This window comes from Liolophura sinensis, chromosome 8 (assembly GCF_032854445.1).
Source record: "Liolophura sinensis isolate JHLJ2023 chromosome 8, CUHK_Ljap_v2, whole genome shotgun sequence".
NCBI classification, from domain to species: Eukaryota; Metazoa; Mollusca; class Polyplacophora; order Chitonida; family Chitonidae; genus Liolophura; species Liolophura sinensis.
The window spans coordinates 44,137,625-44,281,803 of NC_088302.1; the positions used below are offsets into that span (position 1 = coordinate 44,137,625).

Here is a 144,179-nt window from a genome sequence, read left to right on the forward strand (position 1 = left end):
AATTCCTTGGCAACCTAAAGAAGAGAGTAGTTATCAGTGGTGATACTAAGGTTAAACTTAAGATATTCGTGTTCATTAGGTTAAGATGGTTTGGCGTTTTCTGATGAGACTTGATCAGTTATGCACGAATCTATACCCTGGTTTATCTCTGAGCCTGGGACTACCAATGAGGCCTGATGTGTCCCAGATGGGCTTTGGACTTGTTTCCTGTGAGCCTAGACAAGTGATTGTCATCGAACTTTGACATCTTTCAATGAGCCTACTATTGTTTATTTTCGAGCCTTTAACTTCTTCCTATGAACATGATGGAGTTTCAGTCTTCAACGGTTTACTATGTGCCTCCTCTTGCTTTTTTATGTATATAGTGTGCGTTAAAGACGTGGGAAAAAAACATATTTTGTGAAAACAGCTGATTATCCTCGGTGTTAAACACCTTTTAATATAGAAACAACATACGACATTCATGCCTCACAGCTTGATCCGGAAAAGAATGTTCTTCTAGTTGTAATATAAATGTAGAGTCAAAATCCCCTAAAATTAAGTCGCTAAATACTTTACTAGAGTAAATTTTGATATTTGATATTGCGTCTACTTTACTGACACGACACCACATGAAGTTCATGTATAAAATACAATGTACAAGACAAATTTGTGAATCCAAAATTAGCATCAAGAGGTTTCTAACTGATGAGGTCTTAAACATATATAGTTGAATGTCCACACGCATTTTATGTGGCTGAAGTTATGCTGTACTGGTACCATCTCCCTAATTAAATTTGGCTTTCTCATTAAATTGTGTTCATGTAGATGTGGTTGGTAGCCATGGCAACGAGCAAACCGGAAACGTCTTGCTTATCGGTATCTAGGTGAAAGCACATAACAGTTAGCTTTATATATGAAGTAATAGGGAATTCCACAGATTGATTTATGTTTGTGAACACTATATGTCCTTCAGTAATTAATCCTATTGATGATATGTCTATCTTCGTAATGATGTGTTCCATAAATGCGTCTATTGTTCAACAACAACCCCCGGGAAATTGTTTTTTCTCCGGTCACACCTGTTAATTGTGCTTTCAACCTTTGTGTAGGCTACAAAACAATATTCAGAAATGATCATTCATATACAGCCATAATAGGCCTACCGTGCCTCTCATTTGATGTAGGCCTGCTTTTATGTGTTTCAATTTATCGATGTATGTGATTTGTTGTGTATATATGCAAAATCAAAAGGTTCCAGCATGCGACGAAGTTTCTGTCGATTCCTGTCCCCAAACTAATAACTTCTCGACAGGCGTATACATGATTTTTTGTCTTTAGTAAAAACCACTATTTTTGTGGAATGGAGAAAACTGCCTGGTCGAGTGCTGTGTGTTTGGGGGTTTTAAATGCTAAATATCGCATTAAGATGTCAGGCTTACTATAAAAACATGACGAACATTTGTGCTGACATTTATTTATTTATACGGTGTTTAAAGCTGTGTAGTTATAGTTAATAGTTATTTGCTTATTTGGACAGGTAGGTTTATGAGAAGAGGGGGAAACATGATTGTGAGTGGAGGAAGAGTTTTGAACCCACTACCGCCTCACTGTGTACTTAATTCTGATAATGAGAGTTCTTTATATGTATGAATGTTGAAGATTACTGAATGCATGTTCAAGGAGCACCCAGTCACGTGTAGAGGCCACTGTAACACAGAGACGTCATCACGATCATCGGCAAACTGAAATTGTGTTAGGGTTTGTTTTCTTGGATACATCAAGCCGTAGGGGCTTCATTTTAACACGCTGCCCTATTTATAGATAAAAAATCGATTAGATATGGGTGTGGTGACATACTTGACACGGAAGCTGTTAAATGAAGGGTTAAAAGCTGTATCGTAATCCGTGTTAGTATGCTGTTGGCCGTGGCATACCTCTAATATATATGTACATGCTGCATGTACAGTACATAATTAATTATATCGACATCTAATATACACGTCTGCAATATACACACCAATGTGGCTGGGAGAATATCGACAAAAATTCAGGTCGTTTTATCACGTTGCCACGGTTACCGAAACAAACAGTTGATGTCATCATCTATCAGCGAGAATCCTCCATATTGTGGCGTCTCCGCAAAGATACGACCATCGGTACTGTGAATGCTGGCAGGCCACCATACACCAGGTCTTCACGCCCGCTTTGTACCCACACCAGGTAATGTAGCTACGCTCATTCTGTGATAACTCATTATTTCACAAGTGTGAACCTGAAGATAAATCAAGTCATTATAAATCTCTCGGCTAATAACTCGAAATTTAGTTTATGACACGTGTATCTAGTAAGTGTATACATATGTAGTGCAGTCCTGTAAGAGAGAAAGGATGGAACCACGTTTTTATTCTTACAGTGCACAAAAGTCACTTTGCGAATGTTAAAAATTACGAAATACTAAGTACAATGTAATTTTTAAGTGTATATATCATGGAATGTTCAATTTTATTCTTTTTATCCGTTTTACTCATCTTAGTAAACCATGTATAAAGATAGAATAAAACACATGGTCATACGAGCCAAGGAGGGCGCTAATGAAAACCGCCATCAAATGTGAAAGGACTTTTAAATAAAACATCTGCTATAGAGTAATTTGAGTTGAACGAGATCTGCAGTTCATTTAGCAGCTACATTAAGGGCTGCTTTTACTCTCTGATAGGTTATATCGTCACCCGCCAGGTTATGGTTTTTAAGATTACTTATCTTTCGTAATGTTACCTAGGCTAACCATCGTTATATAAACTATTGAAAACAATACACGAAACGCTTTTTGATTTTATTTTTTCATAGAAAGGTTGTCAAGTATGTTAAATTTAAACCAAACCGAGTGTGTTATGTTTAAGTATAGATTTCTAAGAATATGTAGAATAGATAAAGAGACGTATATGCATGTGAACATAAAAGAGGGGGTGAGCCGATGCAGCATAATCGAGCTGAACATTATTAGTACTATCCATAAAGCTCATATCACAATTAAAACACTTTTGCACCAAAGTTATTTCAGTTCAGTGCTGAGAAATAAATGAAAGTAATCACATACTAATATTTATTTTTTCTCTGTCTCTTTTTTACATTTTCAAAATAGTCAGGAAGATTTTCGCAAGACATGTTTGAACTCGTCTATCAAATGATACGAATTTGTTTTGGTCTTACAATCGCACCGTGGAATTATAAATCCTGAAGCTATATCAAGAACAGAGTTAAAAACCGTAGCCGTACAAACTGTGGCGATAGGAGCCATAAAGGTACAAATTGCAGATAAACAGACCATAGAGGTAAAAATTATGGAGGTTCAAACCACAGGGGTATAAATTGCAGATGAGGAAACCGTAGAGATAGAAATCACAAATCACAGCACCTTTTCGTGAAGGTATAAATGGTGGAAATATGGTGACACTTAGTTGACGAACAAACACTATACTCATGCGCTTGGCATGTCCGGTGTTTTGCTTGGGATGTCCTATATTTTGCTTGGCATGCTCGATATTTAAAGGGCAAGTTAAAAAAAATTCGGAAGTGATTCATGACAGTACGACAAGAACAAACTGTATAGAACTCGTTGTTGGTGTTGTTGGTATGACGTGAAATTGCAAGTCATGCATGGAATATGAGTGTGTTCTGTACACAAATGTGCTTACGTTGTGCCTTCTAAGATTCCGGAGACACTAATCCTCTAGAATGTGCATGCGGATTCCCCACGTTTACCTCATCGCCAGAGTCCCTAGTACATACACAACACTTATATTGTGATTGGCTTTTGGACTTTCCCATTGTTGAATACTTTGAATGCCGGTTTTACGAATGCACTATTGTGGAACTGATATATTCATTGTTTTTTTTTATATTTATATATTTTCCAGTATCATGCTATATTTATTTGAGTTAAACAGAAATCTATATTCATGAATTGAAATATGAATTGAAGTTTTCATTTTCAATAATTCAATATTTGCACCGAGTGAAAAAAATATTGAATTTTATTACTGATGGATTCTTGTGATAAGTTAATAACAATTGTACCGAACATCGCCATGTTGAATTTGAAAAGAATTTTCATATGCGCCTATCCCAGTTTTGCAATATCAGCATATGTGAATGCTATAACCATTATCAGATATAACACTTTAAGATAATTGTTTAACCTGATCGGCTGCATTGTAAGTTATGTGATGATTTATTATCATTATTTGTACGCACTGAATTTTTACATTAAGTCAAATTTAATGGTCTTTTTTTTTCGGACTCACATCCAGAGACTCACGAGTCCATTTCAACCGCTGACCTCATCTCGTATACTTGGAGGATTCCTGCCCGGACTAAGCAGAGGCAGTTGGAGAACTTGATACATTACGTCTATAGAACCTATTCAGATATATATCCAGTTACACCAAGCCTACCCCTATGATTTTACACATTTAGACCTATGCATGCTTTGTAGAAAATTACAGAACGTTTGTAAACGAAAAGAATAGCTGAAAGCTATGCTTTCAAACTCGATGACGATTAGCTCTCTAAAATGCTTTTGAAGTCGGTGCGGTCTTTGGAGATTATGACCAGTTAGTTAACGCCCGCACCTACAATGTCGGTTTGAACAGACACGCGTTCTTGTCTGTGGTCAGGGGAATCACTTAGCAATGTTTGTACATATGGAAGTTAGCTCTCATAGAATCTCTGAACGTGTGTATAAGGGTCCTAAACTGATGGTCATGGTTCACTGGCCTGACGCTTGACGACAAGATAAAGCAAGAATCAATCCTATCAACTGACAGAACATTTCCATGTAGTGATTTGGAGCCCCTGAAGGACATACACGTACCGGGTCTGTGCGCGTTTTACCGTTGAAGAACGTCTTTGTGTCGTTCGTTTTTCTGACCACGAGGGTGCTGGCTTTTTGTGTAAACTTCTTCTGTCATCGACTGGAAGAAATTCATTAGTATACAAGGATATTTGCGAGTCGTGGATTTGAAATACGCTCAAGACAAAGTGAAATGCGTGACTCAAGGTGAGAGATACTCAAGCCCCTGCACTGGCAGATTGGCAGAGTAAAGATCGCTGAGGCAAGGTTCTGCACGGAGATCAAACCTCGGTCCATGAAGCAATGTTGCGATGTAACTTTGATTGTATAAGAGACTACGCATACATATACGTATATATCCGTTGACACATACAATACCGCCACAGAGGCCTACATACTGCACTACTGTGCGCGGACGAGAAATCGTTAGAGTATAGGATGAAACAAAGCCAGAAAGGTGACTTGAGGACGGAATTTTACTGGGATTAACTGGTCAATAAGGTAATCTGAAACAAGCATCAGTTCATTAATGTGTTACATGTGATCTGATCACAGGTGCGTTCATTGTTAACAGTACGTGTGGTCATGTCTGATATCTGTTGTGTTCATTAACTCTACTAATAACGCCTGGTTTAGACAATAGCAGCAGGTGATTTTAGTAATACAAGAGCTAGCAGAGAGAGGAATATTTATATATGTAGTATATGAAGTATATACCAGCTTTAAGTATAGGACAAATATCAGACGGTATATTGCTTCCCTACTGGAATACTGGTACGTTACTCATTCATATAATATGGGTAACAATGGGACATGCCACCTTCGTTGGGTTTTCTTCGCGTCTTAAAGCACAAATTGCTTGCGTTTACAACACAACACATCTGACGTATTCACCGCCGTTATAGTTAACATTACTTAACATAACATTAGACCAGCACATGTGTTAACTAATCGGTAAATACAGGCACCAAGGTGCTGATGCATCCAAACAAATATTGTTCGAATTAAACAAAATCTAGAATCTGACAAGCAATTGAAAGAAAACTGCCAAACTCATATTAATGTGTTCTGCATGCAGGAACGGTGAAGATAAAAAATAGCAGTTTTCACACAAAAAACAACGCCTTTGTACATAGTTCATGCTCAAAGCTTAAAGTAAAAGAAAGCTAAAATATGAAGTAAGGTTCATCATACAGACAACTGAAAAATATGCTTAAAAACACTTTCATATATTTTTTTCAGATTTTTAAAGTGTTGAAAGGCATTCAAATATTTGAAAACAATGGTGGGCTTTATGATCCATACTGACTGTATCTAGGAACTCTTACGTCACATCTTTTTGGAAACATTATTTCAGTAATCTTATCACTGATGGGTAAAAGAGGGTTATTCTGACATTCAGTGTCGTTATTAGAGTTGGAAAAATTTACTGTTACGTCAGAGTTCCTAACCTCTGATAGTATGATCCATAAAGCCCAGAATTCAAATGTTTGAGCGCCTTTAACTATTTTCACAAAAATCTAAAAAAAAACAAATGAAAGTATATTTACATATGGTTTTAAGTGGTCTCTTTAGTGATCCCTACTTCGGTTTTAGAGATCTTTACCTTTAATCAATGCGTATGCAAGATTATTTGGTATTTATGCTATGATATAAGTGGGACGCAAAGGGCGCATATTTTGATGTTTTGCCACAACTCTTCAGAGAACAGCAGTTTCATCGTGGCCAGTGAACATGGAAGTAGATCAAATACTTGTTTGTCTGCAAACTGTCAAACCAAGCCAGAGTTTTCAGTTCTAAAACGAGCGACTTAATATTTAATATTCCTTTGCCTTGTGCGTTTCAACGAGAGAACGCGCAAACTATGCTATTGTTGGACCATGTGATTGCCTAAAGTCACCCCACAATACATGCTGTCCCTTTCCTGCTGGCCTGCACACATATGAAAAGAAAAAACTCATGTAAGCAGCATTATATAATTGTCAGATGTCAGGTTTATGAGAATATTTACACCAACATGGATGACCTTGTCATTAATGGTTATCGGCAGGTCACAATACAGGTGAGTGCCCTACAGAGAGTAAGAGACGGTGTTGTAAATTGCCCCAGGTTTATACCTGGCAACCAGGTAAGTGTCCTGCCTTGGGACAGGTGGGAGCCGTTTGAAGAGGTCAACACAGCAACTATAATGCAATTTAGTTAAGTTATAGTCAACAAACGGTATGTTAAGGTTTTAAGTGTCCAGAGATTAAGCTTCCTGGCTAAAGTCAATACACTATGTGTATTGAGGCATGTTACTAAGGGGGTATACAATCACAGACACCGGCTTGTTCTCCGTAACTTTATAATATAGCGGACACTTGTGAAGGTAAGGATTAAACCAGTGCCAATGTCAGTACCTCCCAGGTATGTTTTTGATAGCACACACAGTTATGTTGTCAGCGTAAGAAGAGACCATAGGAATAAAAGCTCGTGTGAAGGTGAATTCCGAATGTATATTTATTTTGCAATTTGTAGAGTGGAATGTAGGATGATTTTGATATTATGCACGGTTCTGAAGTCAATCTGTAAACAATGCAAGGTTATCGAAAGTTAAAAGTGAATGGCTCACGTGGATAACGAGTACATTGCGGGATTAGCAGCGTGCAGTGACGACGGTAAACGAGCTACTGGCTTTCCAAACGTTTAAGATATCTTCCACAGATAGTGAGTACCAAGGGACGATTACATAATGCGATTTCCGACTTCATTCAAAATTTCAAATACATATACTATTTTGGAGCTTATTTTTCGGCTCTAGAAATTAAAATTATGACCATCTAATCAGGTTCAAGACAAATGTCAAAATTTAAACGTTCAGTTTCAACAACTAAGCATTGTGACAAGGCTTTCAATATTTACTTAAATCGAAATGGCAATATGGAATCGGCCACGGAACATCTATACCGTTGCCAAACTAGTGTGTATCTTAATAGTTTAAGGCTGTCCGTCAAATCTGTAGGCTACACTTTGCATGTGGATTTTCTGGAATGGGTGAACAGGAATTGAGGCCAAAGCTGAACATTACTACTACAAACAATTCGTAGCCTAATGGTATTTAATGGCGAAGTCTTTATCCGCAGTTAGAACAATAGTTTGTGAATGATTTTCAGTGTACATCAGCAAAGTCTTTTTTAGAAACATATCTACTTATCGTCATGGTTTTCCTTATGTTTGATTTATTGTCTTTATGGCTTTTCAGGACATCGAGATGAACTGATCAACAATCCCGCCAACTGACATTTTTAGCGAAAATTCAAGATGGCAGCAGTGGAAGTACCGCGACCTCTCCAAGGGCACGTTACCATGACAATGGAGGAGGGCGTACCGGAAAGGACAAAAGGTGTGGAGGATTTGGGTGAGGATGAGCTAGGGATTTATGAGGACAATGCTGAATGCGCCGACCTCACGGACTCTGAATTCGAAGACATGGACTGGACTCAGCCTGCCAGCATCAAACCAGCAGTGCTGGGCTCGGTGGCCGAGGGAATCACTGTTATACAGGAAGAAAATGAGCCTGCATCCGGTGAGTCATGTGACGGCGAGGAGCATCGTCTACAACTCGATGAAAGCTTCCGAAGAAGTTCACCAGAAAGGGTAACACAAGAAGAAATGAAAATGAGACCGTCAGTATTCATGACGGACTCGGGGGACATCAAATTAAACTTACCATCAGATCTACACGAAAATTCCTTAGAGATACACTCACCAGAATCACGTGATTGTCCTGGTGTGAGGGAGCAACGAGAGACAGCTCCTCCTATCGATTCCACCACAGAGGGGGACAAGTCTCTAGTGTCATTTAGCTATGAAAACATGAAACTAGAGGAAAGGCCGGGAAGTGGAAGTAGTGCAGACTTGCAGAACTCGGCGGGATTACGTGGAAAGGCGAATACCCCGGTCAGTTGCCTTGTTGACTATCAAGATGGGACAGAGTCTAGACAGCTTCATTCCAGGTGAGTCTTTCTTCACCCCCGACCCCATTTCCCACCCACACACATCGTCACAATACATCCATCACATCGTATTACGGACTTACATCCTTGGTATCTTGGTCGTGATTTGGAGCCCATAAACCAGCTGCCTCAGATAACTATCAAAGGGTGGTAATATGTCAGATGCCATTGTTTACAATAAGTCTGCGTTGAATGGGTTTGGAGTTTTTTTTATCCTTGAAGGAGGATAATTGTTAGGACATTTTTTGGGAATTGTATACCTTCACCTTATCACCAGGAATCATTCGTCGCATAAGCGCTGACATGGTCGCACATTCGAATTCAGGTCTCTCTTGGGCTATGACTTTACGGTGGTTTACCAGTTTCCTTCACCTATCAAACTCACTGTCGTTGTGTAAGTAAAAAGCATCAATCAGTGAAAAATAAATAAAAACAATTCTACAGGTGGATGTTGTTTCAAGAACCAACCCATGCCTTTCTTTATTCAGCCCTTAGACGCCCGTCAGGCTTCAACATAGCCAGCTGTAAATATCTAGTACTAGTACTTGTCATTTACGCTCGAAGTCGTGTTCCATGTGTAATAACAGCCCTGGTGCTGATAACCTCTGTAAACTTTGGAAATCTCTGGCCTTCCACGCCACAGTCAGCCATTAACTTACATAACGGTCTGTCACAAGCGTGTTTGCCGAGCACTTTAGTCTGAACAGTTCTTAGATTCAACTACATGTTCCAGAGACGTCAGGAAGGAAAACGTGTCATTATTCTCTGACAGCATGAGGTTGAGCGGCTAGATGAGTTGCCATGTCAGTTGTCAGTATACTGTGACTGGATGTGGTGTCATGCCTGGTCTCAGTACAGTGTGACTGGATGTGGTGTCACGCCTGGTCTCAGTATACTGTTACTGGATGCGGTGTCATGTCTGGTCTCAGTATACTGTGACTGGATGTGGTGTCATGTCTGGCCTCGGTATACTGTTACTGGATGCGGTTTCCTGCTGGTCTGAGTATACTGGATGTGGTGTCATGCCTGGTCTCAATATAATGTGATTGGATGTGTTGTCATGTCTGGTGTCAGCATACTATGACCAGATGTAGTACCATCTTTGGTCAAAGAATATACTGTGACTTGATGTGGTGTCACGTTTAGTGTCAGTGTATACAATGGACTAGATGTGGTGCCGTGTTTGGTCTAAGTATGCACCGTGACTAGATGTGGTATCATGTCTGGTCTCGGTATACTACGACTAGGTGTGGTGTGACGTTGAAAGTCAGTATGCTGTGACTGGCTCTCGTGTTTTGCATGTTTTGTCTGGTGTCAGTATATATTGTGACGTGATGTAGTGTGAAGTTTGGCCTCGGTATACTACGTCTAGGTGTGGAGTGATGTCTGTAGTTAGTATACTGTGATTTGATGTGGTGTCATGTCTTGTGTATTTTTGCCTGAAACTTCAGTGTGGCAGCACTGTACACAGAGACATGGACATCTAAATTCGCTGGAATATTATATATTTGATTAGTATTTTATGCCGCACTCAAGAATATTTCACTTTCACAACGGCGGCCAGCACAATGGTTCGCTGGAATAGAATCATTGTTCAAACGGACGTTTAACCTGATGCTAATGATATGCTAACCCGAGAAATCAAATCTCACATGTGTTAGAGAAAATTAAATTCAAACAGATCTAATTTACAAGTGACATCTTCAGAAATTTTGTCAGATAACAACAGGAATATTGATTCAAACTCGAAAGGCCGTGCCTTTGTTGGCAGCTGCATGTAGTTAGCATGATTTATGGCTGTAGGGCCTGGCTCTCAGGTAGATCAGATCTGTCATAATGCTCTTGTGTGAGAACATGACAGCTACACTCATAAAACACAAGGCATGCATAGACCTGCAGGTACAGAGGCTCCGTTGGGGGTGGTTCAGTTTGATCACCAGTACTTGCGGTCATAGACTGAATAGAGCATGAACAAAGAACATTTAAACGAAAGTGTTGGTGGTAGCAATTGACAGAATGTCGCACAACACCCATTAACGACTGAGCAGGCCCTTACCCATGCTGGGAATAAATAAAGTCTGTCCATAGTAGAAACATTACAGTGGTAAAATAAACAGGAGGAAGGTTGACGTTCCTTCAAGTGGCTTTATACTTGTCGGTACATTTCACAGATTGTGTATGTATGTCGATACACATGCGAAATATGCCTTTAAAAGAAGATCACATATGTTAATAATTTTTAATAATCTCTTCTCTACAGTCTGGTCACCTTGTAATACCGCGACGACAGGTCTTTATCACATATATATAACGTTTCTAACATTAGTTAATTTAAAATTAAATAAATTAATGACAACACGCTATTTCATCTAGCAACCAATATATAGGTTAATTTGCGACAAAACCAGCCTATACAGGTAGGTATGCTATGTCCGTGTAACGGTATAAATGATTGCTGAACGTGGATTCTCGATGCCCGTCACATGAAACGCCTGGATTCCATTACAAGATAACGGATATATCGATTACCTGATACGCGATTGCCGAGCTGTACATCAAAGGAACATTAGATGGATAATTGTTCTCTGCGCCAGTGGGCTGATTCTTATTGGTTTTGGATTAGGTTACTTTGATAGGTCGAGAACACTGGGAGGGCATTGTCAGTGTAGCAGCCAATAACAGTGTGTATATAAGGTATTACCTAAATTAAATGTGATTGTAATAAAATGTTTTTCATCGACAATAATACAGAAATTAAAAATGCAGCACTTACTCTATAAACAAAACCATCTTATGATACAGATGTTATTTATATAACAATACAATAATTTGTATAAAAGACATTATATTAGCTTCTTCATAACTTCTAGAGCGCATATAATCGTGTGTGTGTCGTTCAACAGGCAAAACGTAAAAACATGGAGGAGAACCTTACCGGTATCTCCAAAAGTAACTCCCGTATCTTTGCAGTCATGGTTTCTGAACGTACCTCCTCTAGAAATGAAGTTAAAGGCTATTTTTGTTGAACATACTATACGTGATGTACAGTGGATCAAGAATACTCTTCATGGTCGACAGTGTGTGTAAATGATACGGGAAGACGACGGCAAGATTGTGTACATAAAAATGAACATTACCATAATTCTGACCAATCTTACTTTCTTCCATTCTGAATGTAAGAAAGACTTGAAAGAGCTTAATGCTTTCTATATACTGTATCGTCCCACCGGAGCATTACAAATTTTCAGGTCTCCTGTTTTCCCGTTTAAATCCAGGCAAATCTACATTGCATCGTAGAACAATTAACACTAGTATGCCTGTTCCGTTGATTCAGTCCTGAAAGACTGCATGGTAAAACACTGATGACACAGCAGTATTGTCAGATACCACAAACCCTGCCATATTGCTGCACCTGTTTCTGGTTATATTACAGTGCTCCTAGACGGGCTACTGTACCCTGGATACAGCCTAACACATTGATCCGTTCTGGCCGGTCGACACAATACAACCTCATCGATTAGCCAGTCATTGATTGACTTATCCTCAGCCCTCATTGTTGGCCCCTTATCAACAGCGGATTCTACATTTGCATTGGTTTCCGTCTAGATTGTATTTCGGCTCCTGAAAGATACCATCTTATTTCGAATTGGGATCGTTGTTCTCTTGAGATAGGGCCAGTATTTTGATGGTCATTCCTGGAGGCTCACTCTAGCCGCTTTGTTTCGAGGTACAAAAAGGTAACCAAAAAGTACAATTGCGTGGCACCCAAGTGGGAGAACGTTGACTGATAGAAGGGTTGGTTATTCTTTCGAGACAGTGCCAGCAGTTTGGACGGTCATTTCTTGACGCTGGCATTAGGCGCCTTATTTCGAGGTACATGTACAAACGGTCTTCACCAAAAAGCACAAATCCCTGAAACCAAAGGCACGGGACCCTGACTGCTAGTAAGTTTTATAGTTCTCGAGACAGTGCTAGCAGTTTGGACGACCTTTCCTTGACGCTGGCACTAGGCGCTTTGTTTCGAGGTACATGTACAAACGGTCTTCACCAAAAAGTACAAATGCATGGAACCAAAGGCACGAGGAACCAAAATTAACTGCTTGTATTGTTGTTTGTGTTTAGACAGGGCTAGGGGTGTGGACGGCCATTCTTTTATGGTCTATCCACCTTGGTGCTATATGGGTACTGATGGTTTTTGCCCCAAAGTTCAGATACAAACCACGAAAGACACATGCTCCAACAGGACGTTAACTTTCAACTTTATACAGCATTACGGTCCAGTGCCTCATGGTACTACGTAATACAATCAGTATTATGTAGATACATATGACAGAGACATAACGCGCATGCCTCGTGGTGTTTCCTGCAAAGGATGGGGTTATTTCGCTTACAATCAGGACAGCAAGTCAGCTTTTTTGCTGAAGAAAATCTGGCCGAAAGGAAAAAATAATCCGTCTTCCTATTACAATTGTCCTGAAGTCGCTATAAGTTGTTGTGTGCAAAAGACGTCGTATTGTAAAGGATTGAGAAATTTTGATCCAATTGTCCATAAAAGCTGTGTGGGTTTTTCATTTCAGGAATGTATCCCGCTTGATGGGAACAGAATCCCGAGAGGCTATCTACCGACAGGCCATGAACCTGATGTCCGCGCGGTGTGTCAGCAAACAGATAGAGGAAAGTCCCTGGATGAACCCGTTTGGCATCCCAGATCCAGAATACTTCTACGTGGAACAGAACAAACCTGTCCCTATGCCGCCATTAAAGGTAGGCTCGCCACAAGACTATATAGGCATTCGTGTGTGTGACAACTAAAAGATGCTCTGTTCTTTAAGAAAACCTAGTTGAAATTAGTGCAGTTTCGCTGACATATTTGGCCACATGTTTGGTTGGAATCACTAGAGTAATAGGCTTAACTCATTTTAATAATCACAATATAGCTTTCGTATCGAGTCTTTTTGATAATAACAATATAAAACCTCCGAGGCCTAATCGTGCAGTGCAAAAACCCAGGATCCTCTCCCCTATGCAGCCGCTGTGATTTCAAGTCCAGTTCATGTTGGCTTCCTCTTCAGTCGTACGTGGGAAGGCCTGTCAGCAACCTGTGGATGGTCATGGGTTTGCCCCGGGCTTTCCTCCCACCATAACGCTGGCCGCCGTCGTATAAGTGGAATATTCTTAAGTATGGCGGAAAACACCAATCAAATAAATAAATAATTAAGTTTAATAATAATAGTTCCGTCTAGGAATGTTTGCAACTACAACGGTACAGTGATTCGAAGCATTAATTCAAGATTTAGCTGTCCGCTGGTCCCTTTCCAAGAATATTTCTACAGGCGGCCTGCAAAATAGCCCAAATAAAGCCCATATATGTTATATAGATGATTTCGGCCATCTTGTAAACTTTCACCTCTTCATTTTGGCTTGGCACCAAATGAATTTGCACAAAGCTGTACTGTCTGCCCATGGTGATTTCATTTCGATGACAGCTTACTTAATGTGTTTCCTTGGTGTTATTGTTTTTTAGGCTTGGCGAGGATATAATGGAAATGTATATTTCGAGCCGATACAAGTCAGTCCAATGAAAGGACCGCCTATCCAACAAGATGGTGATATTGTGGAGATACCACGGTCTCAGTCTCGCCTATCCTATCCTCAGTACCGCGAGGCGGGGCAATCGCGTGCCCAACCCTCTCCCATCAGAAGCTCATCCCTGCCCTCTTACCCTGTAAAACTCTCCACGTCTATCAACCGATCGGGTGAACGTCAAATGTCGGTTCTGGACAAGCGGTACGTCATCAACCGGTTTAATCCTACGATACAAGAGGATTTAGAATGGATTGAAGGCCAAGAGAACACAGGGACATTAGCCATCAACTCCCGGAAGAAGAGCAATCATCACAGTACTGAGCCCGTCAAACCACCCAGGGACAGGATCTGTAAAGGCCTTGTGTCCCACAAAAACGCTCATCTCAGGAAGAAAAAGTTACCCCAGTTGACGGTGTCGGGAGATAAGTTCACCCCGCCTCCAACGCTTTCCCCTCTGCTCCGCACTCTTACCCAGTACTCCCTCAGTACAAATAGAGTCACCAACAACAGCCCCGAACACGGCTACGAGAAACTACCTCCGCTGAAACACCTACAAGCCACACTACGCAGCATCAACAACTCTAACGAGGACCCGTACAAGAAACCAGGAGTTCGATCCCGGCAAGCCGCCATCCGTGAAGAATACAAACCTTTGGTGAAGTACAGCCCCGATGTGAAAGCTAAGTATGAAAAACATCGAGGCAAAATGACCTGATATCTACAGGCTCCTTGAACAATGCTGAAAGGACAGTTTTCTCGCATTGACAGCAATCGGTTACTACCGTTGAGGGTCCAATATATATATATATACACATGTATATTGGTTACTGGAAGGATATATGGGTTGAAGGTGACTCTACTATCGTGTTATCATCCACTGGCAGCCCAAACGTATGGCTGTATGAAAGACTTTTGGGATATAAAAATTGTTGTTTACCCGTTATACGCATAGAATTTGGAAAGTTGCCAAACACAGACTTGTTGAACTGGGAAATCTGGAGTTTTACGTGTCGACTTCATCTAAGACTGCATTTCAAGGGAGATCAAGATACCAACATACAGTGTACGTGCCACTGCATCAGGATTTAATGAATCAAGAGTTGCAATCCCAAGTCAGCCAATTTTCCTTCAACAAAGACACCTGTTCGTTTCATTGCTTTAATCTATAACTATCCACATACAATGTTTTTCAAGACGTTCTAAGTTGACTTCATTCAGATTACGCCGAGGATGAAGCCTGACAAGTCACAAAGTATTGTGCGCTTTCTACAAACGATAACATAATGGGCAATTGAAGTTCACCCGCGTAACGGTGATATAAATCGTCAGACAATTGTTTCCTTTTTACCAGTTCGATCAGTAACATGCCGATCTGTTCTGTTCAGACTTTTCGTGCAGATTTTTCCTTGCCAAATAAAAGTTAAATTTAATACCAAAACAAATCAGTCTGATGTTGCAATAAATGTTACAATCTCGTAAAACTACATGCTCGAAAACTGTCCAGTAATACAGCCTTATGGAGGTTCAATTTTCTTCACGGTTAAGAAAGCAAAATTGCCTTCCAGTTAATATTAGACTGGATCTATTTGATTAGGATGATTCTTAAGTTTGATGACGTTATAATGGGACCCGCTTCATAAATTCTTTGAACTTTATTACCCATTTTGAACAGTAACACGCGCACAAACGACGCTGATATTTTGTGAAAATTGATGGCAAATGTTCGACTCGATTTGCACCAACTGATTTTTGCCAGAATCTCCAGGACACTTCCTTTAGATATCCTTGTACATGTAGTTTCCCGTCTTGTACAGTGAAACAGAAAGGATTTGGAAAAGTTAAATGTGTACCGTCTGAATTCTCACTTATTGATGTCCACCATGGCGTGCAGGGGATGCTTGTGTCTTAGACCCATAGAAGTATAGCGCAAATATCAGTGTGTAAATGTATACTTTTCCCGATCTACACAAGTCCGTTGCAAGCTATGCAAGAACATATTCTCTGGTTTTAGGCTGTGCTTGTAAACTATGTCTCTGCTTTTAATAGGAACACAACTATACAGACATTGTGACATATTACAGAAACTGTGACATATTACAAAAGTTGTGAAGGTTCACAGCTAGGACCAACTCGTTTTAGACGCGTTACGTTCCCCAGTTAAGTGGAACTGTCACTTTATAATGATGTATTTCCCTGAATTTGTTAAAGATTATACCAACGAGTAATTGAAAAAGAATAACTAAAAACACACATTCTAAGTTTCTAGTTTTAATGTCAAGGCAACTCTTGTCTATCACAGTTCAAACAGTATCAACACATGACAAAATGGACGGACAAAGAAAATGACGGCTATGTCAACAGTGAAAAATAACGGCAAAGTGGACGGTTTGCATGTACTAACAGTAACAGTAATAGCATATATACAGAAACAGTGTATAGAGGGTTGACATCTGTATAGAGGTTTGAGGGTTGGTATCTTAGAGGGTTGATATAGCACAAGTATCTATATTGTCAAGTAAGTTGACGGATCACACCACTTCGTGCCCTTTACACTTCTATACTTGTATTTAATTAAAAATAAGCTACACAATCAGAATGGGAAAGAGTTCAGCACAAAAGTCAGTGAAACAGCAGATATATTACTGAGCTTCAATATACAGAAATTGTGATATATTTTCAAAATTTTTACACAGTATTTTTTTTTACTCCAATATGTAAAGTAAAGTAAAGTTGTTTCAACAAACACAAAAACTAATAAAAATTCATTGAAGTTAATTTCATAAAACAGATACATATACTCTCTTGTTATTAACAAGCAGAATCGCTTGATAAAGCTACCCTGAACACGAAACAACCACAAAGAAGGGGAGACAATTCAAGACAGTGATATTGATACACGTTAGCATTCGGATTGTTTGTGTTGGAGAGGTGACATTCACTGAGCCTTCAGAAAGATGGCGGCCCCACACTGCAGCCACTGTTCTGGGTTCCCACCACATGGGACATCCAAGCGAGCGACAATTCGGTCCCGCTCACTGCTGGCGTAGATTGGTATAGAGATAGTGCTGTCTAGTCCGTAAGGGTCAGGCGTATCCTGCAATGTAACATCCAGTCAAGTCAGTCACGAGGGAGAATTCTTTTGGATACTAAGCATTGAAGTAAAAGAAATTTCTTTTGGTTCTTAAAACGGCCAGATGCCCTGATGTCACATCACCAGGGTTTTTTTTATCGTTGAAGTTATACTCATAGGTAATAAGAGCTATTCCAACATTCAAAGCCGCGTTTTAGAGTGTGATGCCAGAGTACCCAAACACCAGCTAATGTAACTCTTTTTACCTTTTCAACCCCCAAAGCACTTTTTTCCTGTGGAATTTTTGCATACAATTATTATGAAATCGATGCCTAAATTGATTTGTTTCTGTCATTAAAGATGCTAGTTTCATAAAGCTATGCAAATTATTTCTCTACACCCACAGTTCTCTCAGAATGTTCAAAATATTGGCTGCAGAGGTGGTTGAAAACGTTGAAGAATTAGGGTGTATAGTTCAGAAAACCCATTATAGAATTCAAACATTTCAATGCAATTAAAAAAAACTCTTTCACTTCAAGCATCACATCAGTCTTAGTTACACGTACTTGTACAGACTAATGTGTAACTTTAGCTGCAGACAACTGGCACTTAACCAACAAAGTTTCATGATGGAAAGACAAGCTGACCAATTCTTAGCCAGTGGAGAAACTACATGTAACTAAAACTATTTGTTTGCATTCATTATTATGGTATTCAATGACAATCAGATATTTTAAACAACACAAACTAAAGACTTTCATAATCCAAAACCTTGCATACACTGCTTGAGCATTCCTCCATCCTCGTTTCTGTTCAGACAAATGTCAGTTCAGGCATCAGAATGAAAGAAAGGCACATGCAATGAATGAAAGGCACATGCAATGAAAGACAGATGATGTTAGACATACCTTTGGTACCCAGGCAACCACACAGGGTGGGATAGCTGCCACACTGGGGGAATCTCTCTGGTTCTCAGAAAGACGGGATCCATCAAAGCTACACCCCTCCAGCTGTAAGCCTCCAATACGCACACTTATCTTTGTCCCCTGAATACTGCCTTTCCAGCTACAGGTAAACTTGAGGCTGTCCATTGAGCAACCGATATCCCTGGTCATAGAGATATAGACTTCATAAAATATTTGAAAGAACATCAAACTGTTCATATGTACTTTAATTTAATTTGATGAAATTGAAAGAAATGGCAAAATAAAATAGCAATACAGAGGAAATTGATGAATCTTTTATATAAATAGGGCTTCTGTCTGAGTATAGTATAGAATATATGATAGAATATAAATGAACTGCCGTTGTCTTGCAAATGAAATATTCTTGAGTACGGCCTAAAACACTGATGAAATAAACAAATATAAATGAACTGGTCTTGCTGCAATATTGTCAATGCAAAGTTTCTATCATTCATTAAAGAACTGGCCTTGGTGCAATATTGTCAATGCAAAGTTTCTATAATTAAAGGAGTGGCCTTGTTGTAACATTGTCAATTGGAAAGTTTCCATCATTCATTAATGAACTGGTCTTGTAATACTGTCAATGCAAAATTTCTATCACTAATGAACTGGTCTTGCTGCAATATTGTCAATACAAAGTTCCTATGATTAAAGAACTGGCCTGGCTACAATATTGTGAATGCAAAATTTCTATCACTAATGAACTGGTCTTGCTGCAATATTGTCAATACAAAGTTCCTATGATTAAAGAACTGGCCTGGCTACAATATTGTGAATGCAAAGCTTCTATCACTAATGAACTGGTCTTGCTGCAATATTGTCAATACAAAGTTCCTATGATTAAAGAACTGGCCTGGCTACAATATTGTGAATGCAAAGTTTCTATCACTAATGAACAGGCCTTAATGTAATATGGTCAATGCAAAGTTTTTATTATTACAACTGTACATGTATGTCACCTGTAGGGTCACCTTACAGAATACACTTTACCTGATTTCATACAGTAAGTTACACCCAGAAATGTAGACATAAACCAAAACTAATTTCACATGTTTACTACAAGCAAGGTGTTTGGATGAAGGAGATATACCTTTCAACAACAGGCATGTTCACTATACACAAGGCGGCCACTAGCTGGGTAAAAACACAATTGTCTGAGAGCTTTGCGGAAGGTGTCTGGGTGGAACAGTTTTATCTGTATTGTATTTATTTTTTATGCCATACTCAAGAATATTTCACTTATACGACTGCAGCAAGTCTTATGGTGGGCGGAAACCGAGTGGATCCCGAGGGCAGCCCACGACCATCCACATGTTGCTGGGTCACCTGCCCACATAAGGTTGGAGAGGAAACCAGCATAAGCTGGTACCTGTACTGTAAGCATCTTACCTGTCAAAATGTTGTCTGAATGCGGTGAGAAAGTTTTCTGTGTGGAAGAGTTTTACCTGTATTGTATTTATTTTTTATGCCATACTCAAGAATATTTCACTTATACGACTGCAGCAAGTCTTATGGTGGGCGGAAACCGAGTGGATCCCGAGGGCAGCCCACGACCATCCACATGTTGCTGGGTCACCTGCCCACATAAGGTTGGAGAGGAAACCAGCATAAGCTGGTACCTGAACTGTAAGCATCTTACCTGTCAAAATGTTGTCTGAATGCGGTGAGAAAGTTTTCTGTGTGGAAGAGTTTTACCTGTATTGTAAGCATTGTACCCGGCTGAGTGTTGACCGAGTGCCTTGAGGAAGGGGTCTGAGAAGAAGAGTTTTATGTGTATAGTAAAGCATCATACCTGGCAGAGTGTTGTCTGAGTGCCTTGAGGAAGGGGTCTGAGAAGAAGAGTTTTATGTGTATAGTAAAGCATCATACCTGGCAGAGTGTTGTCTGAGTGCGTTGAGGAAGGGGTCTGAGAAGAAGAGTTTTATGTGTATAGTAAAGCATCATACCTGGCAGAGTGTTGCCCGAGTGCGTTGAGGAAGGGGTCTGAGAAGAAGAGTTTTATGTGTATAGTAAAGCATCATACCTGGCAGAGTGTTGCCCGAGTGCGTTGAGGAAGGGGTCTGAGAAGAAGAGTTTTATGTGTATAGTAAAGCATCATACCTGGCAGAGTGTTGCCCGAGTGCGTTGAGGAAGGGGTCTGAGAAGAAGAGTTTTATGTGTATAGTAAAGCATCATACCTGGCTGAGTGTTGTCTGAGTGCATTGAGGAAGGTATCTGGGTGGAAGAGTTCAGACAGGTCAAGAGTGTCCCTGAGCAGAGAATCCTGTTCTGCCTTCTCCAGCCAGGTCTGTATGGCAATGGCACGGGACACCAGTCCTCTCAAGTACTGGTATGGGTCCTCAGGTCCATCCCACTTCTTCAGCCAGCTTATCGGGATCTGACATTAAAATGAGGCTCATTAACAGACCTGTCATAGTATGTAATTCAGTTGTTATGGTTAAAAGCAATGAGATGGGTGCTTTTGTGGTCTAGCTGTCAGCTTGTTTAATAGTGCATCACAATAACTCAGGTGCCTTGTACAGAGCTGAAGTCCAGCTCGTGCTGGGGAAAAACGTTTCCCTTGCATGCAGCAGTGGGCTTACAAATGGTGAGAAAAGCATGTATAGCCCATGGGAAATCACAGCACCTTGCCAGGACAATGTTCCTGAGACCTTGTGACTCAACACTACACTCACACCAGCATGAGAATAAAACCTGCAACCTCAATGGCCAATGATTTGGCCAACTTATTAGTCTTCTCTGCCAACAAGAGGCTCAATGGGTATTTCTTAAAGAGTACAACAATTATGTGTTTATTTTTTACTTGTATCTGCATCATGTTAAATTAAAGACAAATTAACTTTCACAAAATGTATCACATAAAAAATACATGTATTTGGTAAAAGTTTGTCATATATGCTTCTACCCAAGATAAATGAAGATAGGCAAACACAAAATCTTACCTCCTGTGTCAGAAGAGCGGCAGCCAGATTCTGCACCTCAGTTGTCACGAGCTGTGACCCCCTGATGACCTTGCTGAGAGCAGCCAATGAGGTATGAATACTCTGCACTAGCTTAACAGCATTGTACCGTTCCAGTCTCAGGAATGACACGATGGGAGATTCATGACCTGATGTGTCACTAGGGGGCAGCACCTTCATTTGAATCAACTGTGAGCCCTGTGATGTACATCAAGGCAAAAGCACATGTAATAATGATCACAACATTTCTCTTCCATATAGGGCAACTCTTCTTTCTACATAGTTATAACTGATAAGTCAATGTCTTTAAATGTCTTTTTTTTACAAGAACCATCACGAAGATTTATCTAATTATTTATTTATTTATTTACTTGATAGTACGAGAGTGGTCAGATTTATTGGTGGGGTATACCGTCACCATGCATCAGATGCCTGACAAACCTCCTTAAAGCAGCAGTCAAACCAGCCAGAGCTGGATTTGAACCAACTACCACACTGTCGTACAATAAACACTCTTCAACCCATCCAGCTGAACATTAACAGCCAAGAAAAAGAGAACAGCAACAACAAACCGTGTTAATTTTCTTCCACAGGTTGAGAATGGGTCCCAGTGCCTTAGCCCAGATGTCCTTGTCAAACTTGTTCTCCTTAGAGTCAACCCTCATGAGAACACGGAGCTGAGAGATGACGTTAGAGCTGATAAACCTCTGAGCTGAACGCTCAATGTTCTCAGGGAGGCCAAAGTAAGAGGGTTTGTCAAACTCTGGCAATGACTCAATAGCCTCGACATAATCCTGGAAGTACAGAGCAATCAGCAAATTGTCATTTCATTAACAGTCCTGCATAACAATAAGCACGTACACATCACAGACAGCAGATCATTTTAGTGAGTGAGTGAGTGAGTGCTTAGGGTTTAACATTGTACAATTTTTCAGTCATATGATGACAAAGGAGTCCTTCGAGTGCATGTAATGTGCCTCCTTGATGCATGACTGCCATTATTTCCACTGCTCTTATATCTAGTGCTGCTTTACTGAGACTTACTAAGGGCAAGTAAGACCCACCACCCGAGCCATCATACTGAAACGGGTCTACCAGTCGTTACACTTTCCGGTTAATGTTGAACGTCAAGCAAGGAAGCTACAACTTCCTCTTTTAAGGAACTCAAATGTGACCCGACCCACGATTGTCCACAAGCGGACGCCCTACTAACTGAGCCATTGGGACCAGTCAACATGCCTATATGACAATACAGCTCAGGGGGCGATTCCTCAAAGCCATTTCTGACTTTAGTCAAAACTTGAAACACATTCATAAAGCTCATTTTTCGGGTTCAGAAATTAAAATGTGTCCACCTCATCAGTATTATCTTAACACAAATTTGTCCACATTTCAAATACCACTACCAAAAATTAAGCCTGGCAAAGAAGAATTAAATTTTGACTGAAGTCAGAAATGGATTTATAGAATCGGCTCAGAATGCATTAATGTTAAATTTAAAGATCAGCAGCTACATCTGCATGTGATGGTGCGGAGCCTGAGCAAGAAAACCGTCACATCCTGGTAACATGGATAAATACTGCCTGAAGTATTATAATTGTCATACTGTTTGTCCTTTGGTGGAGGCAGTGAATGTCTATAACAGTCAGCATTTTCCATCATTTCAACATTAGCTGTTTTGTGAGATTTGAGATATACTTTAAATATGGATTACAATGGTGGTAATGATTGTGTACTGCATTACTCCACATATCCTTTGGTTTCAACATTAGATGTTTTAGTGCAGGAAAGGTCTTAACTGAAGCTTTATTAGTGGTGCCTTGGTATTGTGCTTTGTAAGGCTATACATCGTCATGAAGAATTAAAAGACGTACCCTGTGACTGGTAGAGTTGGGCAGTTTGATAGGTCCCACTTTCTTATTCTTGCCGTGAGGGGAGAGCACTGCATGGTTGAAGAACTGGCGCAAGTAGGACGCCATGACCTGGATGTCAAATGGGTTGTCCACTCTACCTCCATAGATGGCGTACTCGTACAGGCCGTGGATAAAGTCAAAGGGAACATCCTTGACTGAAACCAAAACACAAACTGGTCAGCAGTGCTTTGTTAAATCAGAAATTTATAAGTAAATACTTTACTTAGAAATAATGCTCATGCAGAAGCATAGAAAAATCAGTCACATGTTTCACAAAGATGTCGTACAAGTACGATAATCGCACATATGGGACAATGATACTGTAAAAGTGATGTGTTAAATCTTGTACAATAAATGTACGATAAAAAAAATGCCTCTTTGTGAAACTGGCTTTTGAAGATTACAAATACAATTTTGGAGATAGATTTAAACGTCAAAAATGTACTTGCTTCTTTAAGAATTTCTATGCCCCTGAACTATGCTATAAAGCTTATTGGTCGACCAACCAGATTCAAGTACGGTTAGATGATTAAAGATGCGTACTGAGCACAATTAAAACACATATCTGTAGACATGTATCTAACATGTTTCAGAGCATTCAAGAAGACATAGGTACACAAGAGTTCATTATTATTAAGAAATATCACCAAATGGAATTTTGGAGCTACATGTACTTCAAAACAACATGTTTTCATTTCACAAATATTCTTATTGTTAAATTACAAGTCTTCCTGGCTGACAAACAGAACCCAATGAAGTCCTGGGAACTTAATATAGAGATACTCACGGCCAGAGCATAACCTGTCCAGTATGTCAGCCCCAGCACGTAAATCTGACAATGAGAACTCGTAGAATTTGGTCCAGCCCTGAAAACAGAAAGGCCAGATAATATGTTGAACAGTTCAAACCATCTGCCATATCCTAGGGCTGCACAAAAAATATAACTTCTTCATCCTGTACTACTGAGAATGACTGATAGGGACAGGGCCTGTTTTATACTCATGTCACCTTAAAACATTAAGAAATAGACAGTTTTCAGGAACTTCCAGGCCAGCACAAACAGGGCCTGTGACCTGATATCAAATTGCCTCCCTTACTGACGAAGTCCACACTCTGGGACTCGTACTGTACATGGCACTAACCTGGGGAATGTACATGCTTCTCTCTTGAACAACAGCCAGCACACACAGGGCCTGTGACCTGATCAAATTGCCTCCCTTACTGACCTAGTCCACACTCTGGGATACAGCACTAACCTGGGGGATGTACATCCGTCTCTCTTGTACAACAGCGTGGAACCAGGCCAGCACAAACAGGGCCTGTGACCTGATGACATTGCCTCCCTTACTGACGTAGTCCACACTCCAGGACTCGTATGTGCGCTGCAAGTTCTTCTTCACTCCTGGGGGAGCCTAAGTAGGTATAATAGAGTACTGTATGAATATTGTACATGGCATCTTAAATGACAATGATTAACAGCCTTTTCACACATACAAGAACAACTTTCAGTGCAATTTATGCCCATTTTTAAGTTGATCTGGAGACAAAATTGAATTGTTTGGATTGGCTAATTTTAGGACATCCAAAATATTATAATTTTATCAGTCCACAAAGACCAATGCCTTCAGAATATGCCTAAATAAACACACTACAAACATGTGAAAAGGTTGAAGAATTACAGTAAGACTAAAAAAACCCCAAAAACTGAAGAAATAAATTTCAATATTGAAGTGAATTATCCAACAATGCTGGATTAAAGGCCCATTAATTCATTCATTAATTCCCAAGATGGCAATCTTAGGGCTCAAGGGAGGTTACCTCGTATGTCATCTTGAGACTGGACTGGAGGAGGATGGTGGGGAACTTGGGGTGGACTTCTGCTGTCATCCACAATCTAAACTCTTGGTGTGGCTGAAGGCAGTTGATCTCCTGCAATAAAGAAATTGTACATTCTTCCATGCGTATATACTAAGTTAAAAGTATCATTTATGTGAATGAGAGATAAACAGTTTGAAAGACGGTGGAAAACAAATTTCTCCACAAGAAAAAAAAAAAGCAAAAATTACTGCAAACACAAAAATTTTGTCATTCTCAGAAATGATTTGCTAGTCTGTAATCAGTCAGGTGGAACATGTTGATTATGTTACTTTGTCTATGTCAACTGAATCACTGGAAACCGAATGGAAACACACAACTTCGCTGATTAAGGGTTAGATCCCTGTTTTGAGCTAGTCTTTGCTGTTATCTAATGATACACTTATAAATTTTGTGCACTTGGGCTACGACCAAAACCAAGCCAACATAACAGAGAACAACATTTTCTTGACATCTAAATCTCATCTGGAACGTTAGCCATATATATGAAAATATATCATCCAAATCTTCCTTTGATACCATGACAACTCAGTGTTCACACGGAATACTGACCTTCTCCAACTGGGGAAGCCAGGCTGTAACCAAATGAAGGTTCTTCAGACAAAGCCACTCTCCATTGCGGGCACAGTCGTGTAACAACTGCATGGCTATTTCAGCCTGACCTTGACCCATCGCCACCTAGTCAGGAATAAATAAAACACAGTCTAATAGGTTAACATCTGTGAGTATTTTTCAGTATTACTTGATATTATTTGTCAGTATTACCTGATGGTATAGTTACCTCTTAGTGTCACCTGATGATTTTTGTGAGTATCACCTGAAGGTATTTGTGAGTCTTACCTGATGGTAAACTTGAGCCTCACCTGATCGTACTCGTCAGCGTTATGTGGTGGCATAGGTACCTCTTAGTCTCACCTGATGAGTTTTATGAGCATCACTTAATGTTATTTGTGCATCTCACCTCATGGTATCTGCGAGTCTCACCTGATGGTACCCTTGAACCTCGCCTGATGGTACTAGTGATTGTGGTGTGGTGGTATACATGTAGGTATATCTGGGTTTCATTTGAGGATATTTGTTTGATACTTTGGTTCAATTAACGGTATTTGTGCATCTCACCTGATGATATTTGTTTGAGTCTACAATTCACCTAATGTTATTTGTGCATCTCACCTCATGGTATCTGCGAGTCTCACCTGATGGTACCCTTGAACCTCGCCTGATGGTATTAGTGATTGTGGTGTGGTGGTATACATGTAGGTATATCTGGGTTTCATCTGAGGATATTTGTTTGATACTACCGTTCAATTAACGGTATTTGTGCATCTCACCTGATGGTATTTGTCTGAGCCTATGGTTTCTGCAGCCAGCTCTTGAAGTTCCTGGGATGGATCAGCTCCAGGGGAGATAACAACAAGGATAGGTTCAGAGGGCTCAGTCTCCTGCTGGAACAGTCTCTTCAAGTTCACACTGGGAGTGGCCAGCTCTTTCATACCTGACAATACAGAAGGTGTGTAAGGAGCAAGTGTTGTATTTCAGTAATCTGGGACACACAAGACATATGAGCTTCTGACATATGACATAAAGAGCTGCATAGTTATCTCTTGGAAGAGTGGTGCTAAAGTGAAATCACCAAAGCACAAGGCTAAATACATTACAGTTTTAGGGAATAGAATTCCAGGACTTTTCCAATGAACAATACATTATCATATATGTTACCTTTGCTACAATTACATGTACATGATTACCATTATCAAGGATTTATACATTTTTCATAATGGAAAAAGAGCAGTTAGCGACACATTGCTTCTGCAAGTTTTCATGATTCGCAATAATATTCCAAAATCTGTTGACTTTCCAGGATGTTGAGGAACAATACGAACCCTGATCTCTAACAGATTTGCCTGAATATTTAATCACACTGATGTGCCTACTTACCCAGAGCTCTGCATGCAAACACAGACATGGCGCTCTGTAATCTGTCTGGCCGTACAGCCTGCACGAGGAGCAGCCGCTGAAACAGAGTGGTGCGCTTCTCGATGGATGTTGGAAACTCCAGCTCACACTGGCTGCTGCGGGAGAAGGATGACCATACACCACTGTCCTCAAGCTGTAGCTCTTGACACAGCTGAGGGAAGTTAGACTGTAACAAAAAAAAAATGAGAATGTAAACAGCAACTCATGTGTGTAGTTGACAAAATTACATCTTATTTTATATCCTCAAATCCATATTTTCCCTCAAAGTTTGAAATTTGGCAGATAAAGTTTAAGGGATGATAGGGTATACTTTACAAGTTGTGATAGATTAATCTTGGTTAAGAAATGCGAAATGTTAAGAGATCCCTCAGCCTAACAAGCACGAGGCAACAGAAATATTTATTTATTTCCAGCGTTATTGTGGGAGGAAACCAGACAGGCCCCAGAGAAAACCCACAACCACCCGCATAATGCTTAGAGACCTTCCCATGTACGGCTGGAGTGAAAGCCAGCATGTGACTTAAAGTAAAAGACAACACTTGAATAATGTCTGAATAATGTTTACGTCCACAGACAGACTACCATTAGAAGTATCTTAAACCTGTATTAAATAATTTTTCAGATTTTTTTCAACCCAGTAGAAGTTCAGTGAAACCTTGTTTTCACACAACCTCAGCGCTTCTCCAGTATCAAGAGCAAGGCGACGTCATGTTTATTCTAGCTATCTAACGTCGAAGGTGTTTTCTGTTTTATAGTCAAAGCAGTAGCCAATGGCAGATAAAAGTTGTAGACTTCAGTGATGAAGGTCCAAGTGATAAATAGCTTCTTTCGAAATTGGACATACTGGAAGGATATTTCTTCCACTGTTTTAAGCACTGCCTGGTGAGATGCCGTCTTCTCATTCCCATAAACCTTCGGCATCCGTAATGAATTTTGTTATTTAAAAACTGCCGACTAAAATGCTAAAATGAATGACAAAAAATGTATTTATTTAGTTCGTACAGCGTGTCAAAGTAGGGCTAGTCTACTGGGGAGATGAATGTGGTTTGGGCAGAGATGGTATGCTACTGTCTGACATAATATGTGATATCGTCGTCTAATATTACATGGCTTGTAAATCAACTAATTTTCTGTCAATGGTGGTCCGTAAATGATACACATCTATCCCACAATACTGTGCGAAATGGCCGTTCAGCTACACGTGATTAATCGTTGTAAACCATCTCAAAATGATGTCTTGCGCAGCATTTCTGTGTTATCATATGTCACTTCATGGAGAGAATGAGTGAAAGCTACATCACAGCTTAGACCGCACAATCTGATAGTAACATGTTTGACTGGATAAAATACTCAAGATATGGGTCTTGATTCACAACAGCCATTTGTAGAGTGATGTCATTTTGTTCTACATGTTCTTCAGTAAAATCTCATGAAAATAATAAAGTATGATTCTTTTTAGAAAGCTTGAGAATCCTGCTTTCGACTGAAAATGTCTAAGCCAGGTGCTGTCTTGTCCTTTAAACTCACAGCGACTACTTTGGCACGAGGCAGCTGGGTCATTGTGCTGTGCCTGCACTCTAATCACTAGGCTGGCAACAGAAATAAATAATTTCATAGCAGGAGATTTCTTTTTTCTTCTTATTAAATAAGGAAATCAACTACACTCAGACAGTACAATAAATCACCCATAATTTCATGGACTGTTTATCCAAGTAATCATCCTCCTGTAGTGGTTAACAAATCTAGCGATGATTTACTGTCCTGTATAACAGTCCTACCTTGAGTGTGGAGAAGGCTAGGCTTCTCTCTTGATCCACCCAGCTGGGTACAGTCACGTGTTTACTGTCAGTTTTAGCATCAGCCATGTACAGTCCCACAAACGCCTCCCATTCCTGACAGATACAGAAACATAGTTTATTAAGTTTAGTTTTGTGAATCAATTTTCAAAACCACACTTCACCTAAATGATGGTGGTGACCTCTTATGAGTGGAAGAAAGCAGAAAACCGTTAAAAGTTACCACTTTTACTAACAAACTTTCTCACCTGTGGCACACTAATATGCACACCATAAATGCTGAAAGCTAAGTCGTCTTAGGGAACTTCAGACTTTGGAAATGGCCACATGAGCAAGGACTACCACTTACTGTTACCCAGCCAAGGCACCACAAGCAGTGAGAGCCGGGGTCTCACATACATGTAACAAGTCAGCACAAACAGTGAGAGCCGGGGTCTCACATGCATGTAACAAGTCAGCACAAACAGTGACAGCCGGGGTCTCTCATGCATGTAACAAGGCACCACAAGCAGTGAGAGCGGGGGTCTCACATGCATGTAACAAGTCAGCACAAACAGTGACAGCCGGGGTCTCTCATGCATGTAACAAGGCACCACAAGCAGTGAGAGCGGGGGTCTCACATGCATGTAACAAGTCAGCACAAACAGTGACAGCCGGGGTCTCACATGCATGTAACAAGGCACCACAAACAGTGACAGCCGGGGTCTCACATGCATGTAACAAGTCAGCACAAACAGTGAGAGCCGGGGTCTCACATGCATGTAACAAGGCACCACAAGCAGTGAGAGCTGGGGTCTCACATGCATGTCTCAAGGCACCACAAGCAGTGAGAGCCAGGGTCTCACATGCATGTAACAAGTCAGCACAAAAATATTTCAGACATACTTGAAAAGTATAAAACAAATGGCAAATCAGCAGTTCTGAGCACTGCTAATAATTGCAATGACTGACATGCTGCTGGAACATAAATACAAGGAAGATACTGGGAATAAGGTTGGAGCTAATATACATTCTCGTTGATTTATTGATTCAATGATGGACTGATTGATAGTTATGTAACGCTACTCACATTCTCTTCAAAGAGGTCTGGCTTCATCCCATGGACCATATGCATGGCAAACATCAGCCTGTCTGCCTTGAACAGAGATCTGCAGACGTACTCATATACAAGATACTGGAGACGAGATATCAGCGTCTCTATCCGTAACTCTGTACCACTCCCGTCCTGAAACAGCAGCCAACAAACCATTCAAGGTACAGCTAAATCTTTCACACCAGATCTGCAAACACTTGTATTCATGCCAAAATCACGTGTACACCAATGGAGGTGACCATTTACATGGTTTTTTCACATCGTAATGTGTCAGCTGAAGTCGTAACATGTCAATGCTTTGTAGACTTTTTAATTCTGTTCTTAAAAACATTTCACTCATACGTGGGCAAACTATTTCATGGGTCTAGGATACAAGAATGTCTGGAATAAACCACAGGCAAATTTGGTAAAAGAAATCTTTCCCACATTACACATTAAATGTCATATTTATGGATGGCACATGAATGACAAAGCTGTCAAAGACACGTCGAAGAAGTAGTTTTTACAGAAATCAGTGTTATAATAAATAATGCTGAACTAATAGACAGCACTCTATGTCAAACCCAAGAGCTATGATAAGTGCTAACATAATATATTTTTATAATGGATATTATAAAAAATACAATTACAAAAAAAAAAAACCGAAAACAAATCACCACAGAAAGGCGTACATGCTGTGTGTGGAGCGCCCTCTGGAAGAGTCTCAAGAAAGCAGCCAAGCTGAAGCGGTACATGTTGTTTATCTTTGACAGGTCGCTGATCACAAAGAACAGCCGGCTGCCATTCTCTGCCAAAGGGAGGTAAGTGTTACGCTCCTGTAAATGAATGCCGGTATAATACATTGATATTTCATTCCAGTTCACTCACTCACAAATATCTCATCTTAAAATGGTTAATTCAAGTAATACTGTGCTAACAGATTGCTGCTGTCTATTTGATTCACAACCCTTAAAGCTGTAAGAAAGACAGGGCAGCATGGAGCAACCTCTTAAGAACACGTCTTTTTCTCTGCCTGTGTTAGACAGGACCATCTTGATTCCTTAAAGTGAAAGAGACAAAATAAAACAAGTTATCAGCAGCAAGACCACTGTAAACTATAATGAAACTATTTATCTAATTTACCTAACTAAATGGAGTTAAATGTTTGAACTCTAAAGTGAGCTATCTACAATGCAGATCATACTGATCTATATTTACCCTTACTTTCCTCTTATGGAAACTTATTGCAAAACAATTTTCTAATATCATTAGTCCATAAATCCCACCTTTGAACTCAATCAGTCAACTGTATTTCATTAACGACTTGTGCTCAGATACAGAAGATGCTATATCCTCTCCACCATGTTTGTTAGGGGATAATTAGCCACGTGCACAATGTGCAGCAAATCTTTATGATTACCTGGTCTAATGAGGACTGGAGTCGCACAGATTCTGCCAGAGAGTCAGCTATGGTGATACTGCTGGCCTTGGTCTTATTCAGGGAGTCCAGCAGCTCCTTGTTCTCCAGGATGTTACCCTTGGCATTGGCCAGCTCCTGAAGCACAACATGCACCAGTGGTTGAGACGACTAACATTTGAGTCAAGTCTATAGTGCCACCTAAAGCTCAGTGTACATATGGTAACATCTGTAGTGCGAGTGCTTTATAGAGGTGAACATCTTGCATGTACACGTGTGTGTCACACTGATTAACAGCTAATTACTGTGAAAGGGAATGATCCGAGTTCAAATCTCTGTGTGCCATACACACACAGTAAATCAAGCATTCATTACCTTCATATAAATGTTAATGATTTAATGGATATTACAAGGGAGTACCATTTATATAACAGATCATTTGAAATATGTATTTGTGATCGAATGTATTTAGTGGCAAGGCACGTTTCCATTCAGGCCAATCTCCTTATGAAACAGAAGCACACAGGGGCCATATTTTTCAAGAAGAAGAAAACATAAAAATAAAATGAAAGAGCATCAAAACTTATTTGCAGATATGATCTTTAATATTTCTTTGGATTTTTTTTTTTCAAGAGAAAAGGGTACTTGAAAATATTTTTGCATGGTGGGTATTTGGGGCCACCTTTTGGTATTTATTGCTGTTGCATAACAATGTTCTAAATAAGGATGTGATGCTTGTCTAATAAATTTATTTGAATGTAAATCTGTTGTTTATATCAAAACATATGTATTTAACGCACATTATGATATTTATTTATTTGACTGATGTTTTACGATGTTAAGAACAAATTTTGGTGCAAAATATTTTATTAAACCTGTGTTACATCCTCATTTATGACAATATTAAACAAAGACTATAAATACCAAAAGGTGATCCCAAATACCCACAATACAAAAATTATTTTCAAGTGTCTTTTTTCCCCTTAAGGAAAAATTGGAGAATATATAGAAGACCACATATAGAAGAAGAATAACTTTTTGCACTCTTTCATCTGAACTTTATGTCATTTTTCTGTTTTCTCCACCTTTAAAGCTTTAAAGTAAAGAAAGCTTAAATATGAAGCAAGGTTCATCATACAGACAACTGAAAACTATGTGTAAAAATACTTTCATTTGTTTTTTTCCATTTTTCAAGAGTGTTGACAGGCATTCAAATACTTACAAACTATGCTTTATGAGCCATACTGACAATATCTAGGAACTCTTACGTCACATCACCTTTTTCCCCTAAATTCACCAGAAGGAAGGAGTTTTTTTGGGAACATTATTTAAAGGTAAAAAGAGTTAGTCTAACATTCAGTGTCATTACTGAGTTGAAAAAATTCCCTGTGACGTCAGAGTTCCTAACCTCTAATAGTATGGTCCATAAAGCCCACCTTAGAATCCAAATGTTTGAGTGCCTTTAACTCTTTTCACAAAAATCTAACAAATTAAATGAAAGTATATTTATATATAGTTTTTAAGTGGTCTATTTAGTGAAGCCTACTTTGATTTTTAGAGGTCTTTTCCTTTAATAAGTCAAAAATTTAAACACAGCTACAACTGAAACATTTTGCTCTACGAAGTATAAAATTTGTGCACTTATTTTTTACTGCAGAGCAAAGACCCTAACCACAATTTTAGCTCTTTCCTTTTCTGAGTTAGGCTTTATCGCAATTTATGATTGAAGTCTTAAGATGCTCGATAAATATGGCCCCTTGTGTTTTAAAAGTTAAGTCAGACTTTAATCTTGGCACCAGTTAGAATGTAACAAATTAACTAGTCTGCATAAGACAAGATCAGGCTTACACCATACACTTCTTTTTTGTGAACAACTGGGCTGTGTTACTGGGCATCTTCACAAAAACAAGAAATCCAAACTAAAGCCCTCAATATCTGCTAGACATAAAGAGCTGTTACAAGGAATGGCGTACATAGAGTCACAGAACATGCTGCCCAGAGTGCAACCTACGCACAACCCACCATGCCCACAGTCAAGAGTAGAAGATACCCCACAGATGTGGGTGGTGCCCATACCTCCAGCAGAGACTCCTCCAGCTGAGCTAGCTGTATCTTAAGATCTTCCTCCTGCTTCAGCAGCTCAGTCTTCCTCACTTCTAGCTCAGGCTTCTCATGCTGGATTGTGGTCGCCAGTAACTAAAAGTAGTAATACACATGTTTGGTATAGGTATGTGTAACAAGCCAGGTTTTCCAGCATCCTCTGAAGAATTCCAAAAGTAACATCCGAACTTCACCAGAAATAATGCCCATTGCAGATTCCACACCTAACGCGGATTTGAATTGTTAGAATTCCAAGCTTACATGTATTTTTCAATACTGGAATTAATACTATACGCACACAATAAGGATTATGCTCAGGCAAAGCTATCATAATGTGAGCTTGCAGGACTACGAACTAAGAATTTCAATAAAGTTTTAAATTTGGACAGAACTCACACTCTGGAATGGGTCCGTGGTGAATGCTCACAAGTCTAGATGTGTAAGTTGCTTGTGTGTAACTGGGTATAGTTAAAATGCAAATCTTAAAACTGAAATGACATATTGCAGTTTCTCTGTGGAGATCTACTCTTACAAAATTAACTCTTTAACAAACTACATCCGATGTGAAGGTTTAAACAGACTAACCTGTCCGGTGAGCCCAGCCCTTGTGGTGGTGAAGTTGACCTCTGACACGATGGAGGCTGCGTCAGGTGGGATCTCAGGATTAGGGTTACGGGTTGTCATGAACAGTCGGAACTCCTCATTATAATCTATAGTCTTCTCTCCAATCTGTACCACAAACCTGGGACCTGTGGGCAGATATACACATGGTTGTTATTAATACAGCATACCATGAGCATTTGTGTGACATTACAATGTACCTGTATACATGTGAACATAGTCATCTATGTGACTCAAACCATCAGCCATTCTCAGCATACATACTTGTATTTAATTAAATGTGCAGGCCATGTTTTCACTCCTTATTCCATAATATGTTCCACACATGTCCTCAGCATAATGTGAGCAGAACAGTTATTATCAAAAGATACAAATCTCAAAAAGTTGGTCAGGTAATCAGTCCTGCCTCTCTCAGAGAAATATAAATGCCTTTGAAAAATTGTACAAACACCAATCAAAATACCAGCTCAAATTTACAATGATTTGTGAGAGCCCCATAATAGGATTTTGTGTTGTCTTGGGCTCAGGCCCTTCGATATAAAGTGAATCGCCAGGTTCAAAGATATGATGTTGAAAATTTGACCGTCCGACCCACAGAGAGAATGACTGATATAGCTTCGGAATATGAGATGGCGTACCTTGTGAGGTAAGATCCCCCCTAAGTAGGGGGTACAATATAGGCTCTATACCATCCATCTCTTGTATGATCAGGGTCTTCCCAAACCTGACTGCCAGCTCCAGTGATGTGGTGAAGTTAGCATCCTGTAACACAGTGTGAGAAATCTCCACTGATAAATCAAGCATATTATGGAGTCACAAACACACCATACATACAACTTGTTTACCCTTTTCCAATAACATTCAGCAACATGTTTTGTACTATAAACCACATCTTCTCAGTCTTCATGGGAATGGAAAGAAATAATTAGCAAGAATATGTAACTTTATTTATACCCGCCTAAAATGAAAGAAGGACACGCAAATAATTAATACACTATGACTAAGATCGTTAGCATATCTTACCTGTTGTTTGATGACCTCCAGCCTGTTCTCTTTAAGGTGTGCCTTCAGCCACTCTGTGGCTCTGGCTGAGGGGTCTACAAGGAATGGCCGCAGAGAGTTCTAAGGGGAGATAACCACACACACATGTAAGTGTCAAACACTGACAGAAAAGGATAACCAATTTATTTCACACCATAAACATGTATTTCACTTTCAAGAAAGTGATCAGGTGTCAAGCTTTCTGCTTTATGGTTTGAATGTAAATGTTTAAGTTGTACCTATTTTTAAGACCTGGTTGTTCAATAAAAGTTTAGATAAATTGTACAAGAGACAAATTCTTTGAAATGGTGGCATTGCAAAAGCGATGGAAAAAAATCAACAAAAGTGAGAAATGGCATAAGAAATAATTACGTTCAACTTTCACTGTTATTCTTCCTACATTACATAGCATTGAAGTCTTCACTTTGCACAGTATTATCGCAAATCTGTCGACAACTGACAGTCCAAAAAGTCACTGCATTGTTGTGACACACGTCTGAATTTTCATTCCACAGAATACGCTTAACCTAGTCCTTAAAAAAACATGACCGACTTGGAATGCATCCATCTTGTGGTCAATATTTTCCCACCTTATAGGGAGGGATAGGTATCAAAGATGATGTATGTGTTGAAATAACAATGGTACAAAATACAACACAAGACAAGAAAAACAAACCATACATGTAATTTATAATTTTAAAAAAATCTATGTACATGCAATAATTTACCTTCCTTATCATTTGGTCCAGACATGTACACCTAATTACGCTAATGAAAGGTGGTTGCCACCACAATAATAGCAAAAAGACCATTAAAATCAAATTAATACCTAGAGGTGAAACCTGTCTTCTCCACATGTAAAACTTACTTTATCACAATAGTACTGACAAATAATTAACAGATACATAATTAACAGCATTCAAGAGAATCCATGTGTACAACTGCAGGTTTTAGGGAAAAAATCCATATTTGCTACAAATCAAATCAAATTTTCTGTATTTACCAAGAATAGATCAAATCATCGTCTTTCAGTAAATATCAGACTTCTACCTGTACTATATATCTGGCTAAAATGATTTTAAACTTTGAAAAAATTATGATCTGATTGATTTTATAACTTTTAGGGACTTTATTACAAATATCAATCAACACCACATGCACAGACAAGGCTGATATTTTGTAGAAGGTAATTGTTTGGTTATCCTAACTGATAGCAAAAATGGACTGGATTTGTACTGATTGATTTTTTGCCTGGAACAGAAATAAATTATACCTGGAACTGAAGAAATAATGTTATAGTTAGTTGGTACAAAACCTATGGACATAACTGTGTACTGAGTGATTTTTACACATCTAATGCACTTGTGTACTTGTGAGTGAAAATGAAACATGTATCACTACAATAACTAGTGTGATAAAACATAGAATTTCAAAGACAAATAGCTGTTTCCACTTTACTTGTTTATGAAATGTATGAAATATAGCTTACATGAGTTTACATACACTATTTCTCTATACAGGCCAAAAAGTTTTTTAAAATTTTACCTATAAGATATCCAACATTTTATTGCAAGGTCAGTGTGTGAATGTTTAGCATATAGAGAGAAATATTTTTAGGATGTTTCCAATGAGTTGTGGCCTCTGGTTTATTGTTAAACTAAGATTCAGTTCAAATCTGTTTATAATAGCATGATCTGACATGAGAAGGAACAAATGAGTAAAAGCAGTACTACTCGGTCTGAATAACCACACGGCCAACCACATCATTTAGATACAGAACTGCTTCAACACACAGTTCTATGAATCATCACAATATAACAAAATTCTACTGTACTACAAATAAGAGTGCGGAAGAGAGAAGGTTGAAGTGACTATCAAGTGATAAAAAGTTAAAAACAATCGTGCTTGAATGAAGAGTGACCATGAAAAAGGATAAGGTTGAGCTTGTTGGCAGAAAGCTGTTAGTGCATGTGGGGGTTAGGAGGGGAGGGGGGGGGGGGATTTATGATAGTGACTACCAATGATATGAACAAACTGGCTTACCCCAACTGGTAGATCATTTATCTAATGAATCCATCAAAAGGCAAAAACATACAAGACAATGGTGAGATGGACAAAACCCTTGAGAAATGGGAATGGATCTTCCTCAATTATCAATATACATGTAGGACTATTTCTTTTAAAAAGTGGAGAAAACATAAAAATTACATGAACTTCAGATGAAAGAGTGTGAAACGTAAGTTGTAAATGTGGTCTTCAATACTGTTTTGAACACTTGAAAATATCTTTTGTATGGTGGGTATCTGGGACCACCTTTTGGTAAATATTGTAACAAGATAGCAAATAAAGGTGTTCAACCTGGATTTTGATCACATTTACATTTTCAATAAAAATTATTATAATTCAGATTAAATCCATGTGTATATAAACAAAAAAGTTACATTTATTAGACAAGCATCACATCCTTATTTTCAACATTATTATTCAAAGACAATGTATACCTAAATTGTGGTCTGAAATACCCACCATAGACAAATATTTTCAAATACCCTTTTCTCCTAATTTAAAAAAACATTAAAGGCCATATTTGCAAATCAGATTTCATGAATATTCAAGTGATTTTGTTATCATTTTTATGTTTTCTTTAAATGTCACCCTTATTGTAGACACATTATGATATACATAAATATATACATATGCAGCAATAACATACATTACTAGCCATTCAAAAGGCAGAGATAAGCTGTCTGTGATAATATTGATGCCGGAAGTGGAACGAAGTGCATGATAAGAAATGGGAGTGCATACTTTTTAGTATGTGAAGGTACTAAAATTCACTGGCATAAAGATTTATTTTTGTTCGTGGATATGACTTAAAAACACTTAAATAAAATTTTAGCAATTATTGTACTTTACCTAAATTTCATCATGTCAAAAATACTCTTATTATTTCATTCTGAGAGATCTATTGATCTTCGAAATGCATTTTGTGGAGTATTTTGTTTCTTGGAAGGTAAGATGATATATCCTACTGTGCAAACATGATCTTTGGCACCGAAATAATATTTTATTACCCTTATTACTCTCTAAACTTGCACTTTTTGCGTGCCAACTTAAGGGAAAAATACAGTATATTCACATAAAGTTTCTTTTTGACCTACTAATGGTTGTGATAGGTAGCATTATAATAAAAGCCTTGGTGTGTACACTAGATTATTACTTCATGCAATTGTACATTAAGCAGCTTTCATGCACAGCCAACGTTATATGCTTAGTATGCGATAACACAGAGGCCTCACCTGTAGGATAACGAGGGCGTTCTCCATGGACAGGTCATCAGACGGCAGCCCCTCAGCCTTCCACGTGAGCTGCTCACTCTCTGTACTGAGGAAGCGTCTCACATCAAACCCGGACAGTCCCACTGTCTCCTGCCAGCCGGTTAGACTGCGACGACGCACGTCCTCTGGGGCAGAGGGCAAGTAGGAGATGAAGGCAGCAGCCAGGAGCGCACGCTTAGGTAACTCCTGTAACACCGTGTTCAGCTCCCCGACCTGCACAGAGGATAACAAATATACATGTGTGACTATACGGAGGGCAAGTAGGAGATAAAGGCAGCAGCCAGGAGCGCACGCTTAGCTCACTCTTGTAACACTGTGTTCAGCTCCCTGACCTACACAGAGGACAGCAAATATACACGTCTGACAATACAGAATGAAAGTGGAAAAGTAAATCTGGTCATGTTCAAGGTATCAGTATAGCAGAGTTTCCCTTCATCCTCAGCACATCTTCAACAACAGTTTTTATTCAAGTGCTCCTTCAAATGACATATTTTATGGTATGCCATATACAAGGTGAAATAAAAAACGCAAACTGTTCAGTTTCAAAATTTTGTACTCACAAAAACTATCCTCAATGATACATCAAAATTCATATTATTATACGTTATTCAGTAGTACAACATGTTTTTATTCACGTTTTCAAATTTTTCCCCTTCATATTTCATCAGATGAAAGATAGAAATATGTATCAGAAGTACCATTACTTGATTGAGGTGTAAAGCTGTACTTAAGATTATTTCACTCACACAACAGCAAATGAAATAGCAGGAGCTGGACCTTCAATAGCAAACAACCTTATAGGTTAGGAAACAAAAGCTTTAGCCAAATGACCTGGCAATGGCATTATAAGTTAAACATTGTTAGAACATGTAGAAATAAACTACATGTAAAGAGTTAATCCCTTTGCTGACCTGACTACTCCAGCGCTCATATTCCCCATCTAGTTTGGAGACAAGTGTCTCTGCTGCCTGGATCGTCTCATTCTCTTTGTCTAGTTTGATCTTAAGCTCGGCAGCCTCTTTGGTCAGCTTCTCAAAGCGGTTTCTAAGCTGCGCCACCTTTTCGTCCACCTCATTCAGGGCATGGCTTAGCTTCTCCATGCGAGACTCTGCCTTCTGCAGATTCCTGACCAATCAGACAACAGAGTGTAGTCAGTGGGGTGAACTGATACATGTATGTCCCCAACTAATGGTAAGCCAATAGATACATACGACTACAAAATAGAGATCTTAAGAGTATGTTATAGTTGTGTAAAAGTTTAATGCTAACCCATCACCAGCATAAACATTTTAGAATGTTAATGTTTTTGTAATTTTCTTATCTGGTTGATTTTCAACATCACGGTCAAAGAATTTTTTACTTGTATGACAGCGGCTAAGTTTATGGGTAGAGGAAACTGGTATGCCCAGAATAAACCAAGCTAAGGTCCTGTGTCCTCAGTACATGATTACCTTTAAAGCCTGGAGACCAGGTGAAACTGTTGTAAGCAGTATGTTTCACACAAATATTAAAACCAGGGGCATCATCAGTTTAAGTTAACTTAGAGCGTGTATTTTGGTGAGGTGTAGCGTGAATACTTACGTGTGTATTCTGACAGTTTTGGTGATAATAACATCTCTCACCTGAGTAAGCCAGCCTGTTCCTTCTCCAGGGGCTCTATCTTCTCCAAGACATAGGAGAACTTGACATTTGCTGTTACCCAGGCTGCAAGAGGCGCAGCCGCTGCCGATGCTCGTTTTGCGTTCTGTAATAATAACGTGAATCTCACGAGGACCTGAACACAACATCTACATCTTAGGCTGAGGCATATTCATTTATTCCCATAAAACGAGAATTTCTGGTTACCGTAGTACAAATCACTTAATAAACAAGCTTTTGACAAGAGTACGCTGGCTGATATATATAAGTATCTCTGTACAAATGTCTGGAATTTTGCTCAGCCATCAAATAGTCTTTCAGGAGGGAAGGACAAATACGTCCACATGAAAGTTTCAAGTTACTTACTAGTAGGGTGGGGGGCTCCATGGCTGAGGCGGTTAGTGTGCTGGCACAGCACAATGACCCAGGAGCCTCTCAACAACGTGGCAGCTGTGAGTAAAGCTCATGTTGGCTTCCTCGTCGGTTGTACGTGGGAAGGTCTGCGAGCAGCCTGCGCATGGTCATGGATTTCCCCCGGGGCTCTGCCCTGCTTTCTCCCACCATAATTCTGGCTGCCGTCGTTTAAGTGAAATATTCTTGAGCACAGCGTAAAACACCATTCGAATAAATAAATACCAGATGGCTGGATACAAATCTTAGGTACTAATAGGATTCCTCTTGATGTTAAAACGACACAATTAAGGGCCTACAGATTTTAATACCCATACCAGTTTTCTGAGCAGAACACAATGTATATTGTTAACTGCCCATACATGTAGATCTAACCTTGAGGTATGATGTTCAAACACCTAGCCTGATAAACTGTGAATAGTACCTGGGGTTCAAATGAGCCTTTCGTTTTTTTCAGAAGATCTTCAACACTTTTACGAATCTCTGGGGTTATCCTGCGAGCATCAAATGTCTGAATTTCGTCTTTCACTCCCCGTTTGGCTAAAAAGCTACAAGAAAAAACAATTGTCCGGTTCATTCTGACTCAAGGTTTGAGTTATAGGAATAGAAAACAAAAAAACACTACATGATTTGGTGACCAAATACTGTTTTCAGGAACACAGAGTAGATAAATATGTACACCAAAAAAATACACCAGTTACAAAGACATTGAGAAAAAAAAAATAAGAACATTCTGCTTCAAATCACAAATTCTACAGCATTATTACAGTTTCAAAAGTTATGTGTTAAAATTCAGGATGATCAGAAGCAATCCTTTACCATGTAACACTTAGGCAGGCTGTTGTTCTCCATCATACCATCAGAATAACAGACACCCTTGTGGTCAATGCTATCTCTATTACCTCTTCATGCTGACCCAGGAGGTGTCAAATATGCCCATGAGTCTGAGGACACCCTCCAGGATGTCCCTGATGACATCAGGGGGTGCACGCAGGGCTCTGATCTCTGACAGTGACTCAGACTTGATGCTGCCCACTGCAGCCTTGGCCTCCTTCACAAGGGGTTCCACCTCAGCCAGCTCCGAGTCTATGGCCCTCTTCCTCTTTTCCAGTTTGACATTCTCCTCAGCAGCCTGTCCCTTGAGAACCTCCATCTCCTGCTTCTGCTCACTGGCATTCTGGGGGACAAGGTCACAGACCAAGGTCATCAGGCAAATTGTATCAAGTTAAGCGTAAATTACAATATGACAGAACCACATTTTGGACAACTTACAAGTAGAATCTGGAAAAACCTCATTTTAAAAAGGCAAATCAAAATCCAGAAGAACAACATCTTTGATAAAACCTTAAAAATTAGAATTTAAAAAGAACCATATTTTGGGAAGGTTTTGCCGATTAGAATCTGAAAGAACCACATTTTGGCAGAACTCTGCAAATTAGATTTATTTATTTATATATTTGATTGGTGTTTTACGCCGTACTCAAGAATATTTCACTTATACAACGGCGGCCAGCATAATGGTGGGTGGGAACCTGGCAGAGCCCGGGGGAAACCCACGACCATCCGCAGGTTGCTGGCAGACCTTCCCAGGTACGGCAGGAGAGGAAGCCAGTGCAAATTAGAATCTGGAAAAACCACATTTTGGTAAGGCTTTGCAAATTAAAATACAGAAGAACCACATTCTGATTAGCTCATGCAATTCTCTCGGGGAAATTCTACATCAGTGAGATTTGGAGATTAAATTTGAGAGAGGAGATAATGCGTTAACATTAATGACTTTGCTTGTTATAAAAGGAAATGGTACCACTAGCTTCTCCACATGGCCACATTTGACTCAATCCTTCAGACTTGTATTAAGGAATACACCTGTTTCATGTAGTTTGAGGTCAACTCACCTGCATGCTGACGGTGATCTCTCTCAGAGCTCCATCAGCCTCAGCCTGTTTCTCCGCCAGTAGCACACTCTCTTCTCCTGCCTTTCGCTTCAGGTCATCCACCAGCTCCTTGGCCTCATTCAGTTTAGCAACACCGGCCTACAAGCAACCACACGACACGTTAAGGTAATGTAAGTTATAGTGACAACCTCAATTATGGGTTCATCTCAGTTATACCCTAGTTTTGTCTGCATGTAACCTCATCATAAGGAGAAATTACAATGGGAATGTGGTGAATATCTACATTTGGTGACATAATGTCATGACCATTTTGCCACAAAATTATTCTACAACTGTGGAGGTTTGTAACTAACTAAATATACATGTAGAACCATATTAAAGAAAGAAGAATTACTCAGTTTAAGGCATTAATAAACACACAATAAAAACTTGAGAAAGTGCGACGAAAATAAAGCTTTCTCAAGAGAAGCCTCCAATGGGCTATATCCACAACAAGGTCACAGCAAAAACACACCTGTTGTAAAGCTGCATGGTTTGTGTATTACATGTAAAGTGTTTTATGAACAAACCTGTAAAGTGTCATATATTACAGGGAAGAAAAAAAGAGTGCTGGAAAGAGTTTCCCATCAATTTAACCTTCTTCCAACACATTATACGGGAAATTTATTCACAAAACCAATGGAATCTAAGGGCGTACCTGTAAGTGTTGTTGTCGTAGCTCCACGCCAGCTTTCTTCTTGTTGTACACACAAAGGTACGTCGTTAGGAAGGTCATGTATCGCCTGGGTGTGGCCACGAGAGAATCGCATGACTCGTGCACTTGCAGGAAATTTTTCAGAAGCTCGTCCCCTCCAGACAGATGGCGCTTTCGCTGTTTTTTCTCACCAATAGAATCTCCCTCTATCTTAGGTGGGCGGGTCAACAGCAGGTATGGAACCTGTGCAGAGTATGTGATGACAGTGAAATGGCTGACACAACTGATTACTCAAACCTACTGAATAAATTATTCCTGATCAATCCATTGAACAATACAGGTTCTGCATTAAGAAAAAAATATTTAATGAAAAACAAAGCTGAGAAGCAAAAGTGCTTGATGATACCCAACAGACTCACCACTTGAGAAATTCCAAAAATTCCACGAAGAATTTTTTCACATCTACCATGTAAATTAAATGGATTTTGGACTGTATATTTCAATGAACACACCAACAGTCTCCCTCAAAAAGGAGAGATTGTTTTGTGCAAGATAGGAAGGGGGGAAATGTTTTCTCACCTTAAACAAATCTGTCAAAACTCTCAGGTGTGCAAAAACACAATGCCTACAGGCAATTAATCAGAGAGCAATACTTTCGCTAAGAAGAACTGGCTTCTCTCCCTTACCTTGACCATGCTATCCCTACTCCAGCCCTCCATCCACTGCACGGCACATTGTTTGAAGAAGGCTGGATTACTCTCACAGTTTAGTGTGAACTTGGCATGTGTACAATCCATGATGAGGGCAACATGGAGGTTTGTCTGGACCCCTGTTAACACACACACACAAATGTACCAGAATGTTTATGTCTATGGGTAAATCATAGGTCAGAAAATGGGAATATTTCTCCATATTTAGTCAAGCGATTAACATATAAAGGTACATAACTTCATTCCAATTATGAACATTTTCTGAACGCATACGAAAGTAAGTGAAGAGCATAACTCCTTCCGGAATGATCAGGGTACAGTGTGACAATAAACAACTTGGAGAATGTAGTTATCTGCAATACAACATGATACGGCTGTCTTAAACATTTCTTTACATATTGCAGTTAATTCAAAATGAATTACATTCCCTTCAGTATAGTTTAACACAATCACTTACACTGTATTTCAAAAGATGTGATATGTGCTACAAATTTTACAGTTCAAGCTTTCAAATTAGATCTCAGTTGAAAGACTACAAACTGGCTTTTCTTTCCAAACTCACTTCTGATTATAAAGAATTAAAACTGTAATTAATAATTACTAAGACCATCAACATCCAAACTCTGGACGTGGTGCCAGAGAATGCCTTACTAGAAGCAAAGTAGTTGATGAGCGTCCCTCTGAAGCCAGCCTCTGATGCCATGTCCCTGAGGGGTGTCAGAAGGGGTTCCAGCTCCTCTGGGGTGTAGAGGCCTGCAACTTCTCCTGCAGACAGCAGGCTGTTGATCAGCTCCAGGAATTGGGGCTCCGCAAACTGATGGTCCTCTAACAATAGGACCACCTGCTCTCCCTCAATACCACTCTCCTGCATTACCTGGATAAAGAATGAGGAGATTTCACAGATCTTATCTCCTCTGGTGATGTACTTCAGCATTACACAAATACATGTATATATTCTATAAGCATTTAGGCTCTTACTTTATCTCTTTGAAAGTCTACATATTCTTTTTATCAGGTTTCTTATCAAATTTTCAACAATTGCACTTTGTATGGACATGCTTAATGGAAATGCTACATACCAGTTTCAAATCATTCTTGAACTGTTTAAGGCCATAGCCACGAGAGGTTTTGGGGGATGCAAGTTTCATCTGGTGCATGTGTGCGACCAGAGTGACTGCTGTCCGACGACCTACACCACTGCGTCCAGCCAGCAGAAGTGACCCTCCTGGCATGGTCAGTACACGGTCAACACGTGCTATGTGCTCCAAAACCTCCTTAAACACCAGGATGTCCAGATCACGATTCTCGCGGCCTAGAAAACAACAGTGATAGGATGAAAACCGGCTTCTTTACCATATGATTTGCATAATTTGTTTGACATTTAACATCACAATGTCAAATATTTCACTTAATACAGCAAGGTAGTCATTTTTATGGGTGAAGGCAAACAAACTGTCTTAAGTAAACCACTGGCCTTTGACAACTAACTGATGGGTTTTCTCACATAGAACGTACACATTCCTGCTGCACAAAGGTCTCAAAGAGGTTTGCTATATTTGTGGATGACGAGTCATCTCCAATAAAATTTATGTAAAGTTAAGGCAATCTTAACAACCTTACATGTGGAAGCAATGTAGGCGAATAACTGCCTCCAAGACCCAGAGAACAGAGAGAAAGGTATTGAGTCTCACGGACTCCCTGTCCACATAAACGATTAAACCACTTTGGCCACCTGGGTGGAACAGTTGAAAGACAAGAATTCTATAAACTACTTTCACACAACCTGCCTTCTGAAATACAACCATAAAATACTGAACAAAACAACTTCTAATCACCAAGACGTATATGCTGAAATGAATCAACTGCCAATACATGTATAGACAGGGTGTCAGAGACTTACTGTACATCCTGAGGCCTTTCTCTATGACCGCCTGCAGATCATCTGTGGTCAGTTTACCCAGGGGTTTGCCGTTAGGAGGTAAGGGTGCCCCTGCAGCCACAGCTGGTGCTCCTGACTCGGAGCGAGCACCCCATGTCACATAGAATGTGTCTGCAACAGCAACAACAAACCCCAAACATTCAAATATAAGATACATGTACATCTAAGTTTTTTTTCTTCCAGATTTTTAAAACAGCAGTTTTTGGACAGGACTGCAATTTAGAGCTGTACATAGTCATCAACAATGGTATAACAACAATTCAGACAGGGAAGTTTTTAATTTCTGCCCAACTACATTTACACGTTCTGTGGTTTTCAGTTGAGTGAAGCTGACGTCGTCCTTCACATACCTTCCAAATCCTCCAGATTAGAGGACCAGTCTGCCCTGAGGACAGACATGAGGATGTTATCAAACTTGTGGAGTCCATCTTGTCCCACCATTCTGTCCCTGAAAAGACGGCGTGCCTCGTATGCCCAGATCTCCATCACATGGTCACTGGTGTGCTCACTGGCGCCACCTGTGAGGTCATAGCGGAGGAATCCCAGCACCCAGCGGGTCAGGTCACGGGGTGTGAACAGATAATGACTGTAATCATCCACTGTAAAGCGTCCTCGTACCTGAAGTCCAAAATGTCACAACTGGTACATGGGACTGATACATTGTGGTGTTATCAATAACAATTGTTCATATTATGTTTGGATATAAAGTATTATACACGCCTTGTAAATGTGAACTGGGGCATAATAAATGCAATGAATTATCAGGGTACAATGATACATTGCTTAACAAATTGAGAAGCAAGTCATTTATAAATTTATTTAATTATATTTAATATTAATATTTGCCAACAAAATCTGGGCTGGTTTATAAAGACTTTTGATACATAAACATTTTCCACATCAATCAAAGAAGAGTCAAATCTTAAACCATTTATTTACTCTTTGAAGAAACTTTAACATTCAGTGGTACTTCTCAATGAAATCATGAAAGGCCTATTTGAAGTTAGCCACAATGCCACTTGGATAAAAGGTTACTTGACTTGTAGCTCAGTAGGCTTGAACATGTTGTTAGAAAAGTTGCTAAAAGAATAAAACCATAAAATACATGCGAATGCTGGTAATGCCAGTCTGACCATTCAAACATAGTTTTTCACCCCATGGTGTGTGTTTTGTATCAGTTTTGTATGTACCTGTTCATAAAGCTGCACCATGGAGCCAGCCAGGGCATGGACTTTGGAGGGGTTCCCCCAAACTGGATGCCGCCCAAGCTGCTTGCCGAGAACTGGGGTCAGGTAAGCTGCATATATGGCCTGGAGCTGTTCTCGGTCAGGATACCTAAACCATGTCAAGGTGATGACGGTCAAAAGTCATATTAAACACTATTTAGGTGTAAGCTATAACCACATAGAATTGATTCAGACAGTATTTAGATTTTATAAAATGAAATTTTTCAGACATGAGAAAGAGATGAAATTACTTTAGAAGTAATTATTTAGCATATTTATAAATTAACTACCAAACTTTCCACCTGCACTGGCTTTTATCTACCAGGTTGTGGTAATGCTACAGAGACGACAAAAAGCAAATGACCATTTTCTGAAATCTACTGTTTGCATGATCCCCTGACACCTTTAACTTACCCTATAGAGCAGATTCTGACCACAGAGGTGAAGCGTGTGGTGAGCTTATGTCTGCCCAGAGTGTTGCCTCCGTTCATGCTAGCCACAACCTGTACTCCTTCCAAACCAACCCACTCCAAGTTAGAATCATAGAAACCATTGTATGTCAACACCTGCAAAGAAAACAGAACAATTACAAAGTGTTTCTAAAAAAGCAGTTCTTGGATATCAAAGTTTCACACACTCTACATATCAACATGAGCACCATTTAAATAAAATCACACTGTACAGTGTATTTTAAACCACTACAATTACCTCAACGTATATCTTACCTATATATGTTTACATTCAACCATCTTGTTCAAGTCCAAAACTTAAAGATACATAAGTCCTATTTTGGTAATTTATTTATTGTTTATATATGGAATATGATATTTAACACTCTTAAAGCATTGATAAAATCCAATACTTTAAGATTTATCCAATAATAAACCTGAAAACCTCTATCAAAATTCAACTACTAAGATTTTGAGGACCCACTGAAATTCTGTTTAATTTAAATTTTCCACTGTTACATTAATTAGGAAGCTAATCATGATGTGATGCTTGGAGAGGAAGGATGGGCTGAATGAATGATTATGGTTTTACCCCACCTCGGCAGTACATCAGCCATATTGTGATGAGCGTTGAGAGAATGAATGAATGAATGAATGCTTGGGATTTTAAGTCGTACTCAACAATTTTTCTGTCAAATGATGACGGAGTCATTAAGTGTGTGTACGTAGACTCTTCCTTCTTGTGGCAGGGAAAGTCCATGTCATCAAAGTGCTGTCGCCACTGGAGGACCATGCCAAAGACACCAGACAGGATACCCCACCCAGTCACATTATACTTACACTGGGCCAACCAGTCATGTTTCCTGGCTCTAACTTCTCAGTGCTGAGGGCCAAACCAGGCAGCAACAAGTACCATTTTTATAGTGTTTGGTATGAGAGAGGAAGTGAGCCTTACTTGCTGCAGGAAGGCAATCAGCTGACAGGTGCCCCACTTGTCAGGTTTGGGCAGGTTTATGTCCTTCAGGTAGAGGATAAGTCTCTCGCAGTCCTTGGGGCGGTACACCCGGCCTGTGTTGGTGCTGATCACCATGCATGTCTGCGAGAGCTTCTGCAGCACGTGGGTGGGGTTAGTCTGGGCTGAGCAGTGCACTACAGCCACCTGGGTGGAGCGCAACTGCTCAAAGCAGTGTCTCAGTAGCAGTCTACAATCACATACATGCCATGCGCATATTGTCTTTATACAGAAAAATGAATACATATACAGCAAGACAGGCCATCACAAAGCTTGAGGCTGTGTGTCAGCTAAATGTATAACATTTATACCAGAATAGTTCCACGGACAACTTTATTAAACATCAGGCAAAAACAAAGTCTTCATTATAATTCCATATTCCTGCTCTTATTTTGCTGAAATCCTGAAATATTAGGTAAAAAAAAAGTTTTCTTTTTTCTCATTTAAACTACTGGTGTATCATTTAAAACAGGGGATGACATAAAAAAATTACCTGGGGCCCATTTTACAAAAATTTTACAACAGTGCATCGAGTGAATTTACCGCAGTGATATTTCTCTGGGTTATAAGTTGTCATGCCCTAGTAGAATTACTGCCAAGAGACCTTCTTCTAACTGCCTTGTGAGGCTTGACTACAGCTTGTTAAGGTTTAAAGAGATGGTGTATAGGTATAGTGTATAGGTACTCATCTAAGGCAGCCTACCCTTTGCCACATCCCTCTGGTCCCACCAATATAAAAGGCTGTCTGTTATCTGACTGGAGCCAGGGGTTGAAGTAGTTAAGGCATCTCTGTACATCAGTCGTCTGTATGACCGGCAGGGTGTTAGCTGTCCCAAAGTTATCAGCGGTCAGAGACTCTGGAAGCTGTATGTCAAAAATAAACCATACACAGTGAACATATTAAAGAGCCATGGCTAATACCTTAAATACACCAAAGGTTAATAGATCTAAACATGATGTTCTCACATCCTAAAGACTTGACAGATAGATAACACATATTGGCATACTATATACCTAAATCATTCTACTGAAAATATCAAGTCTTCATCTTTTTGTTAAATCACTAATGAAGATGGAAAGGTGATGGTCAGAGTTAGCAGGTAATGGCAAATTATGATAACTGTAAAACATGATGAAAGGTTTCATGAAGATTCTTATCCTCTCCAACACTTCTCAATTGTAAATGTGACAGAAATGAACACTTATTTAGGTCTTTAATTGGTATTTAAACCTGTACTAAAGAAATTTGCACTTATTTTATGGCAGTGGTCAGGATTTTCCGTTTAATGAATGGTTATGGCTTAACATCACTTCAGTAATATTGCAGCCATGAAAGAGGTGAACCAAGTTTCAACCCAGAATAACTACCAACCATTTTGCAAAAAAAATCTGGCAAACTAGTCCATACCAGAATAAAATGGCTATAATTTCATTAAAAACCAACAAAGCAGGAGGAATTCGAATATAATCTGTAAATTACCATGACAAAGCCAAAAAGACAACATTGCCATACTTTAATTGAAAATGTATAAAATGACTGAAAACTCAAACCTATAATTTGTCTTGATAAAGCTATGTTCCAGATCATGAAGGAAATACCATAGGTCATATATCTACATACAATTAGTACAATGGATGTAGAAACTTCAATCAATAGGATTAGCCCTTCAGAAGTTAATATCCCTAACATTTATAGAAAATTAGTATTCACTATGGAAGAATAGAGATGCAGACTAAATGTACACCAACATTTATAAGTATGCTGTATGTATGTTGGAATGAATGAGTTGGGTTTAATGACACAGTATTTCAGTCTAATCATGCACCAAGAACATGTTAGATCCAGGAAATGGCAGACTTTCAACATGAGAATAATAACATCCAAAATGAGAACAAATACAACAAAGAAAGAATTTAAAATTTGAAAATCACATCAAATATAATTCTTCACCAACAACCTTTAAAAAAGCATTTAAATATTTCAGTAACTTCTGCATCGTCACAAATGCTGCTCAACAAATGAAATACATAGTGACAGTCAAAGGTCACATGGAACAAATTTGGGTGAAAATTTGTTATCAAAAATAAAAGTATGTCCAAAACTATGTAAACCCTTTCTGTTCCTCGGGCCCACACAGCAGGGCTCACGGTTAGTTCCTTTATGCTAACTTTATTTTAGTAGAGGGCAGATGCCCAATTCTTTTCACCCCAGACAATCCACAGGGGTTAAGTGTGTTGGACAGATATGGCCAATTTCCCATGAAGGAATAGTTTACCAATAAAGCTACAGATCAATTGTTTTCCATGTTGTAAGACAGCTGTTGACTATTGTTAATGAATCAGACAAGACCGCTATGATCGGCACAAGTTCTACTACAAGACAGAGTTAGTATTTTGTTTGATCAAATTATTTTGCCGCAGAGGGATATAGATCGCTACGAATAATGATGTCAACATCCCAAGAAATACATGCAGCATCTTTATGGCTGCACTTGATAGTTATATGAGATAAAGAGTATCTCAAGATGCTACATTTGGTATAGGAGAGGTGCTACTTTAAGGCTGTGTTTACATCTATGCAACTAGCCACATGCTACTGCCTACCAAAGAGTGCAGGGAACCTTCCTGTGAAAACAATAACAGTTTACACAATCAATACACATACACTGCAGGTTTCTTATGCCTTTAACATACACTCATAGAAAGAACATTTAGCACATCAAGAATAAAGAGCAGGTCATAATATACATGGGATCATCACCATAAGAAACAGGAGAGTAAGTTTCAAGTGACATTTAACCATCTCAAATTATTTATATGTTGATATTTTTTCCCCATAAGTACAAAAAAAAAATGTGAGGTTGGAAACAGAACACTAAAAATGATTAAAACATAAGACATAAGCCTCATTAAGTATTTAATTAACAAAAACAAAACTTACAGAGCTTGGTGCAAATGTTACATAGTGAGGGCATGTGTAAAACAACCCTTAGAATCAGACCAAAGACTGAAAATGAAGACTTGAATCACTTACATCTATTGTGTAGCTTGCAAGTCTGCCAGAGTCACTGTCATAGTAACAGTTGAGAGGCCGGCTGGAGTCAGGGAAACTCTCCTGAGTCCAGCTAAATACCTGGTGCACAGGTGAGATAAAAAGGTATATACATATAATATAACAAAAGTACAGCAAATTTATTCAAACTTCATGATGAAGAAAAAAAACAATAGTACACCACTTTGACACATGCGTGTCCAGAAATGTATTTTAGTCTTCTTAAATTACATACTTTACATATGTAGTCCAATCCAATTAAAGGCAAACATTATTAATAGCACATACTCTAAGAACAACAACTCTAAGAATTTTTTTTATTAGCATATATAACAGTTATCTATTCAAGGTGAACATGGTTTAAACTGTACAGTGTGTTCCATGAGAGGAAGGGGGAGTAAAAGTCCTGTACCTCAGATAATAATGTCTTTATCACCATTACAATATCAACTGGAACTGCAAAAACATGTGTTGTGTCCTAGCAGCATTTCAACTTCCATCCATGTATGTGACACAGCTTCTCAATGTTCACCAACAGTCCCCATAATAAATCATAATTTGATTTAACAGTGTACCATTTTGTTGCGTATATACCTCTTTAGCAAATACTTCTCTGGTGGGTTCGTTAAGATTGCCTCCCAGGCCTTTGATGAGAGCCAGGCTAAACTCAGCCTTATTCTTGACTTGGTACAAGTGGGACAGGCCATTCATTACCCAGCCTACCAGGGTTGTCTCTACGACAAAGTCACTCTGAAACATAACAAAACATGAAGAAATACACTGCACATATCTCTGTGTATCGCTTCACAGGCCCATCTTATCAGCCGAGCTGTGGTATAAACCATGACAAATGTAGATACTTGGATAGACTACTTATCTGTTAATACATGTACTATGGGTATCATTTAACATGAAAAATTTATTGCTGAAGTTTTTTTGATATGCAAGGCATAATATAATAACTTGGTGGTTCCGCATGTTTTTTTTCTCTCTTGACTTGTGCAAGTACATTCCAAAGAAAACTATGTTGCATGCATACAATCAATCTGTTTGAAACTTTGTAAAAGGGGATAATTTCTCCTCTGTTGTCTCCTATCAGTTTATTTATTTAGGATCATCTATTTCAAATGACTGTTGCAATAGTATTAAGTTTTATGTGTGCACTATCAGCTATTTGGTTCAGTATTATCACACTTCTCAACACGTGTCTGAAGCCTAAAGGGAACCTAATGGCAGCACTTCATACCACTCAGCCAAAAAAGATTTGAGCACACGTTTATAAGCTCACCTGTTTTAGGACCCACTCTAGGGCTGTGTAGAAATGGTCCTCAATCCAGCCTGACAAGAGGTCCGTGTCCCAGGACTGGTGGCTCAACCAGGACGCCACCAAAGCTTTGACATCTGTGTCCTCGTCACTACAGGTGCAAGCACAACATAGGTGAATATCCAGGCAGGTACAAATGCACTGCATCAAAACCTCATGGAATACTTAACCCAAGATCCATACAGAACTTGATACAAAAACACATGAATCTGATTTCGAGTTATTTAAAACAATGTATGCATTATCTGACAATGTTTTACCCCTTATCCAAGAATATTTCACTTATACGACTGCAACCAGCATTATGGTGGGAGGAAACCAGACAAAGCTTGCTGGAAACCCACAACTATCAGCAGGTTTAACCTACAGTGCTTGCTGGTATCGGGGTTATTCAGTATAAAACAAACATGTGTACTGCTTGTGACAGGTACTAACTGTATGAAACAAACCTTCACCACAGATATAGATGAAGCCTTAAAGAAAAAGAAAGCTAAAATATGAAGTAAGGTTAATCATACAGACAACTGAAAACAATGCGCAAAAGTACTTTCATTTATTTTTTCAGATTTTTTTGAAAGGTGGACTTTATGAGCTATATTAACAGTATCTAGAAACTCTGACATCACATCACTATTAGAGTTGAAAAAAGTTGTTATTAGAGTTGAAAAACTTTCCTGTGACGTCAGAATTCCTAACCTCAGATAGAATGCTCCACAAAACCCACATTAGAATTCAAATGTTTGAGCGGCCTTAAATCTTTTCACTAAAATCTAAAAAAATAAATGAAAGCACATTTATGTATATTTTTAAGTGGTTTATTTAGTGATACCTACATGTACTTCAATTTTTAGAGGTCTTTTCTTTTAAGTTACCTGAGGAAGATCATGCCCATTCTAGAAATGGTAGCAGGAGAAGCACAACTCAAGTCATGGGTCTCGAACAAGAAGTTGACATTTGGTCCAAACTGGATTCTCTCCCCTGACGGCATGGTGAGGAGGCGATTATCATCCAGTACGGAATTCAGAGACTCAATCCATTCTGGGTCAATGTCACCATCACAGATAATCCAGGACTGTACCTCTACAAAGTTAGACAGGGCTGGTCACATTGATATTGAGATCTTCACGCAGAAAGCAGCAGGCACGTTAAAAAGTAATATAGACATTGATTTCACATAAATCATTTTAATGCTTTATCCCTTTTTGTAAATGTATTTATGTGACTACATAAAAAGATTTTCTTTATTGTTAAGGAAAACACGACTTTTATATAAATGCTACACACAATCCAACATGATCATTTGGTTCAACAAGATTTCAAGAAAAGGTTTTTAAACAGAAATTAAAACAGATCAGTTAATGCTGTGTTATTGTATGTTAATAACGAGTAATTTCTTTCCATCAGAGCCTATTCCTGTACAACAGCAAGAGTTTTCCCCCCTCACCTTGGGGCTCCCTGACCACTTGTCTGGCACTGTAGGTCAGCACTCCATCTGTCCACTCACGGGTGTCCATGTCTATGTGACCAAGCAGCTACACAGAAACAATTCATATCACTCAAGACATATGTACATGACAAAGACAAATCCTGATTAAGTCATCACTAGTGTAATATGCCAAAATGAAGACTATTTAACTTGTATGCTGTAATCCAGTCTGAAGTATATGTCCTTCTGCAGGTGCCTGACACAGCTCCTGAAGAAAATCACCATGACCCCGATGGTCAAGTGTTAGTCACCTTCACAAGAACCCATCAGGCAGCTCTGGTCATTGAGAGTGTAAATGTCATAGGAATTTACCATGTGGGTCACACCAAGATTTGAACTCTGGTCTCAGCAGCCCTCTACCAACTGAGCTAAGGAGAAATTTCGACTAGCTGCTACTAGTATAAGCACCGGAAGGCCGCTCCTGTTACACTTCTCCTCACTTAAATTGTTCCCCTCAGCCAAGAAACGACCAAGTCCACAGACCCTCTTCTAGGAACCTATCCTGGTCACGTAGCTAGTGTAATGGTCACGGGTCACAGAAGGATTCAAACTCGGGTCTCAACAGCCCAAGTCCAATGTTCTATCAACTGAGCTAATGGGAAATTCTCACCAGTTGCTGCCAGTATAAGCACTGGAAAGCTGTTCCCATTACACAAGCATACAAATGACATACCTGAGTCCTGGGCATGGCCTTGGGGTTCATGGTGTACTGTTTGACCATCTGGTTCACCTTGGCCAGCCCGAGCCTGAGAATACGCCACAGGGTGGACTTGCCTGAACCACTGGGACCCACAACTACCACCCCTGTCCTCTGACGTAACTGTTCATACAGCTCCAGGGCTTTCTTCACCTGAAACACAAATGTTTAATTGATATATTTATTTGTTTGGTTGGTGCTTTATGCTGTACTCGAGAATATTTCATGTATACGATGGTGGTAGAAGTTTCACTGAAGGAGCAGACTGAAACACAGACATCTAATTATAAGAAAAGATTCAAACAGGGTGATTGATCTTGATTTTGAGTGTCTATATTTTGACAAAGAACATTTCACAACATTTGTTCATTTGTCCATCTATAAACTCATGGAAAAATAGCCTTTCACAATGTCAAGTTTATATTTATCCAAATTTGCTTGCGATAATCAAATGGAAAATGCTGAATTTCAAGAATTTGAATTTCTTATAGCTTGTTCGTCAATCCACAACAGTACTGTATGTTTCTGAGCAACAACAGATGATGATATCCCTGAAATGATTAAAGGGCATTATACACATATGTTTCAGTAGAGCCTGTATCTCAGAATAACACTTTCTCACCTGTCCCTCATTAACCAGTAGGTTACACTCCTTGCACACTTCCTTGATGGCAGCTCCCAGGGTCTCATACTCAATGTCCTTGAACTGTACCCCTGGGAAGATGTCCCTAACCAGTGCATCAAACCTAATGCTGTCAGAGAAAGTGAGTTTGGACAGTGTGTTGATTCTCACAGCCTGCACCACAATCTTAGCCTCTACACTTGCTTCCACTTTACCTTGAACACAAAGAGAGCAACTACATGTTAGGTATGGCATTCAACAACAATCAACCATGTATATATACAATCAGTGTAGTAAAATATTATTTATTTTATGTATTCGTGTTTTACACCATACTCAAGAATATTTGAATTACATTATGGTGGGAGGAATCCAGGCAGAGCCTGGGGGAAACCAAAGACCATCAGCAGGTTGCTCAGACCTTCTCATGTACAACCTGAGAGGAAGCTGGCATGAATTAGACTTCAGGTCACAGTGGCCACATTAGAGAGAGGTGTTCACTGTGCTGTGCTAGCATGCTAACCACTATGCCAACATTACAATTTAGACATACAGGTCCCACAATGGTTAGAAATGATGAGAACTTATTGATTTCTAATATTATGTCTTTTCAATAACATAGCCCATAATTTTCAAATTGTTTACGAGGCATTCAGTAGTAGCAGCATAACATAATCATAAATACATGTAAAAAGGAAAAGTCATATCACACCTTCAGCTATCAGTTTACTGTTGGTAGGCAAGGAACAATTCAGTCATGACATGCTATTACATGTAAACAAATACTGCCCTATTGCATACCTGGTGTGTTCTTCTTAGTGTTCTGTAGGAGATTCCCACTACCCCTGAGCACTGTTTTGAGGGCTCTCAGTCCCCAGTCGTAGTGCTGCTGGGGGGTCAGAAGTTCCCTGAGAAAGTTAATAACAATACTCATGCGCACACTTTTATCATGGCAGTTATAAAAGGAAGCGAATTTCACAGTTATGGAAACTCGTAGAAAATGTACTTGTATTTCTAGGGTTTAAATCAACACCTGTGTGTGGAATGACAATGCTATTCGCACAGTGGGAAAAAGCTGTTTACATGCAAATCAACACTGACATGTACATTAACGGAAAATAAAAAAATCTGCCCAGACCTTTTCCTTTAATTTATGACTTGTAACATAGTAGAGTCAGCAAGTATCACAGACAATGACAATGCAAGTTGTGACAGCACTAAGCAAAGGGAGGTCACTCTACTGCTGTAATGTTACAAATTCTGAAATCAAATACATGCCAAGCAGGCAAAGGTTGAAAAAGGACACTTTAGAACTACATCTTGTACTGTACTATTATACTTGAACTTTGAATGATTATGCTGATGCTGGACTCTATGACTATGACTAATATAACATGACTTAACATCGGTATTGGTTAATACATTTCTGAACAACCACACCCCCATCTCAAAAAATGAGATCTACCTAGCCCCTCAACCTACTTGGACAAGTTAAATATGGCAACAAGTTTCCTGCCAAGCTCCTTGGCCTGTTTAAATCCTTCAGAGAAGAGGATGACCTCGGCGATCTGCTCGTTGTCTGGCTTAGACATGGCCACAGGTCTGAACAGCTGTTTGAGGTTGTCAGGTAGCTTCTGTCTGCCTCCGTAGCCCTTCCCCGCGGGATTCATGGTGATGAAGATCCCAGAGTTGTGGTCAATATCCACCTAGCATAAATACAAAGAGCCATCCATTTAATAACTGTAGTAAAGACATTAGACAACTTGTGATGTAATAGTTTGCCGTTTTGATGTACATTCTACTATGACATTGTTGTCCAATTATGGGGGTTACTGACACCACATATTTCTAATAAAACGTAACTAATAAAATCAGAGGTAGTTATCTATATACAAATCTTATGAGGTTACTCTGCAAACTTCTAAACATGTTATACTAAAACAAGGCGTGTCAAATACGAACCAAGCAGACATGCACTGAATATGTATTTCATTCAGTAGCATTATTCTGTATACCAACAAGCCAGACAGGCATTTTAGTACATTCAGATGTAACATATTAAAGTAGCACTTGTAAGCCTGAACAGACTGATCTACATTTTCATAGGTGAAAATTTATTGTGTTTCTAATCAATGTGTTCTCAACACGAACATCTTATGTGAATGTACTAGATTTCCATTGGGTGCCTCCGTGGCTCAGTTGGTTAGCGCGCTAGCACAGCGTAATGAACCAGGAGCCTCTCCCCAATGCGGGCTTTGTGAGTTCAAGTCTATCTCATGCTGGCTTCCTCTCCAACCCTATGTGTCTGACAGCAACCTGCGGATGGTCGTGGGTTTCCCGTAGACTCTGCCCGATTTCCTCTCACCATAATGTTGGCTGCTGTCCTATAAGTGAATTATTCTTTATGACGGTGTAAAACCCCAATCAAATAAATAAAAAAATGGATGTCCATGGATGACAAAGGCTTACAGTTCTGTTGAGGAGCTGCGCTGTAGGAGCTCTCCTCTTGATTGCATCCTGTATAACCTGGATCTGCATGGAGACAGCTGACAACACGGCTTCCTCCAGACGATTGAACTCATCAAAACATCCCCAGGCTCCACACTTCACCAGGCCAATAAAGATACGTCCCATAGACTTCACATCTATACCCTGGGGACAGAGAAGGCTATGTAGGCAAGAGGTTGTAATGATGTCATCAAAACTAAGAACAATTGAGAAAACATAGCAAAAAAATAATAGAAACAAAACAAAACAAGACAGGTGTTTAGGTACTTCAACATGAAATCAGACCAGTTCAAAATGCCTTATGGTGAGAAAAAAATATATGTACACATACATGTAATCCAGTACATCAAATAATTACTCCATATGTAAAATCTCGGAGATTCAAAATAACAAAGGCTAAAACCAAAAGACTACCACTTTGGAAAAAGTTCTGTCAGTCCCTTATTCTAGGGTTTCTCAGTGGATAAAGTTTACATGTATGTGTTTAACACACATCATGTGACCTGACCTACCTCGTCACAGTTGAAGACAAGCACCTGTCTACCAAACAAGCCTCCCAGTGCTTTGACAGACTCTGTCTTCCCTGTACCTGCTGGGCCATAGGGGTTCCCGCCAAGTCCCATATGCATACCTGTGCACATAACCTTTCTTATTAAACTTGAAAATCGAAAAACACTTCGACAGAATCTACTTCGACTTGAAAAATGTACATTTCAATTCTTGAATATACAGCATATGTTTATGCATTTGTCTTAGTGATGAAACATTTAGTTTTCACAACTGTGTCCCATTGTACTAAGTCAATATCACTGCCAAAACATTCCACTCTCCTGATGACTTCAGGCATGGCACCTGACACAGTAAGAGGAGTACCCTAGCATGCTTCTTTACATATTGCTGTTTTCCACATTTAGACGTAGGCCTCAGACAAGTGTCTTAATGTGCACATACATGTACATGTCTTTCAGAAAAGTATCTTGGTTCTGAAATATTTTTGAAATGAAAATGACTCCTTTCTGAAGACATCGTGAAAAATGAAGATATGTTTCAAAACTTGAACACGTTTTAATACAAAACTAATGTATACACACTTGAAATTAACACATTTTATTTTATTCAAAACTTGAACATGTTTTAATACAAAACTAATGTATACACACTTGAAATTAACACATTTTATTTCAAAAAAAAAAAAAACAACATCCAACCTTGTGTAAGGGTAAGGTAGCACTTGTCTGTCAGGGGTGTGTGTACCAATTTGGCGGCATTGCCCTGGTACTCGTAGGTGTACTCAAACTCTGCGTCCACCATCCGCATGACACACATTCCATCTCGTCGTAGGTAATACCTGCAAACGTGTGATTAAAACGCTGGACTTCAGGAATCAACTTACTAGTATTTTACATTCTGTGAATGGAAACTTAACAGGTTAAGGAATCTCATGCATACTAAAGCCAGTTATCTTTCTGAAAAATCCAGTATCTTCAAACAGTGCCTAAGTAAAATCAAATTCAAATCAGCATCAGATTACTATTTCCTAGCTGGTTAAGCTGTGTACATGGCTATACTGGAAGGCTGTGAACCCATGATACATGAAGCTGTAGGTTTAAACAGTTTTTAGTGAACTGCCAGACAACGTGCTTTAAATCAGGAAATATGAGCAGGAACCTGGTGAAGTGCAGTTGTTAACTCCAGGATTTGCATGGTTCATAGACCCATTATACCTTACCAATATAGCAAAAACAAACATTCTTCATTCCATCAAATAATTCTCGTTTTGAGTCCAATTGCATAACGGTCTGACCTGAGCTGTTTTTGCCACGCCCACTCCTCCACACTGGATACCCGCAGCTCCATCAGTGTAGATATCACATCCATGGCATGGATTGTGTCCAGGATTAGAGCTTTCAGTTTCAGTTCCAATACATGAGAGCTGACATCATCGCCAGCCGACCCGAGATCGACGCTGGTGTAGACCTCTAACTGCTGCTCCATCTCCCTCATGAAATCACGTAGGCGTCCCCCACGAATAGCATCCTCACACCGCTCTGTGAAGTGGATTGTCTCGGCCAAGCATAGAATCTGCAAAGAAACGCACAGTACAATTTAACACTGACTAATGTATTAGTGTTAGTTTTTAATACTCAGTAATGAGTCATCATCCAATATAAATTTTGTCCATTACATGAAAATTATTCTTGACAAAAAACACTATACTAGTACAATAGATGCCTACATTGCTGGGGTGTGAAAATGAATATTTTCTATGGTAACCCATGGTAGGTCTAGATTTAGGTAACCCATGGCATATATGGTAATCTTCTAAATGTCTTCACATATATTTCTGGCCATGCATGGCAACCAACTTTCGTTACCCTTAAAGTAATTTTTCGTAGCCTCTAGATGTCTGTGGTGTAGTTATTTTGACCTTAACATTAAGCATACTTGTTTAGCCAGAGAAATCTTGCCTTCTTATCTCATCCTCATTCTACCATAACAATCTCATTTACAATTTTCCTGATTAAGAAGCAACAAGTGTCTTGAGTTATGCTACCTGAGATGGGTATCTGCTGGGGTCCAGCCCTCTGGAACTCTGGGACTTGGAGTCTCTCAGGCATTCTGTTAGAAGCTCCTTAAGTGTGCTCTTCATTTCGGTTGACAGATTTCCAAGCCAAACCTTCAACACACAAAACACACTCAGATGATAGTTGTTTTTTTTTTTAGCATACACAAGTTTGAACACTTTACGGAAAGTTTTTAAACAATTATATTGCCTACTTTCAGGCTTCCATACGTAGTTTGTTATGTTCAAACCCATAAAGCTAGAAATAATTCTCACATAGCATATCAGGCAAGGAATCACTGGTAGTAAAATATAAGATGATTAGATGACCATAAGCTTTTAGTTTTGACGGTTTCTCACTTATTTGAATTTGTCAGTATTAAGGCAAGTATTCAGAGTAAGAATGAATGAATGAATGCTTGGGGTTTAATGTCGTAATTAACAAGTTTTCAGTCATATGACGACAAATTGTCATTAGGTGTATGTACATATACGGTGTCTTCTTGTGGCAGGGCGAGCCCATGCCACCAAAGTGCTACCACCACTGATGTATCATGCCGAATACACCAGACATGACATCCCACGAAGTCACATTATACCGACACCAGGCCAACCAGTCCTGTTTCCTTACCCTAACCTCTCAATGCTGAGTGACAAGCAGCCACAAGTACCATACTTAAAGTCTTCGGTATGAATCAGCCTTCTTTTTCAATTGCTGTTGAGAGGATACTGTATTAAAGAGTAAATGTACATCTCTACTCCATAACCTTTCAACTCGCCCCCAGACTCACCTCAACCTCTGGGGTGATTTCTACCCGTCTCTTCAGGGGCACCACCTCCCCTTCCAAGGACTTCATGGCCATGATGTTCTGACATTTCTCGTCAAACTGCACACTGTGAATGCCGGCAAAAAGCTTTTTCAGGTGAGACTGGATGACGTTAGGATTTGTGGCTTGACCCAGGATCTCCAGTAAGTCATCATCACCGATGAAATAAAACCTCGGGAATATTGATCTCTTCTCCTGCAAACACGTGTACAACAAAGGTTATTATGATACATTACACAATACAGAATGCAGAAGGGGCAGGCATAAGATAAATTCCTATGGCGTGTGTAGTCATCACTTACATGTAATTATTATTTTTCTGACACAACTTGTGTAACTGCTTCTGTTACATTTATGCATAGCTTTGTGACACTACAATGGTGTTGTACATTGTGACTTCAATTCATAGCTTTGTGACACTACAGTGGTGGTGTACATTGTGACATCAAATCATACCTTGTGACACTACAGTGGTGGTGAACATTGTGACGTCAAATCATAGCTTGTGACACTACAGTGGTGGTGTACACTGTGACGTCAATTCATAGCTTTGTGACACTACAGTGGTGGTGTACACTGTGACGTCAATTCATAGCTTTGTGACACTACAGTGGTGGTGTACATTGTGACGTCAAATCATAGCTTTGTGACACTACAGTGGTGGTGTACACTGTGATGTCAAATCATAACTTTGTGACACTACAGTGGTGGTGTACATTGTGACGTCAAATCATAGCTTTGTGACACTACAGTGGTGGTGTACACTGTGACGTCAAATCATAGCTTTGTGACACTACAGTGGTGGTGTACACTGTGAAGTCAATTCATAGCTCTGAGACACTACAGCGGTGGTGTACATTGTGACGTCAAATCACAGCATTCGGACATCACAACAACCCTTTCATGGCCATATTTTGCTGACAAGCTTCACCCACTGCAAACATGTTAGTATACATAAATGACCAATCTTAGGGCAGATAGCTTTGTAATGTATCTGACGTCACATTCAGGGTATGGAAAATACTGCGGGGAACCAGACTAAGGTCTCACCTCAAGGAATTCATTGAGAGACTTTTGACACCTCTGCAGCTGATCTAACATTGTGGTAAGGAGAGTCCTCAGTCCAGATCTGGCCACGAGGGACAGGACACGGGTGTCACGGTGGACATCCTGCATGATGGACCTGTAATCACACACATTACAGAATTTCTATACCTGATGTAATAACTATGAACGCAAACGAACGGAACACCAATATTGATCAGCCATAAGCACAGTTGTAACAGATAGTGTATTTACAAGACACTACGGCCATGAAAACATAGGTCAAGGTCAACGAAAAAAAAAAAAAAGAGTTTCATGATTAGGTGTAAATATTGTAAACTTCAATGAAAATTTCTTTGAGACTGAAATGATACCAGTTAAACGGCTACAATAAAAATAAATAAGAATCTTCGTAATACCTCAGTGTACATGGTGTAAAAGTTTGGTACCATACTTTCCAGAGATCTAGGTTTAAAGGGTAATGATTGCAAATGGCCAACAATCTTGAAACAAATGGTCAAGCCAAACTAAAAACAATGGCCTAGGGTCCTTCTACAGGGGTAGGTGCACATGTGGTACAAATTTAATGCCTTAGGAGATCATCGTCACAGAGAATGAATAAGGTTCTTCCAAGTGCCAGTTTTGGCTGAGAACTAAAAACAATGGCCTAGGGTCCTTCTACAGGGGTAGGTGCACATGTGGTACAAATTAGGAGATCATCGTCACAGAGAATGAATAAGGTTCTTCCAAATGCCAGTTTTGGCTGAGAACTAAAAACAATGTGGAACAATACACGAGCAGTTTTACAAAATTAAAGAGTTACTGTGTACTCCTGTTTCACCCAAGAAAAGACATCTTAACATACAGATTATATACATCCTACAAGTAGTAAAATGAGGCAGTACATGCATATGCTCCCTATGTGCAACATGTCCAAGAAACGGACCTTTCCAAACTGTCAATCAAGAACACGAATTTAACCAATCATAATCACTAATGTTGCAACTAGGTCCCACGCATTGGTTACAAATTGTTCTGTGACATAACAGCGTCACATTAGCTTTCATCAGGAATGGAATAATTAGTAACGTGGTGGGACAGTCAATGCGGTGGCTCTATCCATTGCTTACCTGAAGTCGTCATCGACCCTCTTGAAGCGGCCTTGCTCCTTAGGTAGAGCACCTCTCCCAAAGATGGGCTCTAGGTATACCCACTTCCTCTGGATCTGGTTCAGGTTGTGTAGGAACTCATCCAGGTCAGCTAGTCTCTGCTCCCAGATGGACGCCTTGTCCTCAAAACTCTTATAGTAAGGCGAGTCCTTCAGGGACTGCAGCAGGCACTGGTTGTCTCCAACCTAAACAAATAATATGGTAACAATATATTATCTATATAATAATTTGTGATTTATTTGACTACCGTTTTACGTCATGCTCAAGAATATTTAACATATACGATGGTGGCCAGCATCATGGTGTGAGGAAACTGGCCTGAGCCCAAGGAACCCACAACCAATAATTCTGATATACAGGTAGTGTTCAGAGAATTAACAGGTGTATATTAAGTTATTCAACACAACAACATATGGATCACAACAAGGATTGATAGTTCATTTTTCAAAGGCAGATTTTGAAGGAATATATGGACTACCAAAAAGCATGAACAAAGAAAATGAGATGCATCCATAAAAAGGAACTTGTAACTGTCTCATAACAACGCCATATCAAGTTCCCTGTCAGAAGTAAGATATTAATTGCAAGACACAAACTTCCATGAAACATAAAACTTCCATTAAATATGATCTATACATGTCGGCGAAAGTTCTCAACCAGGAGAATACTAGGCCAGCCTACTGTATCACAATTTAGAATGAAATCACACAGGTAATTACCTGATTAACAAGATCTTTCCAATCTTTGATAAGGTGTAGTGTCTTCTTATTGCTGTCTTCATATTCTGTCATAGCAAATATAGCTCCTGCTCCCCACAATTCTAGCTCACGGATTGCTTCACGGATAGTTACCTCCCCTTGGGCACGTTGATTCAGTTCCTGTATACAGAAACAACAGTAGCCTTGATAAGACCAACAGACTCACACACATGTGAACACCATACCAAAGTAAGATGTGTGGGAAATCCAGCACAAAATTCCAGTTATTGCTAAAATTCACCACAGGTGTAAACATGTATAGACAAATTTTACCAAAACTACATGTACAACATGCAAGAAAAAAACATCAAGAAGAATATACAGATTTGAAATAAGGAACAAATGAACTTATTCATGTTGTAGCAACAGACTGACCTTCAGAGCAGTTGCGTTCCTGATGATGTGCTCACTGGCACTGAGAATGTTTCCAAAGGTGAGTTTCTCTAGAGTGGTTCCTCGAGGCATCTGGAGTATTCTGAACAGCTCCAGCCAGTGATCCTGTGACAGAGGCTCACCTCTCACCCACTTCAGCACTGGTAGCACGTTCTGTGTGAGTAACAGGGGGATCATTTATACAAACCACATGTCCCAGATTCACACATTAGCATCAGAAAATATATTCAAAATAATTGTGCTACAAGGAAGGCATTTAAGAACATTCAATTTTCATGTTTTTCAATTCTAACCTTGCAGATAATGGACATTAAACACATCAGAAATGCAAAACCTTTTCTTTTTCTTCATGGGAAAATGTCTCAGGGTAGAATTCCAAAGAATTAAAATTATATAAAACACAATTTCTGTTCAGATTTAATTTCACTAACCTTGTAGGTGTCAATGTCTTTCTGTAGTTTGACAGTCATAGTACTGGCTGCATAAGACTTCAGCTTCTCATACCAACCGCCCAAAAATTCCTCAAACATATACGATTTGGATCTAACAGAATAAATGAAATTTCACAAATTACTCCTACCGCAGCAGAAATACAATACATGTGATAGAAATCCTGGTAGAAAACAAAGAATGGCAGAATGCTAGATTAGGGTATCTTTGTTACCTGTATTCCTTGAAGAAACCCAGCCAAATATGGCACACTGCACATTTGCTACCTTAGCCTTAATTTATTTACTTGATTTGATTTTTATGTCATACTCAAAACTATTTCGCTTATATGACAGTAGCCAAAATTATGATGGAATGAAATCGCACAGCCCGGGGATGTAAGACATTTACACCTTAATGCCTTGTCAACAATATCAAATTAGTTGACAACAATTATGTGTTCTTGGTATATCATAAAATTACGAAGTTAAAAGTCTTATAAAGGTTTTTGGAAGGCATTGAACCACACGTACATGTAGGTAACAGTTAATCACTGGCTGCATCTGCATCTACGTGGTATGTTAATGACAAACCAGGAGTATACCTGAATGAGATCCAGTCCTCTTTGGCCAACTCCAGAAGGCCATTGTTGAAGTCCTCGTACAGAGACCACATACTCTGATAACTGGCCATGTCTTCTCTCACCTCATCAGCCTGAGGGAACTCGGGGATTTCCAGCCCAAAGTGTTCGCAGTCACATCTGCACACCCAAGTGAAGGACAGAAGTACATGAAAACAAACAGGCTGTGTTAGGTGTTCACAAAGACATATGCTCCCTTACCCACCTTATGGTGAACACACTACACAACACAATGACAAACCCCCTCCTCACAGCACATGCCCAGATTACCAACACTGACTTTACATCACTGCAACCGCCAGCAAATATTGCTCAGAAACGCCAAGGTCACTGGGGTCAAGATAATGAGATGGAGCTCCTTGTCAGAAAACACAAACACTCTTGTCTCAACTTCTGTCTATTTATACTTGATACACATACATTTTTTTCGTTCAAAGTATGCAAAACATGATTCCAATGTACACCTGAAACAATTTTACTGATACATGCTGACAAAGCCACCTACTATGCTAAAAACTGGATTTGAACTCCTTACACAGGACTATGCACATGAAAATGCTTGGCTGTAGACAACATACACAAGTTTGGCCCGAGTCTCCTCCAGCTCAGCAAACTCCTGCCTCTTCTCCCTGATGATGTTCACAGCCTGGTCACATTTCTGTTTGTCCCCATCCAGGGCCTCATCCCCAGGCTTCAGCTGATGCCATCTGGCAGCGAATTTCTCCACCTCTTGCTGAAAGGCCTTCACTCTAGACTGTAGGTTTGTCTTCATCACCTCCACCTGACAGCATATTAAATATATCTTCATGTTTGTTTCAGGAGAAATGAAAAATAGTGGGTGTGACACTTAACACCCCAAATGCAATCATACTAGAAAAAAAGCCTCAAAATGATGAAATGTATACATCAAGACAGATTTGATCAGACTCTTGAAAGAAAAACAACTACCTCACGACCAAGGAAGATACTTGCTCTGGTGAAACAATTTTCAATGGTCTCAAGATAGTTATTAAGATAGTTATTTCAGTGCTGGAAATTCAGACTAAACTTTTAATATCTAGAGTTTAATCAGATCTGCTTATAGACACATTCAACCTGAATTGTTCAGCACACTGAAAAATCTATGCCACATCACAGCCTTGCAAAAGGACAAAAACCATAACCTACAATCTAAATGGTTCTAGCATTAATGTCATAATGAATGTACAGGAATCTTTTACATTATTACCTAAAACATTTCTGTTTTCTAATTCACCTACTTTCTTTATCTCACAGTTTCCCAAATACTGACAATTTTTGTAAAACCACATATACCATCTGTAATTACTGGTAGCCTATCAGAGAGTTTACCTGTTCCTTGACCATCAGCTGATGACTTTCCATCATAAGCTCAAACTTGTCCCACCTAGCCTGAAGCTGGTTGATAGAGTCCACCCCGCCTCCAGCTACAGACCTCAGCAGCTTGTTCTTACTGTCTGCCTTCTCAAATAGAGGTGCAACCTGAGGGAAACAATGGTTACACACATATAGTTATATTTCTGTTATCAACTCACTAGGGTAGCTAAAGATTCCCACACTGCTCTTTATATCTTAACAACTCTTATCCTAACAATTTTGCCAGAAGAAATCTTGAAAAGCTCTGAACTCTTCTCTTTAAGTAATTACTTTTTTTTTACTCAAATTACACGGAGATGGTATAAAAAGGCAATTTGAGCTCTTTGTCAACATAATTTAACAACAGTGGCTGGCATTATGTTGGGAGAAAAAAGGACAGATTGTTGAAGACAGCATGAGCTGGACTTGAACTCAAAGTGATCACATTGGTGAGAGGCTGCTGGGTCATTGTGCTGAGCTAACATGCTAACCACTAAGCCACGGATGCCTCATGCACTGTGATGCGTCAATATAAAAATTCAGTGATTCTTGCATTTCATGTTAAAGTTAAATGATAATTCCACAACCTTTTGTCACCCAGCTTCAAACTCAGCGATTCCCACTCACCCTGACTTTGTCTTTGGTAAACTCTGCATGCTTAGCGTTGGCTTCTCCAATCTCCTCCACAGACTGCGGCCTCTGAGACAGAGTCTCCATGGCAGAGGTGAGGAAGTTGTCAATGGACGTCACATCAGATATGATGGACTTACGCAGGGAATTGAGGAGTGCGTCAAAAAGCCTCTGTATGTGGTCATCAATCACTGCCTTGACTGGGGTCGTGCTTACCGTGATACAGTCCACCTTAAACTGGCTACAAAAGCACTGATTCCGTTATTTATTTGATACATACTTGGTGTTGATCTGCACATTCACTAATTTGCTAACACTTTTACTCATATATGAATGACTGTCAAAGTGGTCAGGTTAACTAGTGGATGAAACCAGGCTCAGTAATAACCTGATTAACTGCCTGACTTACATGTGCACAGTCAAACACTCCTATCAAATGATTAATTGCCTGACTTATATATGCACAGTCAAAAACTCCCATCAAAAGCCTTCTAACTGTTCAGCACAGCAAGCCTCCCAACAATACCCCCAGTGTCAGCCATTTCATACGCTTATCCAGAATCTGGATCACTGTATTATAGTGGTTTTCATTCTTAACATTGCATCCAAAATTGCACCTTCAGTCAATTAAGTGCAACTAAGAATATACTATATGCCCATTTTTTGCACTTGCCAACCTGAACCAGACCTGTTGAAAAATTCAGCAAATTCAAAAATGAAACTTACTAAATGAACAAGCATTATTTCATAGGATTTCAAGCGATCAACTGTTCTCATAGCAAGTCAGATGGCATAAGGTTCATTATATTCAAGACATTTACACAAACGGCATGACAAGAACTTGTTTTGCGCTCTAATAATCACACATCATTATTATCAACACAACAATCGGCAAACCTGGGCAGTTTCTCAGCATCTCTTCCACGAGCTTTCAGAGCCTTGAAATTCTTCTCCCAGTCAGAGAGATTCTCCAGGTGATCTGAGACAAACTGGTCCAAGTCCAGCCCTCCCAAAACAACCCAGTCCTACAACACAGGTACAGTGTACAGTTGAGGCTAACTTACACCAGCAGTATGTGAGGCACATTGTAGCCTCAGAGTAGATAAGGATTTCATTTCTTAAACAAACCACCACAAACATTTTTCCTATTTAATGAGAGAAGGCAAGGAAACCTATGATGACTGAACAAAGTGATAGAATATTTTGAGCTCTTTTCAGATTGAGAACCTCAAAAACATTTCGGACATCCCATACGATAAAAAGGTGTGAAATATGTTAGATACCATCAATATCAATGTACAACATGGAAATAGATCCATGTAAAATACAACGATCAATCATTTATCTATATGAAATTATTTGCATGATGCAAACTCATCTTTATGATGATCGGGGCACAATTTGCTGTCATCAATGTTATTTTGAGCTCTTAAAAACGAGTAAACGACCAAATATTTTGACCTCTGCTACAATGGTGGGTGTAGACTACAGCTTTCTTCTGGTGGTAGTCAGACACTTGCTGTAATACTACATGCACAATGATCTATACGCTTGTCTATAACTTGAGAACTCTGGCACCTGAAACATATTGCATCACAATTAAAGTGGCATTTTACAGAATAGGAAGACAGTTGTTTGGTGTTATAAACCAGTACCTTGAACTGGTCCTGGACAGCAGCCAGTCTCTTGAAGAGAGTAGCAGCCTTCCTATAACATGTGATGAACCCCTCAGCATTTCTGTCTATCATGGCCGGGAATATGATGCCGTCAGTCAATTCCCCTACGCCCTTGAAATGGTTAGGGATGCTGATGAATTTCTTCATCTCACGAAAATACTTGGCCTTGATCTCTTCAAATGGGGGTCGGAACTGAAGTCTTTGTTGTCTGAAGTATGTGAAACATTTTAATGTAGTGACATATTTCAAAAAATATTGTCATTCTACGGTACAAAGATCTCAGGGCTAAGAGTGCAGTCAACAGAAGACATATTCATGTATCGTGTTGGTAATGACATAAGTATGCTCAGGATGCGCATCATGACTGGCTGCAGACTGTGCTGCAAAACTGTGAACAAAGGGTTCACTTTATTTATTTATTTCACTGGTGTTTTATGCTGCACTCAAGAATATTTCACTTATACTTCAGTTTCCAGCATTATCGTTGGAGGAAACAGGGCAGACCAGAGGGGAAAACCACAACCATCCGCACGTTGCTGGGAGACCTTCCCACATACATGCGGAGAGGAAGCCAGTATGAGCTGGATTTGAACTCAGAGTTCACTTTAATTATTTATTTATTTATTTATTTATTTGATTGGTGTTTTACGCCGTACTCAAGAATATTTCACTTATACGACGGCGGCCAGCATTATGGTGGGAGGAGAGTTCACTTTAATGGTTCCTGAGATCAACCAATGTTACTTGATAATGTAAATCTCGGGCATCAAAGGGGATGTTTTCCCAGCCTAAGTATTTCACATAAAAGCTCTGCAATTTATTTATCATAACATGTCTATGCACTCACCAGCTTTTAGCCCTTAATCAACATTACACAGGGATGTATTCTTGTATTTACATCAACAAAGAGGTACCTTTCGCAGTCATAATATTTCAGGTCCAAGTTCTGCAATCTAATCATCATTACCTGTCAAAGAAGGTTCCTGCAGCAACATAGCAACAAGAAGGGTACGAGACTACTGCCATATAGACCGATGTTCCAATGGTAACACATACCTGTATGTTAGTTCAACTTTGACCTCTGGTAGGTTCTCATTCAGAGCCTCTAGTCCCATCTTATACTGGTGTTCTAAGGCCTTGTACAGCTGCCTGTCCCAGTGGTTCTTCCAGGGGGTCATGTTCTCCACAGCAAAACCCTGAGAAAATAACACATACAACAATGTGGGTAAAATCCTCAATGGTACTGGATCAAACTGGTGCAGAGTGGTCACCAATAATGTGGGTAAAATCATCAATGGTACTGGATCAAACTGGTTCTGGGTGGTCATCAATAATGTGGGTATCATCAATGGTGTTAGAAAACTCGTGCTAGAAGGTCAGTGATGATGCGGGAGAAATCATCCATGGTTTCTCTTGAATATGTATGCTTGTTTTATTTGATTTGTATCATTCACCTTTTCACCTCACCATGCTCCAGATAATGAATAAAACCTTGTAAAGCTCCATTGGTCACAGGTTATATTGATAACGACTTGTTGCTATCCACTCAATCAGAAAGGTTGTACAAAGATGTTTCAGTTAACATCACTTAAATGTATGCTAGTGATAAGAGTAATGACGTAATTTAGATTTGGTAGCAGGACTACAAAAATGTTCACCTGTAGACACATGAATTCAGAACTATAGCTCAAGACATAAAGTACTGAAGTTGTGAATTTCACAATTAATGGTAAATAATATGCACACGGCTATGGAACATTCCCCTTGTGTAATAGTGCTTTAAATGCACGTAAAATTTCAGGTCAATACATGCCGTACTTTTGAGATACCACAGCTAACATTTACTTTAAAACCGATTTTTATACACATATGCAAAGTCGTGAATTTAGTCATTTATATGCATATATCGAATCAACAATGAAACATCCCTTTGTGTTACTGTGCTCTACATGTAAGCAAAACCCCAAGTTCAATAATACAGTATGGTAATTGACCTCAAGTTTTGCCCTGGGACTCAGATAGTGTATCCCAAGATTCATTGCGTTGGTTGTGGTTGCTACTGACTGAGTGCCACGGGAGAGCATCAGGGGATTATACTGACAGCCCAAGAATGTAATAAGGAAGCTCACACTTCAATGAGCAGTTAGTCTATGCTCCCTACCACCGTTCATGTTTTGCTCAGTTTTAATCATAATGATTTTAGTACATGCACTTCACATCAGGTTGATTGTGTTATTATCATTATTGTGATAAATGGAAATTTGGGATAAAACTTTGTGGAGGTTAAGCCTGACTACCCAGTACCTTTACCCATGTGGAATGTCATGACAAATATCCATTTTTAAACTGCAAGGCTCTCCATATACAAAGCTGCAGCAGAATTTAGCATACTAAATGCCCATCTATGCCCTATGCCCATCAGCAGACGAAAAGATGTCATATTGCGATCAAAGCCACACCTACACACCTGCGTCTGCACTACTGCAGCTAAACATTTCTAGTTCATTCTGGCGTAATTTGAAAGACTGTCAACTTAGGCCCATATTTCAGAAACATGAATACTTCATTCACTTAATACTTATTCCAGACCTCTCAGATGAAATTTTAATAATACAAATTGGTTTTATCTACATGTAGATACAAGCCACTTACAATTGTAGGACCCATCAATCACGTGATTTTTTGCACGCGAAAGGCTACACAGTAATCTTATCTGTCGATGGCAACACGTAAATCAGGTCTGGACAAAACTGTATACAGCCAATCATAAAATATTTTCTTTATAAAGCCAGTGATGGCGTTGGGTAAACTCCTAATGTGATAACAACCCAAACAAATTCTGTGTCCCCATATGCCGGGTTCCAACACAGTGTTACCAGAATGATGTAAAAGTATATCGGCGTAGTTTTCAGAAACCTTGTGTGGAGTATGTTTTCTGTGTTTAATGGGAGGTTCCCGATATAAAAAAAACGGGAAAAGGAACTCTTCTGCAATAGGAGAACAGTTCAGGCTGTAAAGAAACAAACTCTGCAAGTAGAATGACATATTAAATTGGAAATACATGAATACAGGAAGCTAATGACAGATATTTCTGAGTGAAATTCGTTTTCAGCCGAAATAATTTTGTGCACGTATTCAATGCATAATGAGGGCTCTAAGCAGACAACCCTTCAACAGATAACGGTGTGAGGTAACTTGTAGGTCTAATCTGAATAATTGGTTCGTCTGCAGAGTACATTGTGCATGTACATGTATATTCCTTGTTTGGCATGGTTTGTATAAATAGACATCCCGTGACTTAATACTTTCTTCGATTTCATTCATGGGTGCATTTTACATTTAGAAATGTTTAGAAATATACATGTAGGCCTACTATTCGGGAGACCTGTACACCTCACTGTCAGTGACATGACCACATGTGGTGAGGATTAGCAGCCAGAACTGCCATGTGCCATGCAGGGTAATGAAACAAGCGGGGGCGGGGGGGCTAATCACTCCCATCTGTAATCTTGTTGGGAAACTCAGATCGTCAGAAAGTCAAGGACAGTAACTCAGGTGCAAAACTTTAGGTCATTTACCATACTTTTCAAAAACCCACCCCCAACATTTTGTTGAAAACAGATTCTTATACACAAGACACTTAAGTCATGAATTTTGTAATCTACAGTACTTAATATTCACACCTAACATTTTGCTTAACATCGCTTCTCCTCTAATTGGACGCCAAAGCTCAGGGTAAGTACAGACGATCTAAAAATCCAGTTTATTTATGAAAAAATCCATTTAACGATTATCTTGTTATCTGAGGAGAACTCACACTTCTGTGGGAATGGGATAACCCATGAAGAGCTCTTAAAACTAGCATGTTTATCTTGTGTGTGTGTGTGTACAGAACTAACCTGCTGAACCAGCCCTGCCATCAGGTGTCTAATGTCCATCAGGCTGTCTTTCCACTTCTGCTGGTGGCGTAATAAATCCACACTCATCATTTGCTGAACCTAACAATCACAGACAAGAATCACAGGCCTGAAAACCCTCAGCAAAAGTGTAAAACATAAAGAGAACAATGAAAAGAAAAGAAAAAAGAAAGAAACATATCTACCAGTTGTTAAATTTTAAGTATTAAAGAATAAACACTTTATGCTTGCTTTTTTTTTTCTCCATCATATGTCTAAGAAGTACAAAAGGAACAGTATATTTGTATTTGTGATGAAAACTTAGTCCATGTACCTTTTCGCAGACCACAAAGTGTGACTTCCTGAGCCTCCTGTTTTCTGTGGTCAGACGATCAGCTGCAGACTGAAGCTTCTTGATGTAGGACTCTAACTCCTCAGGGTTGTCCCATGTGACCTGAACAGACAAATCTGAGCCATCTGACCTGTACTGAGCACCTGTGAGGGAAAGTGATCAAGAAAAAACTTGTGAAATTAGTAAAACATCCGCATGATTCTTACAAAGTTATGTCCCTTGGAAGGAAAGATACTCAACAGATATTCATATCTGTATGACAACTTGAAAATTACCACTAATACAGATAGATTTGCATATGTTGCTATGGGTAGATCTGTATTTACTACAGTATTCCCATGTTTGATCAATTAAAATAATGATACAGAGATGAAAACAAGGTTGGAACTAAGCTCCGGTGATGGCAACCTGTTAGCAGGTTGCCACTTTTTCATGTGTGGTAACCCAAAATTATAAAAATGGGTTACCATCCATTCATTCAATATATGTTATTGATTAGTTAGATCTGACAGAATATTGTTCTGCGAAAGTCCATGCTGTTCTTCGTTGTGCCTTTGCAGAAAAAAAATGTTTTACACAATGAATAGACATTACTGTAAAATAAATAATTTGTTTTGTTGAAAAAAGCATACTGTGACACATTTAAGAATAATTTGTGAATGGCAGACCCTTGTTGTGATGTTAACTGCCACTAGGCCTACTTTCACTACCATTCATTCGTGCTGCAAACAGTGGATGTTGCTGCCGATGTTTCTTGTTGCGCAACTGAACCGAATTTTCGCTTTGCCCAGTCATGCAAAGACCCAGACTTGATTTGTGGACGTAAGTTACACTGTCCACATAGTTTATGAGGGACTGCAGTGACTGTCCACTGATGTCTCGAATCTTTGCCTCTCCGCAAATCTTGGAAATATGTTCTGAACATACTTTGCACTGGAGTCTAGTCAATCATTTGTCCTCACTAATTTCATATGTAAAGTTACTGTGAAAGTCCCACAAAAGAAACGTTTATTCTGTTATAGATTCAGCGTGGGCCGCTCGTCGTACCAAATGCTGACAGTATTTAAGTGCCGGAGTAAATCGGGCGACCGTTCCCCATAATAAGACAGAAAGCGACCCATGTGTAACCCGAACAAGCATTTACAGCTTAATCCCAACCCTGTGAAAAGAAAAAATACTGGAGATAATGATGATCAATTTACCAGCTTTTGGATTCTTCACCATCTTCTCAAAGTGAAGGGCAGAGTTTAACATCAAGCTCTTCTGACTGGGAATCATCTGTTGGTCAATGGTGTTGTAGAAATGAGCCACCTGTTAACAAAACCATAAAGCTCATCAGCACTGTGTTTCAAAAAGTTCTCATATGGCTATACGGTGTTCATGTATGTATGCTTGGGGTTTTACTTTGTACTCAACAAAACCATCAAAATCATCAGCACTGTGTCTCAAACAGTTCTCATTTGGCTATACGGTGTTTATGTATGTGTGCTTGGGGTTTTACTTTGTACTCAACAAAACCATCAAAATCATCAGCACTGTGTCTCAAACAGTTCTCATTTGGCTATATGGTGTTTATGTATGTATGCCTGGGGTTTTACTTTGTACTCAACAAAACCATCAAAATCATCAGCACTGTGTCTCAAACAGTTCTCATTTGGCTATACGGTGTTTATGTATGTGTGCTTGGGGTTTTACTTTGTACTCAACAAAACCATCAAGATCATCAGCACTGTGTCTCAAACAGTTCTCATTTGGCTATATGGTGTTTATGTATGTGTGCTTGGGGTTTTACTTTGTACTCAACAAAACCATCAAGATCATCACCACTGTGTCTCAAACAGTTCTCATTTGGCTATACAGTGTTTATGTATGTATGCTTGGGGTTTTACTTTGTACTTAACAAGACCATCAAGATCATCAGTACTGTGTATCAAGCAGTTCTCATTTGGCTATACGGTGTTTATGTATGTGTGCTTGGGGTTTTACTTTGTACTTAACAAGACCATCAAGATCATCAGCACTGTGTCTCAAGCAGCTCTCATTTGGCTATATGGTGTTTATGTATGTATGCCTGGGGTTTTACTTTGTACTCAACAAAACCATCAAGATCATCAGCACTGTGTCTCAAACAGTTCTCATTTGGCTATACGGTGTTTATGTATGTGTGCTTGGGGTTTTACTTTGTACTCAACAAAACCATCAAGATCATCAGCTCTGTGTCTCAAACAGTTCTCATTTGGCTATACGGTGTTTATGTATGTATGCCTGGGGTTTTACTTTGTACTTAACAAAACCATCAAACAGTTTGTTATAAGAAAGATCTCTTCTATTATAGATGATAGCATGTAAAGAGGTTAGCAGATAGTTCTACACAGCTGAGTGGCTTTAATAGATTCATTATTTTAATCTAAACACCATAAAGTAGGTCATACTTGAAATAACTGGATTTTTCAGTTTTAATACACCAAAATGGGACAGATTTAAATCAATAATCATATCTTTAAAAGATACTAACTAAACTTTTCACCAGATGATTATACATTTTCTGGAGTGTAAAAATTACGGTCAACTCTTAATGACTTTCATGTAGTTTTATGTGAGCAGGTTTGTCATGTACACAGAACAACACAGTGGTTTCTCTCTCTGTCTCTCTCTCTCACTGGTTTGACTTGCACATTCACCCGGCTACTTCTGTATAGATCACATGGTTCTTACATATGGCATAAAACACACACAGTATAACTGTGTATATGAGCTGGGTTGTGAGCTTCATTAATCAACTAACTATACCTGTTTCAGAATGACACCATGCCGGTAGAAGCGCTGAGCTGTAGTGGCTACATGCTGTATCTTAGCTGGTACTGTGAAGCCCAGAGAGGTGAGCTGTCGCACTTCCCTCAATAGAGTCACCAAACGATCGCTGTAGTTCACATGAAGCTTTCCATCCGACTTGTTCAAATCCATCAAGCGACCATTAGTTTCCAGGCTAAGAAAAAACAAATATATAAGAATGTCAAGACTTGTACGTGATAAAAGCAAGGCTATACGATAAACATCAAGATAGCCTGACTTACTTTCTTACATTGAAAAAAAAAAAAAGACTTCTGTTTTTGAGGACTCTTCAATTAAAGGGGCTCAACAGAATTATTCATCGTAAATTTTCTGAACGGTGGCACTAGCTATATTCTATAGGTATCCTTCATATTAGTTTAATGTTTCCGCCTGGCCACTCTTGGGAGTGAAGAAGCAGTTTAAGAAAAAATATTGCCAGTGTTGACAGTGTTTATTTTTATATCTATTATTAAACATATATCAATCACATATCTGTAAATTTATTACTGTGGAAATGAGTTTAAAGACCCCAGATGAGAAAATCAAAACATTGGTGTATTAACCAAATATTATAGTTTAACATATGCCCACATCCAACAGTATATCATATGATACTGTATCATCTACTTGTCAGAATATGTTAACACCTAACAACATCTCTGAAGTTTTAACAAACCTACAAGGAACAAATCAGACAAAGCAAATCGTACGACAGCATCAATAATTGAGTAAATTCAAATAAATCAATTTTTATGTCTAAAGAGGAAACTAATCATATCAATACCAATGTGGTCTGAAAACAATAATTAAAACCTGCTGTTTGATCCTTCATCCTGGTGCTAAGTTCCATCAAATTGATAGGGGATAACCATGAAATGGGCATACTTGTGATAATGTTAGATATCAGATCATGACATGTGATCCAACTGTATATGACTGAATGATTGTGAGATGCCATCAATACCATTAATAGAGCCACGTTTATAGGCTGGATTTAGTCTTACCTCAGGGGCTGGTGAGTGTCCTCTATCAGAGCTTGAATGTCACGTGACCACTCATCAAACTGGTCACGGCGCCAGACTCTCAGCTCTTCCAGCAGGTCATACGCTTCACGGCGAAAGCTTTTAAAGCCGTTCAAATCCCCAAGTAGTGCCTCTGCAACACTTGTGGTCTCCTCAACCTTCAAACGTCAGGATTCTCAAATTTACCTTAATTTAACAAGCTTTTGACATGTTAAATACAAATCATCTAAGTTTTCCAACAGAGTTCTCCAATGCATTTTCAGTATTTCCATAACACCAGTACTCTTATAGACATATAACTTATAAATGTGTGGATGAAATTTCATAAAACTTAAACAATACATGAAAAGATAGTTTAAAACAAAGTGAATGTTTTTAAGGAAAGTTAAAAAATATATGCCCAAAAATGAGAATTGCATTTTTGTTATTTCATTTCATTTTTGAGGCATATTTTACATTTCTTTTTAACCCTATTATTTCATGCATATTTTCAATCCATGGTCGGGAATATTCTGAAATGACATCACTGATAAACATACAGGAAATGTGGCACCAGCTTTAAGCGCCCCCAAATTCAGGCTCTCCCCTCAACAAAGTTGTTTTGACAGCTATCACCATTGATATTTCCGCAGCAGGCTACAATTTCCAGACTTATTCCTAGGGCCTTAAGAAAACTGTAGTTTTTTTAGCCAATTTTTCACCCCAATAAGAAAGCTGAGAATCAATTTTGTACGGTACTTTTGAATATTAAGCCACACCCTAAGGTAAGGTATTTAATTTAACATCCTTATTAAGAAATAAAAACCAAGTGTTTCGTGCATTTTTCAATACAGCCAGTCCCATTCAGGAAAACAAAAGGCTGTAATTCCAGATGTTGAAAACAATGACTGTTCAAATCTCTCACAATACCTTAGCCTCCAGTTGCCTGACATAGACAATACTGTTTACAACATCAGGGAGATTCTTTCCCTTGGGCGTCCCTTTACTGCCTGACCGAGCATCAGTACGAGACATGAAGTCATCATGGACTTGCTTCAAGTGCACGGATAACTGGCCCAGTAAGGTCTCTCTGATTTCCGATAAAAACAATTGTAATCATAGATGACAAAAAGCATACATATTTACCATTATAATAAACGAAACTGAAGTACAAACCAACATATTAGTTTTAGAAGGGTGTCAACAGCATTAAAGAAAGAATTATCATTTCAGACTTCTGGTATTATAATCTAACTTAATAAAACAAGCAAAGAGATCCCACATACCTTTCTGACACCATCTCTTTATTTATAATTGGCCTCTTGATTAATTCCTTGTGCCTTTGAAATTCTCGAAGTAGCTGTTGAAATAGGAAAAACACCCACATGGTTGATAAAGATATGATTTTTTTTCTTTGATTTCATAAAATTTGTATGCATTAAAGGTTTACATTTTTTTGCGAAGTTCTTGAGAACAATGGAATCCAAAAGATTCCCTGATCAAGAATGTGACTGAATCCACCTGCACGTAGCGACTGAATGGAAAGCGCCTTAACCATTTTACGTGTCATGACTAAGATTAGCATGCAGGAGAAGATTGGTTCTCTCGATCACATTGCATTGAATAAAATAACAGTTGTAACAGCCTACCTGTTGCGGGTTAGAATCAATGGCCCTGAACTGTGTTCTCAGTTTGCCTGCAATCTTCTGCTCAGCTGGGGCCATGGCTCTCTCATACTGAGCCACAGCGGCCTGCCACAACGGCTGGGTGTAGGGGTTATACTGAAGTGGGTTCAGACCCATAAATGGGGTGAAGGTTTCAGACACATGGAGCTCTTGCTGTTCTGATGAAGGCAATAGCCGTAGCACTTGCTCATGGACTGTACGCAACATCAGAATCTGCAGAGAGAGTGTCAGTCTTGGGTTACGTTTATTTACTTATTTAATAGGGTTCGCCAGCCTTCTACAAAGGGAAGCAAGTCTTGTAACTGATAAAACAGCTGTGCCTTCTATCTACTGTATCTGAATAACAATGTCAGCTTTCATTATCCATGATTACTGGTGTCGGTATTGAAATCAGTGGTATTGTTTTTCAAGTAGGTAGAGGACACTGCTATTTTATCAGTTACAAGATTTACTTCCCTTTGAACAGGGCTGGCAGACCCCACTGGTGTTTCACGCCGTGCTCAAGAATATTTCACTAATACGGCTGCGGCCAGCATTATGGTGGGAGGAAACCATCCAGAGGTTTCTTGGGATAGGTACATGTGTATGAAATTAAAGATTAAAAATCAGCTTGGAGCATGGGGTTCAAATGTGACTCATGTGAGACAGCTCACTTCACATAAATTCTGAGTGAAGAATCAAGACTATTCCTGAATTAAGGTGTAATTTAATATACAATGTTTGCATGTTGCAGAGTGAAAGACAGCGATTTGCCCGCTAGAGACAGTCAATATACAAGTAGCTTACAGCTCGAGTTGAACATCAACAAATCCCGATATGTCGTAATATTAGGTGTTGCAACATGCTGATACACTGTACAGAAAGTATATATGAAACTGACCGAAGCCAATGGCCAGAGAAACATTTTACAAGGGGGCACATTTCTTGTTGTAGCCAAAAATAAATGTGAAGAATTATGATTTAGCATGCTTTTTTTTGCATTTGTTGCAAAGATGACATGGTTTCATCCACTGAGAAGAAGACAAACATACCTAATAAAGCAAGATGGTTAAATTTGCAAAAAACTATACAAATACAACGTTTTGGAAATCTTATGACCTCATAACCTGGATGTCACCCCAGCATCTCACCTCATCCAGACGGGTGAGCAGGTTCTTTAGGTCAAGGGGAACAAACACTTCCCCTCTCCATGGGTTGGGGCCATACCGCTTCCAGAACTGGGTGGTCAGTGTCTCACACACCTGCACCCAGCGCTCACAAATTCCTGTCCCCATGCGCAGGGCGTCTCTGATACGAGAAAACTGACCATTCCATAAGTCCTCAGCAGAGAGCTTTCGCTGGACATATCTCCCTAGGGAGCCACCTACAATACAAATAAAAGTATACTGTATCATTGCTCCACATTTTCATGCACAGTGTATAGTATATATCAGAAAACGATTGTCAAGTGAAATAGAATAGCTTCATTGAAAGAACAATTTAAAGTGTAAACAAGGTCATGTATATGTATAGTTATAACTCCCATAGAAAACATTTAATCAAGATATTCAGCAACCCCTTGAAATAAGAAACCATCACAGCAGTTTGAACAGACTTAATTTATCATAAACTCTAACCAATCACATCCATGAGGTGCCTCATACGGGTTTCCTGGTAAGGGTCAAACTCTGTTTGTTTCCACACATCATCCAGCGTGTCCTGAGTGATCTCCACCAACTCCATTGCATCCTGCAGCGATAGCGCATCCAGGCCACCATAGTCCTTAGAGATTGGTTTAAACAGTTCAGAGAAGTGGTCAGCTCTCTCGCGCACCTCTGCCTTTCCCCCACTACGACTGACATCAGCCCAGAACTGAAATTCATCGTCTGGGGTTAAGATACCTGACAAAAAACAAGGCATTTATAGGACAAATTATATATTATGCTTAGAAAAAGAAAACACATACCTGAGTGCCTGACAATGGCACTTAATTTAAACAAATTCACTTTGCTTGATATTAATATTGTTTATTAGGGGCCTATGTGGCTAAGTTGGTTAGCATGTTAGAGCAGCGTAATGACCCAGCAGCCTCTCATCAATGCTGTCGCTGTGAGTTCAAGTCCAGCTCATGCTGGCTTCCTCCCTGGCCATACGTGGGAAGGAATGCAAAAAAGCTGAAAGAAGACAATAGTCACACGCTGAATTCGTTGTACGTAGAAAATACAGTCTACAACACCAAACACCAGTCCAGAAGCAACAGTGCCAGGGGGAAGTGCAGACTTCTCCAGTGAGACTCCTACAGAAACCATTAGAGCACCAGGACGGTCATACATTCACCTATACATGTAGAACTGCGAATATGCGCTTACAAACACCTATCCCAGGTGGATATAATGGATTGTGTTTTTGCTCCTGTCTTTGGGGTTGTGCCACCAAAACTAGGACAAAACCACTCAAATTTATCCAAAAATTAAATGCACTGCAAAGCTCAATATTATGGTGATGTTTGTCATTTTTTTACATAAACATTTTTTGCTGATCTAAACAGTGGGTTTTATATTATTAGAGGCACTAACTTCCAGGCAGAGAGCCTATGCAGATTTTGGAGTCAGGCCTTCTTTGTGCTTGGTCATCTTTTTTTTTTCAAATAGGGATGTGACTTTAAAATCTTGGATATAACCTTCACTGTATACATGTACATGTATATAGCAAGTTGTGAATCTCATTTTCCTCCATGGCCATCTATCAACAGGTTCTACTCAGCATGAAAATTTGAAATCATATTTTGTGTCAATAAGCAGTGTGATAAAAAGGATATACAAAGGAAAACACATGGGCTAAAGCCACTATTAATAAACCAAATTATGTTAAGAATTTCAAATAAAAAGTGAGCTGTATGTATTAATAATACGAAACTAAATCAGTAATACCAATTTGCTGAACAATTTCACTCCAGTGTACTCACTTCCCAGATTCTCCTCTCCACCGTCACCAGCCTTTCCCTGGAAGGAAGGGTCCTGTTTTCGGATTGCTGTTCCAAGACCAGCTTCTAATTCGCTCAGCAGGCTTTGCAGCTTTGGATCCAGGTTGCGACTCCACTTGGCATCCTCCAGGAGCAAAGGGGCATAAATCTTTTGCACAGCATGGTACAAGCTACTCACTGGAGAATCAATCATCGATGACACAAACACATTTGTATGCAAATTATCAGGGGTTATAACCTCTGGCTTAATCTTAAAGAAAACAATAACACGCTCCTTTGAGTCTTTGGTGTCCACCTGAAAATAAAGAAATTTCATGGAAATTAAACACAAACTTTTCATGACATGCATGTATTACAGCAGAAAAACCTGCTTACACATATACTTTTGTGCTCCCAATTTGAAAAAAAGGAATGTAATAGTGAAGGACAGAAAAGTTGAACTAAATGAAACTTGAATTAATTCAAATCAATACTTCTCTCACTTTTAACAATAAGAAAAAGAGAAAAAAAATTTAGGACACACTTTATTGCAAGGAATACCATTTTAGCTTTCTAACATAACATTACCTTTGTGTTAAATGCAAGCGTACTTCTACCACCTTTGGTATCAATTCTTCCCGCCAATAATTTACAGCTTCCATCATCAAGAAATGTGTTAAGAGCTGGAGCACTCTCTAACTCGGACACTGTGCCATCTGCAGGGGGGATACCAAAATAGTTGGCGGTGGTTGTCAGTAGGAAAGTTTTCCTGGAGTCCTCAGGCATCGTGTCTTCTTAGTGTCCTGTTCATACACCTGTCAGGGCACATTCATAAGACTCAAGTGATTAATTACATTTTATTTTATTGATTGATTATTTTTTCCACTACACAAGAAGGTTTCACTTATGTGATTGTGGACAGTTTTGTAAAAAAAAAAATGGGCAGGAGAAGCTGGAGAGCTCAGAGTTAATGATAAGCCAACAGCGAGTTACTGTCCAACTCTGTCTCCCACTTGTGATTTATTTATTTATTTATTTGATTGGTGTTTTATGCTGTACTCCGAAATATTTCACTTATACTATGGCGGCCAGCATTATGGTGAGACGAAACCAGAGCACAGCCTGAGGGAAACTCACGACCATCTGCAGGTTGCTGGAAGACCTTCCCAAGTACAGCTGCACAGGAAGCCAGCAATATGTGATTTAGGTCACATTGGTGGAAGGTTGGTCGTCTCCAGCTAACTTCAGAGCTTATGCGGGTTCCTTATCAAAATCTAGATGCAGAGTGGTGTAGCTGTTAAGAGTTACGAAGGAATGACACTTAAGACATTTACGTCTTCGCACAAGCATTAAAACTTCCTTTGCTTAAACTGATGTCAACTGTGTCCGCAATCATGTTCCAGTTGCCTATAAGACTGGGGCTAGCACAGGTCATGAGCTCACAGCATTTAGCTCAGTCTCGTCCATTTGCACAAGTGATCAAAATGGTGACAGACGGCTTATGGCCAGTGGGTGTAGTGTGTGGTTATCATGGGTCATTTTTGCATTGGTGAGATTCAGAACAGGTTAGTTGATTATGTTGACCACTCGGTGGATATCATCTTACTCTAGCCTAGGGTAGTTTTATTGCTATCCTTACCATCACTCTGACTGGGGCTGATTCCACAAACACAATTCTGACTTAAGTATAATTTAAAACCTTTAGCACAAGGCTTAGTATTTGGTAATGTAACTTGAATTTTTGACTCATTTGTCTTAACACTTTATTTTTTAAAACTTATTTTTTTGGCAAATGCCCTGGAGTTAACGGACAATACCCATCATTTCACACAATTATCACACTATAAATGTATGGTAAACTCTTGTTGTGCAATACACACACTATAAAGCCACAGGCACAGGCCCAGGCATATATGGAAGGAGGAACAACTCAGGCTCTTCAAAGTGTTCAATGTATGATACTGACACAGCAGGAATCGTGCGCTAGACCTATTTCTTGTTGCGCCCGGCCCGGTGCATGAAGGCCTTTTGGGATTAGCCAGTAAGTTTGCCACACGTAGCCCCCTGTATATTCCCAAATATTTCACCCTTGATCAATTCTAGTATTCTTTAAAACAGTAGGAATCTGTGTGCATATAGAACATGCAATTAACATATTACTATTATTCGGCATTCGTGTGCGATGCCAGTTTGATTTGGCCACAATCAATTTGATGCATCAAATGATGGTACACTACAATTAATGCTGTCTCTGCAAAATCTCCATAACCAGTGGTTTACAGGTTATATAGATAAATATTAGCAGGAAACTAATAAACAGAGGCAAACAGCAGGTAAACTTCCTTATAGCGAGTCCTTATATTCTCCTAACCAGCGGGGACTATGCATGTGCATCTATGTCGACCAATGGAAGTGTGATTTTATGAAACTCAAACATGACCAATTCTTAATGTTTGTGAAAAGGGTCCATGTATTTCGAATGGGCAATAGTCGTATAGATGTGATTGAAATGATCACTTAGACCCAAAAATATGACATTGCCACATCTTTGTTGTGCACAGAATTTGGAGTTGACGCTTTTTACTCAAATTTAGTGAGCATGATGGAATACTTTTCCTGGTAGCATCGAAAGACTCCAACTCCTTTTCTTATCCTGGTCTGGCGTCGTCCGAGTCTCAACCTTATAATGTTAATTTCGCACTCAATGAAGGTCCAGGTATTTGCTGTATTTTATTTACGTGACACTTGTTCAATAACAAACAGAATCGGCCTGGACTTTCATAGAGTATGAAATTAACACTGTAAGTGTCAAGACTCCAACGACGCTAGGCCAGTATATGAAAAGGACTTGGAATCTTTCAGGGGTATTATCCTGGCAGTTCACCCAAATCTGGCTGGCGTATGCACTGTGAGGTGAGGTATCATACACTGAACGTCAAAGGCTGCGGGAGATTTCATTCAGAGTAGAAAGGCACAGCGGGTATGTCTGGTGGGCTGACTGGGCGAGTTGTTCCTCCTTCCATATATACCTCCATGGCCTAGGCTACAGTTCATTCATCATGATGATCATGGTAAATTTCAGATAGAAATTAAATCAAAAGACAGAAACACAGGACTTTGTAATCCCGTATTAATCTTTCACAATTCTTCACGAATATATTCCAAAGAATATTTAACCTCTGACTTCACTGTCACCGGCGCAAAATCATACACAGCCGCTCAATCTCAACATCTTGCATCTCCAGTACGTCAAATGTTACTTGGAATGCAATACAGCGCGAATATTCTCCTTGATTGGGATATATGGAAAGCCTATCTTACAAAAATAGAGATAGACGAAAATAGCCAGATAGTGGAGACACTGCTGCTACAACAAATTTACAACGATCATTATGATTGGGTCAGGCATTTTTGACCAATGACAGAAGTTTTACCATGAGGGAATGGACATGCTGCGCATGTGTTTAAGCCCATTTCCGGCAACAGGAAAACTTTGGAAAGAGTTGGTAAGTGAAGCATGTTTGTTTAAATGTGAACGCTTGCTTAGGTTTTACACAGTGTGAGTGTTACATGCGGACAGGTCATTTAGTTTTGTTTTCTCTAATGAAAGATTTAAGATCAACACAATTAATGTCTACCTGAAATAAAATAGAAGCCAACGCTTGTATCAAAATGTCGTGGTGTCAACGCGGAGATAGCTTAATACTAGTAGACGGTAGACTGAAAGGCTAAAGTTCAAGGGCTCAGTGGTTTGTTCGGGTGGTTGGGACATGGGAGCATTTTGCACTTGGTAGAATTGCTATTTTGTAGCGTAATGAACGGAATAGCTATTAAGTGCGAGAGGAGTCAAAGGCCTAATTCCAGGTGTCCTTGGCTTTGTTGTAGTGTTAACCATATTTGGCCATAAGCTGAGTATAATTTTTGCATTATAATACGGAGCAACAGAATGTGTTATTTCTTGATGTAAACATCCAAAACTACCCTGATGGAGAGCAAATTGGATGTAGAACAGTTTCATGACAAAGCAAACCAAGTCAGATCAGTGTGGATTAAAGTATGTTCTGTATGTATTGACATTTTTGTGAGGACGTTGGTGATACTGAATGCATGTGATGGCAACACAACATAGGTGAAAGGAGACCTCTTTTCTCTAGTTTGAAGTGTGCTCTGTTTATATCTATTTCCTTGATACATGTCCGTGCAGTAGATTCTGTGTTACAGTTACTTATCTGTATCTGACCATTCTCAGATCTAGTCTTTGTACCCATGTGATCTGTCATTCCTATCTTTAGGTTGGCCCACATCTGAGTTCAATATTGGCAGGATTTTGTGTGCTGAAATGTTATATAGCATAGAGATATACCATATAGCTAGTAATTACGAGAAAAATCACAGGCCTATCTCCTAGCCACTAGCTCAGCAGAATTTTGGGACTAGTTTAATTTTTATTCAAGTCCCACTTCCTTTTGTCCAACTACAATTAGCCTTTGGCCAGTCCTCTGAAATTCCCAATGTCCCATAATGTTTGTGCGACAAAGCAACCTTGACACCTTTCTCTCTTGCATTTTGACACTGGTGTACTGTAAATCGGCCTTATTTCTGTGAATTATAGGGTGTGCTCCATTGTTAAGGCTGATTGCCATATTTGGTAGAATTTTTGATCGCTTTTTTTATTGATTGTAAGATGATATTGACTACTGCATTAAACCCCAATAAAATAAAATAGGTAGAAATAAATGTGATTTTCTCCCAGTATTGCAGAAGGTGCTTCATGCCTAAAATGACCGGTACATGTTGCTAGTTCCGAAATATTGGTGGTTGGCAAGCAACACTGGGCAAAGTGAAACACAGCATTTGAGTTAGGAAATTCTTTGATGTTTTGTTTAATAGGTTGGACATCATATGGGTCTCATGTTTCGTTTGTTATTGCTTGGGATACAAAATAAATGGTGCTGTTTTTTGTTGTCTTTGTTTTTTTCTCTTGTCTTCCTTTTGAAATATTCTGCTAAAATGTTCCTTCTGAACTGAATCAAAACTTTATGAATTTCCAATCATCAGCACACTATTTCATCATGTGACTGCAGGTGAAAACAAAACAAATTTAAAGTGAACGTAAAGTTTGCAACTATATATACATGTACATAGAAAAAATGACATAGGACACAGTTATCACAGAAAAATATGTAGAAAATTCTATAAAGTTTTGAAAGCTGAGAAGATGGAGTACAGTATTGGGGATATGGCACTGATGGACAGTTCACGTCCATCTGATGGACATGTTGTAGAACCCCTTATGCGCTTGGCCAATCAGTAGCGCTTAAAGCATTGTGTGATAATTGGCTGTCACGTCAAAAAAGCTATCAGCTCTCGATTGTCATTGTGGTTTCTTATAGTGGATACACAGATATCTAGGCAATAAACTAAATTTTGCGGTGAATGAAAGAGTTTGTTATAATTCAGTAGGTCCTGCTATGTTCGGTAAATTCCCTGAAGTCCGTACAGCCAGCTTCATGTAGGCCAAATGCTTACACCCATGCAGGATGAGCATGAGCAGGATCGCTAAAACACAACGCTTGTGTCCACTAACCTCACCCAGATCAAGCACCAAACTAAAAGGAACATCGACCCTTTGAACACAGAACAGAACTGATACTGTTTGGTTGGGTATCAAATGTTTTTTGTTTGTATTTTCTCATTATCATAATGTTTAATACTGATGGTATGGGACAGTTCCTAGGTTTTGTGACGCCACTCCAGATAGCTATAACATGGCAAAATGGAGTCACCAAATGAGTGGCTAGGTGCTGACTGTTTATTTTGTTCATAAGCGGTTTAAAAGTTTAAAAATATTTTTAGAACATTTGTGGAATGTTACTTTATTAATTAATTCAGCTTTAGTGGCTGACTTTATGTTCACTTTAACCCACGTGAGATACATTTAGGGTTTGAAGAAGTTTTAGCCTCAAAACATGAAAATTGAAACTTTTAGGCAAGAAATTCTTTTTTGAAAAGTAATAATCTCAATGTGCCTAGCCTTGAAATATGGTAGTTTCTCTGTCCTGTAGTACTTTAGGAGTCGCTAAAAATCAGGTTTTTTTCCTACTATGTCCACTTTTTAAAGGGTCCTCATCCTTTTTCACAATGCCTTGGTGGGAGGTCTGCATAATGCTTGTTTAGTGACCCAGCAAAGTTAAAACATTTAAGTGGGGTTTTTGCTGTCTGTTTTATACACATTATGCGTTTAAGCTGAACACGATTATATGTGGTTGATTATTGTTAAATCTTCAATGGCTTTTACCAAACCGCAACATTAGTGTTGTCATTTTAGGCCCACAAGTTAAGAGACCTTTCAAATGCTGATAAAAGTTCTTTACAATAGAAAATATTCTACAAAACAGTTTATTTTGTGTATTTACAATACTCAAGGAAAAGTAACATGGATCCCAGATAATGAGACTTTCAACCAAGACAGTGGCATAGACCAAAAAGGTTGCTTACAGGTAAACTGGAAGTCTCAATAAAGACCATTTTGATTTGTACATTGTAGGGCATCAGAAGTGTCCTTAATGTGCCCAGGTCTTGATCCTTTCCATCATCGCTGCCAATACCCCTTCATTCGGTGGCTTCTCCGGGTCAGGTGAGAGATCAGGGCATTAGGGAATCATGGGATAAAATTTAGGCTTCATCTGTATCAAATGCCCGTGACATGCGTGTTCTTCAGCAAAAGTCTCCTATGTTATCCAGAGAGTATTGCCCTTAGATTTGATAAATTATACAAAATTTAAGTGGTAAAGTAATAATTTTTTGTACAGTATATGTATTAAACAACACAAATTCACCTCTAAATGTTTCCTGATATGTAGGTAACAAAATAAATCTACACCCCATGTTTCAGACCGATGTTCTTAAACAATATGAATACATCCCTAAGTGTTGACAACATTGATGTTTCTGATAGCTAGGTTACAGAATACATCTACATGTACACAGTCTGAGGTGCTTTAACAACACAAATTCATCCCTGTGTTGTAAACATTCATGATTGATGTTTCGGATATGTAGGTACCGGTAACAAAATACATCTACACCCAGTGTTACAGACTGATGTCAGTGATCTTTTGTGAAAGTGTGAAATTGTCCCTTATACCGGGACTCGTTTCACAAAACTTCTGTAGCGGTCTAAGGTCTGTTTATTGGCTAAGGGTTATTTAGCCGACTACCATAAGCAGGCTGGGCAAAAATCAACAAAAGCAAAAACTATCTAAACCTTAGCTGGCAGTATGTGGCCATTCTGCACCAATCTGATTGGTAGAATCTATGATGGTAATTGTATTGGCTTCAGAATGTAAATACATCAAAATACTACGTATACACAACACAAGCAGATAATAATTTCTTCTTCATTTTCATCTTTCGCAAATTTTGTGAATGAAGAGCTATAACCCTCACAACAGATAGTCAAAGCTAAACAACAACAATGCATGTGGTTTGGTGTTTGTGAGCTTTAAAAAGACCTTCATTTGCCGATAGGAGCTGATTTATTCCTTTCTTTTTCCAGCCAGTTATCCATGAATACTGTACATTTAGAAAAGATTGTTGAAACATTGCAGCACACAAAGATTTAGAGGTATTCTAACAAAAAAAAGAGTTATGGTGAAGATTATGTTGTAGATATATATATATTGTCAACCGTCTGCTAAGTTTGTCATGTTTTTGGTTTATTTTAACTTGTTTGATGGACAGCATAAGCCTCTTGGGCTCCATTTGCTTTAGCTTTGATCACATTCCATAATAAAGGAGAGGCATGCCCTGGTTATTTTTCCACATGATGCAGTGCTCAGTAATTTTGGAAGTAGCTTTTGTGTAGAACTAGAACATAATATATGTATTGTTTGCAGATGTGGGATTGCGAATATTCATTCTGTATTTACCTGCAGATGTATGACTGCAGATATTCATTCTGTATTTACCTGCAGATGTATGACTGCAGATATTCATTCTGTATTTACCTGCAGATGTATGACTGCATATATTCATTCTGTATTTACCTGCAGATGTATGATTGCAGATATTCATTCTGTATTCACTTGTTGATATAGAATTGCAAGTACATCCATTCTGTATTTACTCATGGATTTAGAATTGCAACAGCCATTCTGTATTCACTTGTAGATATAGAATTTTAAATATCTGTTCTCTGTACACATGTTGATTTAAAATTGTCAACAGCCATTCTGTATTCAGTAGTAGATTTAGAATTGCAAACATCCATTGTGTATTCATCTGTTGCTGTAGATTTGCAAATGTCCATTCTGTATTTACCTTCTAATGTATAATTGCAAACATCCGTTGTTGTATTTACCAGTGGCTGTATTTGTGTTGTCAGGTGAGGAGACCAGATCGGGGGAAGTGTGTGCACCTCATCCCGGCGATCTGTCAGACCAGCTGGAGCAGCTCAGGATAATGCCCCCACGGCGGCGCAGACGCTCACCGTCTTCAGAAGAGGTGAAAACCAAGAAGGCCAGGACTTGGTCATTGTAAGTAACGGATACATAACAAGAAAAAAAACAAAGATGAATAAAAAAATTAATAACCTGATGACCAGTTAGCTATAAATTCCAGTCTCAGTCTGCTTTGATATACATGGCATTGGCCAGGTTTGGCATGATAATCGCACCATTAATAAACCTGGACAAATATGTGTCCATGAAGTGATGTTGATAGCTTTCTTTCAAATGAGGCCCCAGGACTGGCATTTGGCCATTTGAATGGTTCCCAGGAAAATTGTGTGGGTCCTGAGTAAACCTTATGTAGATAAGTAATTAAGCTCCCAAACTCTATGAAACATAGCATCTGAATAAATGTTCTGTTTGCTACTAGCAAGACCAAAAACTTTTGCAGTTCACATTCTTCATGTTGAATTTTTTTTTTCTTCAAATTAAAAAAAAATGTGGATTTATCCACATTTATGTGTAATTTAATAAATGGTCGTGCGAGATAGGCCTCAGTTTTCAGTTCAAAATATTTCAGGAATACATATTTTTTTCACATTTTTATTTATAACATAATAATGTAAGAGGTAAATCTTTGAGGGCTAGTTTTGTACATGACTTGTCACATACAACATTTTTCAACAACAACATGCTGTGTGCATGGATTGGTGAAGGTTTGCAAAGATCTGGAAAATCCACACACGTTGTCATAATATTTTTTAACACACTCCAGCTTTGTGTCGGTGGTTTGTTGTGTGGTTTTGGGCTCCAAAACTCCACAAAGACCTCAGAAGGAATACCTTGCCAGTTTATAATCATGACAAATTTCCACACAGTGTTTGAGTCAAATGGAAACTATCGTTGAGTTTAGGAGAAAAGTAGTAGTAGAAGTTTAGTAAGTCAACATCAGATAAGTCATCTGCAATAAAATGACTCTAGATACGACTCTGCCAGTGGTTGGATTGTATGTTTTTGACATTGAGCTATTTTTTTGGTTAATTTTTATGATTTTATTACGGATTTGTTGTTCACAATGCGGCTTTCCAGAGGGAGAAATTGGATGCATTGATAGTGAGTACTGTGTCCTTCGTGGAGATTCTGGATGCATATTGAGCAAGTTCACCGCCCATGTTGCTGGCACAAAGTGAACTGGAGATAAAAACAAATGAAAATGTAGATACACTCAAAGTCTAATTAAACAGGTTGGGAACAATCAAGTCTGTTTTATTGATATGCTGATTAGCACTCGGGCAGACAGTTATGAAGCTCAGGTCAACTGGCTTCACATGACGATCTCCCATCCTGTTAGTTAGTATGGGGGCTTGTTACATGTACCTTCCAATATAGTTATGAGAACCCCAGAAACTGCAGTGAATATGAAGAATAAAGCTGCAGGTGACTATTTCATTAGCCATTATTGTCTCCTCTTCTGTGATCAGCCTAATACAGTACAATGAGTGACGACCAGAACAAAATAAAATTTGTGTATCACTGTGATTTAGTGTCTGTGGCTTTGCAATTCTTCTCCTAAGCTAATTATTAATGAGCTTAAATTTTGCAGTCTTAAAAGCTGTCAGTGATGGGAAGTCAACTTGCAGACTATTTATTTATTTATTTATTTGGTTGGTGTTTTATGCCGTACTCAAGAATATTTCACTTATACAACGGCAGCCAGCATTATGGTTGGTGGAAACCGGGCAGATCCCTGGGAAAACCCATGACCATCCGCAGGTTGCTGGTAGACCTTCCCACCTACGGCTGGAGAGGAAGCCAGCATGAGCTGGACTTGAACTCACAGCGACAGCATTGGTGAGAGACTACTGGGTCATTATGCTGCGCTAGTGCGCTAACCAACTGAGCCACGGAGGCCCCACTTGCAGACTAATTCAAATGCCTGTGATAATGTGCAGTGTTACTAGTACGATCTTATTTAGGTGTAAACAAATGAGTCCACAAGTTTAGTCCAGTTTGGGCTGGTTTAGCTGAGGTTTTAAGTCAAGAGGTTTGTCAGATACCTGGCAAGGTGCAAAAGTTTGAGGATGGTGTAAAAAAACATACCTGCTTGCAACTTCTTGCCTTTCACACGTACATTAACCTTGTGTTGTGTTGTGTTTATGAACCAGTGTGGATATCATACCTGCTAACAGTGCCCTGATGAGTGAAATGCATTTATCAAACAACTGAGGCATGTTTACCAAGGAAGTGGACAGAGAAAAAACAAAACAAAACAGAACTCCACTGATCATGGGTCTGTCCCCTGTTAGCTGTCCGGGCATTTGATTGAGCTAACACCATGAAACATGTGCTGTTAGTCTTGGTTGCATTATCCCACTTTACATTTTATTTTTGGTGTCAGTAGCTGTAATAACATCACGTCACCAAAGGATTGAGAGTTCGGAAAGATCTATAGGTGCAAGTGTTTGTCTGCTCTGCAGAGGAAAGTTTGTGTTCTAGGGGACTAAGTGAGATTGAGTGACAGACAAGTGGCACATGTAGCAAGTCGTGATCACCCTTCTCCGGTATGGTACAGGGTCACTGTGCTTCAGGCAAGAAAGAAAATGGCAATACTTTCCTTTCCAGCCTCCAGTTTTTGGGAAAGTGCAACTCTATCTTTACCATCTAACTCAGATAAATGTAGGTAAGGACTGCTAACCTATTTTACAAGAATCACTGAACAAGCTTAATAACTTCTCACATAGATGTAATTCAACAAACCCTTGTTGCTTGAACTGAATGTAGAAGTTAACCATGACTTTGAAAGCTTGGTAATTTACTGTCACCGTGTACAGAATGATCCGTCTTGGATTACTTATTATGAGTGGATTGCAACATTTTGTGTAATGGTTATCAGAATATTAAAGTGTTTATTAGTTGTCAGGTTTGTCCTGCAGTAAACTTTATTTACAATTTAATTCTTCTAATTATTGTGACTTCTTACCTGCTTCCTTTAGTCAATCCATGTATATGCATAATTGTATCAGGAATATAGTCGTAAGCTAGCTTGTATAAAGTACAGGCATATATGTGGCTTAACCCTAGCATTGGCGTCAACTTTTAATAACGAGGGAAGTAATGTCAAACAAAATGTTAGAGGCATTATGTTAAAAAGCACATGTCCTGCACGTATTGAGCTCAGGATTGGCACACATGTAGAGCTCAAATAAAACAAGAGGAATGCTCCATCATTGATTCGTTGTGTGCAAGTTTAATATCGTAAATTACAAAATTCTTGATTCTTTGCATTTGTAAAGAGTCGTTGTTAAAGTAAATGTTTGGGATGGTATTTCAAAAAGTACTGATCGCCCCTGATAGCATAGTTGGCTAGGGATAAGCCACATGGGAGCGATAGATCCAGGGTCAATCCTGGGTCGAGTCACACTTAAGACTTTAAAAGAGGAAGTTGTAAATACCTAGCTTGGCATTCAGCATGAAGGGGTTGTATTGACCTGATGTTTTACATGTATATAAAGCACAAGGTCCCAAGAGGATGTTCATCGCTGATGCTTTGGTTCCTGATTAATTGCTGACCATACTTTATGCATTGAACTGATTCTTCGGTAGCCTTGCTGCCAGCTCTAAGTTCTTCTCCAACCTACTTAGTATATCTAATTACCAGCATATGCATATCTTTATTTTTCCGAAACTGCTCACATCACCCCCCACCCCACCCAGAATATTGATTATTGATCCTAAGAAAAAAAAGGATTACATTTTTATCACTTTTTTTTTTTCAGATTTACTTTTTTTATTCATATTTGTAGTGTGGTAGTGTACCATATTATTGAACCAACTGCAACTATGTCGAAGTTGACGATAAAAAATGATTTTTATGAATATATTGATTTGGAATAGGTTAGATGCATATGGTCAGGTGTTTTCATCTAAGCCATCACAATAAGACTTTATTTGTTCAAGATTTTTTTTCAAGGTGACAGCTGACATAGTTTTTAATGGGTTATCTCTCTCATTTTTATCACATGCAGAAATTTTTTAAAAGCCTTATCCAGCAGTTTGGTTCACCATTGCTCAGTCCATATAGGACAGTATGTTTCTACCGTATGCAGTGTGTGCATGGCCTGTGTTTATTGAGGTACTACCTGGCTGTGGCAGCTGCAGGGTCCATCAGGTGAACAGGTAGTCTGTCAGTAACATCCTAGGTGAGCTGTTGTATTTCTGACCAGAATGTCCAGCTGTGTAGCTAGCCTGTATTGTCACAGGTAGACAGACCCACAGCAGGTGATGGCCACATAAACTGTCTTACCTAATTGTTTGGATACGTAGTGTGGACTTACCTATTGAGCATGGACATATTGGAGTGCACCACAAGGCTCATAATAGTTGAATGTTACTCTCAGCCCCTGTCATGATATGCATTGTACTGTAAAGTGGGAAGTTGATGGTGTTCTCAAGGAGGCTGACAGCCATCACCTGGTGGACTGGGCAGCGTGGGATCTGGGAAGACTAGAGCCTTCTCTCCCACCAAGCAGGGATGCCCTGTTTGGGCTGTCTACCTAAACTGGCGTACCGCCTTTTGTAAGTACCTGTTGCCAGTATGTACATACCTGCAGTTATAGACATTTATGAATGTTCAATTGCTGTTGCACTTTTATTGTAAAAAAGTTAAGAAGGATGAGGGGATACTGAAATCACCCTGTCTGTAGACACGCCTTTGTCCATGCTACTGCACCAATTTCGATAAAACCTACCATACATCTTGCCTGTCATCTGAACTTGTGCATGCTTCTGTTAAGTTGCAATCGGGTAATTGTTTTCATAATTACCCTCATTTAGGAATTTGCGTAATAGTTCTTTCCATGTATTCAGATTTTGTCCATGCATCCCCTCCTGATGCTGATATTGATGAAACTTACCACATCATTTGAACTTATGCATGCTTAAGTTTAATTACAATTGCGTAATTATTTTCATAATTGCTCCCATTTATGTAGTTGGTGCAATAATGGAGTTTCATGTACACTGTACTCTCTTCTGATTCCTATATTTCTCCATTCAAACTGGTTGTACCAGCAGTGCAATCAATGCGTACCATGAATGGCCCATGAAACAATCTACGTGTACACATAAGTGTGTGAGGCCAAACTAAGGAACATGATGCCCTATCATTAGTTTTAAGGTGTCTTTTGTTTTCCTTCTTTTAGTTGTGGAAATGTTAGGGGATGGAAGAGAGGAATTTGGGACATCCAGATTCTAGTTGGTTATGGCGCAGGCTTCATGTGTGTACGTATTGGCATTCATTGGTGTTGAACCATTGCATGTATATATGAGTAAACAGAAGCGCTGCACGGTGTTAAAGTAAGATACATCAATAAATCAATTAAATGAATATAATTCATGTACATGTAGACAAGGGTTCAACTCAAAACCCTGGTAAAGGAACATGCATGCAGGAAATTGAGCCAGAATAGCCAAAATAAGCTATGTAACTGCAACATTTGCATACGCATTTGGATTAATGAGTTATTATTATTATCTTTCTGCCGTCAGCAATTTTACACTCAAATAAGTATTACTTTTGGCGCTGAAACTCCTATATTTGCCCAGGAAGATATTGTCGGGCCTTGTAAGTAAGACCTCAAAACAGCCTTCTAACATGAATTGAACTCTGAGAATTAGACTAATGAGGAACTGAATTTTGAGTGAAATTTTAGATCCAATACAGTACATTGCTTTGTAAGTAAATTTTGACTAAAAAATCAAACTGAAGAATAAAACATGTCATTGATTCTTCCTGACTGAATCTTATTTAGAACATCAGCTGGTTAGCATGATGAGCCTATGCATCAAGTCAGTAGTTCCTTTATGTCAAATATGAAGCTACTGCATATAGATATTTACTTCATTTGTTGGTGTACCCAGCCCTGAAATCTTACCGTGCTGTTTTTCCTGGGTTTTTTTTTTTCCAACTTCAGGTATAAGTTTATTTTGTTACACTGACACCATCTGATGTTTCCTTTACGTTATTAATTACCATGAAAGCTGAGGATTACCAGCCTTAATAATAAAACACGCCATGATTTCAAGTACGCGCAGACCTAAAAGTGCTGTATGATTATGCTGTCAGTGATGCCTGGTGGTGAGTTTCATGGGAGGTGGAACACTGGTAATCAAACCATGTGGTCATTGTACAGGTAGAAGTATAAGTCCTTTATAGGGACATCGTTTACATGTATCTTGTATAGCCAGAACTCATTTGTATTCCGTATTGGGTGTTGTAGAGTCATTATGTGACGATGGCACAGTCAGACTGAATATTTTAGTTACACTCTATGTGAAGTCTGCTCAAGCGTTCATGATTTAATCAGAAGTGGGGTTAACCTACAATGATAGTGTGTCATGTGTTGTTAACGCTGCCTCTCAGCATAATGGGTGTAAGTCAGTCCCAGTGATTGACTCCACAGTATCATACCTTTTGTGACAATCTCATAGTTTATAACATAAATTAGTTCAGGTGTCAGTTTTGTGAAGGGTACCTAATGTGAAGTATTAAACGCTTAACTAAGTGCACTACATATTGCTACAACATACGTTGTCATGGTAGGTAAGGGCTTCCTTAACTAAAGTGCACTTCATGAAACTGGGGCCCGGTATCTGGCCAGAGTTGTATGTGTATTAAGGACTAATATCTGTCATGCCATTCAACTTAACTTGTTTGTTAGCAAACATTGTGAGCCTCATTGATATTTTGTTTGGTTGATAATAAGTGTAAACTGTAATGTTTTTTTTTTATGTCATCAGTTGTCTAAATTGTCATTTATTATGTGTTTCCACAGGTCACGGCGTGATATCAAAATAGACTGTGATGTACTATTTTCTAACAAACGTTGTGTGGCCTGGTTCCACGAATATACAGGTAAGATTTCAAAGTGAACTAACTGTATTACATGGGTGTATTTCTGTTTGGTTCCAGGTGTTATGCCAACAAGCTGTACTAACTTCCAATAGATGTTGTGTGGCTTAAATCTACTGGTATGAGCGCCTATGTTAACTGTGACCGATAATTTATCTAGAAGAACTGATCCAGAAATGTGAATGTTGGGAAAATATGTGGGTCTGAGACAGGGGGTTAGCCAGAAATGTGAAAGAGGGTGTCCAAACATCACTTTCATTTTCATTTTTCATTTTCTCCTGTCTCTCCCATGTTAAAAGTGCTGAAAACAGGGTGTCCAGATAGCTCCAATTTTCTGTTTCCTGCGTCCACATGGACGGTTGGTTGGATGGATGGGTATCTGGCTAACCCTATGATCTGAGAACCAAACACATAAAACTTCACCATAAGGAAGTAAACATTCCCCACCTCAGAATCTCAAAGTTTTGCAATGAAATGCTGTTTGTGTTGCTTAGTATAACTGTTAACTTTTAAAATATTTCATTACATTATGTTCTGACGGAAGTTTAAGCCACATGTTTCATACCAAATGTTGTAGATTTTGTGCTGCTGTTTTCTGCTGTTAGTCTCTGTGTAAAATATTTGCGAGTGAGTCATTCTTATGAGCCAGTAATCTAGTAATCAGCCGGCATCTAATGTCTGATAGAATTCTGCTTTGATGTTTATTTGGATATATTCAAACACATCTTTTCTTATATTATGGCATGGTGAATTTTATGGATATGAATGTGTTTGACACAATTTGAATATCATGTACATGTAAGATCTTTTTGAGGCAGACTGTTGTTAGTGTGATTTGTTTGTGTACTTCTGTAGGCCCTGATGAAGATGTCATTCAACCAGAGGGAATGGAAAAATTTTGTGAAGATATTGGAGTAGAGCCAGAAAATGTAGGCCATTCTTTAGGTTTCCATTTAGAGACTGATATTAAGGCATGATACCAGTAGAAGTCTTAACTTGTCTAGCAGAAGTATTGTCCTGAAATTGTTAACCTATAACAGTGTTTATATAGGCTACAAAGAAAAAAAGTATTGGAGCACATCAGTCAATGTAACTGATTGTACAGTTTTACTAGATTCCATTCATCAGAACTGTAATGATGTTATTTGTTGTTATTCAAGTAATATGGGTTCAAAAAGTAAGAATCAGTGTCTCTAGATTGTATCATGGTCTCTGACAAAAAAAAAATCTTTTTTTTTTTGATGTAAATTCCTCAAAAAGCTAGCAAAATAACACTGAAATTTCATATTAAATTTGTTAACTTAGGATTAGCCTTTTTTGAGGAGATTAAGACTGCCATATTATTCTTGAATTCATGTCCACTGATTGTTATCTTGTTTTTATAGACCTAGTGAAAACTGTCGTTTCATGATCTGTCACCTGCACAATTGTTTCAGATTGTCATGTTAGCATTAGCATGGAAGTTAGATGCCAAGAGAATGGGATTCTTTACATTGTCAGAATGGTTGAAAGGAATGTCAGAACTACAGTAAGTTGATGCTTAGAAATGCTTAGCTCTTTGTTTGTTAGACACTCCTTGCTAAGAAATGCCGTTCGATTGAAATATGAAGTTAGCACTTTCAGAACATTTTATATTTTCATATTACATTTCACAAAATGTAGCATTTATACCATCTTTTATATAATTATTATTTACTATCTTGTAAAGTGTTGGAAGGTCATAATCGTCAGGAGTGTTATCATTTCACTCCTATGAGAGACTTTGAGACCACATGAAGGTTTGAAAGAAATTATCAAAAACAAGGGAAATAACACTGCCATTTTCTTGAAATTAACATTCATTGTAGTCAGTATGTCTTTTCGCATTTTTTAATTTATTTTATACAGATTTCCCTACAAATCAGCTGTTCATAATGTATTAAAAGAGAAAAGCAAAACCTTTTTATTTGTAATAACCAGTAGTTTCGTACATGCTTTAACAAGGTAAATGCACATATAACAATTCCACCCAACTACATCTGACTTTTACTATTGTATTAAGTGTTTGATATATATAATTATCTCAACAGGTGTGACAGTGTTAGCAAGCTCCAGAACAAATTGGATTATTTAAAGTCATTTTTGGATGATGCTGTCCATTTCAAAACAATTTACAGATATGCCTTTGACTTTGCCAGGGTGAGTGTCCACTGTTATCACACTTACATGTAGCTACTTACATTGTACTGTGTTGCTGGAATAGAAAACAAATCTTCTTTAACATACTAAATGTGTTGCATTCGCTGCTGATAATATACCGTAAATCACGTAGACGATGATTTTAAAAAGTGTATCCCATGATTCCTTGGTTCTATTTGTGATTCCTGGTAATTGGACACAGCTGGGGAGAGTGTTCACAAGATTGTACATACCTATGACCAATAAACACGCTCACACTTCACTCATACATGCAACTGTTAGCTCTAGTAGAATCGCTACACAGCTACCGCCAGAATGCACATCTCACGTATGGTGTGCTGAGTGAGTCGTGCCAAAACGCTTCAGTGAGCAACGAAATGTTGCTAGTACCATCTCGGCATGTTTTCTGCCAGAATGCATGCTTTATGTATGGCCGGTGAGAATATGTTTTGCCAAAAAGGCAGATTGAGGTTAGACAGTGGACCTGTAACAAATAGTCCAGCATTAATAAGCTAACAGGACTTTCAAAACATCGCCAAGCGTTGAATATGTGTCTAAACTAAAGTAAATAAATACCTATATACATTTTAGAAGCTAATTTACAAATATAAAGACCACACTTTGCTGCTCCAACTTATTGCGATTAGGTTCAGCTTTACATGTTTGTCCTTGTTGGAGTAAGAAAATCCATTTTGATGCAGTTTGCTTGAGTCAGAACTCGTGATCACACCATACCAGTGTAGGCCTTGATGATGTAACTATAGCATTCATTGTATGTAAATTTGGGAGGAGTTGCCACACTACAGCCTATTGAGTATTCAGATATAAATGGCTGAGTTGTAGCATAAACCACTGAAGTACATGACTACATGGCGTCACTGAAATGGTTTAGTAGCAAAGTCCATAGTGGTCTGAAAATTACTGTACATGCATTTCACTGAGTATGTGAGTGTACATGTATGTAAATTAAAGGTCATATGTTATTTCACCCCCAACTCACACTGTGAGGAAGTAGCCGATGGGGGAAATTTTTGATCATTTTCCGCAAATTATTTCATGGGTCAAAAAAGAAAAAAAATTTTTGACAATCAACGAACCCAACCTTGAGAACAAATCAGGGGCTTGTTACGTGCAACCAACAACATTGTAGTGATGGTCTGGATGGACTAATGGGTTTATAAACACTCATCTGTCAGTTCATGTCTGAGGAGTTTGCCCCATGTGGCGAGGGCCAGTAACCGAACTCTCACTGCGGATTGCTGGACAGCTGGGGGGGCTGATCACTGCCCCTGTCATCTCCTCTGGCAACTCAAATCAGGCTAAACTTCACAGCCAGAAATTTTCAGCTAAACTCTATGTGATTTACAGTATGCAAGAATTTATCTTGGTGCTTGCGTGGCTCTTTGTAGCACTTCGTTGATTGACATTTGAGTGGATTGTTTTTTTGATGATTTTCTCTGTTTTCTCTGCAGGACAAGGACCAAAGAAGTATGGATATAGATACTGCCAAAGCCATGTTGACCTTACTACTAGGGAAAAATTGGCCTCTCTTCTCCCACTTCCATCAATTTTTGGAGGTTAGTTGGAAAAGAAAGAATGTTTTCACATGTTATTGTCCACTGCAAAAGTTGTAGGAGACATCAGGATTTGCAGTATCCATCAATCTGTGTCGCAATCAGTATCTGGACAATAATTTGGAATTTCTTGATTGTCGGAAAACTTAAAAAAGCTTTATTTGTATGTTCAGTTTAGTCTGGACAATATCTTGAGAATGTTTTAAGTTATTTCGTTCAGTCTTGCACAGTGCACTGTCAATGACACATAAATTTTGATCACATCTATGTGTATATGACCGACCTTCGTCTTTTTCCGTCATGTTAACTTTATGAACTAAACCTTTTTGGAGCTGAACATAAGACCTGATCATGTGCACGCTGTTGGTATGAACCACAACAGTCTATTTTGATTGTAATGATTCCAGCCTGTTTTCAACAGGCACATGTTTGAAGTTCTTTTGTAAGCTTTTGGTAGATGTGGGTGGAGGGCTAATTGGAGCGAACGTTCTATTCAGACTGTTACTGATGAATATCTGACACTTTTTTTTCAGCACTGTAAGTACAAGGTGATAAACAAGGATCAGTGGTGTAATATACTGGAGTTCAGCAGGACCATAATGTCAGACCTCACAAATTATGACGAAGATGGTGCATGTAAGTACATGTATCTTATCTGTAACCCAGGCCATTGCTTCTCTTCCTTTGCTTGAACTGACTTTTGTCTTTTTAGTTTAAATAACACAATTAGTTTGACAAGTATGAAACATAACAACATAACTATTTAGTTGATAGAACAATTTGGCATAAAATTATAGGAAGAAACCTCATGATGGTGAAAGATTATTGAAGAATTTCACAAGTGTGAAATTTTAGAAAAATACATTTTAAGAAATTGGAATGGAGTTGAATTGTGGGCTGTCGCCAAAGACGGTAATGTTGCCATAAGCATAATTGACCACGTGCTTTTGTTTGTCCCGCTTATGACCTGTTACACACATGTGAGTAGAGGCACCACTGGAAACTGGAAACATCTGGCTTATTGTAAAGGTGCCTCTTGAATTCTTACTTCTGTAGCCGGCATAAGATAATAATCAAAATCACTGATATGTTTGAAGGTTGAGAAATTCAGGTATCGTGAGTGTTAGGAAGAGATCTAGACTGTATTCATGTGAAACAAATCCTGCTTGAAACAGTGTCTTCTGATTAGTACATTTTTCAGATTTTCACAAAGTTCTTCTGAGCATGCATATAGCTGATATGTAAGCTGTTGATGGGGATGCACATGTGTGTAGTTATGAGACTGTTGGTTTTATAGCTTTGATGAAGTAATCATTGAACATTGTATTTTGCAGGGCCGGTTTTATTGGATGAGTTTGTAGACTGGTACAGAGAGCAGAAGAAAACACAGAGTTGATAAGGGTCACACCAAAAGCCACGCAGTATTTCTTTGGTGAAGGAAATCCCTAAATTTACAACCAGCTAGTGCAGTTGGGTGTTGGCTGTGTTTGTTCACCCATTGCTGTATATATATATTGAGAGTGTAAGGAGATATCTGTAAAAAGTCTTGTGAAAAGTGCTGATTGTTTTTACTTGTCACATGATTATTTGATGACAGGAACATGTGTAGAGGTGTGGCACAATTGGTATATACATTGTACATAAGTAGACTTTACACAAGGACACGGTGTGCCTCCTAGCATTTACAGTGTGAAACTTGGCTGATTGGCGTATGGGAATTGTCCTAGCTTCACCTGTTGTATGCCTGTGTCGTCAGTGATAGAGCCATTGTTGTACCTTCACCTCCGGCCCTGTTTACCTGGTTCCTGCACACATATATGCACACACCCACATTTGTGGACTATCACATGGATCTCTTTACCAATCTTTCTGGTGTATTTGGTTGATAGGGATTTTTGGTGCTTTCTTTATAGTTGTAGATCACAATTTATCAAGTGTATTTTGGTCCGAAATCATAGATCAGAATTCTTTGAACTACATGTAAGTAATGTGTGAGATGCGTAAATGGTATGAGAATGAGGTTTTATGAGTTGGGGAAAACCAATGTAAGGAAGACTTTCTGTGCATATATTCTGTACCATGTGACATCTATGATGTAGATTGCAAGGTCTTTTTTTATATTTGGCTATTATTGAATGTTGTCCTTAAGCTTGTCAGAATGATTGTTCTTAATATCTCGTTTGTGATAAATATTTAGCACAGTACATTTGGAATACCATTTCAAGAACCCAAATAATGCAACCATTTTTTTTTCTCTGTTAACTTTTGTATGGAGATTTGGAAATTTGACATTTTGGAATTATTGCCATTTTGAGGAAAGATCTCCATATTTGTACAAAAAATGTTGCAGTTGTAAAAAAGAAAGCTTGTGCAATGTACCCAGTCATCTGTAGTGTAAGATACAAGACAAAAACTTTTCTTGCAGGTCACACCTTTGGCGTGTAATCAGAACAGATTTACTTCAAAATGGTAAATAATCAAGTTGATCACTTGTATTTATTTCACAGTGAACATCAACATGTGGCTTCTTTGTCACCGTTCAGGCTTTTATGCGTTTTGTAAGGCTTTGCTATCAGTGGTATATGCATGTTCTAGGATGTTTTGATTTTGTCTTTAGTATTGCAGTTTTCTAATTGAAATTTTGTCCCAACATATGTTAGTGGCTTCATAACATTGCTTTATGGGACCATAGGGCTGATCTATAAAACAATCTCTACAGTCTGGGGTGAATGAATGATTATGACTTAAACTCGGATGTGAACAACCGACATTTTTCAGTAGTGGAACCCTTCTTCTGCATAGGGAAAGTATATGTTGTTAGAAACTCTTCCATTACTCGGCATGGAGGAACAGATTCTTGATTTCATCCACCTCAATACCTAATGCTCACAATGAATAAATAAGAAATACACTGTACAGAAATCATAACATATTCCACACTTTTGTAAGCTACATGTATGCTATAAATACATGTCTTGTTCATGATAAATGTATTTGCTTTTGGCATCCCCCATGTATAATTTCCGGGTGATTAGTATCTTCTCTGTGCTGGGTGTCCATGTTGCCTTGAGCCTCTTTTTCTGTCTGGTAAACAGATATTTTCAGTTTTGTCTGGTAAACAGTCTCCTATGCTTTTAGTTTTGTCTGATGAATAGGCTCTGATGGTTTCAGTCTTGTCTGATGAAGTCTCCTGTGCTTTCAATCTGTCTGACGAACAGTCTCTGTAATTGATGAACTGTCTGTTTTCTGCTATTTCTGGTATTCTGATGATTTCAGATTGTTTTCATAAATTTGTTTGAAGTAGGTCTGGTATAATTTTGCAGGGTTGGTATTTACATGTGTTAATCAGGTACCAATATATAAGCTGTATATTTAGTTATCAGGTATTCTCTTCATTGTTTCTATATCTTTATTGGTTTCTATGCCAGTTACATTGTATTAGTGTTGATTAATTTGAGAAAGGATGTCATGCATCTGAAAGCATTTTGTATAGGGGGCCTTTTGTGGTGGCAGTGAGGTAAAGCAAGCACTGCCAAGCATAGAGAGCGGTGCATGCGCTGTGATGCCTATGTCTCTTTTAAGGGATATCTTGAATTCTTGGGCGAAACTAGGGGCTCCCAGTAGATGTTTTGATGTCCTGGACTTTATTCAGAAGCTGTTAATTGAAGTGGTACATATAATCATGCCACTGGCCTGATTTTTGCCACAGTGACACATGCTGTTCATGCAGGCATTACCTCAAATGGATGTTCCACTATGGCTTTGTATTGTTCTTGCCGGATTTCCTGTCCTAACTTTTATAGTAGGATCACCATATTCAGGTTATATTCCTATACATATATGTACATGTATTCCCTGTTTTAATACCGTGTTCCATTTTGCATAGTCAGGATGATTCAAACATGTTCCCATGCCAATACACTTCACTTATGGATTCCAAGGCTTTGTCACTCTAAAGTGACATATTCTTCATCACTCTTAAACTTACATGTTTTTGCCAGAACAAGCTCCTAGTTCTGAAATCTACAGTTGGATAGTTCAAATGAAGTTTGTTATTCCTTCAGAGAGCCATTGATGTGCTTCCCATTAGGCCCTAGTAATCCTCATTTTGTATAATATTTTCTGATTTGTTCAGCATGCTGTAGAACTTTTTCAGACTGCCAGCAGACTGTCAGTGGTTTCAGTTTTTGAGTTATTGAACAGTTATCCACATTGGTTTGTTTTATCATTTATATAATGAACATATAAAACAATTTAAAGCCAAATAATCAGAAAGTGGGATACTGGACAAAATGTCCGGTATTTATATGTAATATCATACATGGCAGATGGAGATGTGTACTAAGTGTATAACTTCTGCCCAGATCATTCTGTATGATGTCCGTGACACTGCACTGTAATACTATGAGATAATGATAAGTGTAGCTGCCCATTATCTGCTGTACAGTTGCTGTAAAGACATCAAATCTGAAGAGAAGGATTTTTTTTTTAGTTTTTTTGTTTCGCTTTGTGCCATCATCAGTGTGAATATTCACATGCATTTGAGCTGTCTTTATTCCAAATTTGCATGATTCATTGGTGGTGTTCAGACATTTTGAGGATTTGGTTCTGCATTGATTTATTGAAAGCCAGAAATAAGTAAACAGCACCATTTTTGCTCGTAGACTAGTGAAGTATACAAAAAATCTAAATGCACCCAGATTTAACATGGTCAATAAACTAGGTGAGTTGTGTACATAAAAAATTGAGTAATGTCAGACATTTACGTTTTAATTTTTTTATTTTTTATTCATTTCTGCATTTAATTATGTAGTAAGGGAGCCAGACATGTATGCTTTGAGTTGACATTAATGTACTGGAACATGTATATGTTGATCCACCCCCCGGCATAATTGTTTCACTTTTAGCATTCATAGGAGGATAGATGGTATGAGGTTTTAAGGAAGGTAACCTGCTGCTTGGATTAATTGTAGTGCTGACCTCAACGAAAAGTTAAAGGATCTTATTTTACCCGACAAGATCTGATAGAGTTCTCAGAAGTCAAAATGTTGGGCAATCTTAAGACAAATTATGTAGTTACCAAGTTCCCAATTAAATGAGTTATGAAGAAAAACTGATGGTAAAATATTATTGCTTGGGCGGTGTTGTCTACACTGTTACACTGGTCATTTTGTCTCTGGTACTAGTGTTCATATGGCAGCTGCTAACTGTTGGTGGTTGAAGGTGTTTGTAAAAAGTTTGCTGGCTGTCTGTAGTTATAATGTCACTATACTCTTTTTCTTTTTTAATTATTTATTTTATATCATTTTGGATTTCTCAATGCTCAAGATCCAGCCTATCTGCCAGTGCTGCTTTCCATCCTCTGTAATATCTGTCTCTAAGCAAAAATAGTTTAGCTATACATCTGATCCTTGGTACATGTATGTTTAATATAGGCACTCATATCCAAATGATCTGCCCCCTCCATTAATCTTTGGGTAAAAACAAGGGCTGATAACTCTGGTATGAGGGCCTGTGGTATAACATTATCATTTGGTAGATCTCTTTCGAAGACAAGATATTCTGTCTTCATGTGCTAAATTTTTTCTGTCTTTAATTACTTAAACTAACTCTACTCCATTTTTATCCCTGTCATATAATTGCACCTCCTCTGCATGTCCTTAGTCCCCTCGTCAACAAACTGGTTGTCATAGTGAATATTGTTATACCAAATAATTTGTGAATACATGCGCATCCTTGTAAGTGCTCACTCATGGCTTGTGCTGACATTATAACAGCACTAATGTGATGATTGTGTGTTGTTAACACAGACTACAGAATGTTGGTTAATACACTAAGGTAATTAACGAGTTTACACAGATAGAGTTTTCCACTACCTGTGTTGAAGTTGTAGATATTTCTGCAATATTCCTACAAATTGCAAAGAAAATTTAAAGTGAAAGTATGTGTCAAACTTTCCTGGTTTGTATTGAAGATCTTACCAAGCAAGAAGCATTTGCCCGATACAGTATCTTAGAATGTACATGTATTCATGCCACTATCATGGTGTTAACAGAAAAGCTGATCAGACATATTTGATGTTCGAAATTGTGTATGTAGCACAGTGTTTATCACTAACATGCTCTTTATGTGTGTTTTGTGAAGGAGTTTACTTTACACCTGGGTCATTCAGTTGTAGTGTGGATACAAGTGTGTATACACAGGTGTGGCTGACAAGGTGCTGCTTCTGTCTACCTAATGTATGTACATTGGTAAAATCTGAAAATATGTGCTGGGTGGGATAGTTTTGCACGTTTTTTTTTTGTTTTTTTTTAAGGTGGATGAACATGTGCCCGAGATAGCTCAGGGGTTTTCTGTTTTTCATATACATGTATGAGGATGTGCAAATAAATGTTAAAAAGTAACTTTTTCCCACAATTGTGTGTAGCTGTGAAGGGAGGCATACATGTAAAGACATGGAAAACTTGTATCCGTGTGAATGAAGCTGTAGATAGATTGCAAATGTGTAGTGTAGATTGAAAATGGTAGTGTACCAGATAATGCCAATTGCAGCTTGTTGTGTGCATTTGGTAGTGTAGGCCAGTGATTTGCTGAAGTTACAGTTCCGATGGTAGGAAACTTGGTAAAACAGTGTCTCAAGTACAAACTATAAAGGTATCTTATTTTGATTTTCATTCTATTCCATTCCGTTATCTGTAGCAGGGATAAGGATCTGAGCTTTGTGTATCTTGTGTGTGTCTATTTTGTATGCCTCCTTTCTCCATACTCATGGTGAGAACGAGCTCACCAGAAAAGTTATTAAAGCAAACATGTACAGTTATTTCCGAAGTTTTGTTCAAGATGTGATCATTTCACATTGATGTGATCAAATCTTTGTAGTTCGTCCGTCTTAATAATGCTTATGTAATGAGACTCGTAGCTTACCTTTAGCAAGATTCTGTGTGGGGAAAACTAAACCGAGATAAAGTGTGCAAAGATGTCCTTGTTTCTTTGGATTCATTTGGTGTGCAAGTAGGGTGCTGCACTGTCCTTGTTCAACTCTTCAGTGAAGTGTACATGTGAAGCTAGCTGATTGTGAGGTGTACGTGTAGATGCTCAGATGTTCTGTGCCAGGGTGAGCGCTAATATAACTGCTAGAAGTTCAGTGCATGCTGGAAACCTGTGTAAATGGAAAAGGGCATTAAACTGCTGTCATTGAACTTTGGACTGAATTTTTCATCATAGGTTTTTCATCAAAGACTTCCTAGATTAATGATGAAAAATATCATGACAAGTTTTACAACAGCGGTTCCACATATATATCTATATATATACATGCACAAGCCTGAATGTGGCAGATGATCTGTTTTTATGAGTGGAGCTGACCAGAATTAAGATACATGAGACATCTGTCTGCTTGTGTTATATTGTGCTACTCAGTTAACACTAGCAGAACCCTTCCCTGACAATGGCATGTATTCCTAGGGGGTGTACGATGCAAAATGTACCAACTGTATATACCTCAAGGCAATCCTCATAATCAGAATTACATTTGTAAGTGGTTCCCTTTTGAATATGCTGCAGTGATATTGTCAATAAATGACCATTCAAAAACATCCTCTTCTAGAGTTTCTCATTTCTTTTCGCTCGCCATTTTAACCTAGCCATTTATACCTGGCCTAAACTGAGTTTTAGGTATGGCAGCGTGACCCAGGAAACCCTGTCTCCACTGTCGACCAGTCAGTGTCGATTCTGTATGCCTTAAAGTTTATCAAGGATGAATTGGGAATTCTGCCTGCCTCTCTGCTGTAGCTTGGTGAGTAAGGTGCGCAACTCTGAACCTTGAGGCACACAAGTCCTTGGTTCAAGCCCAGAATTGGACATTGAATTCATAGATTTTCTGAATCTCGCTATAGTACAACTTTGGTGCGAAGAAGTGGAGGATATAGTTTATCTAATGCGGAATCCCACTTATCAGCGTGAATGACATAAAAAATGATAGGATGGACACATAAACACGAGTCCAATAACCTGCAATTTTGCTCTAAAGTGTGATTTCATCTTATGTGACTGATATGCCAGAAGTGGTTGGCATTGCTCTATACCCTTTTGTTAGTTTAAGACCACTCGTCTTCTAAGAGTGATGTGGCGATTTTGCTAGAGACAGTATATGATTTCATATAATTGCATGGTAGGCTAGGGGTTAATTTTCTGCCTTGTCCATAACGTAGACACAGGTTTTACCAGTACAATGTAAATTTTTATGGGTTAGACATATCCTCAAATTAAATTAGAATTTTTGTGGAATATTTTGAAATATATATATGTTTTTTTTTTGTAACATATAGAGACAGGATATTTTGTGGACTCATGAGAGCAAGTTGTTTTTGGCGCCTTGATATAACTTTTGAAGGACACAGTTTCCGTGGACCCCTGTCCCTTCCAACGTAAGAATTTTAACATTTGATGACTTAATTAGAACACCAAATTTCACGTATAATACACTGACATGTTGAAGGAGTTTCTCTCCAAGCTTGGTGATCAGATATTGTTTGACTAGGTTGCAAACAACAGTTTTTTTTTAGCGACCTTAAGTTTGGCGAAACATCCGCCATTGTTAATATTTTGAAGTGACAAATTCGAGTAGAGTTTCCATTACTTTTGGACATATTCTTGCTGTAACAAACCACGTACGGCATCTTTCCAGTTAAAACAACATTAGTACTCACTGACTGTGGCATGATTTTGGCATAAAACATCCTTTATACCAAGTTTAAGACACTAAATCATTTTTGTGGTTGTTGTTGTTGTTTCGCCGCGCACGATCGTCGTTCACGGTGAACTGCCGCTAGACGAGGTTGTCTACTTTACGACATCCTTTAGTGTTAAACTCATATTGAAGAGTTTCAAAAGGGGCATTAACTTGTATTTGCGAAAGTAAATAGTTTCACTCCACAGGCTCATCTCCTTTCTACCTACAAGTTATTGTTCATCTTTCCATTATTAAGAAAAAAAAGAAAGAAAAAAAAAATGTGCCATGACATTAGATACGCATGTACATGTATAGTATTTCTATAAACAGATGTTGTACTTTGGTATTAGCCAATCAGTGCTCTGAGTACCATCCTTGGTACTCATGAATATTTATGAGCGTAGACTATAAATACTGGGCAAATTCCCACTTTTAGTCCCAGATGATCTCGGACCACCGTCGTGTTAACATCTAAATTTCCACCTAGTTAGCTTTCTAAGGCAGGTATTTTACATGTATATAAGCAGTGTGAAGTGGTAGCTAGATAAGTTGTCAGCACTGAAGTGGGATTTCAGCTTTAGAGCATACCTAGAGACAGTGGGACTGCTAGTTCCAAATTGTGACACAAGTGTTCCCAGGCTGTGGGACTGACTTTCCCAGGCTGTGGGACTGACTTTCCCAGGCTGTGAGACTGATATTCCCAACCATGATTGAGACAGTATATCTCAATAGTTTGTCACTGGGATTTTCTGGACCAAAATTTTATAATTCCCAAGTATGAGCTGAAACATTTATACTGGGAGAATTTGTGCATAAGTGCCCCTGAGCAATCGTGGGACTGGGATTCCCAGTTTCAGCACAGTGAGACACCGAGTCCCAGAATTTGAAACTCGTTTTCCCAAGTTATTACTGGACCAATTCTGGAACTGTTACTCCCAGAGAAGACCTGAAAGTATTATTTACGGATAATGTCCCCACACATGGCTGACATATTGTCTATATGACACCAGTAGGACATACCACTATCACAGCAGTACTAGGTTTAATACCTCCCTGAGATATCCCTAACACAGTTATCTGAACCATCTGAAGTACAGATGTTGTGCTTGTACACAGTACTGGCACTTTTACCTATATATATATCAACATACTCCTGTCACTCTATTTTAATAAAACTGTTGCTGCTGTTTGTTGAACTTTAAAAATCGGACTTTTCTTGGTTATTCGAAGTTCAGAGCTAACTAGTGGTTTTCCCAAACATACTACTGAATGACACGGACTGACCGAGCTGACATTCAAAAGAATCCATAGTAGCGAACGTCTCCAGCAGTATACAGATATTGTTCCAGAGTTCGACACTGGGTGATTCATGCTACCAATATTGTGCTTTCCCCTGTAGTAAATGGTGTGATTTGGAACTGGGATATCTGTATCGTTAAGAAGATATATACATAAAAACAAAATCGCTACAGTATGCAAGCAAGTCGACATCAAACATAGCAAAAACGCAATGTTCAGCATTAACTTGCCGTGGCGCATCGTATATCGTGATAAATTCTCCATCAAACATCTGCAATATAGTTTGTATCTGGGTATAGTACTGATTCCCATGAAACCTATAGAGGCCAAGAGGTTTGTGTTCTACCGCCGCACAATGACCCGGGCGCCTCTCGCCATTGCGATCACTGTGAATGATCGCACTGTGAATGATCTGTCACAAGATGCTAACAACCTGCAAATGGCTGTGGGTTAGAATTTGGTTTCCTCCCACCATAATGCTAGCCGCCATTGTGTAAAGGAAATATTCTTGAGCGCGGCGTAAAACACCCAAAGAAAATAAATACTGTTCTTTACAATAACGTCGCTTTCAACCTTGTTGTCACATGATGGAATCTGTCTGTAGGTAGCTGGTCTCCAAGTGATTTATTATTTTATATATTTAATGCATCAGAGTAATTATCCAATGCTGTTAGCGTTTGGAAGTACAAGTGAGGTGGAATATAATCAACCATGTGTGTAAACTACTTTTGAATCATTGCAATGGGGACCTGTCATATGCCCGGCAGCAGGATCTTGACATCAAATGTCCCATCCCATCATTATGACATCACATAAAAGACTATACAACATTACAATAGAAACTGATAGATTGTAACACTGTAGATGTTGAGTGACAATCCACTTTTGACGTAACAATGGCTAAATGTCCTGTTTCACTTAAGCGCCAACTCACAGGATAAAAAAATATGCCACCTCCCCATTTGCTTCTGTGCCTTGAGAAACTGACAAAGTAAACGGCAGTATTTTCATACCCCATATGCTTTAATACTAAAATAAAGGACAGACACCTGTCAAGTGAGATAGATCCTTGAAAAGGGAGGCAACCTATGCGTTAAGAAAATATGGAATTGTGCTGCCAACCACACTATACACAACACAATATGGATACTCCTAGTCAGAAATGACACTGGGTCAACAACAGTACCAAGACGCACAGGTTTCTCTTTAGACAGGCCAGTGAAAGATATTCCAAAAAGATGTTGCCCCTGAGCTTGGTGGTAAAATTATTTCTCTATTTTGATTCACACCCATTACAAATCAGATTCAGTAGAAAACTCAAGTACACCATGTATATAAATGCCCTTCATTGTCCAAACAACAATGATAACAAGAAGACAACATGTGCAAACAGTGATATTTATTTAATGTATAACTATTTTCAGGCTAAGCTGTATATTTTTAAAATGTGAGCATTACTTAAAATAATTTTTAAGTACTAATTAATTAAAATGAGGTTTCCCTATGACATTTCCCCCCTAATCCCTCAAAAATTTATCGTGCAATTTTCCACATACAATGAACTAGAAAGATGATCATGATGGTGTCAGGTAAAAAGGGTTTGCACATTAAACAGCTGAATACCTATGTATCCATATGTACAGAATATGTATATAATTCCGAACTGGATAACTGAACACTGTACAGAACTTCTGGATAACTGAACACTGTACAGAACTTCTGGATAACTGAACATTGTACAGAACGTCTGAATACCTGAACAATGTTCGGAACTTCTGAATACATGGATATTGTTCAGAACTTTTAAACACCTGGACAGCTTACTAAGTTTAAAAGCTTTTCAGTGGCACTAATGGATATCAGTCACCCATGCCAGTACTGAGTAAACTGTATATATTGTATAGACATGGGGCTTTATTTGTCACTGAAAAGGGACATTACTCTGCACATTTTAACAGGAATATTTCCTAGTTTGATGAATGCCTGACAATTCTATAGTTTGACAAACATTTCACAATTTTCCTCACATACTTGAACGTGGTTATTCATGGAAGCATGGAAATGGTTGTCTGGGTATGTTTATCCACACTTTTTGAGGTACATCATATGTCCAATTCTACAATCAATCAGTGAAGGAATTATCGCAATAATGTGCTCTCCAGTCTCCATATTCTGGTCCATCACAATGAAGCTGACCTCAGGTTTGGACTGCCAATCACTTACAGTATCTATCAGCCTTCATTTTCTCTCGCCTGTGAAAAGCAAATCAGATCAAGCAAATAATAACCAGCGGGAACTCTTTCACCTGATTCAGGTCTAGTTTGGACTCTGGTCATGCACGTCAGCTCAATGTGAATGTTCTTCAAATTGATAGGACCTGTATGTAGACACGGTTTATTCAATAACATTTAATTCTCGCTCTATAGCAGATTATCGTTCGTGGGAAGGTCTGCCAGCATGGTTGGGCGTTTCCCCTGAGCTGCTCCCAGTTTCTTCCCACCATGATGCTGGTGACGTCGTATATGTGAAATATTCTTGTGTATGATGTAAATGAAATACACCAATGAAATAAATAAATAAATAAATATATGGGATTATCCAGATTGATCAGTTGTGGCTTTATGTCATGAGGTTTGTCAGGTGGCTGACATTATGTGGTATCTCTGTCACAAGGCTTGTGAGGTGCCTGACAAGGTGACGTGGTTATAGAGCCCAAGGTTAAGGTGCTTGTTTTTCAGTCATGAGACCATACAAGGTTTGGTTGAAATCCTACAGGGAATTTGTAGACACACCTGCTCTCAATGTTTGTGGTGCCTTTGTGACAATAAATGGTCAATGGCTCTCGCTTGCACAGTCTAACATTCACTGAAAAGCCCTTGCCTTCCACCGATATAGTGTGTGTATTGGAAAGTTCTTCAGAGGTCAGAGGTCAAAGGTCAATGGGTTTACATATACAAATGACTGCCATCATATAGGTGGAAAATTCATGATTAGGTAATACTAAATAGGAGTAGTGATTAACAGGCAAATAAATAACAGATTTACCTGTCTAACAGAGCCTCATGTAAACTCCCATCTTTCTTTGCCTTCTTTAACTCTGATACATCTCCTGCATTTACTCTTAACCGCCTGTCCTGAAAACTCTGAAACTTTTTCCTGTCAGGGAAAATAAAACAATATTTTTTCTACAGTAATGTGTAATACCTGTGTAAAGGGATGTAACCTTCTCCTCATGATACATGCACTACATAAATTTAATGCAGTAACACCTAATATATTGTGGATTGATCAATATCAACTTTCAACAATTTATCCAGTTTCAGCAGCGCAATCCACAAACTAACTTTCAACTTTAAGACGTCTAAATCTTTCGGACATTAATCCAATATGGCTGTCAAGTCATGACTGGTCCAAGTAAAATTTTTCCACACAGAAACTCTCACTCCTTGATGTTGCCAAAGTAAAATCTCATATTATTTTCTTAACACATACAATAGTAGCTTGCACAAATACAATATGGCTTCCAGTCTTGTGCCTTAAGGCCCTAATAAACATAAATACATACAATTTAAAAAATATGATGAAAGGATTTCTGATTAATTGAATTACATATTTAACATTTAAAGGTTCTTCAGATATCCAGGACTCCAATAAAAATAGACAGTATATGTTTTGACCAACACATAAATTTGCACATTAAATCACTGATGCTGGTGTGAGAATTCCTGACCTAATTCTGTAAAACCCCTATGTACATGTATTCATACTCAGTTCTTGATGTAAGATGGCACTCTGTTGAAAGTGAGGCATGGCAATTGACGCTCATTGTTTCTCCATGGGCAATCTCTTCACAATGAACACTTACACATAATTAATTTCTACATCTTTCATCTTGCCTCTTTCTTCTTTTGGCTTCTGATCTTCTTCCGATTCAGTCCCAATAGCAGCACAACATCGAATCTACAACACCACAACACAAATTTTTTAATGTGAGCTAAAAAACTTAGTATTGGCTGCAAGGCTATGTAGAATGTAGTAATGTAGTTCAGATTTTTGAGAAACCATTCCTAACACTTTGTTAAAAGGATTCGTCCAGATTTAGCTACTTGTGCTAAATAGAAAGATTATAACCTGTTTCAACAGTATGTTTGTACTGTGAGGGCTTCTGACAACTATAATTATGACTTTAAACACACCCAAAACAATAGATTTGCTATGCTCACTGAGCTATAGGCGGCCACCCAGTAAAGCTCAGTGGGTGACTTCATGGATGGCCAACCCAAGTTTAGCTGGCCTAAATAACACGAGAATTCATATCAAAATGATGTCATTTGTTAGATGGATTCTAGCTACACAGAGGTAAATATGAATCCATAATGGACGACTTTGAAATTCCGATTTATGACACTGACTTCTGGCCAGACTTCACATTCCAAGTTTTCAGACGTTGAATTTGATCTTTGTTCAGGCATTTCCAACCGCAGGACTGGTAAGCTATCACTTTATCCTGTGTTACACTGTAGGCCTGTATTTTGTATGTACAGGGTGTCCCGGAAGTCAACCATCCAGGATGAGGTTGAATGCTTGAGCTACAGAGCAGTTTGTTGCCCCATCTCTTCCAAACATAAAAACCAATTCAACCCTTTCTTGTAGTGTTAGTTTATTAGCCATAATTAACTCTGACAGAGAGAAAAAAATTTCAAATCAGTACTAAATCTGAAACACAGAAAAAAAATAAAAATCAGGATGGTGCTCAACTTCTGGGACACCCTGTACATCACATGATATTTACTATTCTTTCCTTCTGCCCACCTGAAATAAATATCATTCTATTCCCCTAGTGATGCTGAATTCATAAACCTATGCAATGACAACTACCTGTACATGTTATTGTTGACATTCGGAATAGTCTATGTCTATTTGGGCCCTACAGTTGCATGCAATATAAATACATGTGCGATGCGAATGTCTAGGTTTAGTGTACAGAGACTTGTTATCTGTCAGTTTTCAGTTCAATTTAATTATAGTATTTTATAACCACTGTGTGCAGGTGTCCCTGTGGAAATTGCCTAGAGATGCCAAAGGAAACGGAAAGTCTGTTGTTGTGTAGAAGTCAGCGAGGTTGAAGGGAGAGACTTGGAGAAGGGGGAATTATCGTGCCTATGTCAACATCGGGGATTTCAGACAAACTGTCTCAATAAAGACGTCCTGGGTTGTGTCTGTCACCATGGGTATAGCTTCAGGTTTTAGTCGACTGCTGTCCCCATCGTAGCCAAATCTTTCGAGTTCAACCATATTGTAGCTTTCTGCTGGAAAATGGTGAGAGTAGATCCAGCTGTATTCAGTGGGTATAAAACCCGTCTGTCTTATGCTGTGAATCCATGCTTTCTTGAGGGCAAAATTGCCTGAAAACTTGATGTAAATGTAAATCCAGGGTTCTTCAACCACCTGTTTTAACAACTGTATGCAGGACAGCAAACCATTTCATGGAGAACTAAGTAACAAAACTCTGATAGCTCATAAAGTTTGGTCTTGTATGACGTCATTCTGCAAGGACTACCGAGTGTTGGCAGGAAAAAAGCATTATCTAGTGATTTCCAGTGCCATAGTACTCACATTAATATTCCTTTTTCCAATATTTTTGTACACTCAATTTAACAATATATACAGGCATAGCTAATTATGAATAAATAACCAACCTGGACACTAGTCCTTTAACACTGATTCTTATACACAATACAGTAAGTCAGGAATTCAGTAATTTATAGTACTTAACATGTACACACAGGCTAAACGATGGAATATCACCCCCTCCTGTTCTGTTCTATATGTGTGCAAACCCTGACCTCAATACATAAAGTTCTTTTTAAAAAACGGCCCCTAAGACTTGATTAAATGCTTCTTGTGACGTCACTCTATTCAGAAAACCGTAATTTCTTAGTCAGAAAAGTACGGCATATTTCCATATTCGTCTGGCAAATAAGATAATGCATGTAATACTTTCTTCGTGTAAGACGAACCAATCAGTGTCCCATGTTTAACCTGGGTAGGCACCCCACTACTTACACATTTGCTGTGATGTCACACTATCATCTGCACAGTTGATTATTTTTCAAGAACCCTTAATTACGAGTTTGTGGTTTGAGTGGTGATGGGTGACGACTTGTCCCACCGGAGCGCGCCTTCGCCTGACACGCAGTAGTGCAGGATTCTAACTCACGAACACAGGGATTTAGAGCACTCCATTATCCCACTGAGCTATCCAGAAAGACCATGCATCTTTCTCCGTTTAGACGAATTTAAACATTTGTTGTGACGTCAATCCTTTGTCTAACTGATCGTAACAGTGTCATATACCAAAAGTCCATATGTTTCTAATCAATGTGAAACGCATTTTCTAACAGTTTCGTTCTTCCCCTTCATTTCAAATACACCAAACTTGGCCAGTGTGAGAAAAGGCATCAATTCTCTCAGGCACAAATATGAACAGCAAGGTGAACTGGTGGTCTAATCTGTGGCATTCTGATTATGATCATGGATATCTTGAGGCCTCGTTGTGTCAAAGTGACAGAGATTGTATAATCTACTATCAGACTTCCCTAGTTAACATGTAAGCTTCAATCCATTCAGATTTACTCTCCTGCTTAACTAATCGTAAGCCAAGTCACTACCCATAATCTTACACACCCAGTAGTAATCTATACAGTGAACAAGCGACTAGACTCCCAGTGGATAAAAGCTGTAATGCTGTTGTACTAAAACTTCATGTAACATTATCATGAAAGACCAACCATGCTACATATTATATTCCACTATGCAAATAATGCCGCTCAGCTGGCACGAAAGAGCATTCACTAACGCTAATTGTGATGTAACGTTTTTTTTTATTATTTGTTTGATGCGATCCATCAAACAGAATCGAAAGATGTTACAGTACCACAACATTTAAGTAGGACTGGGTTATGAAGATACCATTACCCTCCAAATCGGACACGAGCTTTGAGACACATGAGCGACCAGATCTCTTATACAGGCTTAGTGGTCAAGGAAAAGTTTTAACCACCTGCATCTGAATTGTTGATTCAAGCATATATTGGCCATATCGCCATACATAAAGAATCAGAGCTAAAACATAGCTCCCATACTCTCTGCGACAAAGTCATCCGCGCTTCACACCTCATACTTTCTCATCCAGGGATTCAGCCTTTCTCCACACCTTCTTATGCACAATACACTAAGTCAGCAATTCAGTAATTTACTGTACTTAATATTCACACATCCAATCAACGATGGAATATCTCCCTTGTGCTATTTTGCTCTACATGTGTGCACACCCTGGGCTCAATACCTGCAGTACTTTTTGAGATACCACCCCTACCATTTTGTTTAACACTGCGTTCTCTATTATTGGGTACGACATAAGCCACATCTGTACTTTATATAAAAAAATAAATGAACAATTTGCGATTAATGTGTCTGACAGATGATAGCACATGTAATATTCTACTTTGAGAGGGGGCTTGTTCCTTATTGTTGTTGGGTGACAACAGTCTTTACTACTTCGTACACTGAATTAGAATCAAACCACAGCCAATGAAGTAACTGCAACGCCTTTTAATCACCTTTACGTTAATCGCCTTTTTAGCACATAGACACCAAAGTAAATCGCCAGACAAACACTGAAGAAACCACCAGTCAGTGTATGTAGTGTCTGTAACACCTTGTCTTGACACTGAAAAGACAAACACTGAACAAACCACCGGTCAAGGTATGTAGTATCTGAAACACCTTGTCTTGACACTGAACAAACAAACGCTGAACAAACCACTGGTGAATGAGATATCTGTAACACAGTGTAATAACATAACAGATAAACACTGTATAAATCATCCGTGAATATGGCAAATGTAATAGTGTAATGACATAATACACACTGAAATGAATAAATCAACAGTGAACATGGTAACTGTAACATACTGTAATGATGTACCTTCAATACATGTAAAATGCAATGACGTAACTGTAACACAGTGTAATGATGTGACTGTAACACGGTGTAATGGCATAGCTGTCACACAGTGTAATGATGTAACTGTCACACAGTGTAATAACACAGCAGATGATCACTGGGAGGTACCTGAAGCATTTCTGATGCGGAGGCTGTTTTACTCCTGCAAATGATGTCACCTTCTGTATCCACGCCCATAAAACAGCTGTTACTGCCATTCAGTGCTGTCTTGCCCTGCAACAAAGTCCAAAAATTTAAAATAATGTTTTTTTTTGATTTTCAAACAATATTAAATGACTACTGTCTGCTGTGTGTTATCGATGTATTTGTACATGGTAAGCTACGTTTTATTTCTTACATAAAGTCACATTAAATAATACATGTATGTGACTTTTAACCACATAAAATTCCACATGATTTTTTACCTGGTTAGTTCATCAGGATGATTAATTAGTGAAAAATTCCACAAAATTACAGGTGATTTACTCTATCTGAAGCTGATACATGTGATACATGTGCTTGTTTATCCAACTATGACATATACTGTGGTAATAACAACATGTGCCACAACTCACATCTTGGAACACCGGCTCCCATTTCTCTCTGGCACCCACAGCATCAGCTCTTCCAACAACCTCCCCCTCCATAGTCACACCCAGGTATTTACCGTAGCCGGATTTGAGGGCGATGTGGGTGTCACTGACCTTCATGACCGTAAACACCTCCTGAGGGTCAGGCCCCTCCCCTGGGGACAGAATCAAATCACAAAACACGGCTCACAATAGTCTGCTTGTGGTTTAACCTTCCTTTCACCATTAATTCAATCATATAACACTTGTGTCTCCCCGTACAGGCTGGTCTCATTCTGGCGTATATAATGACACAATTTTTGAGCATGTAAAAATCTGATTTTATTCATACTGAGTATTGTATTTCACCTGAAGTTTGTTATGTACATGTAAATATGCACGCTTAGAAGCATAAAAAGGCCTTTAGATGATGCCAACACTTACTTTTTTCTGATACTGAATGAATAAATAAAACTTCACAAAAAAAATCTTATGCGGCCCTGTAAGGTGGATAAATCATTCAGAATCATGTAAACCTCTAGGTGGAATACAGTTGTACACAGATACAAGTACACCTTACACACATACAAGTACACCTTACACACATACAAGTACATCTTACACAGATACAAGTACACCTTACACAGATACAAGTACATCTTACACACATATAAGTACACCTTACACACATATAAGTACACCTTACACACATACAAGTGCATCTTACACACATACAAGTACACCTTACACAGATACAAGTACATCTTGCACAGATACAAGTACATCTTACACATATACAAGTACACCTTACACAGATACAAGTACACCTTACACAGACACAAGTACACCTTACACAGATACAAGTACACCTTACACAGACACAAGTACACCTTACACACATACAAGTACATCTTACACAGATACAAGTACACCTTACACACATAAAAGTACACCTTACACAAATACAAGTACATCTTGCACAGATACAAGTACATCTTACACATATACAAGTACACCTTACACAGACACAAGTACACCTTACACACATACAAGTACACCTTACACAAATACAAGTACACCTTACACACATACAAGTACATCTTACACATATACAAGTACACCTTACACAGACACAAGTACACCTTACACACATACAAGTACACCTTACACACATACAAGTACATCTTGCACAAATACAAGTATATCTTGCACAGATACAAGTACACCTTAGACACATACAAGTACACCTTACACACATACAAGTACACCTTTTTGGGCCCTATTTTGAGCATGTCCATGTATTGTATTAACTTTAGCAATGCCCTCCACATTAATAAACCGATTGTCCAGAATTTGGAAAGTCTTCAAGCTAAGTACATGTAGTAAGAAGATAATGTGAACGGCTACTGCAGGTTTTAGTGAAGAAAACAGCAAGAGCAAAACACATATATACATGTACAGTGTTTAAACCTCAGACAGGTATATGCTTTGGCTAACTAAATGAACATGTTAATTTACACTGACTGCACAAACATTTACTTGTACATATTTAGAATTTAAAGTGAGCTCTGTGAGGTAAGTGAGGGTCTCAAATACGCCTTGCTCTATAGGTGAATGTTGGTATACCGATACAGGAATTAATCTACATCTAACTGTTTTCATGTGGTCATTATAACCATACCAAGTGTAATAAATGTAAGAAATCTGGCTTAACCACAGAAAGACAGACATGGTGTTGACACTTTCAAAACTGAACAGATGACACACCAGCCTTGGGACATAAATGAAAGTACATATGCTTACATTTCGCAACACTTTTTCACGGACAGCACATTACCCCTTAAACAAAAGGGCATCAAGGATTTTTTAAATTTTATTTTTTTCAAAAAGTATTTAACGTGAAACACTTTTATAATTCTATATTTACTGGTAGGGCTTATCTCTTTCACCCATAAACCTAACTGGAATCTATGAAACATCCTTGAGAACAGGTTTAAACCCGAATGAGATAAATGAAAACAAATTCAGGCTTATCAATCTACTACATAATACGCATGTATACATGAGTGTCATGTGAACACTAGACATGAAGATGAATGCTTCTTTCAGCACAGCTCGGCTGTCACATGAATCATATTTTTTTTTTTTTATGAATGAATGAATGATTTCTATAGCTCAGCCAAACCAGCCACATGTACATCATTTGCAACATTGTTCTTATACACTATAAACAAAAACAGATAGGGGCAGTGTCTCTATGACAACACCTCCTATCCCTGAGGGGACCAGCAGCTTGCCCATCAGGGTAAAGTATTGATCAGGCCAGTGTAACAGGCCAGTGAAACACCCCAAGGGGTGGGGGGTGGGGGGATACCCCCATACACAGCAGGGTAACAATGACCTCAGTCTGGCTGCCAAGTCTTTGTTTGTTAGCTTTGGCTTTGCCGCCTGTATATCTGGCACAGCCACATTATAAGCCACTTTTCTCAGTGATCACCGCACGTGCAGGCCCCTCCCCCCAATAACCCTCGGAACACAGCCAATATTGATTATATAGTTCACTTCCTCTCCAGAATGATCATGTCCATGTGCAGACTGGACTTTGGAGGTTTGACCCTTGTATTCCTAGACAAGCTGGTTGTGTGTATCAGGCTCATGTCACACCAGTGCATACTCATGAGTTCGTGATGAGGACATCTCAGCTGTGCCTTCTATACAGAGACATGTGCTACTGGGGGAAAATGCCCATTCTGTACAACTAACAAAGAGTCTCAAGATCAGGAAAGACTTCATTTTCATAACAAAGATGCGATGGATAAAGAAGTTAAGCAGAAAACTACCTTAGTTTGATATAATTTGAAGCAGCCAGAGAACACACAGCTTGGAAAAGATCAATTCAAATCGCTTTGACTTGAGAAAATTTGGGATAATATAAAACTTCTGCCTAAGGTGATGATTCACAAGAGTCAACAGGAGAAGAAAGAAAACTTCATGTGTGCATACTGCAGTGGACTTACTTGGGGATGAGATACATGTAGCTAGATAAAAGACTGATGAAAGTGACCTAATGAAGTTACCAAGAAATGTGTGAAAGGAGTAAAGAAAGTGGTTTATAACCACCGTGACAGCAGTAAAGAAAAACAAACAAACAAGAAAACAACTGCCAGGAGTGGAGAATGAGATGAACGAATAGCATCAGACAAAGACAGTGACCAACAGATAATTGTGACATCGCTGAAGAATATAAGGGTGATGAAGAAGCCATTTGACAAAAGTGGCACCAGAAACTGAACCAAAAAGCAGTGTGACAGGAGTGACCAAAAAAACCAAAACGCTGTGTGACAGGAGTGACCCAAAAAACCAAAAAGCAGTGTGACAGGAGTGGCCCAAAAAACAAAAAGCAGTGTGATCGGAGTAAAAGAAAAACAAACAAAAACAGGGAGACAGGAGTTAACAGTCAATAATTCCAAGCCACAGCTACAGAGTGTTCATAAGTAATTTAAGTACTTACCTGTTCCATGTGGGGAGCCCACAGCAAACAGGCCATTGTCCAGGGCACTCATATAGCATCCTTCCATCAGCTCTAGTGCCACATTTCCCACAATATCCTCAAACTTCATCACCACCCACCAACCCCCTGTTATGGAGCAAGAAAACATGACTTACTCATCTGAGGAATATTATGTGATCATCTCTAAAACTAACCCCTCAGCACAGGTAAGCAGAACATGTGGAATGACAATTTTTATCTAACATTAGCACGTGATCTATTATAATATTTTCTTTATCATTTCACACATGTCATGTGTTACCAGACAGAAGTTATAAGAATTTCTCAGATGTTTTCAGCAGGTAAGAAATTTATATTGCTAATTATACGCAGTAATGAATATTTCATAGCAATAAATGCTAATGTAGAACTGTGCATGAGAGAAAAAGTGATGTCAAGATTCAATATTTATGCAGTTCTAACATTTTTGCTCTAAGCTGACATTATAGATACCAATACACATAAATAATGAACACTTCTACATGTACTTCAGTTTTATTACAAACAAAAAAAAAAATGTTTGTTAACATGCTAGTCCAGCACAATGGCTCAATAGTCTCACATCATTGTGGTCAATAAACATGCTAAGAGTTCAAGTCCAGCTACCTCTTGCTGGCTTCCGCTCCGCTGTATGTGGGAAGGTCTGCCAACGACCTGCGGATGGCTGTGGGTTTCCCCCTGTGCTCTGCTCTGTTTCCTTCCTCTTTGATGTTGGCAGCCTTCATGTAAGTGAAATATTCTTGAGTACAGCGTAAAAAACCAATTAAATAAATAAATAAATAAATAAACTAGAACTGCATACAGTTATACAGGTTCCAAGCAGCCTGTACACAGATTTTAGCATAAAATAGCCGTAATCCATATTTGACAATGAACTCTCCGAACAAGTGAATTGCATGTACCTTCTGGAAAATTTCCAATGAAAACAAAACTATTTCAGCAATACCTGGAATCCCGACCTCCCACAAGTGAACCATAGTGTCCATACTTAATTCCGAAATGAATTTGGTAAGAATGGTAAGGAGTAGACTGGATTTAAACCCCAGACCTAGGACTGGTAGTCTGGTGCCTGATAATTTCATGGTAATTGAAGAACAAAGATTTTCAGGGATGAACTGTTCCCTGGGGCTATGGTGAAAGATAGTGAAGAGAAAAGAAAAAAAAAAACATTGCAGTGAATTTCATCCAAAGATCACGAGCCAATTTATGGAAAAGGATGGTTTAAAGTTATCAATAAAATTCAAAATGGCTGTTAAATCACATGACTGGTCAAACAACACAACAGCTCAGCAAGTTGTCAGAGTATACATTGTGAATGGCCACAAAAGCCCACAAATATTCTCCATGAAAAAATGCATTTGTAAGTCTAGAGCAGATTATAATAAAACTCTACACATACGAAACCATTTTATTAATAATGAAAGTTATACAACAAATCAATTTCAAGTCAGGTCGACAGTTGATATTTATTTGATTGGTGTTTTATGCTGTACTCGCGAATATTTCACTTATACAACGGCGACCAGAACAATGGTGGGAGGAAACCAAGCAGAGCCCGTGGAAAACCCACAACTATCCACAGGTTGCTAGCTAGGTTGTGTTGCCTTGGCGTGCTAACCCCCTCGGCCATGTAGGCCCCGAGACAACTAATAGATTTTAAACTAAACGTGAAGACGGTTGCATGTTTTACTGACTTTCTACAAAGATTCTGAATGTTGCTCAGGCACAAGGTTACAGAAAGTGAACTGGGGCATCAAGGTGCTGGTATACACTACATACACCTCGCATGATAACATTGTTATGTGTGAGGTAATTCTGCAGCACCCAGCCCATATGTTACTGTAATTCTTCATCGTTTTCACATGTTTTCAAGGTGTTTATTCAAGGCTATTCGGAAATCATTTTTCTGATGTTGACTGATATAATGACACTTTTGGTGAACCTCTGAAACTGGCCAATGCAACCAATGTAGTTTCGTCTCCAAAAATGAAATTAAAAATGTGCATAAATTGCACTGAAAGTTGCTCCTTCATATGCAAAAAGATTGAGGAGTTAGGGTATCAAGCCCTGTTGTGTGTTGTCCATTTTGTGTAACCATCAATGTGGCCATGTACATGTCTGATGCATGATGTAGACATTTTTTTTTAGCATAAGGCATTCAACCATCAGAGCGGTTGAACAGACAGTGTCAGACCATGAACAAGCCATCCATTACTATGCCACCTTATCCATCCCTTGTTTCATTCCATTCTGAACAACGTATAAACACAACAAACAAGAACTTACCATGCTCAGAGACATCAGCATTTGTTGGTTTTGAAACACTGTCATTTCCTTCATTAGACAGTTTCCTCTTCCTGTGCTTCTTGTGCCTGCAGTTCACAGAGAAAGGTGAAAAGCCAGGTTGTAATTTAAATCATTGAATCAATTGGTTATCTTCTTTTTATCAAGAAAAGATTGTATATATCTCAGTTTAAAAAACCGCGCCCTGAAACACACTTCATAATCATGCAACTGGTTGCTGACCGGTGCAGCACTCTCAAATGTTAGGCATTTGGAAGACTTATGGTGAGAAACCTTCACAAATTTGTGAGAATAAGGGTCAAGGAAGTTGAGGAACATTAGCTGCTAGAGTGCATTATGTACCCATCTGATAAGTGGGCCTAGCAGCAGTTTTATAGTCAATAACAGTCCCAGGTGGCTACTTCACTCCTCTCTTTATGCTGGGCTGGCTGAGTATCATAGCCGTTGGGGCAACCCATGGTAAACCATACACCGATTTATGCCATGTCTGACAAGTCAACTCTAAACAATGGCTGCAGTTCAAAACTGGTGTCAACTTTGGCCCTTACCTCTTTCTCACACAATTATTCACACGCAACATCCCTAGTATATTCCAATTGGTAATGGCACACCAGCCCCATATTCGCTACACAGCAAACTATTTCTAAACCAGGCAGCCATTAAGTTTGTCTTTTCAGGTTTAAAGTGTATGCGCCATCTAGAAACTTTTTCAAGGCCTATAACTGTGGTGAAGACAAAATGGCTGCTGCTTTAGCGATGACTGTGAGGTGAATTTGGGTCTGGTATGTCTTTACCAAGCAGAATATATATGAGATGTTGCGTGTGCGGGCGAGCTGAGAGGTAAGAGCCAAAGTTGACACCAGTGGTGGACCGCAGCCTTTGTTTAGATCGGACATGGCATGTTTCCCACTGGTTGCCCCTGTGGCTATGATACTCTGCTAGCCCAGTATAAAGAGAGGAGTCAAGTATCCGAATGGGGCAAAGTCAATAAGGTACATGAGGTTAAAAAATTTTAGGTCTCAGGTTACTTCTTTGGCATAAAATAATAACCTTGTCCACCTTATTGAATATAAACTGCTGCAAGACACTCATAGCAGGAACATTATTTCTTAAATTCCAGGTTAACTTTATAATTAACAGCATGTATATACTGGTACCCTAACTAAATAACTGAGTCACATATAGCTCTGTACCGCTGTGATTACCTACACTATCACAGCCCTGTCATGATCCATAAGCTTACATTGAACACCTCTGTACTTCCCATGCTGGTTTCAATACACTACTGTTGCACGCCAAAAAATGTGTCTGTCCGCACTCATAGTCATCTCAGCTATCAATTCCAGATAGGTGTCCCCCTGTGTCATCCCTAGTTTTTCCTCACAAGCATGAAACTGGTGGAAGCTGGAAAACTTCGTACTCCAACTGCCACCTTTGAATGCATACTCCTCACAGTGAGGGGAATCACTGCCAATACTACTACTAGACTAGTCTAAACCTTTTGAAACACACTGTTTAGGATCAGTCGCAACAGTAATGACCTAGACGGAACCCATAATCAACACTGATCAGTAAAAAGTTTCTCACACAATTAAAGTAAAGAACAGGATCTGTTTGTATTGTCAGTAATTATCTGGCTTGTATTGTCTGTTAGGACTATGCATTCAAACATGGCGTTTGGAGTTTGAATTTATCCAGCTTCCACCAGTTTCATGCTTGTGAGGATATACTAAGGATGATACATGTGGACACCTACCAGGAATCGACAGCTGAGATGACACATTATTTGGTGGCTAAGACTAGTGTATTGAAGCCAGCACGGGAAGTACAGAGGTGTTCAATGTAAGCTTATGCACCAAGACAGGGCTGTGATAGTGTACGTAATCACAGCCCTACGGCGCTATATGTGACTCGGTTATTTAGTTAGGGTACCGGTATATACATGTAGTGAATTATAAAGCCCTACAGAGCCAAGTCAGATAGTGATGTATGGTTTCATGTGTATTTAAATATGACATCCGGTGTCTTTAAGTTTCACCACTGCGTTGCTCTGTGGAGAATTACAAAAAACTGTCCGCAACTAACAGCATTACACTCACACACTGGAAAATTACTTTGTTGTTGTTGTTCAACATGTAATTTATTTTCGTTATATTTGTCAAGCTATAGTAACATACTTGCTTTTGCCTTTGCTGCCCTTCAGTTTGAGTTTTCCCCCCTTAACGAAGTTGTAGGAATCAGCCATAATTGTTGCCTTCAACGTCTTAACAGGGGAATATCAACCACTCGTGAGGTGATCATTACCACACTTCTCTCACGTTTGTCTCTCCCGATGTAAACATCGCACTGCGCAAGCACTTGTCTGTTAGCAGTTCCGGCAAGACTAGTTCATTTAGGGCAAGGGGTGTGTAGCATGATTTCAGCCCAGTCGCATGTTATTCTGAAATCTAGAAACTGATTTGAAACTAAAATGAAATGAGAAGAAGAGAAAGATTAAAATAACGTTTTCGAAAACGAATCCATTAGTAATATGTGCTTAAAACTGTGTGAAAATAAAATGCTTCACCCCCTTTTCTGTACTGAATGAAATCGACACGTCAGAGGAAAATACACCACCAGACGATACAAAATGTGACAATTGATGGTCACCGCACATGCACGTGGGTAAGTCAAATAGGTATGGTAACACGTGTATCCACGATCTCATCATAATCAAAAGATGCCTTTTCACGCCTTTCAAACTGTAGCACATATCGGGAGAGCGGTAAAATATTGTGACAGTATAGTGAAGTGTGTCGGTCGGGCTATCACCAGGGTTTTCCTTATATGTAACATGATATATCATGGTATAATGATGAGATGGTGATCAATGAAATGAAGATGAACGTGTGTTTAAAGGAATTTGAAATTTGGATTTTATTTTGTGATATTTCTTGATACTCTGGCATATACATGTAAACAAATCTTATTCAGCACATCACATATGCTATGCATACGTTAATACCAGTATTCATGCATGGCTTACAGAAATCCAGTGAAGTGTGGGGTTTATGGGATACAGTCAGATGGATTATATATGCATAATGTAGCAACGACATCATCTCACACTGAATGGAATGGCATTGTTTATGCAGTCTACAGGTTTCTTAGCGAGCAGATATGGTTCAGTAAATCATCACTGGTATTTGTCTTGATATAGATATTATTTAATGAACATCAGCTATTTTTGATAAACTTACCAGCACAATGTTTTTTGTTTTTTTTCATTTAGGCACTTTTAAATCTGGAATCAAATGGAATAAAGCTTTGTTTAAGAAAAGTGTTTTGGTGAGCTTATTACTGTATAATCATTCCCCATTTTTATGATACCAGTTTATGTTATTCTTTGTGAATTTTAAATTAAGGACAACGGGCTGATTTGTGGAGAGCACACAAATGTAGATCAATTAACTAGTAATTACCTAGAAGTAATGTACAATTGTACATCAAATACTCACAATGTGAGTCAGAATATACAGCATCACTTGTGATTTGCAGAATGAACCTAGTAAGTATTTGGTGTCAGAAGTGAGATTTTCACCAGACCCTGGACCCTCATATCGTGGGCCATGTTATAAATATGTTTGTTTTCCATAACCCTATCTGACCATTTTTCTAAACAGTTTGTAAGGATGGTCTTGTGTGTCAAAATCTGGTCTCTATGGAGTTAGTTTTACTGGATACGATGTCATGTCTGCTTGTTATGCCAGAATGCTGACATGGTGATCAGTCTTTTTCTGTGGTGTCAGTTTTCATGTATCTTAAGATCAAGTGTTTTAATTGTAGACAGAAGTATACAGTATTTAAAAAGTGTAGACAAGTATATTAGCCAACAACAACAACAAAAAAACCCATTAATACTGAAGTGTCATATTACTGATTTATTTTCATTTGAGCTTGTGTCTTACATCCTTTGAAAAATGACCTGTTTATTATTTTCATCATATATGTATTCATCAATGTTTCATACAACAGTGTTTGAGTCAAATATGAGTCTGAGTTAAATATATATGTTACCTTTGTTTCTAATTATCTTTACCTGGACAGGTGTAGTGTTTTAATTGCATGCTGTTCACAGGTTCTCAGTGCTTTAACTGAGGACAGATATATTGTAGAGAGTGCTGGGAAAGTTCGAGAGCTGCTGTTGACGCAAGCACACACAACCTCAGCTGGGGGATATTTACAGAGAGGGATTAAGAGAGCCACCTATAGCTTTAGCACGTCTAGTGGATGAGCCCATGGAGACAGGAGTCACCTCTGTGCCTGAGGCAGAACATTCTTCAAGTACAGAAGTGTAGTGACCATATTTTACTTCGTTGTCAGATGTCCATGTAATTCACTATGATGAGATTGTTTGGCCCCTGCCTGAAGTCAGCAGGATGGCTTGGAAAGGTACAGACACAACAGATCTGGTGCAGGTAGCTGGAATATGCTGTATCACACATTGTATGTTTCCCCACCTTTCTCTATCCCCACATGCTGTATGTTTCCCCACCTTTCTCTATACCCACTTTCCTGACTGTCCATCTTTCTGTTTCTGTACTTCCCTCTAAGGTAATTTACCCAGTTGTCAGTCTTTCAGTTGCTTCACTTTCCTTTATCCCCAGTGCCCTGAATGTCAATCTTTGTGATGTATATCTTTTAGCATCCCCTATCCATCTTTCTGTCTATATTTCTACCATCTCTTTAGCATCCATGTTGATCTGTTATCTGTTTGATGTTGAATGTCGGTCTTCCTGGATCTCCACTTGATCTCCACCTGACTGTCGGTTTTCTATATCACTCTTTGCTTCAGTTTTTTTATTTGACTGTTGTTTTCGCCCTGTTCAAGAATATTTGACCTATACGATGGCGGCCAGCAATATGGTGGGAGAAAAACCGGGTAGAACACGGGGGAAAACCATCCGCTATCTGTCTGTGTCGTCAGCAGTGTGACCTCCTATGTTTCTGTGTACCTTTTTCCTCATTGCTATTTGTCTGTATCTCCAGCAGTGTGACTTCCCATGTTTCTGTGTACCTTTTTCCTCATTGCTATTTGTCTGTATCTCCAGCAGTGTGACCTCCCATGTTTCTGTGTACCTTTTTCTTTGTTGCTATCTGTCTGTGTCACCAGCAGTGTGACCTCCTATGTTTCTGTGTACCTTTTTCTTTGTTGCTATCTGTCTGTATCTCCAGCAGTGTTTCCCATGTTTCTGTTTCCCCCACTTCCTGTACCTTTAACTGCCTGACTGTCCATCTTTCTGTTTTCCTATCTTTCTCAGTTTCTGTTCCCAGCTCAGTGGCTGTCAGTCTTGCTGTTTGCTCACCTTCTTGTATCCCCACTGGCCAGCTGCCTGTCTTTCCTGTATCACCAGTTCCATGACTCCATCTTTCTGTTCCCCCACCTTCATGTACACCCCAGTTACATGACTTTCCATCTTTCTCTGGCCCCATTTTCCTCTATCCCCAGTTGCATGACTGTCCATCTTTCTGTTATCCCCAGCTTCCAGTATACCCAGTTGAATGACTGCCCATCTTTCTGTTTCCCCACCTTCATGTATCTCTTCCCAGCTTTGTGACTATCTAATTCCCTGGCTACCCATCTTTCTGTTTGCAACACCTTCCTGTATCCCCTGCTGCCTGGTTAAGCATCTGTTTTCCTTTTCTCCTGTTTAACCAGTTCCCTGACTGCCCACCTTTGTACTTCCTCATGTTCCTGTTTCCCCAGCTGCCTGGCTACCCATCTTTCTGTTTCTGTGTTTTCCTGTATCCCCAGCTCTCTGGCTACCCGTCTTTCTATTTCCTCACGTCACCAGGTGTAATTAATCTTGCTGTATTCCCATTGTTCCCCATTTTCTGTTTTCCCATTCTCCTGTGTAACCAGTTCCCTGACTGTCCATCTTTCTACTTCCTCAAATCCCTGTTTCCTCAGCTGCAAGGCTATCCATCTTCCTGTATCCCCAGCTCTCTGGCTACCAATCTTTCTATTTCCTCACGTCACCAGGTGTAATTGATCTTGCTGTATTCCCATTGTTGCCCATTTTCTGTTTTCCCATTCTCCTGTATAACCAGTTCCCTGACTGTCCATCTTTCTACTTCCTCACCTCCAGGTTTCCTCAGCTGCAAGGCTATCCATCTTCCTGTATCCCCAGCTATCTGGCTACCCGTCTTTCTATTTCCTCACGTCACCAGGTGTAATTGATCTTGCTGTATTCCCATTGTTGCCCATTTTCTGTTTTCCCATTCTCCTGTATAACTAGTTCCCTGACTCCATCTTTCTACTTTTTCACCTCCCTGTTTCCTCAGCTGCAAGGCTATCCATCTTCCTGTATCCCCAGCTCTCTGGCTACCGATCTTTCTATTTCCTCCCCTCACCACGTGTAATTGATCTTGCTTTATTCCCATTGTTGCCCATTTTTGGTTTTCCCATTCTCCTGTATAACCAGTTCCCTGACTGTCCATCTTTCTACTTCCTCACCTCCAGGTTTCCTCAGCTGCAAGGCTATCCATCTTCCTGTATCACTAGCTGTCTGGCTGTCAATCTTTATGTTTACCCTGCTGCCTGGCTACCCATATTTCTGTAAATCTGTTTCTCCGTTTTCCTGTATAACCAATTCCCTGACTGTCCATTTTAGTGTTTCTCTGCTTTCCTGTATCACCACCTGTCTGACTGGCCATCTTTCTTTTTCCCTATTCTCCTGTATCCTCACCTGCCTTGCTACCCATTTTTCTGTTTCTCCATTTGGTTGTATGCCCAAATGCCGAACTGCCCGTCTTTCTCCATTCCAATAATCATCGAGTTATCATACAGGCCTTATGTTTGACATGACCAATGTTTAACTCCATTGTTTTAGTTGACGCTGTCAGACGCATTCATTTGTTTCTCTCGGTCAAACAGCGAAACATTCGGGAACTGCTCACTTGCCTCATGTGAGCTTTCAGCACTAATCAGTCAATCAGAAGTCTGCATTGCACGCATGGGGTTGGTCTTTCCGTGCTGCAGCATTACATTTTGAAAGAATATATGCTTAATATATGCCTCTGTATAATATGATCATAACCTCTGTTTCAGTTCCCTAGTTATCCTTGTGTTAAAGTGAAGATAAAGTCATTCACTAAAGTTGAATTGATTAATAAAGTAGTTTTCCAAAAATGTTCAATAAATATTTAAAAATTCTACACCTCTTATCAACAAAATAAACAGCAAGTGGTCGTCAGTACCAAACAACAATGGTGACTCCAATTTGCCATGTTATAGCTGGCCACAGACACCCATTAATTTTACATAAGCGACAATGTTAACGTTTAGCGCTGTAGCTCAGTCAAAACATTCCGTGGCAAATAAACTTTGGTGCATACCTGGCCCAGCCTGTGAGGAAGAGGCCATAAAAATCTTGACATAGGTTGACCGTCAAAATCTGGACCTTCATATGACGGCAGCTGGGACGTGTGCCTAGCAACTCCAAGGGAACGTCATACCCAGCCTCATCACCCCCTGTCTCCTTGTGTCCTCTCGCCCAGACTTTCAAATTTTCATCATTAAAATTCATACCTGCCCAAACCTTAGACAATTTCCAACATTTTGGTATCAAGCATGCACCTTTACACCAAAAACGGGAGGCTGGCAGCAAAAAAAGACTCTGTTCGGAAGTTGTAATGAGAGTCTGTGTCCAGCTATCTAGATCTAACCAAGGAGCTCTCCCGTACCGTCTGTACAATGCCATTGAGGTAATACACACAGAAACGCCTGATACCCAACCAAAGAATATCAGTTCAGTTCCGTTTTCAAAGGGCCGAAGTTTCTTTTAGTCTGGCTTTCGGCCTGGGTGATCTTTGTGGGCACAAGCGTCGTATATTAGCAGTCCTCGACCTGCGTGGGTGTAAGCATTAGACCTAGCTCGCTGTACCGACATCAGGGAATTCATCGAATATAGTAGGACCTACTATGAAAAAAAAAACTCCGTTAAAAATTAACGGAGTCTACTCCGCTGCTGTTTACTCCGCGATTTTAATAGTAGTACTCCGTCAAAAACTGTGGACTAACTCCGTTAACACATATCCCATCAACGGAGTTTTTACACTAACGGAGTGCACTCCGCTGAGACATTTTACATCTGGTGTGTTTCGGTCATTTGGTGAACAAAGCCCTCTCATGATTGGCTGGATATTCCGCTGCTTGATGAACAATGTTGGGCCACCATGTATAAGGTAAGTACATGTATCATATATACTTAAATTTTGCACAAATTTTGCATTATACTAGGTTATAATAGGTTTACACTCAGTCCTTAAACAAGCAGTCCACTAAATTAACTATGTGAGGCCCCATATACATGTGCAATTTCACCACAGTGAAGTTAACATGTTTTGTAACATTTTTTTGTTAACTATCATGGTGGCACAATTTTCTGTTATTATTTTTCATAACCTGTAATGAATAACATAAGGAATGAGTGTTCTTGTGTTTGGGACAGCGTGACTTCAGACGCAAATTACGTTATGTCCTAACGAAATTCCCTTTTTATTCTTCTTCAGGTATGTAATCATGCAGATTCCTTTAGCCATATGATAGTTGTTGAATGCATAGTTACTTGTATAGTCATGCCGAATGAGCACATCGTTGTATTAATTAGTAGATTAGCTTACAAAGTAGTTGTCTATTGGTCATCTTCAGACGTCGTTGTTGTTTCCATTTAATTAACATTACGTAATGTTACGCTTCGTATGCGCTAGATTTCTGATTGAAATAACAGTAGTTTCAGTTCAGTATATTTAACGATAGTTGTGTCTTTTAATAGTTTGTAACTCAAGTAAAGCTAGATAGAAAGCCTGAGTGGCTTAGAGGAATATTTCCTTACGTACTTCGTAGTAGAAATCCACGAATGTGTGCAATGTCAAAAGTATGTAAACAAGGGGGATAACTCCTGGTGGAATACGCTCAACAGGGGCGACTACTTTTGTTGGAATAATGGAAATAAGGGGCTTAACTCTAAATGTCAAAAGACAATACGTGTCTGGAAAGTGCAATATATTGTAACTTTCTTTATTTTTGTTCCAAAACTGTTTAGGGGTTTTGCAGGGTTAACAATTGTATATATATACATAGATTTATTTCATTTAGTTCATATTTGTGCAAAGCAAACTCATGTCACAATTCATTTGAACACATTGTATTACTTTATTTCACTTAATTTACAGTATCCCATGAAAATTATGATTTGTTGCTATTTAAATCGTGCACTCTTTTAACATCCTTGAGACGATCGCTACGTTTTGATTATGTCCTTACGAAATTCCCTTTTTATTCTTCTTCAGAATAAAGCCATGTGAACTTTATACAGTGTGTCATCTGGGCCTTTTACAGCTACACAACATGAACTCATCTAATCGTCTGCATTGATATTAACTCTACTGTGTAAATATTTATAGTGTAAACATCAGAATGAATATTAAGTAATAGATGCCGTTAACCGTAGGACCTGTATCTAAGCTACAATGTGCCACCCAACATTGGTTAAGATTCATCACCGAGTTGTATTTTTATCTGTACCGTTATCCATTAAAACTGTAGCCATTGGTAAAAACAGTGTACTTGATGTGTAGTATTTAATCGGTCAACATTAAAGAGACAAGTTAGAGACCTTCAGCTGAACACAGGTACACAGAGTAGCATATGAGTTTCCAGCATTCCCTGTTAGCCTTGGAAGCGATTAAAATATCAAGTCACATTTTATTGCTGGTCACATGACACCAGTCACACTCGCGCACGTGCAGAACGGGTTTCCCGCTAGTCTGAAATTATTTCGTCGTGTGAAATCATATCGAGGAGTTTACCGAGTCGTCCGGGAAAAAATGTCAGTGCTTACTCTAGGCGGAGAAGGTAAGTCCACGTATCTCCAAAACCCTATTTTAGTCCGATCGGGCGTTCAGAAAAAAAAATCCGAGCTGCGGGGGGCGGGATCAGAAAATCGTCCTGTTTAACCAGCAGTACCTATGTGACGAGTCCTCAATGTTTAGCATTATAGTGACGTAGATGCACAGAATCTTATTTATGTATATATTGTTGAGGTGCAGTTGTACATGTAACATACATGGGAGTAATCACTATACATCAACATTGATATGTATATGTTGCAATAGTATGTTTGCAAATTGTCTGTAGAAATAAGCCTAAATGCTAGAAAACTGTTGACCGGTTCTCCATTTCCCGTTTCATCCTTGCGGGCCTTGACGAGTGACGTCATTAACGAGTGACGTCATCAGGTCACGCGCGTTTCTCATAGAAAGCTGTCTGCTCGTTTTGGAAGAGTGAGGTGACAGAACTTTAGGCCTTATTGAAATGATAGTTTGTCCACTGTTTAAGAAGTTCGACTGCTTTACGTAAGGTCATGTATTACATGGTAAGCAAGTTGTTTTTTTTTTTTTACCAGCGGTATTATTTCACGCGAAAGTGTGTTTTTCATGAAAGGTTCGGATAGCTCGTTGTCCACAGAACTCTTCGTATGACGTATTGACTGATCATTCGAGCGAGATTAACGAGCTTCAATTTGGCATATACGTCGCCGGTAAAGCCTGCCCATTATTACCATTTCGATAATGGAGGAACCGATCAAAGGTTACCGAAGACCAAAACGGTGACTTTGTCACCGGTGATCGGCCACGCAATAACCAGTCCAGCAGTTCGGTGGAGGTTCAGCGGGTACTCAACTGGCAAACTGAGACCGATCAGCGGTCACGCTATTATCAAAATGATCTTGAGGGACCGGTGAAATTGTGCTTTCCAACATAAATACCGGTGTTCATTTTAGCAAGTTTATCGGTACACGATTGAATGTAAACTGTTACCATACTAAGTTGCCGTCTGGGTCTTATTTAAGTCACTTCACGTCTGAGGATAGTCAACAATAAAGGAAACGCATTTTATAGCGTAAGTTAACTACCCGAGACCTTTAGTATGTTTGGTGTGATACATATGTGCAGAAATTGTATTACTGCAATTATCTTATTTTTCAAATACCTACAGTTTAATGTTTACAACATAGTGTATGGTAAGGAGAAAGTACCGAACAGAGTGAAGGAAATAGCCTATACCAGATCCTAAGAAGATATCAAGAACAGGATTAATTGCATTTTTCTTTTACGCTGTAAATATATTTGGCAATTATAAATATGCTTATTCCAGGCACTTCTAGTGCATTGTTTTGCAGGAACTGTTAATATGTATCTTTTGTTTTAGTTTTTGGTAAATAACTTAGAAGCAGTAGTTAATAATTTTTTTGCACAGTTTGTAAGAGCTACTGCCCCTTGTATTAGTACGTTTTATCTTCTGGCGTTCTGAAAACTTCTTTCAGAACGAAGAAGAAAGAATAAAAGATTCTTTTATGTAGCCTGACTATACCTAGTTTCAAAATGTATAAATGTATTAAACCTAACCCATCCACGGCCGTCTAGCTGCCCTGTTGTAAGCATAGGCGGAGATTCAGCTGGCGTTTCAAGGGTTATTATATGTCACTCTGGAGTAGTTCTGTAGATTGAAATATAATTAATTTGAAGCATGACAAATTATTCCAGAAGTATGGCTTGTCCATGTTTATTCTTAACCCTTGTCCTGTCTGGTATATATGCCTGCCTATGCTTACAACAGGGCAGTTACACGGTCATGGCAGGACCAGTGTTAAACTTTCAATGCATCATTTGTTTTGACTGCTTGGTCATATGTATCATTTTGTTTTTCATTTGCATTCAGACTCAATTTTCTGTTTAAATTTTCTTTTACATAGATTATATATATTTTGTAAGCAATCATTGATTTGTCTGTTTGTAAATTTTCTTTTAGACAAATTTTCGTCCACTTTCATGTGTGTGACAGCTGTGCCGAAGCCTCTTTACTGCTTTTTTTGCCCAACCAGTTTTTTCTCCATCAATTTTTTTTATTTTAACCACTAATATCTGTCCTTCGGCTTTCTGTGCAAATCGATTGCCAAGACGTCATGATAAGAATAACCCAAAATCATCTCATGATCAACCGCTCATTCGCTTGTATCGTCGCGTGTCGAATCGCTCGACCGTTCGTCCATCTGTAACATTTTTGTTTCGGGTACATTATTTTTTTTGCCAGAAGCCATTGCTTTTTACCTGTTTTTTGTTTGTCCTTTGGTTGGTTTGTTTGTGCGTGCGTGTGTGTGTTTTCATCTGTAAATTGTTTTTAGGTACTTTGCAATAGTTGTATTAGTGTCAAATTTTCATTATGGATGTTAGCTAGGATGCTTTGCACAAGATTGCCATTTCTTTGAATTTTTCAGTATTCTGTTCTGTCCAGAATACTCTGTCACTCTAAAGTGAATCAACATCTATAAACAGATTAATAAAACTGTAAAACCTGATTTGTTTTTGTTTTGTTAGATAATTTCATTATCTTATACATGTAATTTAGTGTGTCTGCAGATAAGGAAATAGGCACATTTTAGTGATGTACATGTAGTCCTGATGAATTTAAATTAATTACTGGCTTGACAGATTGATACTTGACTGATTGGTACTTGACTGATTGTTTCTTAATGAGTTTCTTGATTGATGCTTTCTGGGTTCATTGATACTGTTTTGGTTAGATGTGCACATGGCCCTATGGTTTCGCCATAAGAAAATGACTGGTTAAACCCATTTAACCATGGTAGAGGAGTAATACACTGAACCAGCGGAGTAATACCGTGAATCAGCGGAGTACTACTGTGGCTCAGTGGAGTACTCCATTACTCCTGACAGGGGAGTTGACTGTTATTTGCTGTATGACAGTACAAACTCCTGTAACCATGGGAATGGAGTAATACCATGAATCCGCGAAGTACTACTGTAAATCAGCAGAGTACTCCGCTACTCCTGACAGCGGAGTCAACTCCGTTTTTTGTTTACTCTGCTAAATTAGCGGAGTACTCCCTCAGACACTATACAACGGAGTACTCCGTTGTTAACTCCGTTGTATTTAACGGAGTTTTTTTTTCCAGTGTATAAGATACTCTGTCGTGCAGGTTTCGGGAAGATATTTTCGGAATAAATCTGACTTTACTAAGGAAAACGCAATGCAGCGCCAAAATATTTTTGTTCGAGCAATGACTCCCGAGGCGGTTTCCTTGCTAGTTCACCTGGCTAGTTACTGCAGTCTCCTGCCGAACATGTACGCATTGTGACACGGGCAGCCGTTCTCACCAGGGTCATAAATGTGTGGTACAAAGTGCATCAGTTTAACACTTAAACTAACCGGAAAATCCGATTTATTGCATCGATATTTGTCTATCCACTATACGAGACCTCACTGACAACCGAGGGCCAATATAGGTTTTTTGACGTGACAGGCAATTATCACGTGACATTTTCAGCGCTAGTGATTGGCCAAGTTCATACGGGCTTCTTCAGCGAGGCTACTCGGAGTGAGTTGTCTGTCGGTGCCATATCCCCAATGCTGAACTTCATATTCTCGACTTTCAAAACTTTATAGAGTTTTTTTTTTTTACACATTCTTCTGTGATAACTGTTTCATATATCCTTTTTAGATATATGAAATCTAAGTACATAGATTAGCACATGTACCATACGAACAGTTCCAGAAATTCTGCTGTTTGGACTTTTTTAAGTACGTGTATATACCATACTTTTCTATACATTTATGATAACGCGCTGTACGTGTGGTGTATTTTGATCAGATTCACTTAAAGGAATTGTGTAGATTGACTTGGTACTTTTGGGATGAAGACGTGTTTATAGTTCTAGGCGCACACTATATGTTGTATAGACTTTCAAACGGACGATCGGAGGAGCAGCCAGCTTTTGCTGGATTTGAACTCACAACGATTAGTGATTTGGAATGTTACTTTTTAAGACGTAAGCCTAGACGTTTACGTCTTTCTTATAACACGTTATATTAGGTTTTATGTCTTTGTCACATGAAGTTAGTATAAGAAACAGGGGGCCTCCGTGGCTCAGTTGGTTAGCGCGCTAGCACAGCGTTATGACCCAGCAGTCTCTCACCAATGCGGTCGCTGTGAGTTCAAGTCCAGCTCATGCTGGCTTCCTCTCCGGCCGTAAGTGGGAAGGTCTGGCAGCAACCTGCGGATGGTCGTGGGTTTTCCCCGGGCTCTGTCCGGTTTCCTCCCACCATAATGCTGGCCGCCGTCGTATAAGTGATATATTCTTGAGTACGTTGTAAAACACCAATCAAATAAATAAATAAATAAGTATATGAAACACTCGAACAACTCTTACAGAAATTTTGTTTTGTTTGACCTGGTATAGTACACCGTATAAGCATATCAACCACACTGACCGCATGAAGTGTTCACGTTACATGTAGCATTATAGGACAAGATACGCATGACTAACCACTGCTATCTGGCCCTATAATGTGTCACTGTAGGTGAAATATTTGTCACGCCATGTCTACAACATAAGGCGATCCTAATTGTATAGCTGTTAACAGGTTCGTGTAAAGGTTAAGTGAGATAGGGAGAACCGGCTAATGCATGAAGGAGTTATAATTACTATGCAAGCAGTAATAATATTGGATGTTATATTATAATATCATAAACTCAAGACCTCCCTCTGGTATGGTTTCTGTATTTTTAGAGGCTGTTTATCAAAGGCTGATCTCCCTTGGTTATATACACTTATATGTGACAGTCACCCGGCTTGGCCGTGGCATACCTAATCGATCCTGCAGTACCGTTACTGTCTTTACCTGGCGGATAGATCGGGTAATGCAACCCTATCGAGCCTAGGCACAAGGTATAGCTGTGGAGCCCAATAGCATTCTGTAGGGCTTTTCTAATGCCACTGTATTGTGGCAGGTTTAGATCAGTACCGTAGGAATTCTGAGAGTCACAATGGCGAACAGTGAAGAATTAGAATCAGCTGTATTTGTTATGGACGGGGAGGAAGGTAACCTTATGGAGCAGGTAGCTCTGGAAAACGTGGGCAACATTCGTAAGGTATGCTACAAAAGCACATCTTTGTCTTCGGCGTTAGTAGGTCGCCCAGGCGTATTCGATACGTGAAAGCAGAGCGCTAACCGTTTCCTATTCGCTTTCCTATCTCACATAGTGGTTCTGGGTCACAAATACGTGGGACTAATATAACTGTTCTATTAATCACAGCAAATACTTATTATTTTTTAGCTCTCCAAAGGATTGGGCTATTTATTATAAGTAGATTTCAGCCATGTATGTACATAATTTACATTTCATCCTTAATCATTTTAATACCATTAATATCGGATTACATGTAGCATGGTTTCAGGGGTCATGTTTTTTTTGTTTGTTTTTTTTTTTCGTCATGCATCGTATGTAGAGAGTGTTTTGGCTTTTGCTCTTAGGTTTGTTTATTTGTGTACGTCTGACCGTAGGATGACCACCACGCATTGTTTATATACAGACTTGTAAGTATATAACGCGTTGGAGAGTTTGATCAATATGGTTGTATACTTTAGGCTTTGTGTGGGAGCGACCAAGCATGCTCTTTGTGTATATATGACTATATGTCAGGCGGTTAATTATTCGTGGATCGATGTAGTAGCTCCACTAACAGTGACAGAACGTGCTGTCTACGTCATTCTGTGTTATCCAGGTGTCCTGGCATACGTCAGTCTTCGGAAAACAGTAACTTATATAAACCATTGCGAAAATTCTAATGACTTAATAATTTTTTGGGAAGGATGCAGTAAAACTTATGGAAGGCTGATTAATTTATATATATATATATATATATATATATATATATATATATATATATATATATATATATATATAATCATCTGACGATACAAAATTTCGCGGACGTAAATCTACATACATGAAGTAAGTGTGTAAGTTTATTCCATGTACGCTTTTTACTTCCTCTGTCTATAGTGTTAACTTTAACTGTAAGTCGCAGAATGCTTCTCAGAAGAGGTAATAATTCTGTTCATACTTTTTATAACATATATTATTTGATAATACAAGATGGGTTGCAACAGCATAATCTTGATGTACATGCATATTGCGGAATCGGCTCTTCGGTTAGAAGTACTTACATGAGTATATATATTGCCTCCAGATTAGGTCTTTGATTACTAGTATTTCAGGGTCAAGTATATATACACTGTTGAGGTTTTGGTTACATGTACTGGTATAGGAGAACATATATATTGATTATATATAAGTGATTGTAAACACATAGGTACACTTTTAGCGATACAAGTGCTTGTATAACAGTGCATGTATTGCCGACGAATCAGATCGTTAGGATAATAGGCAGGTCTGTGATACAAGTGCTTGCATGAGAGTATTTTGCCAGTAATTGGACAAGGCTTTTATTCACTAAGTTCTTGTAAATGTTATTACTAAAAACTAGTAATAACTGTTAAGGAAGTAGTAGTTTTTCATCTTCTTAATTTTATTTTTAGTATCTTAAGTATCTCAAGTACGTTTGGATAAAAAGCTGGAGCCAACAGACTGACCCATCAATATTGTTTTGCAATTGCTTACCGTTCTTTATATGTATATGTTGTCACCAACAGCCTGTTGTTTTGTCTGCCCAGGTGATGGAGTCTCCGACAACGCCAGATAACCTGGACCACGTGTTGAAGGACCAAGGAAATTTCATCTTGACCGTGTCCCAGTTTTATAACCAAGAAGCTCTAAGTGACGTCGTCCTCAAGGTTGGAGAAGCCCGTTTTCATGGACACAAGTTCGTTCTCGCGAAGTCCAGCGATGTCTTCCGGACAATGTTGTACGAGAAACCCTGGTCTCAAAATGTCCGCGAAGAAATCGAACTGAGTGAAACAGCCGAGTGTCAAAGTGTGTTTGATCGCTTCCTTCGTTACTTGTACACGGCGGAGATATCAATAAGTGCCGATTCCGCCATCGGGATACTTTGTCTAGCGGACAAGTACAATGTGGCTTCTCTCAAAGTCCTCTGTACATCTTACATGGTGGAGCACACAAAGTCTCCCAAAGTGCGGAATGCCTTGAACTGGTACCCTTGGGCCAAAGCGCTTCATCTGGAGAACCTTATACACCAGTGTACCAAGACCATAGCCTGGAACACTGATGTGATTTTGAAATCACCTCAGTGGATAAACATGGACATAGACTTCGTATGCGACATTTTGGAAAGCTCTGAGCTCGTGACCCAAAGCGAGTTTGGACTTTTTCTTGCGCTGAGTCAGTGGTTACTGGATGAAAGCCATGTTCTGCATTTAACCGAGGCGTCCTCCCGACTTCTTCCGCTTATTCGCTTTCCTCAGATGAAGGTGGTAGAATTGCGCGAGGTGGAGAACTGCGAATTGGCGCATAGAGACGACAGTAATGGGATACTCATGGACTTGGTTGGACAGGCATACAGGTTCCGGTCTCTGTGCCCTGCTCAGACTGAACTGGGGATTTCCTTTAACCAGAAATTCTTCTTACCCCGAGATTACCTAGACTTGGCTGTCGATCAGGTCCGAATACAAAACACTTTACGCTTCGGCATTCAGGTTGACGTGAAAACCGGTGTAGGACCTGTTCCTTCTACAGCCAAAGAAGGCGAATGGAAGATAACTTACCGCAAGTCAGGTGACACGGGCGTGTGGACGGTTCAGATGTACTGTCATGAATCCGCCATGGTGAACAGCGAGGCGAGGATCCAAGCCAGTTTGGTGGTGTTTAATGAGGAAGACAAGGTCGTGCAGGTGGAGAGAGCCCCTACATGTATCTGTGGACGAACGAACAGCCTCACAATGCAGTTGACCATCGCTGATTCTGAGGAGGCTAAAAACATGCTGGTTCTCATCAAACCGGTGCCTCATTAAATCACCACCAGAGCTCGCTGTCATGTAACTGCCCGTATAGAGGAAAATGTCCGGAGACATTTTAAACATTGTGTTGTGGTGACTCAATAGTGAAAGAGCGCGTTATAACCAATTAGATTAAGTACGTCAGTATTTTATTGAATTTTTTGGAAAATCACGTAGCCTTAGGCGTTTATATATTACTTCCAAGAATGGATCTACGAAGTGCTGTGAAAGTGATCTGGAAAGCACAAACCCGACATTGATCAAGTGAGGTTCCACCGACAAACTTACGCTAGGGACACTCTGCTAACGCCACCGCAATTGTACATAATGGGAATCGCTAACGACTCTTTGA

At 39.0% G+C, this 144,179-nt stretch overlaps 5 protein-coding genes across 12 annotated transcripts in view; 3 read left to right on the forward strand and 2 right to left on the reverse strand.

Moving 5' to 3' along the window:
• The first annotated feature begins 2,158 nt into the window (after positions 1 to 2,158).
• On the forward strand, positions 2,159 to 15,847 carry LOC135473796 (uncharacterized). 2 transcript variants are annotated; one of them, XM_064753692.1, is made up of 4 exons: positions 2,159 to 2,202; positions 8,076 to 8,829; positions 13,407 to 13,593; positions 14,354 to 15,847. In XM_064753692.1, exons 2-4 carry the CDS (start codon positions 8,135 to 8,137, stop codon positions 15,128 to 15,130), a joined length of 1,659 nt encoding a protein of 552 aa, XP_064609762.1. In that variant the 5' UTR covers positions 2,159 to 2,202; positions 8,076 to 8,134; the 3' UTR covers positions 15,131 to 15,847. The 2 variants fall into 2 exon arrangements, with proteins under 2 accessions (XP_064609762.1, XP_064609761.1); XM_064753691.1 differs by lacking the exon at positions 2,159 to 2,202 and adding an exon at positions 5,162 to 5,335.
• An 832-nt stretch (positions 15,848 to 16,679) lies between these two features.
• LOC135474034 (cytoplasmic dynein 2 heavy chain 1-like) lies at positions 16,680 to 85,700 on the reverse strand. 4 transcript variants are annotated; one of them, XM_064754015.1, is made up of 78 exons: positions 85,611 to 85,700; positions 83,022 to 83,248; positions 82,437 to 82,749; positions 81,109 to 81,372; positions 80,623 to 80,855; positions 79,457 to 79,705; positions 79,094 to 79,167; positions 78,738 to 78,897; positions 77,811 to 77,986; positions 76,765 to 76,960; positions 75,177 to 75,285; positions 73,957 to 74,117; positions 73,626 to 73,724; positions 70,783 to 70,922; positions 69,706 to 69,934; positions 68,948 to 69,075; positions 68,048 to 68,291; positions 67,397 to 67,546; positions 66,625 to 66,827; positions 66,011 to 66,166; positions 65,409 to 65,520; positions 64,960 to 65,130; positions 64,546 to 64,704; positions 63,788 to 64,011; positions 62,664 to 62,796; positions 61,578 to 61,808; positions 60,778 to 60,900; positions 60,028 to 60,305; positions 59,432 to 59,571; positions 58,736 to 58,854; positions 58,185 to 58,367; positions 57,198 to 57,421; positions 56,517 to 56,623; positions 55,716 to 55,930; positions 55,070 to 55,246; positions 54,355 to 54,442; positions 53,783 to 53,990; positions 52,875 to 53,001; positions 52,181 to 52,336; positions 51,569 to 51,667; positions 51,139 to 51,159; positions 49,238 to 49,398; positions 48,478 to 48,724; positions 47,488 to 47,639; positions 47,038 to 47,182; positions 46,198 to 46,465; positions 45,809 to 45,958; positions 44,988 to 45,220; positions 44,560 to 44,782; positions 43,885 to 44,027; positions 43,202 to 43,441; positions 42,505 to 42,642; positions 41,512 to 41,786; positions 41,034 to 41,157; positions 40,183 to 40,304; positions 39,472 to 39,685; positions 38,522 to 38,773; positions 37,266 to 37,286; positions 35,205 to 35,303; positions 34,820 to 34,943; positions 34,146 to 34,309; positions 33,537 to 33,656; positions 31,464 to 31,598; positions 30,736 to 30,879; positions 30,041 to 30,196; positions 28,954 to 29,067; positions 27,137 to 27,341; positions 26,530 to 26,693; positions 25,751 to 25,876; positions 25,142 to 25,252; positions 24,580 to 24,735; positions 24,111 to 24,189; positions 23,285 to 23,478; positions 21,983 to 22,204; positions 21,393 to 21,608; positions 20,628 to 20,827; positions 18,394 to 18,592; positions 16,680 to 17,509 (listed from the first exon to the last, which is right to left on the reverse strand). In XM_064754015.1, the coding sequence occupies exons 2-78, from the start codon at positions 83,217 to 83,219 to the stop codon at positions 17,351 to 17,353; spliced, it is 12,972 nt and encodes a 4,323-aa protein (XP_064610085.1). In that variant the 5' UTR covers positions 83,220 to 83,248; positions 85,611 to 85,700; the 3' UTR covers positions 16,680 to 17,350. The 4 variants fall into 4 exon arrangements, with proteins under 4 accessions (XP_064610085.1, XP_064610086.1, XP_064610087.1 ...); XM_064754016.1 differs by lacking the exon at positions 51,139 to 51,159; XM_064754017.1 differs by lacking the exon at positions 37,266 to 37,286.
• A 216-nt stretch (positions 85,701 to 85,916) lies between these two features.
• On the forward strand, positions 85,917 to 105,703 carry LOC135472181 (DCN1-like protein 4). 4 transcript variants are annotated; one of them, XM_064751558.1, is made up of 10 exons: positions 85,917 to 85,939; positions 88,981 to 89,070; positions 90,820 to 90,970; positions 97,717 to 97,796; positions 98,649 to 98,722; positions 99,230 to 99,321; positions 99,863 to 99,971; positions 101,444 to 101,548; positions 102,079 to 102,181; positions 102,880 to 105,703. In XM_064751558.1, the coding sequence occupies exons 3-10, from the start codon at positions 90,897 to 90,899 to the stop codon at positions 102,939 to 102,941; spliced, it is 699 nt and encodes a 232-aa protein (XP_064607628.1). In that variant the 5' UTR covers positions 85,917 to 85,939; positions 88,981 to 89,070; positions 90,820 to 90,896; the 3' UTR covers positions 102,942 to 105,703. The 4 variants fall into 4 exon arrangements, with proteins under 4 accessions (XP_064607628.1, XP_064607630.1, XP_064607629.1 ...); XM_064751559.1 differs by lacking the exon at positions 85,917 to 85,939 and adding an exon at positions 88,062 to 88,092; XM_064751560.1 differs by lacking the exon at positions 88,981 to 89,070 and having other exon boundaries at positions 85,918 to 85,939.
• Positions 105,704 to 112,575: 6,872 nt separating this feature from the next.
• LOC135472811 (protein FRG1-like) lies at positions 112,576 to 128,335 on the reverse strand. Its single transcript, XM_064752493.1, has 8 exons — positions 128,184 to 128,335; positions 125,989 to 126,074; positions 123,664 to 123,789; positions 120,159 to 120,328; positions 119,713 to 119,817; positions 115,441 to 115,535; positions 114,621 to 114,731; positions 112,576 to 113,827 (listed from the first exon to the last, which is right to left on the reverse strand). Exons 1-8 carry the CDS (start codon positions 128,249 to 128,251, stop codon positions 113,791 to 113,793), a joined length of 798 nt encoding a protein of 265 aa, XP_064608563.1. The 5' UTR covers positions 128,252 to 128,335; the 3' UTR covers positions 112,576 to 113,790.
• Positions 128,336 to 136,300: 7,965 nt separating this feature from the next.
• Positions 136,301 to 144,179, forward strand: part of LOC135472964 (BTB/POZ domain-containing protein 17-like) — a 9,133-nt gene continuing 1,254 nt past the window's right edge. Inside the window, exons 1-2 of the mRNA XM_064752712.1 lie at positions 136,301 to 136,424; positions 142,589 to 144,179. The exon at positions 142,589 to 144,179 is cut by the window's right edge and continues 1,254 nt beyond it. Of these exons, the coding sequence (XP_064608782.1) occupies positions 136,413 to 136,424; positions 142,589 to 143,842 (1,266 nt within the window). The 5' untranslated portion in view covers positions 136,301 to 136,412 and the 3' untranslated portion in view covers positions 143,843 to 144,179. The remainder of the gene's footprint in view (positions 136,425 to 142,588) is intronic.

Excerpts from the sequence above, each read along its gene's own strand:
- LOC135472811 (XM_064752493.1), bottom strand. The coding sequence starts at position 128,251 with ATGGCTGATTCCTACAACTTCGTTAAGGGGGGAAAACTCAAACTGAAG. Across the intron at positions 126,075-128,183 it reads GGCAGCAAAGGCAAAAGCAA|GCACAAGAAGCACAGGAAGA; the intron begins GTATGTTACTAT and ends TGTGAACTGCAG. Across the intron at positions 115,536-119,712 it reads CCGCATCAGAAATGCTTCAG|ATTCGATGTTGTGCTGCTAT; the intron begins GTACCTCCCAGT and ends GTGGTGTTGTAG.
- LOC135472181 (XM_064751557.1), top strand. The coding sequence starts at position 93,484 with ATGGCAATACTTTCCTTTCCAGCCTCCAGTTTTTGGGAAAGTGCAACT. Across the intron at positions 101,549-102,078 it reads ACTTCCATCAATTTTTGGAG|CACTGTAAGTACAAGGTGAT; the intron begins GTTAGTTGGAAA and ends CTTTTTTTTCAG. Across the intron at positions 102,182-102,879 it reads TTATGACGAAGATGGTGCAT|GGCCGGTTTTATTGGATGAG; the intron begins GTAAGTACATGT and ends TGTATTTTGCAG.
- LOC135473796 (XM_064753692.1), top strand. The coding sequence starts at position 8,135 with ATGGCAGCAGTGGAAGTACCGCGACCTCTCCAAGGGCACGTTACCATG. Across the intron at positions 8,830-13,406 it reads TCTAGACAGCTTCATTCCAG|GAATGTATCCCGCTTGATGG; the intron begins GTGAGTCTTTCT and ends TTTTCATTTCAG. Across the intron at positions 13,594-14,353 it reads TCCCTATGCCGCCATTAAAG|GCTTGGCGAGGATATAATGG; the intron begins GTAGGCTCGCCA and ends ATTGTTTTTTAG.
- LOC135474034 (XM_064754015.1), bottom strand. The coding sequence starts at position 83,219 with ATGCCTGAGGACTCCAGGAAAACTTTCCTACTGACAACCACCGCCAAC. Across the intron at positions 43,442-43,884 it reads GTAGGGATAGCATGGTCAAG|GTTCCATACCTGCTGTTGAC; the intron begins GTAAGGGAGAGA and ends TACTCTGCACAG. Across the intron at positions 22,205-23,284 it reads CCAACTCTACCAGTCACAGG|GATTATGTCGAGGCTATTGA; the intron begins GTACGTCTTTTA and ends CTGTACTTCCAG.